This window comes from Phascolarctos cinereus, unplaced genomic scaffold, assembly GCF_003287225.1.
Source record: "Phascolarctos cinereus isolate Bilbo 61053 unplaced genomic scaffold, phaCin_HiC Scaffold_3;HRSCAF=262, whole genome shotgun sequence".
NCBI classification, from domain to species: Eukaryota; Metazoa; Chordata; class Mammalia; order Diprotodontia; family Phascolarctidae; genus Phascolarctos; species Phascolarctos cinereus.
Window position 1 is genome coordinate 58,602,665 of NW_027555736.1, and position 144,179 is coordinate 58,746,843.

Sequence of the window (144,179 nt, forward strand, 5' to 3'; positions counted from 1 at the left end):
CAGTGGGAAAACTTGGCCTTTTTAAGGTTAAGATCTTTCCCGGATCTCGGTTTGTCTGAGACAACATCCATTCAGTGATTTAAGGCTAGGTAAGAAATGAAGCAAAAGACAGTAAAAAAAAAAAAATTCGAACTGGGAGAAGACCCTCAGGATTTCTGGCCAGAACAGAAACAACTGCTGTTTACACTCACTCCAAGTCATCAAAACCCAAACAATGACCAAGTGAGGCTTGGACTGGACATCATTACTGACCAGTCAGTGAGAGCCAGAGTGATTTGGTTTTAAAGGCATGGTCAAGTAGCTCCATTTGAATACCAATGCCTGGTTTTCCAGAGCTCAATTTCAAGAAATCATAAATGAAACTAAATGGGACAAAAGAGTTAATAGTCCCAGTTTAAAAAAAATGATAGAATAAATAAGTAAGGAAGAAGAAAAAAAATCTAGCCCCCCAAACTCCAAGATAGCTTGGGAAGCTTCAGCGATCAAAATTTATATTGCTTTGGGCAGAGCACTCATGTGTAAGGGTATGATTTTCCATGTGGACAGAGAGCTGCCTCCTAGCACATGACTAGCATATAGTAAGCAGTTAATAAATGTTCTCACTCTCTCACTTTGTCTCTGTCTCTCTGTCTATCTCTCTCTGCACAAACTCTAAAGTCAGCTCTGCCTGCCATGATTATCTCAATCAAGTCAGTGGGCGAAAAATACTTTGTATGGCACTTTCCAAATATTATAATAGTAATAATAATGCCTTGATCTTTTAACATGAAAATGTAAGCTAGCCATATAACAATCAATACTTAACTTGTAGGTCCAGGCAGATGATTTCAAAAAATTTATTATACAAGTAAGTAGAAGGAGTAAGGAGACACTAAAATAGTTTATTGGACAACTAGATGGTCAAGTGGGCATGGGCCTGGAGTCAGGAAGGTTCATCTTCATGAGTTCAAATTCAGCCACAGACACTTACTAGCTGTGGGACACTAGGCAATTCACTTAACCCCATTTGCCTCAGTTTCCTCATCTGTAAAATGAGCTGGAAAAGGAAATGGCAAACCACTCCAGTATCTCTGCCAAGAAAACTCCAAATAGGGTCATGAAAAGTCAGACACAACTGAACAAAATAGTTTATGGAGAGACACAGAGACAGAGAGAGAGAAAGAGATACATGTCGGGTTTTTAATGTACTGCAAGCTCAATATGAGGAAACACATTGACATGGCAATCAACCTGGCATCCTCGACTGCATTCAGAAAGTCAAAATTTCCAGAAGGAAGAAGATGAGAACTGTCTCCATGCCTCTGCACTCTACTCGGGACAGACCACATCTAGAGTATTATGTCCAGTTCTGAGTACCACATTTTAGAAAGGACACTGATTGACAAGCTGGCATGCTAGAGGAGAGTAATCAGGATGATGAGAGGCCTGGAAATTATGTCATATAAGCATCAGTCAAAGGACCTAGGGGTGTTTAGCCTGCAGGAAAGAAGACAGAGGAGACCTGATATCCATCTTTAAATATTTCAATAACTGCTATATAGAAGAGGGAGAAAAGTCTGGTTGGCCCCAAGGAGAGATGAAGAGGCAATAGATAGAAGTTGAAGAGAGGCAGATTTAGGCTCAAAGTATGGGCAAACTTCCTAACGAATGATACCAAAGTCCAATGTAGTGCCTCCAGAAGAAGTGGATTCTCCATAATGAGATACCTTCAACCACTTTAAGATGCTCTAGTGTGGCTCTTCAGTCAGTTCAAGTTGGACTGCATCAGCTCTAAAGTCCCTATTAACTCTAAGATTTTATAATATTTTATAGGGCAGAAGGATAACTTATCCTAGTCACAGAAAAATCATGGGTCAAGATGTAGATTAAAAATTAAACATTTAACCTTAGGTGCCTATATCCCCTAAAGGGCAGAGTCATCAAGAGACATGGACCACTAAATTAGGTCTAAAAAATGGTCCATTCCAAGGTTTTATGGGGAAATGTTAAAATTATAAAATAAAATATGGAAATCTGAATTGAAGACCTTTAAATAAATAATTTAATCACCCACTCCTTGCATTTCCAGTTTCATAATCAATCAATTAACGATGCCCATCGAACGGATGGCTATGTGATTGCAGTGGATACAGCCCCCCAAAATCACTAACCTGTACATTCCCCTTGATCCAATGATACCAATAAATAGTACCTATAAGAGGCAACAAAAGACAGAGCACTGGACCTTGAGTCAGGAAGATTTGAGTTCAAATCCAGCTTCAAACACCATGAGCAAATCACTTGACCTTTTTCGACTTCATCCATAAAATGGGGATAATAATAGTAACCCCCTCTCAAGGTTGTTGTGAAGATTAACTAAGATAATATTTGTAAAGTACTGTTTTACAAGCACGAAAGGCATACTTCATTTTATTGTACTTCACTTTACTGTGCTTTGCAGATATTACGCTTTTTTACGAATTGACAGTCTGTGGCAAGCCTACCCCCAATTAGTCCATTAGGGCCATTTTTCCAATAGCATGTGCTCACATCATGTTTTTGCGTCCCATTTCGGTAGTTCTTACAATATTTCAAACTTTTTCATTATCATGATATCTGTTACGATAGTGATCAGTGATCAGTGATGTTTGATGTCACTATTATAATTGCTTTGGGGTGCCATGAACCACACCCATATAAGACTGAATTTGAACAATATTGAAATTAGGCCAATTAATAACTCTGTAATGGCTTCTGAGTGTTCAAGTGGAAGGAAAAGTCAATCAATGTGGAAGATTTCATTGCTGTCTTAGTTTAAGAAATTGCCGCAACCACCCCAACCTTCAGCAACCACCACCCTGATCAGGCAGCAGCCACGAACATTGAAATAAGACCCTCCACCTGCAAAAAGATTACAATTGGCTGAAGGTTCAGTTGATGGCTAGCATTTTTTAGCAATACAATATTTTTAATTAAGGCATGTGCATTGTTTTTTAAACACAATGCTAATGCGTACTTAATAGAATACAGTATAGCATAAACATAACTTTTATATGCACTAAGAAACCCAAAAAATTGTGTGACTCACTTCATTGCAATATTCGCTTTAATGCTGCGGTCTGGAACCAAACCCGAAATATCTCTGATGTTTGTCTGTATATACACGCCAGCTATTTATTATTGTTATTATTATTACCATTATTATCATCATCATCATCATCATTATTATTCATCTCCCTTGTGTAAACTACTGTGTTAAAATTCAGTAAAACTGTAAAATTGTGTAAACTCAAAAGATCCCTTTTCATTGGTCATTTGTCTTTCTCATCCTGCAAACTCTACACGTCCCTTTTCTCCCAATGTTTCCTGGAATGTCCTTCTTTACCTGCTCAATTCCCTTCCACTCTTTAAAGCCCTACTCAAATGCTACTTCTCTGTAAAGCCTTCCTTGATTTTCCAGTTGGTAACAACCCACCCCACTTAGACTTCACATTTCTCTTTGTTTTGTACCTCTCTAATTAATTTATTATCTACAAGTATGTATTATAGTTACCTTTTTATATCTTAACCAGCTACTAGTTACCTTTTTTAGACTACAAGCTCCCTGAAGGCAGGAACTATGATTTATCTAAACAGTGTACCTCTTTTGACATGTAACCCAGTGCTCTCCATATAGTAGTCACATAATTGTTGTTGGGTTTTTTTTCCTTTTTTGTTTGTTTGTTTTTTGCTTTTTGGTGAGGTTAAGTGACTTGCCCAGGGTCACACAGCTATTAAGTGTCAAGTGTCTAAGGCTAGATTTGAACTCAAGTTCTTCTGACTCCAAGGCCAGAGCTCTATCCACTATGCCATTTAGCTGCCCCTTGTCCTTCGTTTTTAAGAGGAATGATGGGGCCATACGGTGATGTCTTGGCTCCTGTGTGAATTGGATTTAAGTGAGCCAGAGTTGCACAAAGATGTCAGCCTCACTCTCTCTTCCAGAGTCATCAAAGTCCAGTGGCAAGACAAAAGTCAAGAGATGGCCTGGGATGCAGTGGATGACCATGGTGTCCTCCATGTCTGACCAAGTTCTAAATACTTCACAGCACCAGCTTCAGCCGTCATCATGGCTGTTGGAACAAATTGTCCTCATGTACCCATTCCATTAAGGGAAGTCTTCACATGCTTGGGGTAGACATTTCCCCAACTGACCGATGGGTTTGAGGCCTGTCAGTTACCTTCAACCTGGTTTAACCCATCTGCTGAGATGGTTTTTACCGGGGTCTGGCCACTGAGCACGCTTCAGCTTCTTGAAGCCACCAAAGGTCGATAAGCAGCCCTGAAAAGGACTCAACAAGCCTTCACACCAGAGGTCCTGGTCCTCCAGAATACCCCATACACCCCATAATACATGTTCACATGTAATACGTGTTCACTGAACTTACCTAACCATCCTGGATATCTGAAACCTTTCCTTAACTGATGAGGCTCAGGTCCCAATAGGCCATATAATCTACTTGTAAGGACCTGCCATACATGGCAAGCCCTAAAACCAATCACTGGACCCTCTGGTGAGATGAAGAAAGGCCTCCATCCAAAGCAGGTATTGCCTCAGTATCAGCTGTCCTGCCTCTAGTACCTTGCTTCCGCTCCCTTGACAGTAACCTAGATGTTAGCCCCATTGCTTGTCTTGACTTCTGGCTTCTGAGGACTCCCTGACTCTCCATACTTTGCCTGGTGTTGACCCACTGCTCTACCCTGACCAAAATGTCTGTGATCTGGACCATTTTTTCAAGCTGTTCGGCATTAGGTCAATCCAACCCAATGAATATTTATCACACACGTACTAAGTACAAGGCAATATGCTAGGAGTTAAGGCTACAAAAACAAAATGGGAAGTGGTCCCTGCCCTCAGAGAGCTTCCATTCTTCTGAAGCTGCTTCCTCCTCCCCTCCCTCCCAGCATCTTTCTCAGCTCCCCTGATCTCTGTGTTCCACTGTTCTTTATGATGCAGCATGACAAAAATACCTTCTCCAATTTTTTTTCTCATCTGCCTTACCATATTCCCCAGTGCATAGTTTATCTATGTCCCCAAGTCATAGTTTGAGCTATGCTCCTATTATTGGCTGTGTTCCTACATCCCAGTGCCTAATAACTTCTACTAAGAAATGCTAGTGGGATTCCATAGCCAGTGACATTCCCTAAATGAGAAAATCCTTCCTTAGGGCCAGCCCAAAGAGTCTCCTCTCAGCCCTAAGGAGGTCACATGTCTCAAAACAACAGTCATAGATCCACAAATTCAAAGACCTGAAGAGAAGGGGGAGGGGGCATGAGCAGTCATTCTGGTTATCCCCTTACTTCCAGACAGGATAGCCCTGAGACCTCTATTCCAGAGGAAAATTAGAGTATAGCCCTGGGCCCAAAAAGTTCTTAACCCACTGTAGCACCCTCTGCAACTTTCCAGGTTTGTATGTAGTTCAGGGGTCATTAACTATACCACTGACCATGCCCCTACTAATACATGCTAGACATATGTGTACTTATACATATGTGTATATGTATATACCTAATATGGTAAATACCATTGATCATGCCCCTACCAAGACATACTAACTGGATCATACAAAAGACAAACATGTATATGGGTACACATATATACATGTATCTGTATATATACAGAATATGTATTCAATACCACCGACCATGCTCCTACCAATACATGCTAGACCATGTAAAAAACATACATATGTATATTACATGCATGTGTGCGTTTATATATACGCACATATACAATACCACTGACTATGCCATACCAATATATGCTAGATTGTACCAAAGACATATGTGTAAATATGTATATATACCTATATACATGTATGAATGCATATACACATATATTTCAGTACAACTGACCATGCCCTACCAATACATGCTACCTCATACAAAAGACATATGTATGATATATGTGCATGTGTTTCTTAAAGCAAAAGGCAGTTAAAACAGAATAGCAAGGTGAACAGCAAGGAATTGTATCAAGGAGTGATTTTTCTTTGTACCTGTACCCAAAGTGGCTACCAACTTCCACGTCCCCAAGGGAGAAATGTTCAAATTTCCCTTTGATGCCTCTGATTCCCTGCCATAATAAGAGAAGGATTCAGTATATTCAGACCCACACCTAAGAATGTGGGGAGAGGGGGCAGGAGGTCTCAGTAGAGCAATGTATGGAGAATACTCCTGAGACCTCTTGCCACCACTCAGCTGCGTCTTCTCATGGCCTACTGTCTCTTCAGGCTGCTGTACCCTTCCAAGACCATAGCCAGTGACCTTCTTCCGTGAGGCCTCCATCTTCTCTTCATTTGTGTCCACTATTCATCTTCCATGAAGCTGCTTCTTCTTTGGCAATTCACGCTGACCGTCTAGCCTGGTACTGCACCTTCGCTTGAGGCACCCTGGAATTTCATATCTATACAGTTTCTCTGACCACATCACAACTGTGGACAACCCCAAACTTCTCTGTAAAGCATCTGCTCAAGGGCAGAAGCCATCTCCACCCATCTTCCAGATGCATCAGCACAGCATGGGGAAATACGGGTTTCCCCATGAGGAATCCTTGAGTCACCCAGCCAGGGTCATTTCATCATGCAGACAGAAACCCTTAGAGATTTTGTGAGCTTACCTACAACATCCAGTTGGAGCTGCTGCAACCTGCTAAGGCAACTTGAATCCCTCCTGAGCGTTATCCAAAAGCTAACCCTGGGCACAGTCACCCCCATCTGAGTCTCCTCCAGCCGCCATCTTTGTGCTCCTCCCAAGGGCAGCTCACTCAGCATTCCTCCACAGCCGGCTGCAGGCAGATGGGGACTCCTCCAGTTTCCATGGTTGCCATCAGCACAGTGAGTGATACTCCACCTGAGCAGCTGGCTGTCTCTAAGATTGCTTCCCCCTCCCCATAGATACACACACTCCTGATATTTTGCATCTGTGTGTTTTCTACAGGTTCTTAACCTTTTTAAATCCTGAAAATAATTCCTTTCTTTCTCCCTTCATTTAGTTTGTCTCTCCTCTTGCCACTGGATGGCTGGGTCACCCCTCAGCAAAACTCCCAACCATGCCAAGTGTGTTTTTGCCATCCTCCCATCAGCTCCCTCTACTCCTCTGTCACTAATGAGCTATGTGACCTTGAGCGAGCAATTCTTTCCCTCCAGACCTCATTTTCCTCATCTCTAAAAGGAAGGACTTCAATCATTCAATTAAAAAGAAACATTTATGAAGCACCTACTGTGTGCAGAACACTAGCATAGGCACATGGACAGATTTTTCTCTAAAATTAGATAAGATATTATCTCTGCTCTTGTGGAGATCCCTTCCAGTGGTAACCCACGATATTTCCTACTTCCCAGTGCTTCCTCTTTCCCTCCAACCAGACATCCAGTATTCACATCCCACATGTTTCCTCCCTTGCCTTACCCCCAAGTTCCTCAATCATGATACTACTGTTACACCACCTTTTTAACCCTACTCTTCTCCCATGCTCTTAGCTATCTTATCTCAACTGGCTTTCATAGGGAAATTATCTGATTCAACTCATTTCCACTGAAGTGGGAGGTACTGATAGCTTTCTCCTTCCTCTCTCAGTATGTTTTCATATTTACCACCAAACAAGTCCATCACTTGAATTAGCCATGGTGCCATGCTGCCTCTCACATTACATCTCTCATCGGATCCTTTCAACAACACTGTGAGGCTGCAAAAGCACATATTAATTTCTTCATCTAGAAAACGATGAGACTAAAGCCCAGAGCAACTGTGCCTTATCCAAAGCAAAAAGAGTTTATAAGTGTTAAAGATGGAACTTGAAGCCAAGTCTTCTGACCATAAGGCCAAATTTCTTTTCATTATATCATGCAGCTTCTTTCTCTAGTCCTCTCAGGCCCACTTGGTCATTTCTTCCATCCTAGGAACTTTCAAAGGCAACAGTTTCCTCTCCCCTCACCAGCCCAATTTTACTTTTGAACATCTGGGTCTGAGCTATATATCTTGATAATCTCTTCATGTGTGACCTGTCAAAGCATTTCTCCATCTCCCCATGAGGTGATTTTCCAGAGGGAAAGCCTGAGACTGATTAGGAAATGAGCTCAGTTGCCTACATAAGTTTTGAAAGAAAAGGGACAGGAACTCTCACAAGGCAGGATAGGACCACTGCTCAATGCTCTGGTGATGATAACTGACAATAGGCAGAAGCAAGACATGTTAGGTTCTGATTTTGCTGTTAGTGTCTCTGCCAAGGAGCATGACCTTTGGCCTGAAAAGAAGAGAGCAAAAAGAAAAAAGGCTAATAGGTGGTTGATGCCCCAAAAAAATAAGGAGATACTAAGAGATCACCTGGCTGCCGTTGATGAATTCCAGTCTCCAGGTCCGCATTAACTATATCCTTAGGTACTGAGAGACCCAGGTGGATGGGATTACTAGGCCATTGTCAATGATATTAAAAAGATCTTGGAGGACAGGAGACGTGCCTCAGAACTGAGAAAAGTCAAATGTCCTCGTATATAGTGGGAAAAAAAGTGAAAAGTGAAAAGAACAGAGCGAAAACTATGGGCTAATAAGCTTGACTTCCGAGGAAAATTCTAGACTATAATATTAATGAGACAATGTGATATGGTAGCTGACAAGCAGGCCTGGGTTCAAGTCTTGCTTCTGTTATGTACTGGCTGTGTGAACTTGGCCAAGTCACTTCCCTTCTCAATGCTTAGGTAACTCTCTAAGACTCTAAGATAAAGAGAAGGGGAGAGTGTCATCTCTTTGGGGATTTCCCTACACCAATGGAGCTACCTAACTAGTCCCCATCCCTATCAGTAAAGAGATGATTAGTGACCATCTAGAAAAGGAAGCAGTGATCTCCGAGAGCCAGGATGGCTTCAGAAAGGACAGTCATCAAGCTTTGACCCTGAGGCAGGTAGAAGAAAATAAATCTCCCTCCCTTCCTTTTTTGCAGAGGTTGGGGACAAATGCATGTGGGTCAATGCATATACTTTTAGACTGTGTCAGAAATGGGTGATGGCATGTCAGCTACTTATTTTAATTTCTTGATTTTTACCTTGAATTCTATTTTTAATAAATGTCCTTTTACTTTGCTATGATGTCACATGTTTAATTTTACTGGATCTAAAAGAGAATCAGTGGGAAAATGAGGGCAAACAAACAGAGAATTCTTGACAAGAGGATGGACCCAAATCATTTCTGGGGATGCGATTGTGTGGATGTGTTGCTTCATACCTAAAACCCATGTTAAAGCTACAAGAGACTTGGGAAAGCGGGTGGTCCAACTTGCTCACTAACCAGTGAAGAAACTAAAGCCTAAGCAAGTAAAATGATTTGTCCAAGATCACCATGGCTGGACTGGAACAGAGCCCAAACCTCTTGACTACAGCTCCAAATCTCTTTCCATTATGGCAAATGGTGACACAGCTTCACATGCAGCTGAGTTGAGTGTTCCCCTAGACCTGGAGAATGGAGGGGAAAGTACACATACAGGGGAAAGCACACATACACAAACAAGAGGAGGGAAAGAAGGAAGAAGAGGTGGGGAAGGAGAGATGAGGAGAGACAGAGACAGCAGACTGACACACACACACACACACACATCCCGAGAGACAGAGACAGCAGACAGACGCACACACACACACACACACCCCGAGAGACAGAGACAGAGAAGGACAGAGAGAATGAGAAAAAGAGAGAACTATTAAATCCCCTGCTATAGTGCTCTCTAGATCTGGAGATGGCTGGAGAAACAATTAGATGGGCCAGGAAGCCAGGACACAGCACTTTTTGTTAGCCCAGAGCAAGCTGCTCTACACTCAAGCTGTCCCCACAGAGCCACACCAGGTGTGTGGGAAATGCACTGAGGCCATCTTTATGAAGGAGCAGGGGGAGAATAGTTGCCCAATAATATCTGATAGTATTCACTTAAGGAATGTCTGATACTGTGCACTTAAAATATATTAAAATAGTAATAATCTAATCTTCTACCTAATAATCTTTTAAAAATGAAATATGGCCAAGAAACACATGCTATATGCTTCCAAAAAGGGGTAATTCTATTCCTAGCTCAACCAAGAAAATGTATGTAAAGTTCTTTACAAACCTTAAAGCCTTCAATGTTTTTGGTCGTCATCTCTGCAGCTGCTGCTAGCAGCAGTCATGTGGGACAGAGCGAGCACTTAATATAGAACAGCTGATCTTGGGGGGGGAGGGTTTCTTGAATTTGGTGGTACCTCAGATAGGTTAATGGACTTCCATGATCTTCAGTCTCCTTATCTGTATAATGGAGACAGTAATATCTACCCTCACCCTACACCCTGTAGAGTTGAAGGTGTATTGAAAAGTGGAGAGTGCTGTATAGAGGTGAAGGATTATTGTTACTGATCCAGAAGTAGGTCACTTGTTTATTTGGAATTTGTACCAAGTACACTAAGAAAATCCAAACTTTCCACCAGCGCCTGAAGGATATGGGCTAAATGTTTTAACAGCAGGGTAGAAAGTATTAGAGTTGAAAGGTACCTTACTCTGATGATAGTACTTGGCACGTAGTAGGTACTTAATAAAATGCTTGATTAATGAGTGATTCTCCAGCTTCTTCTTGAACACATATAATAGCAGGGAGTTTATTAGCTCACTTTCTATTTCATTGTTAGGCAGCTCTAATTATTAAGATGGGTTGCCCCCATATTGAGCTGAGATGGGTCTTCTTGGATTTTTTACCAAGTGGTCTTCATTCTTCCCCTGGAATCCTACAGAAAAAAAAAAACCAGGTCCTTCTTCCACCTAACAGCTCTTCATATCTTCACGGACTCTTCCTAAACCTTTTCTTCTACAGTATAAACACCTCCTCCCACCAATTCTTCAAAATGGTAGATTTTCAAGTTTCTTCACCATATTGATCACCTTTGTCTAGACATGCTTCAAGTTATCAGTGTTCTAACTAAAATTCAACATCTGGAACCATACCCAATAGGCCAAATAATTGTCCGACCAATACAAAGTATGGCGGGTATACTATTCCTCTGATTCTGGATACTATTAACTCCGCTTGAGATGTCATTATATTTGGCTACCATACCACACTACTGAAATGAAAATTAAATGAAGGAATTATTTTGAAGTGCTAAGGATGATACCAAGAATGAGTTATTGCTTGCCTTCTCAATGGGGGGGGGGGGAGCTGAAGGAAAGGAAAGTATTTGTAACTAAAAAAGTTTTTAATGAATATAAAAAATAAATAAATAATGAATTGTTTGAAATAAAAAAATTGAACAAATAAAATAATAAAAATATAAATAATATAAAATAAAAATTGGAAATAGAAAAACAAGATGAATTATACATGTTTCCTATCCTTAAAAATCTTAAAATCTTGTTATTGTCTGGTCTATAAATTCTGTTGACAGGTTGAGCTTACAATGAAATAACATCCCTAGATTATGTTTTATATGGACTACCCTTAGTTCAGGTTTTCCCATCCTATACTTGGGTTCAAAAACATCAGTTGCATCATTTCAGCTCTCTACATTTGTCCTATTCATCTCCTTTTTATTGTTGTTTTGGGTCATCATTCCAGGACATTGATGTCTTTTTTTTTTCTAATTTTAATCCTGTCAGTGTCCACTGAAACTTGTCTATCCTGTGTGGGTAGAGAGAGTTTGAAAAATAGGCAGTTCCCAACAATCCTTGGGCAAACAAATGTCTTCCCTGCTATTGCTGCTTCACTGATGCCGTTCCAAATCTATTGTATTTCCCATAGTTTCTTTATCAAGGAATGGGATGGCACCAGTTCTACCCCAAGGAGAGATGATGAGGGTACCCAAGAGGGGTGGGGAACTGAAAATCATCACTAAGAATCTTAGTGAGGGAAGAGAAGGAAGAATTTGGAATTGTGGGGTCTGCGCAGACTCTTCCCCAACTGCCCCTGTCCTGCCAAGTCTTACTACCAAGGGAACCCCTTTTTCGTGGGATGGGGGGAACAACACAGAGGAAAGGAGGGTTGGTATTCAAAAGGAAATTCTAGACCTGCTGGATTTTCCTGCCTCCCCAGACCCATACTGCAGGCCTGCACCTCAGGGACTTCTGCCTGGGTTCTGTAGAGGACACAGGACACCCAGCAGGCTCCCGTAGGCAGGAGCAGACGAAGCTCTACTGTAACAGCAGGGAGACTGGAGGGCAGGAGACACGTGGCAATGGCTGGGAGGCCTCAAAGAAATACAAACACAGGAAAAGGAAAGGATCCGAGCTGGGGAGGCCACAGCAGGGGCTCCGGAGCTTCTACTGACTCCCGTCAGGGTCCGAGATGTGATTTTTCGTCCTCCCGGTTTCCTCCGTGTCGGTGCTCTCCTCCGCACTGTCGGCATCCGTGCGGCTGCGGGCTCAGGGCTCGGGGCTCTATTTGCCCCGGGTCTCTCGCTGGACCTCAGCCGCTGCACCGGAGGATTCCCCACTGGCTGAGGTTGCCTTCTTCTCACAGTCTTGGGGCCCTCCCAGTCGGTCTCGCCGCTGGTCCATGCGCTCCAGGCTCTCGAGCAGACTGTCCACCTGGACCTTGACCTGGCTCAGCTCCCCCTTGATTAAGTGCAGCTCCTCGGCTCTTAACTTTGTCCGGACAGGGGGTGGCTTGTTGCTTCGTGGAGGGATGTGGGGACTGAGGCCACTCTTGCCTCCTGCACCCATGTGGGTCCGTCTGCTCTTGACACGGGCTCGGTTGATAAGTGGCCTAGAGAGTTGGCATGAATCCTTTCAGTAAATCACACCCTTTGACCTCTTCCATATAATTCAGACTGATTCTTGGTAAATAAATATTTTTTTAAATCCCAATTTAGACCTAGGAGCTCTCCAAATGCCCTCCTTATTTGCATTTCACTTGTCTTTCCCTCCATATCACCACCACAGGTGAATTCTGGCCAAACACTCCAAGTTTCATTTCCTTCTGAACCCTTATGTCCCATCGAAAAGCAACAGCAGCAGCCATAACACTAGGCCGTGACAGACTCTTTAGACCAAATCATTGGACATTCCTGCCAGCTTTTTCTCAAAGACTTAGCACCAAGCCTTGCACATAGTAGGCAGTCAATAAATGTTTGTTGCTGGAATGGATAAATGAAAGAATACCACCTGGAAATCTGATAATGATGTCTTCTGTGTGTCTTCATCCAATTAGATGGTAAAGTGTTGGTAAGAGTAGAGACTAGCCTGACATCAGTTAATTGATCACCACTCTTTGAAAATAGTTGTGCAATCAGCTGCAACTCTAACTAAATGAGCTATAATCCCACTCTCATTTTTCCATCTTATCCACAGAGATGCCATGAAAAGTTTTGTCCAATGCCTTACTGAAATCCAGGTACATAATGTCTACAACATCCCCCTGGATCTGTCAGGATTTGTTCTTAGAAGAGGAAATGGTGATCTCTAGCCATCCTGAGTTCATTGGGTGCTCATAAATGAATCAGGGAGCAAGCACCAGGCTCTCAGTGGAAATTATACAGATGATCTGACTGAGTTCCAAAGGGGATAAAGCCCACCTTGGGAAACAAAGCCAAAGGGAAGCTAAATGGTAGTAGCCCTGTATTGTTACTCTCCCCTCTTAGCACTCCCCCGACTGGGGAAACTCATTTGAATCTTTAATTTGAAAATCCATGTTTATAAAAATAATGATGATAATAGTATTAATAGAAGGGTCAGTAATTCTCATCGAAAAAGGTTTCTTTACCTAATAAAAGGAGTCACCAGAGAGATTGCTTTAATTAGAGGATTTCCCAAAGGCATTTCAAATAGAATTCAAATGATAAAAATTCCATCTACAAACAACCTTTCTCTAGGAATAGAGAAGTGCAGAATGTGAAGGACACGTGTTGGGGCATTGGACAATAGTGGGATGGCAGTGCTTAGACCATGGTCAGCATGAACTATATGCTGGAAATCCAAGTGCAGGCTTGATGAGCCTCCTTCCAGGACTTTGTGATGATGTGTGATGAAGGGGCCCTGTGCCTAATTCAAAATGTGCACAGGTGTCCTTCAACTATTACTGTATGGTGTTTTTTTTAAAAAGCCTTTTAATTGGCTGCTGAGCCAAAATTGAGTGTTCCTACAATAGGCACAAAGAAGTGAAAGCTTTGCTTTCTTTCCTGATAGCTTTTGAGCAAGAAGGAAGAAGCTGTAGGCTTATGGATGGGGAGGGGGTCCCAGCTTCCTTTCTCACCTGGTCACCATGTATCGATGAACACAGTATTCTACTGTTTTTCTGTCATTGTTATTCCTAATCTTAGGTGAATCAGTAACAGAGACAGACATACCAGCTTGGAAAGATCAGAAGAGCCACCAGGAATCCAGGAACTGGAGTTCATAGAAGACTTTGCTAGTATCCATATCAGCTTAGTCCAGTGAGGAGTTAGCTCTGAGTAGTGAACTTCTTGGCCCAGACAAGCAGTGGATCAACCTGGCAATTGAGACACCAGTCCTGCCAATAAGGCAGCCACTCATCTACCAGCTCTACCACACCCAGACATGCACTTGGTAGGGGAGGAATGAATGGTAGCTAGTCATTATTTAAGTGTAAAGGACCACAGTAATGAAGGAGTCTGAACTCTTGATTTCAAAGGTATCTGTACTTCAGGCCTTGCTCTATCTTTCCAGTAAATGCCCTTCTGTAAAAACTAATAGATATTCATTGGTGATGCTGAGGAGATATTGATAGGTTAATTGATATTGAGGAGATGGTGATAGATGATTGATATCAGGAGGAATACACCAGATGAGAGTTCATGAGTATAGTACTGAAGAAAGTCAACCCTAAGCCTTCAGTGTTATCCGTAAAACCATGAGGGGAGAAGCAATTCTCTTCTGGTGTCCTATGTATTGTGAGTTAGGATAGTAGCCCTACACCTATACATGCTACACCAGCATTGTCACACAGACATAACAAACCAAGCGAAGATGCCCACTAGGACAATCCACCTCATAGGAAAGAGCCCCTATAGTGAACAATGTGGAAGGGTTTCTTTGGGAGTTCAAGGATGCTTTTGACTTGGAGCTGGGCAGGACACCCAAAAGATTGTTCAGCTCTAATAAGGAAAAGAGACAGTAATATGAATCTGCACTTCCCAACATGCTCACTTGAGGTTCATTAGCCAAAATGAATATTACTACTCACATGCCCACAAGGACCTGGCAATATGTATGCATAGATTTCTACATCCTATCAGGACCAACCTCATAGTAGACTCACCAATACTTTACCAGTCCACCTTCTAGGAGCCAGTGCCATAATGGAGAGGAAATGGTACAGCTTGGGGGTGGGGGAGGTTATCACATCAGGTCGCAAAATTCCTTCCAGGTAGGGAGCCAATCACAGATTGTCCTGGAACATAAAGGACAAGTTGTCCGTGGTAGTGCCACGGGTACTGAAGAAAGAGTAAGAAACAACTTAGGAGAGAAGATACCAAGTTTTGTTTTGGACATGCTGAGTTTGGGGTGTTGGTGGGGTATCTAGGTAGAAACTTCTTATAGGTAGCTAGAGGTGCAGGTCCAGAGGCCAGAAGAAAGGTCAAGGCTGGTGGTAGGGATTTAGGAATTCTCTACATAGAATTGGGAGTATATGAGATTGACGAAAAAGAAAGAATGGAAAAAGAAGACCAAGAATAAAACCATGGGGAGCAATCATCTAATACGATCAGGGAGGGGAAAATGAGAAGCCAGCAAGAGAGAGAGATAAGGAGTAATTAGAAAAATTAAAAGTGAGTTTTGTGTCACTGTAGCCAAGGGGAGAGAAATTATCTCATAGAAAAGGACAGTCAGTAGCATCAAATGCTACCAAGAGGTCAAGAAGGACGGGAAGGCTTGAGAGCTGTCACTCGTGCAGTAGAAAGAGCATGGCTCTAGAGTCAGAGGACCTGAGTCCAAATCCAATCTCAGACGCCGATATACCTGCATGACCTTGTCTAAGTCATCTGCCTCCTTTGGCTTTAGTTTCTTTATCAACTGAGAAGATTGCATCCTCAGTCCTCTGGAATCACAGATGGTCTTTGTATTAATTCTAATTCTGACCACTCTTAAAGCTGTGTCTCTTTGCAGTGCTCTCGAATTAGTTGTTCTCCTGGTTCTGCTCATTTCATGCTTCATCTATTTATATGAGTATTCAAAACTGTTCTATACCTACAAGAGATAAACGAAATAGGAAAAGGAGTACTACATGTACAAAAATGTTTTAGTAGCTTTTATTCCTGAGAAATTTATTCCTGAAGAAACCCTTCCACATTGTTCACTATAGGGGCTCTTTCCTATGAGGTGGACTGTCCTAGTGGGCATCTTAGCTTGGTTTGTTATGTATGTGTGACAGTGCTGGTATAGCACTTCACTAAGAAGATCGGCTATCCAGTGTGAACTCTCTCAGCTCACCTCCTTTATTCCTCAGAATTTCTCAGCATTGTTAATCATCTGCCTCTATCCTTTCAATCACAGAAAAAAGTATCCTTACTGCTTCCACTCAAGCTAATCTTTCTACCCATGACATTGATTAATCTGTTTCCACCCCAAGTCCTATAGGACTTTGTTACAGCAATCACCCCTGCTCACACCTAACTCACAATACATAGGACCCCAGAGCAGAATTGCTTCTCCCCTCATGGTTTTAGGGATAACACTGAAGGTTTAGAGTTGACTTTCTTCAGTACTATACTCATGAACTCTCATCTGGTGTATTCCTTCTGATATCAATCACTATATTAAAGAGAAATCCATCAATGAGGAAGGGCTGAATAAATTATGGTATGGGATATAATTTGTGTGGTAGGATACTATTGTGCTATAAGAAATTAGGAAATAATTTCAAAGAGACATGGAAAGACTTTTACGAATTGACACAAAATGAAGTCAACAGAAAAACCAATGAGGGAATTTCTTTGGGTTGACTATGGATATTTAATGCAAGGAATTCGGGGTTTTTTTCCTCTTTTTTAATAGAGTAGGCAGTGGGAAGGGGAGAAAATAAGTTTCTATTCATTGGAAAAACAAAAAAATAGAGGAGTACTACAGATGTGGAATGTTATATGCATTTTCAAATGAGGTCTCTATGTTATTAATGTTACTCAGTTGTTTTGCCTTGTTACATGAGAAGGATGAGGAATCATGGAATGGGGCATAATATAAGAATTTAATCAAAAGTAAAAGGAAGGGGCTGGACTGAATAGCCTCTGAGGATCCTTTCAGCCTATGTCTTTGGATCTGTCAATTGTGAGGTCATTTGGAGAACATGAAGAAAGCAATTTCATTATCATGGTGCAGGTGGAAGGAAGCTTGGCTGCAAGATGTCAGGGAGAGAGTGAATGGTGACATCAGATGTCCCTGACTTTCTCAAAAAGTTTAACATTGAGGGTCATGTATTAAGTCCTAGAAGGGTTTCCATTCCAGGATTGACTATGCTAACACAATTATAGCTAACTGTAGTTTTGAAGAAGTTAGTAGGGATAGAAAGACTGGAGACTAGACAGTAGCTAGATAGGACAGAAGAGTAAGAGATGGTTTCTTAGGATGGAGCAGACCCAATCATGTCTAGAGGCAGAGAGGAAGATGCCAGTGGGGCTACTGAACAGGTATAAGAGAGCAGGGGTGATTGCTGTAGCAAAGTCCTATAGGACTTGGGGTGGAAACAGATTAATCAATGTCATGGGTAGAAAGATTAGCTTGAGTGGAAGCAGTAAGGATACTTTTTTCTGTGATTGAAAGGATAGAGGCAGATGATTAACAATGCCGAGAAATTCTGAGGAATAAAGGAGGTGAGCTGAGAGAATTCACACTGGATAGCCGATCTTCTTAGTGAAGTGGGAAAGTAAGTTATGTGTAGGACTGTGGCTTGGGCCTTGAGGAAAGCCCAAAAGGCTTAAAACAATTACAGAGAATGAGATAGGATGTTGATAAGAGTATAAACATCAGAGTAAGACTTTAGTAGATACCACAAAGAAGAATGTTCATAACAATTTTTGGCCTGGATCTATGATTTCCTTGGTGTGTGGAATGCCCCATGATGAAACTCTGAACCAATGCAGGTCAGCTACAATTCTGGCTTCAATTTTAGAGAGCTGCCTGGGCATTGCGAGGTCAGCCCTTCTTTCTCACAAGGCTCTGTACCAAAGGAAGAAAGACAGGAGGCAGAAGCAACAGTAGGGTCATGACCTTCTGTTCTACATAATAGCAGGTGAGGAGATCAAGTCTTGAACACTCTCTCCCCAACTGTAGGCTTTTGACATTTTAGCCTCTTCACTCAAAGGTAGCCAGGGAGAGCCGAATCTGGCCATTTAGTGCATTTTGATTTAAGCCTGCTTCTGGTTCAATATAGAGTTAAAAAGCCTTTTCTTCAATATGCAATGGAAACATAGAAAGCAATCATGCTCTGAAATGGAGATCTGAGCCCCTCTGTTCTACATCAGTAGAAGTAGACTCACCCCTATCTTCCACTTGGGGGAAACTGCATCAGGCAGCACTAAGGATTAGATTCTTTTTCAGGTATCCATTAGATTTGATGAACACTGAGGTCCCTTCCAACTCTGAAATTCTGTGATTCTATAATTTCCCCACCACCACTACCACTACCACAGCTACTAAGAGAGTCTGGTAAAGGTTGACTATTATGGCTTACCAACTCAAAGTCAGTCTGAAGTTCCGACTAGAGGACATAATTTGAACTCTACCTTGTCTATGAGTTCTTGGGTTTTCTGTAGGTGATAGACAACTTTAAACCCTAGCAGTATGGTCTAGTAGGAAGAAGGTTGAATTTGGAGTCAGAAGACCTGGATTTGAATCCTAGCTCTGGCTCTTACTCACAGTGGTACTTTGGGTGGTCACTTAATCTCTCAGATTGTCAGTTCCCAAAACAGTAAAATGCCAGAGTTGACCTCAAGGACTTCTGAAGTCAATTTCAGTTCTAAATCTATGATCTAGAGCCTAGCAGCCAATTTTCTGGTCTGAGAAATAGCAAATGTGAATTGACAATCACCCAATGATACTCTTCAACCCCTGAAAATTTTTCCCTGGGAGTCTCTCTGCAATGTAAATGGCATTGTAGAAGGAACACCAGGGCAGCTACATGCACAATGGATAGAGTGATGGGCCTGGAGTCAGGATGACATTTTCCTGAGTTCAAATCTGGCTTCAGACACTAGCTGTGTGACCTTGGGTGAGTTATTTAACCCTCTTTGCCTCAGTTTCCTCATTTGCAACATGAGCTGGAGAAGGAAATGACAAAGCAATCCAGTATCTTTGCCAAGAAAACCCCAAATGGGGTCGCAAAGAATCAGACATGACTAAAAAGATTTAATAACAAAAAGAAGGAAAACTAGAGCCAGGATCAGAAATCGGGTGCCCTAGATCTCCAGGTTTCTTTAGGTAAATCATCTGAGCCTCTCTCATTTTCTTCATCTGGAAATATACAATTTCTGTCCACTGATCAGCACTTACATACTGGAGGACGTTAATCACATTGTATATTGACTTTCTCTCTATAGAGCAGTCATGTAGCAAGAGTGAGGGATAACAGATGGACAGCTCAAAGGCTGCACCAGAATCTGTGAAATAGAAGGAAAAGAGGAAGGAAGGGCTCTAGTGTGCTAAATGGGCTCTTTGTGAAAGATTTCCAGAAAGACATGGACAGGTATCACAGAGCTTAAGAGGGCATGGTTTGGTTGCAATCTGCACCAGAGGAAGAATGACCTAGGCTGGGGAAATCATGGAACCATTGAAGTACATCTAAAATGAGGAGGTCTATAGACTTTCTGGGAGCTCATTCAGAAGAAAAATCAGAAATAAAACTAATCCCAACACTTTGTCTTAAAAATTTTCGGGGATTCTGAGAGTGAACAAATTATGGGATTCTCATTTCTTGAACTCAAGACCCTTCTTCTTGAGTTGACTTTTAATCTTGACTCCTGTCTGGCCTCTCAGACTACTTGTGCTCTTGGCTCCCACTGGTGGTTTCAGACTGCTTTCTCCCAGGATACTGAATGGACACACCTCTTGCCTCTGGCCTTGTTCCCAGACTTTGTATTTAAGTTAGTTGCCAACCTCTGCCTACTTATAAGACCCACCCCAACATCTGGCCCTCTATGGACTCCAATTGTATTCCTTTGCACCACCCATCCCTCCCACATCAGTCCTGAGCTCCATGGCACCAAGCCCCACTAAACCTCAGCCAAAACTATGGAAGATGCCTAGTCATAACTACCCACAGTCCCTTCCCCTCTCCCTGAGGACAAAGGCAGAGGAACCAGGGCAAAGGGTTGAATTAGATGACAGCTTGGTGCTCTCACAAGACCACTGGACCTGAAATCATAGCACGTAAGTGTTGTTTGCTCCCTACGGGGCCTTGGGCAAGTCATTTAATTTTGTTGCACCTCAGTTTCTCCTCTATAAATGCTGGGATTAGAATAGATGACCTCAATAGATCCTTCTAGCTCTAAATTCATCAACCTACCATCTTTAAGAACCCCTTCGAATTGTAAAATTTTATGGGTATAAAGGAAGGCAGATTTTTTTTCCCATTGTTTCGCAAAAACAAAACAAAAACAAAAAAAAAATCCTCCAAAATTCAGATTTCTGAAGGGGCAGATGGAGGGAAAAGAGGAGTCAAGTCAATTTTGCTTTTGCCGAGCACTGTGCCAAAACACAAAGGTATTACCTAGTTATTTAACAGTGCTCTGTGTGTGTGTGTGTGTGTGTGTGTGTGTGTGTTTTCTTTCCTAAACCAGCCTGCCTCAATCCCGGAGTGGGAAGCACATCTTTCAGGCAGACGCCGGTGTTTGGCCGTACACCTGTCAGCCTCTCTTTTCAACATTCCAATTGTGCCAATTTCACTTGCCATCCTTGAAGTGGGTGGTTGTGACTTGCTCATTGTTCTAGGCAGAACCTCGAGCAGTCATATCAGCATTAAGTAATGACACCCTCGGCTTGACAGCCTTCTAGGATCTTTTTTGTCTCACAACCGGTGCAAATCCTCATAATTGATTTGGATTGTGGGGCTGGTAATATAGCACTGACTGGCAATTAACGCTAACATTTTAGTCTCATTTCATGCTGTCAAAAAAAAAACTCTTGAAGCTTTTTTTTTCAATGTGAAAGATTGTCAGGTAGCGTTGTCCACGTGTCTCATTATGTGCAGCCCCTGACCTCCCTCTTCCCCTGACAAAAAGAGGGGGAGGGGCAGCGGGAGAAGATGCCAAGACGGTTTAACTCTTCTTCAGAAGACTGGGTGGGGGATTCATTTTCTACATGATTCCTGGTCACTTCCCACCCTCAGGTTGAAGAGGAACCTTGAAAGGGCTCTAGGAGAATTTATAGTAACCTTCCTTAGGGCCATAGGCTCATGATCTCAAGCTATAAAGAAACTTAAAGGTCATCTAATCCAAGCCCCTCATTTTATAGGTGAGAAAATTGAGACCTAGAAAGTGTAAGTGATCTGCTCAAAGTCAATTATTACTGTTAATAATATTATATATTAATATAAAACATAATATTAAATTATATTATGTATAATACAATATACTAATAGTGTTCTATATTGTAGTATAGTATTTAACTATTAATATAATATAGTATTATATATTCTTACACAGTAATACAAGAAAATTATTAATGGTATGACAGCTAGGTGGCACAATGGATAGAGGGCTGGGACTAGAATCAGGAAGACCTGAGTTCAAAACTCAGACACTTACTAGCTGCCTGACTCAGGCCTTAGATATTTAGTAGCTGTGTGATCCTGGGTAAGTCACTTAACCTGCTTGCCTCAGTTTTTTCAACTGTGAAATGAGGATAAGAACAGAACGTACTTCACAGGGTTGTTATGAGGATCGAATAAGATATTAGTAAACCACTTAGCATAGTGCCTAGCACATAGCAGGCACTAGATAAATGCTTATTCCTTTCCCCTTTACTTCCTAATTAATAATAATAATAACTGATATTTGTACGTCTGCTTAAGGTTAGCAAAATACTTTACCTATATGTTTTATTTTGATCCTTAAAATAACCCTGTGAGGTTCTATTATTAGTGGGTGCTATTATTATTATCATTTGGCAGATGAAGAAACTGAGGCTGGGAGAGATTATGTGACTTGCCCAAGTAGTAAGTGGCAGAGATGGGATTTGAACTCGTATCCTGAGAGTCTAGGATGTCAGTGATTTGCTTATTCACACAGTGAGTACAGTAGACTACATCATATTAATAGCAGTGACTTACATACAAGGATTGGTATTAAAAAAAAAAACAACCTCATCAAAGGGGCAGCTAGGTGGTGCAGTGGATAGAGTACCTGCCCTGGAATAAGGAGGACCTGAGTTCAAATCCAGCCTCAGACACTTGACATTTACTAACTGTGTGACCCTGGGCAAGTTACTTAACTCCATTGCCCTGCAGAAAACAAACAAACTAAAAAAAAAACCAACCTGCTCAAGGGAATGAGTTGATAGAAAAGGAGTTGGATAGGTCATGCAGTAAGAACAAGAAATAATGTATGGGTGGGCTGAACACCACACTGATCTCCACAAAAATATCACCTAAGCTAGCGGCCTATAGCACATTTGGATAAAACATCTATTTCAAGATGAGAAAACCTAGATGGATTCTGATTGGCGCTAATGGATGGGCTGCCCATATTGATAAGTGTATTCACCAAAGTGGAGTTAAAAATTGTCACTGGATAAGGGGACAGGCTTTTTAGGCAATCACTAACTAAAAATGTGACGAAGCAAAGCACTTCTCCTCTGTCATGAACCTACTTGTATATATTCCCGGGGAGTCCAAATATTGACATCAATTTCAGTGACAACCCAGACCTAGTCTCCCCCCCCCCATTATGGCTAATACATCCTCCATATAGCCTGTTTATACCTAGCTATTTGCACATTGTCTCCCTCATCAGACTGTGAGATCCTTAGGGGCAGAGAGAAGGTGAGTTTTGTTCGTTTTTTTGTTTTGAGGTTTATGGGGGGGGGGTTGGGTTTTTTTGTTTGTTTTGGGGTGTGTTTTTTGTTTGTTCATTTCTCTTTGTGTCCTCAGCACTTAGCGCATCGTAGGCAGTTAATAAATGCTTTCTGGGTTGTTGACATGACTTGAATTATGATTACTCACACATCTAAGCCCTTTCTTTTCCCATGTAGAAATTCAAAAATGTGTCGGCCAGTTATTCAGAATCTTTTTGTTTCCTTTTTCTTATTAGGGATTTGACAAACACCAGCAAATACAAGCACTTCCATTTGCAAAGAAGAACAGGAAAAAAGGATTGTATGAGAAACCATGAATCTCTATTACATATAGCTTGGATTTTTTTGAAGTCTATATTAACACAATGGTATTCACAGTATCCTGCTGGTCTGTATCTCCTTCTGAACTTCCTTCTTGTCTCAGCTGTGTGGTTCTATTTCAATGATTCATTGATGCTTTTCTTTCTTTCCTCCTTTTTCTGGCATCACTAATCACTATTCTTCCACCACCCTCCCACCCCCACAACTCTCCCTGCCAAAAGGAAAATCTCTCCCTTCTAATTAATAAGCAGAGTCAAACAAAACAAAGTCACACATGGGTCGTGTCTGAAAATGCATATCTCTTCCTGAACCTCAGTCCATCACCTCACCACCAGAGCTGGGAAGCATGGCTCATCACAGTCTTCTGAATGGGATTGGTCATCCCTTAGGTCAAAGCTCCAAAGTCTTTTCCAGGTGTTTTCTGTTACTGTGTTGTAGTCATTTGCACGTATTTTTCTTCCAGTTTTCTCACTGCATCGTTTTATCCAAACTCCCACAGGCTTCTCTGAGTCTGTCCCTTCATCCTCGCTTATGGTGCAATACAACCTTTTTAATTTGTATGACTTCATTTATTCATCTATTCTCCAACTGAGAACCAATAGATTGAAATCAAACAATAATAAGCAATCATACAATTCACTTTGTTTCCAATATTTGCTACAATAAAAAGTACCATAATAACATTTTGCCTTTTTTATATCCTCAGGTTTAGCATAGTGCCTGGTACAAAGTAAGTGCCTGATAAATGTCTGTCCATTGATTGATTGATTGATTGATAAGTAGAATTTTAAGCTTAGGAATATGATCAAGCTTATTCATTATTGCCTTTCATCATAGGAGCACTGTCTGCTCCACTAAGTCTAAGTCAATTTTTCTTTAAAAGGTATTGCAACCATTCTCTAGACTTAATTGGCCCAGAGAAGTAAAGTTCAAAACAATTGACATAGCTTTCTGGTGGCCTAAATACAAAAGCCAGCTCCAAAGGAGTTGGAACCCCTCCCTTAGGCCTATGGCATGCTTCTAACAAGCATGCAATCATAGCAAATAATAGGGAAGCTGTGCTCATCTGAATCAATGCTGTATCCTTGCTGGCTATTCTTTCCATGGTATCTTTGATAATCATAATCATCACAATCGTAACAGGGGCACTTATATAGCACTTCAAAGTTTGCAAAGCACTTTAGAAAAAGTATCTCATTTGATCCTCACAACAACCTTGGGAGGTCGGTGCCAATATTAACCCCATTTTACAGTTGAGGAAACTGGGGCAGGCAGTGGTTAAGTGACTTGCCCAGAGTCACACAGCTAGTATTTATTTTTTTTTAATTTTTAATTAATTTATTTTGAATTATCAATAACCACTTCCATAAGCTTTTGAGTTTTCAATTTTTCTCCCTCTCCCTCCCTATCTCCCTCCCCAAGATGGAGTGCAATCTGATATAGGCTATACATACACATTCCTATTAAACATATTTCCACATTAGTGATGTTGTAGGTAAGAATTAGAATCAATAAGAGGAACCACCAGAAAAAGGAAACAAAACACAATAGAAGAAAAAAAATAGCAAATAGTATGCTTCAATCTCATTCACACTCCATAGTTCTTTCTTTGGATGTGGATAGCATTTTCCAACACAAAGCCTTTGGAGATGTTTTAGATCCTTGTATTGCTGAGAAGGGCTAAGTCTATCAATATCAGTCATTGAACAATGTGGCTGTTATTGTGTACAACGTTCTCTTGGTTCTACTCGTTTCACTGAGCATCAGACCATAGAGGTCTTCCCAGGTTTTTCTGAAGTCAGCCTGTTCATCATTTCTTATAGCACAATAGTATTCCATTACATTCATATACCACAACTTGTTCAGCCATTACCTAATTGATGGACATCCTCTCAATTTCCAATTCTTTGCCACCACAAAAAGAGCTGCTATAAATATTTTTGTACATGTGGGTCCTTTTCCCATTTGTATGATCTCTCTGGGATATAGCCCTAGAAGTGCTATTGCTAGGTCAAAGGGTATGCATATTTTTATAGCCCTTTGGGCATAGTTCCAAATTGCTCTCCAGAATGGGTGGATAATTTTGCAACTCCACCAACAATGCATGTGTTCCAATTTTCCCACATCTTCACCAACATTTATCATTTTTCTGTTTTGTCATGTTGGCCAATCTGATAGGTGTGATGTGGTACCTCAGAGTTGTTTTCATTTGCATTTCTCTAACAAATAGTGATTTAGAGCATTTTTCCATATTTCTATAGATGGCTTTAATTTCTTCATCTGAGAACTGGCTGTTCATATCCTTTGACCATTTATCAATTGGGGAATGACTTGTATTCTTATAGGATTTGACTTAATTCTCTATATATTTTATAAATGAGTCCCTTACCAGAGAGACTGGTTGTAAAAATCTTTCCCAGTTTTCTACCTTCCTTCTAATCCTGGTTGCATTGGCAGCTAGTAAGTATTTAAAACCAGACTTGAACTCAGGTCTTCCTGACTCCAGGCTCAGCATGATGGTCTGTGAATGTCTCATTTAGTTCTAAACCTGAACCTGAATCATCAAACTGTCCTCAATCAGGTCTAGTCAACAATATTTCCCAATACAGATATCATTATATAGGATGGCACTAAAATCCAGGGCCCAAATAGTCTCTCTAGGCTCAATGCACATGGGGTAGGAGGTGCAGCTTGGGGAACACTCAAGTCCAGGGAGAGGGAAGGTAAACCTCACCCATCCCTCAAAGCAGTGGGAATTATAGTAAACCTGGAATCAGGAACCCTAGGTTCAGATCCTGGCTCTGATTCTAGCTGTGTTCCCATAGGCAAGTTTGCCATAAGTGAGAGAACATTGGTTTGGGGGCCAGAGAACTTGGGTTGGATCCCTGCTTCTGTTCCCTACTAACTGTGTGGCCTTAGAAGAGTTATTTACTCTCTAGAACTTGGTTGGGGGGTTTTGTTTTGTTTTTATCTGAGAGGATTATAGATTAAATTATCTCTAAGGGCCTCATTGGCTCGAAATCAATGGTATTATAATGAGCCTCAAGTAAAAATCCCTACAGAAGAATAGTCTAGCAAAACCCTGAACTTGGAATCAAAAGAGACATAGGTTCAAATATTACCTCTATCAATTACTAGCTATGTGGTTGTGGCCAATTAACGTAGCCTCAGTTCCCATTGTCTGTAAAATGGGTAGCTACTTCCCACAGTTATCCTGAAGAGAAGATGAGGTCATGTCTGTAAAGCCCTTTGTAAATCTTAAAGGATTCTATCAGTGTCAGAGATAATATTTTATCACATACTTTACAGAATTGTTGTAAGGAAAGTACTTTGTAAATCTTCTAGTGGGCACAGACAGAAAGCCCCATGAGGCCCTTCGTTTAGCTGCTCCTTTCAAACCTATACTGGTCAGGAGAGGAGCCCAGCCTTCTAAAAAAGGATGGGCTTTCCCACAATTCTGTGTGTGGGAGATACATGTGTGTTGGAGAAAAGAACAGAGCAGAGATGGGAAGAAGACAAAAAACCTTTTGGGAGATAACAGCAGAAACAATGGTGGCCAAGAGGTTCCATTGATATAAGGAGGGATAAACCTTCCACTGTGGACCAGGCTTCCAGAGGGCAGTGCAATGGAGCTAAACTGGGCAAGATAAAAGATGATAAAAGTCACAAAAACAAACTTGAGCCAAGACTGCAAACCTGGCAATGGTAGGAGGCTGAGGATTGTGGACCTTTTGAGTTTGAGAGTTCTCGGCTACAGAGGCTTGTGGTGATTGGGTGTTCACAGTAAGTTTGTCATCAATATGGTGAGCTCTTGGGAGCAGGGAGCCCCTAGACTGCCCAAGGAGGCACAAAACTGTCCAGATTATAAATGAAGCAAGTCAAAGCTTCTGTCCCGATCAGAATTGGGATCAGGACTGTGAGTAGCCCATGAACTTCCAATCTGAGCAAGATAGGGAAGAAGAAGAAGAAGAAGGAGAAGAAGAAGAAGAAGAAGAAGAAGAAGAAGAAGAGAAGAAGGAGGAGGAGAAGGAGGAGGAGGGGAGGAGGAGGAGGAAGAGGGGGAGGAGGAGGAGGAGGAGGGGGAGGAGGAGGAGGAGGAGGGGGAGGAGGAGAAGGAGGAGGATTGCTTGACTCTAAATGGAAAAGGTGAATTGTAGATAAGGGCTCAGCACTGGTATTTCCCATGGGCATACATGCAGACTACTTGGACTTTTCCTTTTGTGGAGCCTGAGAATCTATCATTCTGTGAGTAGGAGGTTAAGAAGTGATATTCACTCAGGGTTGATAAAAATATATACATACATCCATATATGTGTGGGTGTAGAGAGAGATATATGTGTATATACACATATACATATATAAATATACATATATGTATATGTGTTTGATATACAAACATATAAATGGGAAGTGTACATCTAAATATGTTTTGCCTATAACATGTGTATATGTGAATATTGTGTGTGTGTTACATTAAGTGATTCCATAACTATTCCACGTTAAATGCACTTGGTGGACAGGCCTTCTCTGTTCATTACCAGTCTAAATAAACACTGCCTTTGCAAATGCTTCTTCTTAGTTAGCTTTTTGCTTTCAGGAGTGGAAGTAAATACACCTATAGGAGAGCTGAAATCAGTCAAACATTGACATTCCCAAAGAGAAGGCTCTCTATGACTGGGGACATGGACTTTAAAGAATATGAAATGCTTGAGAAGTTCCCCAAGATTGAATTTGGGTCTATGTGAGCTGAGGGCTTCAGTTTTGAGAGATGCAGTACAACTAGATGAATGTGAGCTATTATTAGTCATGAGACAGAAGAATGCATGATTGTGTAATCATGTCAGCAAGCATTTATTAAGCACTTACTTATGTGCCAGGCATGGTCTTAAGGGCTGAGAATACAAATAAAAGCAAAGGAAAGAGCCCCTGCCCTTGGAGAGTTTACATTCTGATGGACAAAGACAATATATCTTTAAAAAGCTAAAAAGCAGGCTCAGGGGGTGTGGTGGAAGGACAGAAAGCACCCACATAAGGCATAAGGTGTATGAGTCTGGAGATATAAGATCAAAGGCAGGAGAAGAATGAAAGAGTGAGCATAGTTGACCTGGGCACATTCTCAAAATGGAGATCCCAGGAGGGAATCAAAAAATAAATTATGTGACACAAGCCCCAGATGTAACAGGGATGGGGAACCTGCAGCCTCGAGGCCACATGTGGTCCTCTAGGTCCTCAAGTGCAGCCCTTTGACTATGACGTTTGGATTCAGTCAAAGGGCTGCACTCGAGGACCTAGAGGGCTCTATGTGGCCTTGAGGCCATAGGTTCCCCACCCCTGGATAGAAGTTTGTGGCAGGGAGAAATGAATGTAAGTCTGAGGTGCTCAAGAAGGGATGCACACATGATATATGATGTGGAGTAGGTGGGGCATAGAACGTAGACTGGCACTAAATGAGCTAGACCACCTCAACAGTGAAGAACGCAGTCAGAGGTCTCAGAGAGTGAAGGCACTTTGGAGATTCCTATTTCATCCACTGAAGATCCAGGAGGAGGAATGAATGTGTTAGGAAGTGCCTTTCAGGCAGCTTGCATGGGAGGAGTTTGGGGTAAATACTGTTTGAGCCCCAAAATACAAAGCCCAGACACAGGCTCTAAGGTGGGCCATGTCCCCACCTGAGAGATGAAGTGGCAGAGAAGGCAACTACAGATTTCCAAATCCCTAGAGCCTGAGAAGGTGAGGGAAGCCAGAAAACTAGCTTCATCCAGCCTACCAGGGCCACTTTTTTTTTTTAAGGAAAAAGCAAATCAAGCTTCCTCCATTTAAAGGGAAAGCCTGATCCCTATAGAGTTTGCGTCTCTGGAATGCATTGTAGGAGACTCTGCTCCTTCAACTATGTTTGAAAAACAAGGTAAGGAAGGAGAAATGTTGGTGGGAGGAGAGAGGTGAGGAACAAGGTGTAGAGAGAGGATACTATCAGTTCAACTGGATAAGAGAATTCCAGTACATGCTCCCCAAGCATGGCTAGCCTAGGCCAATGCCAGCAAGTGACATTCAAGATTGATAATGGAAATGGGTCAACAGATCAGAGTTACGAGAAGGTTCCAGTTCTCGCAGCCCCTATGTGTGACCCCAAGGGCATCCATCTCTTCCAGCAGAGGAGAGATTCAGGTACTCTAAGATGAAATCATTTACTCTGAGTTCTGCCCAAACAGAAAACTCTCCACTTTCATGGCTGGTCATTTCTCTCTCCCTTACAATAAAAAGACTGCATTTACTTTATAATGAAATGCTTCCTACTGACACAGGAGGACTGCACTGTAGGAAATGGGGATCTAAGCTTTTGTATGCAAAGCTATTAGAAGGGCAGCATGTTTGGGGGAACTTGAGTGTTAAAGTCAGAAGACCTTGGTTTGAGTCAAAATGTGACACTGACCGAGTGACCCCAAAGACTTGCTTTCTCGGAGCTGTTTCTTCATCTGTAAAATGGGGGTGATAACATTTGTACTAACTACTTTACAAGGTTATTGTGAAGAATTAAGTAAATTTTAAAGTGCTATATAAAACTGAATTATTATTATTATTAATATTCTTGGGAATACCCAGCATAAATTTTTACCACCATTCCATTTGGGAGAAACAAATGGACTGTCTTTTGCACAAGCATCAGCATAGTGTTCATGATATGGGAAAGGAACAAGCTATTTATATTTATTCATTCATTCATTCATTCATTCATTCATTCATTCATTTAGTTAGTTACTTATTTATTCATTCATTCATTCATTCATTTATTTATTTATTTGTTTGTTTGTTTGTTTGTTTGCTTATTTATTTATTTTTTAGGCAATTGGAGTTAAGTGACTTGCCCAGGGTTACACAGCTAGTAAGTGTCAAGTGTGTGGTCTGAGCCTGATCTGAACTCAGGTCCTCCTGACTTCAGGGCTGGTGCTCTATTACTTTTATCTTCAGCAGGAAGGAGCACAAGTACTTTGGTTAGAGCCATCCTTCCTCAAAAAGCCGCAGTGCAGTATACGTGAGATAGTGAGAAAGGGAATGGCAAGAAAGGCTCAGAGAAGCTTCCAGAAGGATCAAAGCTTCAAGAAAAATAGACAAATGAGTAGTTGCTTCTCAGAAAAATACTTACCCCTTGCTGCCTCCAAACAACAAGAAATATACCTTCAATTACAATAAAAATAAAAGAAGAAACAAATAATAGCAGGGGACTCTGTAATAGATCCCTTCTTGCTAACCATACCAAGCCCCACACTTACTGTGACTGACCCCTACACGTCTACATTTCAAGTTTGGGTCATGATGGCTTTGATCCCGCCTCTTCTTTACAGTGACTCAGACTGGCATCGCCTCACCCATACATTTGGGAAAAACATTAAACTGATCCAGGAGGCCCATGGTGGAGAAAGTAGGCAACTAGGGTGAGGGGAGCAGTACAAAACTGTCTAGAGGATAAGGAATCTCCCCTAGAGGAAAGAGAAAAGGAGGAGGTCATGGTGGAAAAAGAGAAGGAAGAAAAGGAGGCAAAGAAGAAGGCAAAGGAGAAGGAGAAGATGAAATATCACTGTTGTGGTCCTGCTTTCCCTCCCATCTCTTTTGGTGTGTTGTGTGGCCCTGGATACTGTACACCTGGGGAGGGGGTCCATGTGATATGTTCTCCCCAATTATCTTGTGCAGCCAGTCGGGGGTCTGTCTTATGTAGTCCTATGAAGCTCTGATGCAAAGACACAGTGTAGAACTGAGGAGTGAGTGATGGTGCATCCTTTAGATTGGTCCTGAGAACTTGATGTCTCACCCTCCATGACCAACGTCAATTCCCTTATCTCTGGTGAAGATTACTCAGTGCTGGAAATCTTTATGATGCCTTCCCAAAGCGACTCCTGGGAATTAGACATGAATTTCTATTCTTTGAACATGGGCCTTCAGACCTTGGACCCAGCTCATCTGTCCTTTCTTGTACCTTTGCTTTTCAATGACCTTCCATTCAATTCTTCCATTCAATCTTAACACTCTCCATTAGTAGTCAGAATATAAGAGGTATTATATAAGAGTGCAAGGTGCAGAATACATGAGTGCAAGTAATTTCAGATACACCCTACGTACACAGATGGCCTAAATTGAGCATTAGTAATTTACCTGACTTATATGTTGAGCTGTGCCAGGCAGATTCTGTGACTAAGACTCAATCCAGCCAGCCTGGGCATGAAACAGGTTGGAACTGAAAAAGCCCACGTCCTGATGAAACCAGATTCTCTCTGTCAGAGCTCCAAGTACAACCCTCCAGATGCAACTCAAATTGCAGTCTCTGAGGGTATCCACCTCCTAAGTTGGCTGTTTGCTCCCCTGGATTCTGTACCCAGAATCCTTTGATGGAGCTGTTATTTTTTTTTTATTTTCCCCAGGTAATTTCCAGGAAAGATTTTTCCCTCTTATCTCTGGATTAACTTATTCAACCAAGTACAACCCTCCAGATGCAATTCAAATTGCGGTTTGTGAGAGCTTGCAACTCCTGAGCTGGTTGTTTGCTCCCCTAGATTCTATACCCAGAATCCTTTGATAAAGTTGCTGGGGTTTTTCTTTTTCCCTAGGTAATTTCCAGGAAAGATTTTTTCCCCCTTATCCTGGCTTGACTTATTCAATTCTTATGAAAGTTCTTCAATTTTCATAGTCTTTATCAACTGCTTTGTCCATTCTTACTATACAGATCCTGAATCCTTAAGGGACTTTAGATGTCATCTAGTCCAATTTCTCATTCTAAAAATAAGGGTAATGAATGGATTGTGCCTATGACTGAACATTTCTAATGACATGAAAACTCACTACAAGTCTTTAACTATTTTTTCCCTTTAACTCGCCCTTCTTCCCTAGTTCCTACATTCAGCCAGTTGCTACATTCTATGTATCTATTCTACTTGCTGTCTTTCTTATGTCAGTGAGGCATGGTGGTTAGCAAGACAATCTTCAAGTCAGATGACCTGGATTCAAGCCCTGCTCTGACCCTTAACCCTCATTACCCCCCAGCCACCTCTCTAAGACCATACAATTCAGAGAAGATGCTGGTCTATGTTGGTAGAGGGAGTTTCTTGCCATGAGTTCACCAAAACAATGAAATCACAAGTTCAAACAAAATTTTTCAACAGAGCTCTTCTCTAACTATCTCATTTCCACTCCTATAGCATTCACTCTATTCAAGCCCCCATTTATTCTCGCCTAGATTACTGTTAAATCTTTATCCTTCACCTTCTTGTCTTTGGTCTAATTCCCCTCCTACCCATCCATCCTTCACATTCTTTCATGAAACATCTTCCTAATGGACTGCTGTCATCACATCATTCTTCTACTCCCAAATTTTCAGCAGTCCTCCATTGTCTAAAGAATATATCATTTTGTAAGACCCCAATTTGGTTTCCATACAACTTTAAAACTTGTCACTTCCTCCCAGATTTGGGGTGCTGTTTGGGTCAACATATATTTCAATGCACAGCTAAATCTCTGAGACCCCATTCTGATATATCTCTATGGAGACTGGACCAAATAATCCATTGAATCAAAAGATATTTTATAGAACAGTATAGCACAGCAAATAGCAAAGGGAAAATCCACATATAGAAAAAACCACAATCCCTCACAGACCATTATTCTGTCAATAGAAGAAGGAATGTTCTCCCAGATAATTCTCAGTTATAGAGCTGAGACCTAACTGGAACATTTCTCATGACTCAGTATCTTAATATGCACTCTGTCTCCTTTCTGTTACTCTCTCTATATTGTTATCATTCTTATCTGCCACTGAAATAGACATCTGCTTCTTCTTCCCAGAACCACAGCCAGCATCTATTAATGTGCCTTTTCTCCTTTCCATTGAACATTTGGGCCTTCTTTTTCTTCAAATGGAATATTATCTCTCTTTTGTAACACTGCTTTAGACACAACAGACTGGCTGTAAGCAGTGTGTTGTCAGCTCTCCTGTTAGTCAGGTCCACAGTCACAACCAGCCAGCAGAACAGAGTTCTTCAGGTCAATATTTCCTTTTTGACAGTCTTTGTCCCCTGTAGCAGTTATTCCTCCAGCTCAACTTATAGGTTGGCATGAATAAATTCCTTTCAGTTTCCATCAAGCTTCTGACAGCAAATGCCAAGGCCATGAAAAATTACTTGGGTCTTTATTCACTTAACAATATACTTGTATTATTACCGCTATATTCAGGTCATTGACCTTAAAAGCATCTACTCCTTCTCCTGGAATTCAGAACCTTCCATAAAATGGATCCAATTTATCTTTCCAGTCCTATTTTATATATTCCCTTTCAAATACACTACTTCCCAACCAAACTGAACAACTTTGATCCTCATTCTTGTGCCCTTTCCTATTATCATGCCTTTTACTCACACCCCTTGCCATTCTAGGAATGGACTCGACCAAATCTCCATTTATTGAAATCCCTCCCTTCCTTCAAAGACTAGTTCAAGAACTTACTGCTTCCTTCCATGAACCCTTCCCTGTCTTCCCTAAGTGAAAAGCATTTCATCTGCTTCAGATTCCTCACTGCACTTTGCCTCCATCTCTCCTTTGCACTCACTATTACTTCAAGCTCCATTATATCATGGGTGTCCTCGAGACAGGGAAGAACAAAAACCTTGAAGTGCCTCAGACTTTGCAGGAGAACTCCAGTCCTTCTGATTTCCTGTGACCTTAAGAGACACTTCAGGAAACTGGGCTGAGAAACATAGAAGAAGAAGGAAGGTGTCCAAAAGTCAATGTTGGTTGTATACAATTACCTCTCCTCACCACACACACACACAACACACACACACACACACACACACACACACACACACACAGAGACCAGTTTAGATTTGTACTTTCTTCAGAGAAAGGTCTGTGCTGTGTTTATCCTTGTATCCCCTGGGGATAACAATAACTAACAACACACATACACATATTTGTGCATGTATGTACATATGTACATATGTGTATATGCATGTGTATACATGTGTGTGGATGTAGTTATATATCCCTTTAAAGTGTGCACAAATGTAGAAGTTTGTATGTATTTATATATGCCTTTAAAGTTTGCGCGTGTGTGTGTGTGTGTATGTGTATCCCTTTTAAGTGTGCAAAGGATTTCACAGGAATCATCTCACTTGCAATCACGTCATGCAGAAGTGGGATTTGAACCCAGGTTTTCATGAATCAAAGCTCAATATTCCATCTCCCACTTCTTACTTTGCCCATAGTGAGTATTTACTAGGTGTCTGTTTAATGAGCTGGGTGAATGAAAGTCATCCCATTTCATCACGGCACAGCTCTGATCGTTAGAAAGCTCTTTCATGTACCGAGGGAAAATCCATCTCTTTGTAGCCTCCACTCATTGCTCCTGGTTTCTTCCTCTAGTTCTAGCTTTCATTTCCCCTTTCCCCCTCCCATTTTCTTCAGGCTCCAAACTCAATTATTTCCATTATAGTTTTCAAACCCTTAACCATCCTGGTCACCTTCTTGGTCAAATCCATTCCTTCTCCCCTCGAGCCATTTTTTTCCTAATTTCCTCTGCTATCCCTCCATCACCCTCCTCCTGTCTGTTATATAAAAACTCAGTCATATCTAGCCTACAAGTTCTCTTTTGTCAATTCCTCTTAAGCTTCCTAGGGTCTGAGCCTGTCAGGCAGCTTCCAAACCATTATACAGTCAGTGTCCTCCAAAGCCACCCTCAAACATCATTACTCATGTCTTCTTGTTCACTCCAAAGATCTGTGGTGTCATCATGAGTACTCCCTCCACCAATGCAGATCACCGTTCGACCATTACTTAATAGACGGTCTTCATGAATTGCTGTGCCTGAAATAATCAATCACCTGCTTGCCAGCCTTCTGGTGATAAGCCTGTCCAAACTTAGCAAGGCCAGTCCTCGGTCCTCAGATGACAGACAAATAGTCCCTCACCAGGCTCATGCTCATATTTCTCATGTCACATCCATAAAATTACTTTTATCTTCAGCAGGAAGGGGCACAAGTATTAGGGCACACAGGATGGGCCTGCTGGTTGAAATTCAAAGACTGGGGCTCTTTAGAGCCTTTAGGCTTGAGGGTGGGGGGGGGGTTAAAGCATTTATGCATGAATCAGTGTCTTTGGGAATTACTCATATTAACACCCACCACCCTCACAGGAGAGACAAATGTCCCAAAGTAGATCATGGAATTATAGAAAGCCAACACTGAAAACGTTAGAGATTATATTATGAAGACCCCCTAATTTTACAAAAGAGGAAAGTGAGACCCAGAGAGCTGGCATAGATTGCCCAAAGTCCGCCAGTAAGGTGGCACATGTGTTTGTTTTGTAAGCCACCTCACAATGAAATGTTACAACCTTAGAAAACTGGGACAGTGAGAAGTTAAACTGACTGCTCTCTGGTCAAAAGCCAGTAGGTAGGAGAGGTGATACTTGAATCCAGTTCTCTAACCAATGTGCCATGCTGTATTTCCTCTATCCCAGCTCCAATAGCTCCATTGCAGGCCTTTGGAGTTTGGCAGCCTGGCACACTATTGTCTCCATGTTACCCTCTTAGCACACTGGTTTCACTCTATAATAATAATGATAAAACAAACAGCCTAGAATAGTCTATGCCAGTGTGACTCTGGAGCAGTCACTTCATTTCTGTGGGCCTCAGTTTACTCATCTGTAATACGGAAATGACAGGCTGTGCAAAAAAAAAAAAAGCAGACTCGGACATTTGTTGGCTATTGGGACTGAGGCTGGTTTGGCTAGAATCTAGTCTATGAGGGAAAGCAATGTGAGTGAATGGAGGGGCGAATATTTATAAAGCACCTATCATATGCAAGTCACTCTCCTAGGCAGATGGACAAAAGGAACACACAAACTAAGGAGTTACTGTATAATTTGAAAGACTCAGACATTTGTTACTTTTCTAGACAGAGGGTTGCTGTTTTCAAAAATCTCAATTGAGCAAAGTCAGATTAGATGGGGGCTTAATAAAGTTCTTTTTCCCCCATATTAAATCATATTTTATTTAAAAAGCTGAAGTACCACAAATCATTACTGAAACAGCATGCCAGGTTCAGAACTGCTTTGAATGCAAGAGGCTTTCTCTCCCTGTAATATGCAAATGATACCATTCTCCATCTCCCCCCAACACACACACACACACACACACACACACACACACACACACACACACACACACACACACACACACAAAACCTTCTCCCAAACTGCTATGTACAGTGAGGATATATTGCTGCTGATTTCTGGTACATTGTATCCTTCTTAAAAGCAGGGCACTCTTAGCAGACAATCCCCAGCTAGCATTTATCAGTTTTATTTCTTTAATGATTCAAACTTTTGCTAAGATGTGCTATTTGCTACATAGGATTTTATGGATTTAACAGTTTTTATTAATTTAAGAGGCTTCCACTGAGCAAGAAAACGGCTCAGTGTGACAAAGAAGGTATCATAAATGAATTGATTTGTCGCGTATCAGAATGTGATCCAGCAGTGATTTCATTATTGTGGTTATTTTCCTTCAATTATCTGCAAACTTAAAATGCTAAATAGCCTCCCCCGTATCAATGGAGCAAGAAATAAATGTGATCCCATCCGATTGCGCAAACTGGCCGCAGAGTATTGAGGCCGCGCATTAATTTCTCCTCCTTCAGGCGCTATCTTCCCCCCGCGACAAACAAGATATTTTATTCAAATGTTGTGTCTGCGAGGCGGAAAGAGACAGATCCGTCAGCGCTGTCCCCTAAGCATCCTGGTGGGGCTGAGGAGAGGCATCTGACAGGGGAAGGAGGCGGGCCGGGAAGGTTGATGGGGGGAGCCGGCAGAGAGAAGGAGAGGGGAGGCCAGGTAGTGGTGTGCTTTGGGATTGACTCACGCAGCAGAGCAGCAGGGGCCCGCCACCCCGAAATGCCAGGGTATCTGCCCTCCTTGAATCCGGCCTCAAGTAACCTCGAGGTTACAGCTATTCTGTCTCAATTGTCCCCATTGTTCTTTGTCTGTCCTAGTGTGTGCAGGTCCCTTCTGCCCCTTCCGTGCCCGCTTCCGCTCTCCACCCCCAACTCCAGTCTTTATCAAAATACACAGCATCTTCCTGTCTCCACCGGCCTCCCACTGTCTCCCCCCACCCCTAGGAAACATGCTTTTTTTCTCCCTCCCTACTTTTGCTCCTGAAATTTTCCCTGCCCAGAATGTTCACGTTCCCAGTCTGCAAGGGCCACCTTCTCCATGGGGGTCTTTCCACATCATCGTAGCCCAAGCTGATTTCTGTTTCTCTGTGTGTTGTGTGTGTCTGTGTCTGCGTCTGTCTCTGTCTTTCTGTGTCTCTATCTCTGTCTGTCTCTCTATCTCTCTGTCTCTTTCTCTGCGTGTGTGTGTGTGTGTGTGTCTCTTCTCGTCTCTTAAATTCTTCTCTTCTCTTTAAACCACTAATATTCCTCCCTCCCCTCCCCACCCCAAAACACTTAGTTTGTGCTCTTACGCCTAGCACTTAAGACAGAAGTGAAAGCTATTAGAAAATAATTGTCTCCCGATGAGGTTACAACTCCTTTAGGGCAGGGACAAGTCCGATTTCTCTGAATCCTTACAATGCCTGGCCCAGAGCTGAGGGCACAACACACACTCAAATGAAAATCTGTTAAGTGATTGACTTAGATACTAAATAATCTCTTTAAAAAAAGAACTCTTCAGGTGGGAGATTAAGACTGCTGCATCATACTTCATACACTGTATCAGACTCAGTAACTGTGTCATTTGGCCAGGTTTCATTGTTTTTCTTTGTTATTTGAGAAGGCTCATGGGGGGGCGGGGGGGCGGGGCAAAAGGGAGTCCAGTTGGATATACAGAAATGTTTGTAACATAAAAACAAAAGACAACAACAAAATTTAAAAACACCCATAGCAATGAGCTAGAGAGGCAGCTATGTGTCCCAGTGAGCCAGGAGTCAGGAAGACCTAAATTCAGATCCAGCCTCAGACACTTACGAGCTGTGTGTCCCTGGGCAGGTCACTTAACCCTGTTTGCCTCAGTTTCCTCATCTGTAAAATGACCTGGAAAAAGAAACAGCAAACCAAGAAAACCCCAAATGGGGTCACAAAGAGTCAAACATGACTGAAAAGACTGAGCTAAGGTGACATATAAAGGAAACGTCACTATTTTCTGACAGGAAAAAAAAGAAAAGGGAGAGATGGGGCAAAGTAGGGAAGGTAATGCCTACTAATAACAGGAATATTGCAGCAGAGCTGAAAGGGACTTTAGAGTTCAGCCAGTTGATCCCCTTCCTTTTTCAAATGAGAAGACTGAAGTGTAGAGAGTTGCAGTGACTTGTCCAAAGACAGTTAGTGAAGAGCAGTCAGTATTAGAATCAAGGTCTCCTGATCCAAATCCTGTTATCATAGATTTAGAGTGGGAAGAGACCTACAAAGTCATCTGTTCCAATGCCCCTTTTTTGCAGATGAGCATACTGAGTCCCAGAGATTATAAGTGACTTGTCAAGATCACATAGGCAGTTTGTAGTGTAGTTGAGCTTTGAACCCAGGTCCTCAGATTCCAAATCCAAATTCTTCCCACTGCCCTACAGCGGCTCATAGCAGAGAAAAGGATTACCTTGACATATGAAGTGCTTTCTAACCACAAAGCGCTATATACACATCAGTTGCTGTTATTTTCTCAAAGCTTGGTACATCTTCAGCCCAAAGACCTCACATGGGAAGTTCTCCATTTTAAAAACTGCTTGCTGAGAGCTCCATTTTTCTTACCTATAAAATCTCCCGACTGTCCTTGGAAGAGCACCAAGAACAGAAATTTCCACTGCTACATAAATGCTAAGGGAGATTCCCACATCTGCCAGCTTATCAGAGAATGCAGGCTCAGAAAGGTCCTCCTCAGTCTCAGCTCCCAGAATCTGAGAGGAAATCAAAGGGCAGTTGAGTAAACCTCAGAAAAGAGGAGGTGGTGGGTGGGGGAAAGAGGAAAGGGGCTTTTTGGAACCTTCTCCTGGTTTTATCCAAAACCACCGTCCAGGAACGTGACTAATAACAGCTAAATAACACTCGTTGACTGAGCTATGACTGAGTATGATACAATTCTACAAACACTTGGTGCCTCTTTCCCTCCCCCACCAACCCCCAGGTTAGCTTGTATTTATGTATAAGCCGCTGTGCTACTTACTATCTGGATTCATACTTAATATTGTCACCATCATTAAATTGTGATCCCTCCTGAGGACAGGGAATGTGTCTTTTTTTGTCTTTATATCCCCAGCACTACGCGCGGCGTCTGGCACAGGTAGATGCTTATTAAATACTCGTCTGTGCAGGGCCCTGGGAAAATACACTGTGTGAATCTAGGAGCAAAAAGGCAAAAATTGATCATTCTTTATATGAGGGTGGGCAGGATAGTCAGGCACTTCCACTCTCCTTAGAAACAAAATCATTATAGTAAAATAAACTCTTCTCAGACCAGGCAGAAGTAGGAGTATTTCCATCAGCAAAGGTGAATTTTTTTCATAATATGTCAGAGTAAGTTCAAGGCCAACACTCTCATTTGACAGAAGAGGAAACTGAGGCCCCAGAAGAGGAAATACCTTGCCCAAGGTTTCCTGGCTTACTTGGCCTAGATCTTAGACCTGATGAGTCCCCAAGGTCTTTCCCATCCCTAACATATTGTCTATTGGCAAGTTTGAGGTTTCTAAGTCTCCCCCACCACACACACACACACACACACACACACACACACACACACACACACACACACACACACCCCAGCCCAGAAACCCACCCCTACTTTCCATTTGATATATTGTTCTGAACCATTGTCTGCCTGGACCCATTTGGGACTACATCAATAAGCCTGAAATAAGAAAAAAAGGCCATATGAAAGACAGAAGGAAAAAACTGAACCTAGAATAAAGCCAAGGTGAACAAAGATTTCCACTCTCTACCTTGAACATTTCACTCCTTCCCTGACCTCTAAGTTCTAATAAAGGTTTATAATACATGTGGTATTAAAATAGCCTATCTAATGTGTGCAAAGACTATCTACTTACATTAATACTATGACAAGTAATGAGTGTCTCCATTAGCTAATATCTGCACGTGGAAATTTTAATTTACATGGGACAGGCTAATGTTTCGGAAATCTCCTAAGTCGGAAATCTCCTAAGTCAAAGACAATTTTCCTAGCCTGTGGCAGCAGAATGGATTGAGATTTGTTAGCAACTTGTACGTGAAACAGATAGGATGTCAATCCACCTTTCTAGATAATAGTTGTAACCAGTCATCTGGATAAGTTGCCTTTGAAGCCCTTCATCTCACCATTTCTAAGGCAGATGCTCCAGAATGGATTTTGTCCATCTCAAAGGACAGTCTCCTCCCTGGATTTGGGATTGTCTGACTCTGCTCCACCTAGGTAGACCAGTCTTCAATGACAGAGGAAGATTGGGATGGGTGTGTCAAGCAGGCACTCTCCCTTACAGTACTTCTGTCTCTCCACCCCCCACACCCCCAGTTGGAATGTATGAAACTCTTGAGTTTTACCAAAGAGCTTTCCGAGAGCTGGATAGAACATTTTGCTTGGCCTCTACTCCCAGCTCCACCTGTACAATATCTACTCACTTTTCAATGCCCACCTCGGAAAGGTGCCATCTCACCTTTGAAGAGGAGAGGAAGCATGATGGAGCTGAAAGAGCTTTGGAGTGAGAGGGCCTACATTCAAATACTGCCTCTATTACTTACCACCTGTGTGACCTTAGGGCAAATCACTTAACCTCTGAGGCTCAAATTGGTCATCTGTAAAATGAGGGAGACAGAGTTAGGTGATAAAGAAAAGGAAAAGTTCCCCCACAATCAGAGCTGCCCCCCAAAGTGGAATGGTCTGTTTCAAGAAGTTCCCCTTCCTTGGGGGTCTTTGACCAGAGAATGGGTGGCCATTTGTCAGGTATATTTTAGTGGAGATTTCTTTTACATGTGGGTTGAACTGGATGACCCCTGAAGTCCCTCCCAAATCTAAATCTATTATCCTGATATAAGCCTTGCCAGCTCCCCAGCATCCAGAAGTGCCGAGTCAACCCAGCACCTCCCATCACACCAGGGACCCCTTTTCTTGAACTGATTACATCTGGACTTGTATTCTAGTTATATGTGAGTGTCTTATTTCACAGCCAAGATCAGAACCCAGGATTCCTGACACCCACGTATTCTAGTTCTTTTTATTAAGAGCAACAAGAAGGAGAACATTCTTGGCTTGGAGTCAAAATTTAGATCTTGTCTGTGCTATTTACTAGCCTTGTGATGGTGGGCAAGTCAATTCATCTTTCCTTTATGAAATGGGGAGAGTAATTCCTACCTCACAGGAGAGGAATAAGATAACAGGAAGTAAAAGTACTTAAAATTTTAAAGTGATTAACAAATACCTGTGTGGGGACTTTATCTTATTCTATCTAGCTCATACATAATGACTGCCCATTTATCGAATAAGTGACTGATTCTTGGTTGATCAAATGTATGAATTGATGAATCTGTACTGAACCTGTATGAGGCCAGCCTGGGAGACCAGCTGGATCTTATTTACTCTGCCTTCCTGTCCCTGCCTTCCTGAGCATATAATATATGAGCCTTCAGACATGAACATATCTCTGCCCCTGTGTCTCAGACTTGTGATCCTCCATCGCAAGTAGGGAGAGCTCAGCCTGTGACCTAAGGGTTGGGCAAACTACTGTAGAGACGGAGTTGGATTTCTTCATGAAGAGAAACTTCACAAGTTCCAACCTGTGGGGAGGAAGTAGAAGCACGAAGCCAAACCTGAGAATGGAAGGGCTTTGGTAGTCACTCAGGCAGGAGGATGGGGAAGGAAGAGGTCAGGCTGTCATTCTTTTGTTCTGGGTCCTGAACACTAATATGATCTCCTAGGACTGTACAGGAAAAATGAAAACGATCTAAATGCCATTCACTTATCAAATGCTTAGTGCTTTTCATCTTGCACCTTCACCTTTCACCTTCCTATCTCTTCTCCCCATTTGATCCTAACATGAGTGCTAGGAGGTAGGGAGGGTTAGATGAGGTAACTGATAGAGGGAGAAATTCAGTGACTCTTCCAAAGAGATAATTCCCAGATTAGAATGCAGGCCCCCTAGCACTCAGTTTACTGTTTGCATGTTTTTATTCCATTATTCTCTTGCAAGAAGAATAGGGCCCTCCCTCCTGAAACTACATTGTATTTATTTTGTATATATTGTTCATATTCTTATATATTCACATATCATCTCCCCCCTTTAGAGTATTAGCTCATTGACAGCAAAGACTATTTTACTCTTGTTTTTGAATATCCAGAGCCTAGCACAGTGTTGGGCATTTAGTAGATACTTAATGATGGTTAATTGAAATGGGAGAAGTCAAGGGCAGAAAAGTTAGCAAGATATATTGAACATTCTTAGACTTCTCTTTTGATGTTCACCCATCTTTCACTGGTGCAGTGACCAGGAAGATTCTTTAGCATCTTCTCTTAAGGCAGAATCTAAGAATATATCTCCAGCTGAGTCTTATACAGTTTAACTCAGAACCTTTGGGAACCATTTCCTCTTGCCAGTACTAGAGACTTCAATGATCATATTATAATTCTCATCCAGGCACTATAAGGAGCCAGCCTTTCTCCCATCCTCTACCTCCTGCAGGCTCTGTTTTCTTCCTATTGATATGGCCATTTCATCTACTAATAATCAAGAAGCTAATTTTATTATTACCCAGAGGGAAAAGGTAGTATAAGCCAATAGGAGGGTCAATGTTTCCCAAAGCAGGACCTTCTTGCTATATCAGTATTTTGGAAAGAAAGGCAGGGAGGTGCCATGTTCCTCTGGAGACTTGGGTAAAAAACAACATGGCCAAACCAGGTTTGTAAAAGATCAACCTTTGATAAACCATGTGAACTTCCAAAGGTACTATCCCACCTTGTAACTGACCCAAGGTACTTTGCATTTGGCCTTGAACTTTTCCCTTCCTTCTAAACCTGAGGCCAATTTTAAATTACCAGTGCCTCTTCCTCAGCCACTGTCCCTGTATCTGTGTGCCCTTTCCAATTTAAATCAATTTAACAATCTTTGATTAAGTGTTCACTATTTGCAAGGCCCTGTACTAGAACCCAGAGTTACAGTCCCTGCCCTCAAATAATTTCTATTCTATTGGGAGGTTGGGGCAGAAGGAGTAGATATAACTTGTGCACGTGTATGTGAATATAAAATAATTTTAGGAGACAGACCCTGGGAAGATCAGGGAAGGCATGAGTATAGTAGATGGCACCTGGAATACTTTGATGGAAGCTAAGGATTCAAATAAATCAGAGCTGAGAAGGGAATACGTTCTAGACATGAAGTATCACTTATACAAAAAATTACAGAGGAAGGAGATACAGGGTCATGTTTGGGGGAAAATAGATAGGTCTGTTTAACTAGAAGAGAGAGTGTGCGAGAGAAGTAAGATGAAATAAGACAGGAGAGCTAGTTAGGAGCAAGAATGCAGAGAGTTCTAAATGCCAAACTAAGAAGTTGGTATTTTATTCTAGAGGTAACAAGGAAAACACATATATACATAATGTATGTAATACATATGTATATAATAAGGAAAATACATACACACAATAAGGAAAAAACATACGTACATACATAAATACACATGTAGGAGATGTGACATGGTCAGACTGAGCTTTAGGAATATCAATTGGGTAGTTGTGTGAAGAATGGACAAAGACATAAGAACAGAAGTTCTCTAATAGATAAATAATCAAGGCTATGAATAAGTGGTCTTTAAAAGAAGAAATGTAACAATAGCTATATGGAAGAATGCTTCCAAATCACCAACATGAGGAATAAAAATTAAAACCACTCTGAGGTGTCTCCATATTTTTGTAAGATTGGCAAATATGAAAAAAAATGGCAATTGCTGGAGGGGCTGTGGGATGATAGACACACTGACTCATTATTTAAAGAGCTATAAAAATGATCCAATTGTTTGGAAAGCAATTTGGAACTATACTCCTAAAAGACACTAAATTGTGTATACCTTCTGACACACTGGCTCCATGAGTAGGCACATACCCCAAGGAAGTCAGAGAAGGAAAGATCTCATATAACAAAAATATTTACAGCACTACTTTTTGAAGTAGCTTAGAATTGTAAACAAAGTGGTTGTCCATCAGCTATGGAATGACTAAGCAAATGAGATATATGAGTATACTAAGAAATGATGTATGAAATTGTAAATACGAAGATTCAGAGGAACTTGACTTACAAAAACTTACATAGAAAGAAATAAGCAGAACCAGGAGAACATTTTAGATGATGGCCACAATAAAGAGAAAATGAGTCATGGAAAGATCTCAGAACTTTCATCAATTCAGGGACCAATCATGACTTCAGAAAACTGATGAGGAAACATGTCTAGGTAGTATGCTTGAGGTATAGTATGAAGTATACATTTTCAGACATGGCCATTGTGTTGATTTGCCTCATGTGACATTTATTTCTTATAAGGGCAGGCTTTGTTGTTCAGAGTAAGGGAGAAACAATGAGGTTAAAAAAAAGAAAAGATACATTTTTAATTTAAAATTTTAAATACATAAAGATTGCCTTTATAAAGAAGTAACAGACACAAACAGGCTGAGCATCTTGACTAATGTTATGAGATAGAACCAGGGTTTTTGCTTTCTACTCCATCTCCACATATTCCAGACTACAGTGCATTCTTTGATATTTTATTTATGAGAGAAATATACATAATCAGAACTAATATGTCATGGTACCAGGTAATTAGAATGGAATTAATCTACCTGTTCTCTGATCAGGTAGACTTAAAAAGCTATTCTATTTAGTTGCAGTTCCTAGGCCTATCTTATTCATGATTTTTCTCCCCTACATAATGGTGGGTTCCATCATGATCCCACCAGTTGGGATGGATTACTGGATTATGTGGCAGCCTATATGATATGACTTTACAAACTAATAGAAAGACCTCCTGGGCCACCTTCAAGACATCTCTTCCACCTACCTCCTGGTACTCACAATTCCTTGGGTGAGGGACAAAGCCATTTCACAGCGGAATATAAGACTTAATATATACAAATGGCCAATAAATGTGAAATCCTTGAAAATAATGCCTATGTTTTTGCTTTTCTTTGTATCCCTAGTGCTTAGCATAGCCTTGGCACATAATAAGTACTTAATAATTTTTTTAAATGAAGAGGGAGCACAAAGACTCACTTGAAGAGTATCTGAGAGCAGAGTTGTAGGGAAGGAGAAAATCAGGAAACTGGCTACCAGGAGTAGACAAATAGGAAGTGAAGAAAGGATACAGGAAGTTGAGGCTTGGGTTGAAAAAGACAAATTTTGCCATCTTCCCTGTTGTGCCCAGGACTACCCCAATAGTCAACATATCCATGAAGTAAAATGCTCTCCTGCTTCTAGGTTGCCCATGGTTTTCATCTTCTCTGGGCATCTGAGGCCCCCATTCTCTGGCTACTTCAGCCCAGAAAAGACTAGGAGTCCAGTGAGCCTCATTTTGGTGACCCAAGGATTCAGACACATCTCACAGTCATCCATCCATCTCAGTGATTCTCTCAGAGAAGAGGAAGTTCTGATTTTCCTCTTTAACAGGCTTTGCCCATCCTCTCAATGGAGGAATCCCATAGAGTATAGCACCTACCTCAGGCCTGTCTCAGAATCAGGGTAGGAAAGATAAAGAATCATGGAAATTTTAAAGCTAGGAGAAATTGATAAATCATTTACTCTCACTCCATCATTTCACAAATAAGGAAAATGAGGCACAGAGAGGTTGAGTAGTCAGGCAGCATGGTGAGATGGAAAGCCCTGGATTTAGAATCAGTGAACGTGGGTTCAAATCCAGGCGCTGCTATTTTTTTGCCCATGACCTTGGGCAGATGACCTCTGCTCTCTTGGCTTCATTTTCATCATCTGTAAAATGAGTTCAGAGAGATTAAATGAGTTATCCAGAGTTACATAGTCAGAAAGTTTTATAGGTAGGATTTGAACTCAGATAGAGCTTCCTAACTAGAAGGTCATTGTAACCACTACAACATGCAACATAGACATGTTTATAAAAAGGTGATTTCTATGGTCACTAAGGTCTCTAAGGGATGATCTCCAGCTGTAAATCTATGATGCCGTGAATGATTTTCCCAAGACCACACTGCTGCTTAGATGCCAAACTTAAACCAGAACCTAGGACTTCTGGCTCTCAGTCCTACACTCTGATTCTCATACTGCAGTCTCATTAGTCTATGCACAACAAATGCTTGGTGCTCTTGTCTTGAAGAAATGCACTCTTTCTTCTTGGAGGATATGGGGAGAGTTCTTCCAAGATACTCACAGAAAGGAGAAGATAGATTTTAATGAGTATTCATTGAGCAACTTTAGGCATGCTGCTATCCTAGGTGTTGTGCAGGTAAAATAAAATAAGACATAACCCTTCCCCTCAAGGAACTTACAATCTAGATTAGGGGACAACACTTGAGTGTTGTCTCAAGCTAACTCAAGTTAACACATTTGAAACAATAAGAGCGAAACTGAACTGTATGACATAATTGGGCATCATATTCCATACTGACAAATGCTAAAGTCATTTGTTGTTGTTCAGTCATTTCCGCTATGTCTGGCTCTTCATGAACCCATTTGAGGTTTTCTTGGCAAAGATACTGGAGTGGTTTGCCATTTCCTTCACCAGCTCATTTTACAGATGAGGAAACTGAGGCAAATAGGGTTAAGTGACTAGCTCAGGGTCACACAGCTAGTTAGTGTCTGAGGCCAGATTTAAACTCAGGAAGATGAGTTCTACTGACTCCAAGCCCTGCACTCTATCCACTACACCATCTACACTTTTTAAAAAATGGAATCTTTGCTCGCTGGAATGTGAGCTCTTTAACTCCTGCTACCTAATGCAGTTACAGAAGGGAAGGAGCTTCATCGTCTATCTCTTGTGTGACACTATCTCACTTAGGAACAGTAGGCAACAGCTGTTTTTATCTCTGGTTTATATGCCGAGTTTTCAGTAAATATGCATCAATTCTAAGCCAAGAGATATCACTCGCAGACAAAGTTTACTCCTTTGGGCATTCTGGTTACCTGTTTCTCTGGGTTAAAAAAAAATTAATGATCTGAGCTTTCTTTTCTCTCATTGATGAGAGCAAATGGTATTTCCCAGCATCACAAAACTGCATATTTGTCAAACAAGATCAAATCCGTTCTTAGAAACATTCTGTTGTCACGTTTTTTTTTCCTCTTAGAAACTGAGGAAGCACAAATTCCATCTCCTCCTGGGGGGGGTGGAGGGGGGGGCAGGCAGGTATGAAGAGGCATAGAAAAGTAATTCCCTAGGGCAGTGTTCTGAGCTGAGGATGGGGGAGTATGAGTTGACTATGGGTTTGTGTTGATTAAAGATGCCCGTGTTTGTAGGCACTGGAAAGAATATTTGCAGAAGCACTTTTCATTTTATAGCATGGAGGATTTCGCCAGTGCACACTAAAGAAATAATAATAGCTAGCATTTATATAAAACACTTGAAGGTTTGCAAATTGCTTAATATATGAATTATTCCCATTTTACAGATGAGGAAACTGAGGCAGACAGAGGTCAAGTGCGTTTCCCAGAAGTCATATAACTAGTATGTGCCTGAGGTAGGATTCAAACTCAGGTCTTCCTGAGAAGAAAGTAAATGGTACTATGGGTCTCCTGAAATTTCTAAAACATTTCTGGGGGGCAGAAAGTTCCTCTTGGAAAATGCCTGCTTTTCAAGACCTTTTCCAATGTTTTGTATGACTATACATGTATAATCTATATCAACTCACTTGCCTTCTCAAGGATGGCAGAGGGAAGAAAGTAAGGGGGAGAATTCAGAACTCAAAAATTTTAAAAATGAATGTTAAAATTTTTTTGTTTACATGTAATTGAGAAAAAAATAAAATTTAAATTAAAAAAGACCCTTTTTACTTCTCTCCCAGCTCCTCTGATGAAGATTTCTCTGCCTGTTTCCTCCAAACTCCATCAATACCTACTCTTTATATGTGCCTAATATTGCAGCTGTGGAGGCCCCAAGAGAACAAATAAACCACTTAGAATGCTTGACTCTGAGAGCTGAGGGAAGGGACAAGAAGCCTAGGCCACCTATAAACTCAGTATTGTCGCTTCAGGTCACTGGGGCTGAAGACACCAAAGGTAAAGAGTGAGCAGAAAGTCACCATAAGAGTGCCAGGCTATATGCCTAGAGATTAGGGTGACTTATGGCACTTCAGAAGTAATAGAAGACATTGCATATGCAGGCAGGTGATGCCCATGGATGGAGTGCATGGAACATGTCCTTTGTATGTAAATACATATAATGTTTGCATGTTAAATGTGGTTTATGTGTGACATGATAGCATGCCTTTGCTGTATCATACATTTTTGCTATATGTTCCATTGCTCTATATGTATATGTCTCTTTGCATTATGTTTTTGCATGTGACCTCCATATTCATTTGACCATGTAAGTTTAATGTGGATGTGTACTTGCATTTATACTAGATATTTGGAATGATTACCTGTGTTTATGTTACATACCAATTGATAACTCTTTATTGTAAATACCTGTGAGCCATTTTTGTGCATCAAGTATAATTTTCCAGGTGTGCAAAATTTTACTAGGGATAGGGAGGAAGAAGAGAGGAGAGAAGAAGTGAAGAGAGGGCAGTGATTTTGTTCCTGGAAAAGAAGAGCAAGTCATCAGTTCTACCCATCCCACTTGACTCTTGCTTCCAAGGCAGTTTTCATGGACACATTGGTATCACAGGAATAAAAAAGAATTGAAAAGAATGTTGGTGCTCGAAATTAAATAGCAGACTCTGCTCAGGGAGTCCCACAGATCAGGAAGAATCACGAGACAGTCTTAACATAAGGCTGAGAGTTTGGCTATGTCTTTGGGATTTAAATCACAAAAAAAGTGAGCTAGCCCCAGAGACTATGTGCTAAAATAGCTTGAGGCCCCTCTCTTATGGAAATAGAAAAAAGTCACAGAACGTTGATTTAGCAAAAGATCAGAAAGTGGCATCAGAGGGTCCACAGAGAGCAGTCCAGCTTCAGAGGACTACCAGTGAAGAGTAACAAACCAATGAAGAGTAGAGGACTAACAATCTTAGAATGAATAGGGCTTTCTTCCAGTGAACCAGTAGCACACACTTCTTAAGAGGGGTCAAAGAACCCTACTTCTTCATCATAGCAACCACATTTCACACACCTCCCACTGTAGTCCTCCACTGATATGTACCACTATGTTGTACAACTGTCCCTTACTAGACAACAATGGTCCTATCATCATGGTGCTCTTCTCCCAAGTCCCACCTGCCCCTCCAGCAACTGTGGAGACAAGGATTGGACTCTAGGAAATAATCTGCACCCTGTCCTGGTATTAAGACACTCACAGTTATATGGCCCTTAGCTGCTAGTGTTCTTCTTCCTAACTATTTTTGGCCCTGATTAAAGAACTCTAGATTGTAGCTCTTGGAGAGAGACTAGCTAAGCGATAAAACTTATAGGTTGGTGACATCACTTGATTAGCCAGAACACATCAGCTGCTGGGTGGTGGATACAGAAAGTAACATTGACTGAGACAGGTTCCAGTTGGAATGCAGCCTTGAGAGCATGTCCCCACAGTGCTTTGCACATAGCCAGATGGAGACATCTTTATGGTGTGTGCAAAAAATGTAAGTGACCGGAGGGCAAAAGAGCTTCCAGATAGAACCCAAGCATTCCCAAATGGGGCAGAATTCCAACTGCTTAAATATGACTATAGTCTTGCTTGTTCATAAAAGGCATTCAACATATAATTGTTGGTTGATTAATTAATGGAAAAGGCAGCTACCTTCCATATTCCTACCAAATCAATTCCAGTTTGAGGCTCCACATGACTATGACATCTCATGAAAGAAGGGATGGCAACAACTGTTCAGGTTAATTTAGTGAAACTAAAAAAAAAATTTCAATTTAACAATTTTGGTCATTTCCAGATTTGGTGTTTCTTTGAACAGACTATTTTGAAGTGGGAAATATATCAGGGTATCAAATTGTAATTTGAGAACTCTAATGAAAACAAACCATTCAATCTTATTGGAAGACCAGAGTGTATTCCATATTCTGTGGCCACTGCAAACATGGTCCAACTGGAACTTGATCTGGATGGAATGGAAGAATTTTCTAGATCTGAACCCTGCTTCCCATTATCCCGTGCATAATCTATACCCACCAGTTCCACCATTCACATGCCCAAACCACCTCTCTACAGACTCTGCAATGTGTACTAGAAAGCATAGAAAATTGGTGGTCAGAAATCCTGGTGCTGAAATGACACCACTTCTCTGGCATTAGTTTCCTCCCTTTTAAATTGAGAGGGGAAATGGATAAGAAGATGCCTGAGACTCTTAGAACTCAGAGATTAGGTATAAGAACTGTTTTTTAAAAGAATATTACTGCAAAGTCAAAGAAGTTTATCTTTGAGGTCTTTCCGTACCTCTCTCTACAGTGTGCTACAACTTCTTCTTATATCCTTCCATGCCCTCATTCTGAGTGCCTCTCCTCTCCTGTGTCCCATTTCTAAAGAGCAGTCAGCTCTCGGCTGACTGGCAGATAATGCTTCCAAAAGAGTGAACTGACAAAAGTTTATTGTCCCTCCAAAGAGGGTGAATTTTAGTAAGGGACTTAGGAGAGCTTTCCAAACCCAAAATAAATAAATAATGTAATTAGTGACAGGTAGTAGAATATATGACTTACAGTCTCATATCACTGCCTACTACGCCCGCATGTAAAGCCAGCCCTAAACAAGGTTCTAAATGAGACCCCAGTTTCCTCTGATTCCTGCTGCAAGTTCTGGTACCTAAGAAGGGGTAAAACACTTAATCTAGGTTCAAATCCCTCCTCAGATAATGTGTATAAGCACCAAATATCATATCAGCTTCTTCATCTATAAAATGAAGATGATTCATGCTAGCTCTTACATAGGTTTGATGCAAAGAGAGCATTTTTAGCCCCTAAAATTCTATAGAAATGTGTTATAATTGCAAATGTAGAAAGATGGTAGGACCTTTCCAGTACCAGTGACATCCAAGACAGCAGAAGTACAAATGGCCTTGATCTGGGCAGTGGAAAAGAATAAAAGATGAATTATGAGACTACAGGCAGATTCAGGAGAAAGAATCCAAGAGCAAAGAAATGAGGACAAAGCCTGATTTAGTAGAAAGAGCATTAGATTTAAGGTCAGAGAACCTAAGTTTGAATCCTGACTCTGCATTTACTGTGTGACCTGGGCACACAGCCCTGGAGGCAGCTAGGTGGTTCAGTGGACAGAGTGCTGGACCTCCCATCAGGAAGACTAGAGGTCACATATGACCTCAGACACTTACTAGCTATGTGACCATGGGCAAGTCACTTCACCGCTGTCTGCCTCAGTTTCCCCAACTATAAAATGGGGATAATAACAGCACCTACCTCCTAGGGTTGTTATGAGGATCAAATGAGATATTTGTAAGGCACCTGGCATGTAGCAGATTCTATTTAAATGATACATGTTTTTAATTATTGTTAAATCCCTGGGCCTGAATTTCTTCATCAGGAAAATGAAAAGTTTACTAGATAATCTCTAAGTGGTAAGTCTAAATCTTCTTTCAAGTTTCGGCCAAAGTCCCACCTTCTGCAAGAGGCCTGTCCCAGTCCTCCTTAACCTGAATTCCTTCCCTCTGAGACTGCCCCTAACTTACCCTTTCTGTGTCTCATGTGTACATAGTTATTTGCACATCATCTTCCCCCTGTAGACTGGGAGCTTCTTCAGCCCAGGGACTGACTGTCTTTTGCCTTGCTTTGCATCCCCAGCACTTGGCATAATCCTTAACACATAACAGGCTCTGAATGAATACTTCTTGATTGATGGACCATGAAGAAATAAGTGATGCAGAGCTGGCCTGAGCATTTTGGCAGGGGAAGGGAAATCAATCCAGTATGTGCTCTTCTTGGGGCAGAGCTTTGAATAGACCCAGAGGTGAAATCCTTAACCTTCAAACCAATAACACTACCTTGTATTGACAGAGAAAGAGATTTGGGCTTTTCAAAGCAATTCTCACCCATCATCGAATGCAAAACACTTGAAATCAGGTAGGTAAGGTAGGTACTTTCTTCCCTGTTTTACATATAAGGAAACTGAGTCTCAGAGTAGTGAGGGGGCTAGAAGAGGACCACAGAGCAAGTAAACAGTGTTGTCCCAACCCAAATCCCCTAACTTCTAGTCATGACCTCATTTTACCAGACCAGACACTCTTCCTCTTAAATAGCACACAGTTGCTATTCACACACAGGGGGCTGTTTCAGACCCAAAATAAGGCTGGTGTTCTAAGATGAATTTTTTTTTCATAAGCCATGTAAGCCAGGAAATAGGTTGCGCTTTTTTTTTTTCCAAAGTCCCTTTTTGAAAGAAAGAATCGATTCTCCATCTTGGCTTCACAGTCCCGGGTGTCTCTGCCTTCCCCTCGATGATTACTGAGCTCTGTTTATGGAAGGGGAGAGGCAGAGAGAAGGAGGCTCAAAGGAAATACTGAGCTGGGGCCTGGCACGGGCGGCCAGAAGCAAGAGCTGTTTCCCCATCAAAGTGTCAACGCTCATTATCCAGACCCCAGATCCTACAGAAAGCTGGCCTGAGCAATGGGAAGTAGCCAAGAAAAATGGTCAGCTGGGATCCAGAGAAATAGCTATCAGGAAAAACAGCAAAGCCTACCCAATAGACTCCTAGTATTCTGGGTTAGGGAGCATATTAGGGCAAAGCAAGAGAATCACAGAGAAATGAAACTGAAAGGGACTGTTGGAATCAACGGACTAGTCTAAGCCTCTTAAGTGAAAGATGAGGGAGCTGAGATAGAGAGGGGTAGTAATACTACCACTACTACTACTGTTACTACTACTACTACTACTACTACTACTACTACTACTACTATACTAATAATAATAATAATAATAATAATAATAATAATAATACCAGTACTACTACTATTACTACTACCAATGCTAATGCTAATAATAAAAATAGCCACCTACATATGTATAGGGCTTTCAAATTCTCAAAGTGCTTTACATATATAATCTTATCTGGCCCTCACAATTACTCTGTCAGATGAGTACTATAGGTATTATTACTCCTATTTGACAGATGGAAAAACTGAGGCTAGGGAGGCTAAATGATTCGCCCACAGTGATACAGTTAGGAAAGGTCAGGGGCAGGACTTGAACCTAGTTCTTCCCAACTCCATTCATCACTCCATCTATAGTGTTTTGTTGTAGGTTATTAGTTAAGTGAGAGTCAGGATTTGAACTCAGGTCTTTTGATTTGAAATCTACATTAGTGTGCCTGAGTGCAACAAAAGTCTTAAGTGAGCATTTGCTGTGAGCTCTGCCCTGTGCCAGGTGAGATCTAAGAGAAGGAGAAGACAGACTGGGGACTTGGTTATATGATTATATCTCATTCAGACTGGGAGTTCTTTGAAGGCAGGTGCCATGTTTTTGCCTTTCTTTGTATCTCCAGCACTTAGCACATGTAGGGGATGCTTAATAAAGGCTTGTTGATGGATTGTTAACATGTTCATGCAGTATGTCTCAGCACGTGTTACTCCTGGCCCCTACCAGACCCCTCCATGGGTGCAGGCACTGGGAGGAAGAAACAAAGAGAACCAAGAACACTTCAGCATTAGGAGTTCTGGTAATGAGGTGCCAGAAGCAGGAGCAGAGAAGGCTAAAGAGCCAGTTGTCATCTGGCAGAAAACATGGGGAAGAGGGGAAGACTGAGGTATAAGGTGGGGCCAAAGTCCCAATGTGTGGGTCAGCAATGTAGGAGTGTCCTGGTCAAAGGGCAAAATGGGCAAATGTGGCCCAAGGAAACCGGGATTCCTTCAGATGGGCTTGAGGTCATCCAGATGGCCTATTTTCCAGGTTGATTCACTTGATTCTGAAAGCATACCTTGATTTTGAACACTACCGTTGGAACTTAGTTCCTGGTCCTGTCCCATTCCCACCTCTGGATTTTCCACCTATCTAGGGTTGTTATACAGAAATCCCATTAAAAACAGACTCTAGCAATGTTGACTATTGTTATTTTTTTTAAATTCCAGCTATAGACAGCTAGCAGGGGCTGCTAGTATTTCCTTACAACAACAAGCATTTGACTATAGACAGTCTCCTCCAGGTAGATTGTAAGCTCTTTGAAGGCAGGACCTATTTCTTCCCTGTATTCTGTATTTGTGGCAAGATCAGGCACATGAAATTGTAGAATATCATGGTCCTAAGGAGTCCCAAAGGCTGCCTAGGCTAGGAATCCCATCCACAGCAAACAGTCATTCAGCCTTCACTTCACTTAGCCTACCTCATGAAGCTGCTTTTTTCCACTTGGCAATACTCTTATTTGTTCAGAGGTACTTCCTTGTCCTGAGCCAAAATCTGCCTCTCTGTATGGAACATGTATTCTTTGCTCTTCACTTTGTCCTCTGGAGCCAGGCAGAACAAGAAGAATCCTTCTTTGACGTGACAATTTTTCAAATATTTGAAGACTCATGTCATATCTACCTCTGAGCCTTACCTGCTTTAAGACTAAACATCCTTATCAATCAATCAATCAGTAAGCATTTATTGAGCACCTACTGTCTACCCCTAATTCTTCAACCATTCCTAAATACATGGTTGTGAGTCCCTAGCCATCTTCTTCATCCTTCTCTAAATAAGCCCTATTGTAGCAATATTCCTCAGAAAATGTCATTCCCAAAACTGGACACAAAGTCCAGGGTGATTAATGATATCGGTGCCTATCCTGAATCAATCAGTCAAGAAGTGTGATTAAGTGCCTACATATGCCAGGGATCATGCTAGGTACTAGAGATACAAAAACAAAAGCAAAATGGGCCTTGCCTTCAAGGAGCTTACAATCTAGTCAGAGGAGAGAAAGCACTGAACACATACAATCACATACAAAATAGATTCAAGGGAGTTTAGAGGGAAGAGTCCAGCAGCTGGGGAGGTCAGGAAAAGCTCCATGTAGAAGGTGATGCATTGGTCGCCCTTCAAGAAAACCAGGGATTCTATGAGGTCAAGAGGAGGGAGTAAATTCCAGGCATGGGGTACAGCCAGTACGAAGGTATGAAGACAGGAGAGGGAAGGTCTTCTGTGAGGAGGAGCAAAGATATTTTGACTGGACCATGGTGAGCATGGTGGGGAGCAGTACATAACAAGTCTAGAAAGGTAGGTTGGGGTCAGGTTCTCAAGGATTTTAATTGCCAAATGGAGGAATACACATTTAATCCTAGAGAGTTTAGGCGAGTGACATGGTCCAACCTGTGCCTTAGTGAAATCATTTTGGCAGCATTGTGGCAGATGGATTGAAGCCCAGAGCCCTTTGAAGCAGGGACACCAATTAGAAGTCTGTTGCAATAGTCTAAGAGAGAGCTGATGAGGACCGTAACTAGTGTGGTCACTGCATAGGTAGAGAAAAGGGAAGAGAGGCAAGAGATGTCATTGGTACCTCTTCCTATGGACAAGATTTGGCAGCCTCATGGATGAGTGCTGGTGAATGAAAATGATGAGCTGATGAAGATTCCAAGGTTGCAACCTGGGTAACTGGAAGGATTCTGGTGCCCTCAGACAGAAATAGGAGAGCTCAGAAGAGCAGATAGGAATGTGGGGAGAAGACATTGAAATCTGGTTTTGATAATTTGAATCTGAAATACCTATGAACATTAAGGGCATGAACTTTGGGCCTTTATATCCTGGTTATCTTTCTCCGGACACTTTCCATTTTAGCAATATGATGCCTAGAACTGAACACAGTATTCCAGATGAGGTCTGACCAGGTCAGGGCTTGCCATGTCCTAATTTACTCCTAAATACTCTGATTCCTTTACTGCAGTCCATTAGCTTTCCTGGTTGCCAGATCCTACTCATTGAGACATACTTAGCTTGCAATTCACAAGAACCCCCAGGTCTTTTTCAAATCAATAAATTTTAAGGCCTCTTCCAGTTCCAAGGTCAATGAGCTATAAGGCAAGCTAGAAGACCAGCTTCAGGTGGACCAAATAGACAAAATAAGGGTCCCCTTTGACCTTTCCAAGAGTTGTTCTAATGATATGAATTGGATATAAGTTTTTTCTTCTTCAGCTAGACAAAATAAAGAGAACCTACATGTCCTGAGTAGAAATAAACTTCACAAATGTATAATGGAAGTGGTGTAGCTAGACAGCTCCTCATATGAAAAAGATATGGGAGTTTCAGTGGACTGAAAGCTCAGTAGGATTCCAGTTTGACACAACAACCCAAAAACCTAATGCAATCTCAGGCTGCTAATATTAAGTCTGGTATAGGGCATAGGATAAGAGACATAATGGTTCCCTTGTACTCATTCTCCTGGTCATACCACATGTGGATTATTGTGTTCAACTCTAGGTAACACATTTTTAAAATGCATTAATAAGCTGGAAAGTCTACAGTATAGCTGGAGAGACAGAGACAGAGAGAGACAGAGAAAGGAGAAGAGGGAGGGAGAGAGAAGGAGAGGGGGCGGAGAGAGAGAGAGAGAGAGAGAGAGAGAGAGAGAGAGAGAGAGAGAGAGAGAGAGAGAGAGGGAGAGAGAGAGAGAGTGCTAGCTGGATTTGGAGTCAGAGAATTTCTCTTCAAATCCTAACTCTGCTATTACTTGTGGTGGTCAGCTTTTATGCGATTCACATTTCCAAACATTCTTTGCTCAAAGCCTGAAGATCCCAAGAGTACTGGCCTTCCACAGGTTTAATGTTCAGTGGACTTAAACAGAACTCCAGCAAATGTCCAGATAACTGAAGTCCCTCATCACTGTTGTATCATACCATCCCAGGCTCAGGATCAGTTTCCTGAATATCTCATCTATTTCCTAGCTGTGTCTAGGTAGTATGATCTGATGACAGCACGGCTTCTATTTCTACTTCTGTTGATTTTTGATCCAAATACTTTCTAGTAGTTTCCTCTTTGGTTCTTGGACTTCTTCATATGAACATAAGTACATGTATAAGAATATGTGTATTTTTAATATACAGTGCTATGCTCCAGCCCATCCCCCTTTATTTATCTTACTCCTGTAAAAAAAAAGGGGGGGGTCAGGTAGGTAGTGCAGTGGATAGCATACTAGGCCTGAAGTCAAAAAGACCTGAGTTCAAATCTGGCCTCAGGGACTTTACAAGCTGTGTGACCCTGGGCAAGTCACATTACCCTGTTGGCCCCAGTTTCCTCATCTATAAAATAAGCTGGAGAAGGAATGGCAAATCACTCCAGTATCCTTGCCAAGAAAATCCCAAATAGGGACATGAAAGGTTGGACACAAATGAAAATGACTGAACAATAATAACAAATGACCTTCCAGAGCTAGTTGTAGGTGTCAATCCATTAAATCTTAGCAATAGCCACAAAGTTATATTTGCCTTTTTGACTTGAGATCTGTAGTCAATTTTGTTTTTAGGACTAATTCATAAATGGATATCTGAGGACATGGGATTTTTTAAAGCAAGTCCATTATTAAATTCTGTTGCCTAGGAAGTTCCAGGTGTCTCTACTAAGATACTAAAGTGAGATAATATTTGTAAAGCACTTACTACAGTAGAGCACATAGTAGGTGCTTAATGAATGCTTTCTTTCCACTGGACTTGGATAACTCTGGAGGAGAGAGTGAGGCTGACAAGTTTGCCCACTTCTGCCTCACCTCAATCCAATTTATGGCAAGTCAAGACATTAATCCCATGATGTCAATGGTCCTCTTTGAGAATGAAGGACAAACAACAACAGTAAATGCATTTTCTGTCTCTCTCTGTGTGTCTCTCTGTGTCTCTGTCTCTCTCTCTGAATCTCTGTCTCTCTCCCTCTCCTGCCATTCTTCCCTGACTGTAGTTAATCTATAGTATCTATGGTATCTAGCTTGGTGCATATACATAGGTAGTTTTCTTGCTTGCTTACCCCCTCCCCCACTTCCTTTTCAGCTTAAAGCAATTTTAGTGAGACTTCCAAGACTCCAGACAACTTAATCCTTACTAGACTTTATTAATATTTACCATTGGCCTTCAAATAACAGGACCCTAAAAGAAGGGAAGGCCCCTGGGAAGAAGTTCTCTTTCTACAGTCCTTCAACAGGTCTTTGATAAATACCTACCATGTTTTCAGTCCTGTTGTGTTCACCCAGGGGCACAGAGCAGAAGGTGAGGACTTGGACCAGCCTCTCAGGTAGCCAGTAGTCTAGCTGGGAAGCTGAAACTTAAACACATGAAACAGAAGATATTCAAACTGTTCAAATGAGTGGAATTGAATGTTACACTGAATGGTACAGACTGTTAATGTTGGTGTTGATCAGGAAGGGGGAAAATCCATTCAGTCTGGACTAATACTAACAGCTCTAACTAGAGTTGGGATGGGGTCTGTCATTCCTCTGTTTTCAGCCTTGGTCCAGAAATACAAAACTCATACAGACATACCATCTTTTTAGTTAGCTATTTGTTGTCCAATATTGTGAACAATAGATATTGGGTTTTTTCTCCCTAGATATCTTCAAGTGAAGGCTCAGTCACTACTTCTTGAGGATGTTTTAGGGAGAATTGTCAGGCAGATAAATCCTGAACTGAATGCTATCTAAAGTTACCACTCTGATGATTCTGAGTTTCAGTGCTTTTCAAGTTAATTCCAATGTTAACATTTTAAGTGGCTCTGTGTGTGTGTGTGTGTGTGTGTGTGTGTGTGTGTGTGTGTGTGTGTGTGATGAACAGTAATCACTCTGATACTTACAGCAAGAATCAGTGGGCTAGACAGTTAGGGAGAACTTCATAAAGGAACTGAAATTTGAGCCGGACCTTGAAAGAAAGATAGATTGTCAGTAGACAGAGAAGACATTGTAGGGGGGAAGGAGGGGAGGGATTGATTAGCAAATGTTCCAGGTCAGAGGGTGAGAAATATGTTCAATAAGTAGTGAGAAGACCAACCCGGCTAGACCAGAAGGTGTGGATAGGTGAGAAGGGGGAGATAAGAATTGGCAGGGAGGTTGGGGACAGATTGTAGCAGGGTTTGAATGGCAGGCTGACTTTGGACAGGTTGCAGAAGCGCTTCTGGCTCTATAGGTGTCCAAGCCTTCAATTTCGAAGAATAAAGTGGGGAGGGGGAAGAGAGAGAAAACTAGGGGGAGGGATGGGAGGGAAAGTGGAGGTGGAGTGACAGAAAGAGAGAGAGGAAGGAGGAAGAGAGGGGGAGGGGAGGAGAAGGATGGAGGGGAAGAGCAGAAGAGGAAGAAGGGAGGTAGCAAGGAAGGGAGGGAGTCTAATAGTACACCATGCTTCCCAGATTTCTCAGGTGGGAATGTGTTTCTGAAGTTTCATGCTCAGCAAAACTTCCCAGTCGTTTGCAATAGAAAGCAAATGTAGCTCCCATTTCTACTTTGGAGCACTTCGTCTTTGTGAGTTCCAATGACAAGTGCACACAGTGATTTGGATTCACTGGGTGCTTAATCAAGATTTATTTCAGAACCAGGAAAAGAATGGCAGGCCAAATGCCACCTTGCTTGCAGAGTTGTTGAAACCCTATAACATGACCTTTCAGGCCAGAATGAAGGCCATAAGTGATGAGAACTGGGGAATGTACACAGTGCTTTGCTATCTTGGTTAGGGAATCCTCAGCACCCTCTTTAAAAGAATAACCTTATCCAGGGCTTGTGGAAAGAGTATATGCCATGATGCCCATTTTAAGTGCCATCCACATATGTTTTCAGTGTCATCCCTGACACATGTTTATGCCTGCTTACCTCCATGCTGTTGCTCCTTTTATTCTCCCCATCTCCCTAGGTCCTCTCTGCGTATCCAAATCCCACCAGCAAACATAACTTACTCTAGTAGGATGTAAGTTCATTAGGGTCAGGGACTGTGTTATTCTTGACATGGGTATCCATAGCACCCCAAACCAAATTTGCCTCTGACTTAGGATCTCTAGTTCATCTTGCTTGTTTGGCATTGTTTGTTTATTTGTCCATGGATACCTGAGGCTCTGGGCTCCATCACTGAATACATTCTTTGTCTTGTTTCCCATCAACTTCCTGGTGTCTTTACTGTGATTCTTCTTCCTAGAGAGGTTCTCAAACTTATTTGGCCTACTGCTCCCTTTTCAAAACAAAGTTACTCAGTGCCCCCTTGCAAATCTACTGTCTTTAACCCTTTAACAGTTTTTTTAAATTTGCATTATTTCAAAAAATGTAATTTTTCAATGACACATCTTAAATTTAACAATTTATTGTAAATTTGTGAGTTTTTTCCTGCATTAAATTTTGCAAATATTGCAACATGTGACTGTATAATGTCATATGGTAAACAAGTCATTACATGCACACGTTCTTGCCGATGCATGTTGGACTTCCCAACAATGCACACCACGTGCTCAACTACCAAGACTTTCTTATTAAGCCCTGTTGGCGGACTTGACCACTGATGAGTTATAGGTTGTGTTTTGTGTGTTTATTTAGAAAATAATGTAATCGCTGCGATTTTAACTCCGTTACACATCAGATGAAATATGTACAAATGGTTTTTCAAATTTTTCTTATCTTCTTTTCTTTCCTTATGCTTCCCCAGCTCCTTTAATTTTATTTAATGCCCCGGAATTGCACCTGAGGCTACCACCACCCCACCGGATCATTCCAGAGCAGCCCAGAGAATGGTATCACCCACTTTGGGAAACCTACGTGACTTACTTTGTAGGCTGGAATCCTTCGAGGCCCAGGTCAAGTCCTGTCACCTCCCCCATGAAGTCTTTACCAAGAGGTGGTTTGGTAGTGTAGCCATAAGTTCAACCTGAAGTCAGGAGACCAGGATTCAAATTACATTTCTGACCCTCAATCTGTGACTCTCCACAAGCTGAGTCATCTCTGAGCCTCAGTTTCCTCATCTATCAAATGGAGATAGTAATAGCTTCACTATCTATGGCATAAGGTTGACAGAGTAATAATAACAACTCTGGTGCAAAATATGCTTCAGAAAAGCAACAAAGTCTCAAGAAGATCCCTGGACATCACCCAGGGGGAGGGGAAAATATTAATCCCAAAACACTGATCACTGCTGGGGAAGCTGAGGGTGGAGTCAAACTTGAAGCTATAAGGAGGAAACTTTGTGACAACTTTTGTTTTAAATAATTATTATTGTTAACTGTCACCCCAGGCAAGTGACTTACCACCTCAGTACATAAAGCAACTCACAAAGACTTAAGTTAAGAGAAGGTGTCAACCTACCTGAATAGAGGAAACTTCCTTATCTGGACCAATGGAATCACAAGTCTGTTCTCCAACCCTATTCTTATTAACTAGTTGATAAACTCCCTTGTTTTTAAGTCACTTCAGGAGTAGATATACAGTAAGTGTCCTCTAAAATGCATGCCCTTGGGCAAAGCTCCATCCCACCCTCCTAGTTAGGGCAAACTTGGCATAAACAGGAGTTATTATTATAACTCTAGACTGCACTGATTTTCCCCTTCCTGACTACCACCAACACTTACTGCCTGTATCATCCATCTTTACCCTCAATTTCATTCACTGTATTTTTACATTGTCCTGAATATGTTCTCTGTTTCATATGTTTAATTTCATTTCCCTAGTTTGATTCTAAGCTACCCGAGAGAAGGACTCAAGTCCTCACCTTCTGTATTCCCCATGGTGACCAGCTCAATTGCCTAACAAGGACCTGTTGAAAGACCACAGAAAGAACATTCCTTCCCAAGGTCTTTCCTTTCTTACAAAGTTCTGTCATGTCAAGGTCAATGGTAACATCAGGTTTCAGATTTGCTCTATTCACATTCACTTGAATTTGAAAACTTGTCCATTTCCCACAGACTAAAAACTATAAAGAATAACTCATTTTCTCATTCAAGGCTGAAAATCATCTCTTCATTCAGACATTAATATCTGGGGCAAAAACACTCAAACTAATCCTGTTCTGTCCCTCCAATAAATTGTGGAGGGAAGAGTATAACAGCAAGAAGGAGAAATTGCATTTGGGCGAACCTTCCAAATGGTTCAATAGCCAGATATGAGGGAAAGGACAGGAGAAAGAGTGATATTTGCTTTGACTTACTGACCAGAGACTTTCCTCACAGAGCCCACTAGCTCGAGTTCCATGAGATAAAATAATAGGAGTGGGAGAGAAATGGAGAGAAGGACAAATATTTTTGACTGTGGGAGCCATTATCGGCTGAGACCACTTCTGAGGACATTGTCACATCTTGCAGAATCTGGCTGCTAGAAGAAATAGTTGCCCTCAAGTGACTTCATGCCTTCAATTAACTAATAAATTGTCTAGAGTTACAAGAAAGTGGCATTTGGCTTTCAGATTTCAGAGCACCTGAAAAAAGCCTTAGGGATGCCTAGGTTCAAAGACCTCCCTCTTTAAATACTCATGCTTATTTTCATAGTTGTTGGGGTTTTTCTGTGTAAGAAAGATGAAGTAGCAAGAAGTCTGGGGACTAAGTTAATGGCACACAGATCTCTTCTCATCCCCATTTCCATGGTCACTGAGAAGGGGAAGAAAAGCATGAGTGGAGGTCTTTCTAGGTTGATGGAATTTGAATGATCTGTGAGGAAGTAGGTATTCTCAGACCTCGAGTTGGGAGGGGGTGTTACTTTCTGAATCACTAACACACACACACAACACACACACACACACACACACACACACACAAGCTGTGAACATCTAGGACTGGTCAAAGCTTTGGCTTTGTATTGTTCAAAGGATGGTTTGTCTTTCCTCTGGGATCTCAGCAACTCATTTAGGAAAGTGAGAGCTAGCTGCTCTTTTCTAAACTGGAGCAACCATATTTTCAGGCACTGTCTCCTCAATATTCTGAGGCCCACACCCCTTTAAATCATCTCCTTCAGATCATTAAATTGGAAGTCCGTAATGCTGAGATTCCCTCAGAGGGCATTAATCTAAAAAGTCATAAAATCTCATGATGGAGTGTAATTAACTGTTAGAAATGTTTATCCATTAACCCCAAGGCTCTACCCTGGCCACAATGCTGGTCTACAATTTGTTTACCGATCTAGCAAGCCCCTCTGTCAATGTGGACAGGGTTCATGGCAGAGCAGAGACCATCTACCACCTTTTCTGAGGCAAAAAAAAAAATGCCCTCAAAACAAATGTCTTAGTCTCTCAGCAAAACCAGCAGTGACTTTTCCAGGGTCTACTCTGCATTAGATCCTTTTCTTTTCTAATAGCAAGCAATTGTAGAGTAGTTGGGAAAAGAACAGATTGCTTACATTTGGAGTCAGAGGTCCTGAGTTTGAATCCCAGTATTGCCACTGTGTGACCTTAGAAAAGTCTTGACTTCCCTGGGTCTCCAGTTTCCTCATTTGTAAATTTTTTTTTTAAATGAAGGGGATCAGACGTGTTTCGACTTCCAGGAACCAAGATGGCAGAGTAAGCAGTAAGTGGCTCTCACCCTCCCTTATTGACCTTGAAAAACCCAGAGAATATTGCCCCAGGAAAAATCCTGAAATAGTGGAGTCAGCAGAAAGACTAGACAGAGCAGTCTTTTAGCTCGAGGCTAGGGGGATTAGCAGGAATGATCCCTCTTGGTGTGGCTGAAAGGGACCAGTTCAGGAAGCGAGGCATCCCAGCAAGCCAGCAACCAGGCCCCTTGCCCCCAGCATAAGAAGCCTGGGACAGTACACCCTATGCCCCAGAAGCAGAGATCAACTTTAAAAGCCAGAAAAAAGGCAAACAAGATGAGCAAGAAACAATATAGAAAAACAATGACCATAGAAAAGTATCTTGGTGACAGGGAAGATCAAAACACAAATTCAGGGGAGGATACTATTGTCAACATACCCACATCTGAAAACTCAGAGGGGAGTATGAACTGGTCTCAAGCCCAAAAAGCCTTCTTGAAAGAGCTGAAGAAGGATTTTAAAAGTCAAATAAGGGAAGTAAAATGAACAATTCATTTTTAAAAATGGGGGGAAAAGTACACCAAAGAAAACAACTCCCTAAAAAAGTAAAATGGGCCAAATGGAAAAGGGGATACAAAAGCTAACTGAAGAAAACATTCATTAAAAATTAGAATTGAGTAAGTGGAAGCTAATGACTCTGTGAGACATCAAGAATCAGTAAAACAGAGGGCAGTTAGGTGGCACAGTAGATAGAGCTCTAGTTTTGGAGTCAGGAGGACCTGAGTTCAAATGCGGTCTCAAGACACTTGACACTTACTAGCTGTGTGACCTTGGGCAAAGTCACTTAGCCCCGTTGCCTAGCAAAAAAACAAAAACAAAAAGAATCAGTAAAACGAAAGCAAAAGCATGAAAAAATAGAAGAAAATGTAAAATTCCTCCTTAAACGAAGGGAATTGGATTAGACAACCTCTAAGCTCCCCTCTAGCTCTAAACCTGATGCTGTGATCTAGGGAAATATCAAAGGAAAGAAAGAAAGAAAGAAAGAAAGAAAGAAAGAAAGAAAGAAAGAAAGAAAGAAAGAAAGACAGAGACAGACAGACAGACAGAAAGAAAGAAAGAAAGAAAGAAAGAAAGAAAGAAAGAAAGAAAGAAAGAAAGAAAGAAAGAAAGAGTTTTGAAAGGAAATGCCCAAGGCAAATTTTACCAACTCTGAGTCTGGGCAGAGGTCCAGGGTACTGGGAGAAGGTTCATCTTCTACCTTTGTGTACCTCTCTGTACCTCTGAGAATGACCGAGGACTATTGCAATCCTTCTTTATTTCAGGAGTCTTCTGCATCCACAGGCCCTCAACAATAGCATTTATGGAAGATGGATTGGAGAGGCATGAGGCTGGAAGCAGAGAGCCCAATTAGAAGGCTATTACAGTAGTCCAGGCAGAGGCAATGAGGGCCTGAACTAGACTTAATTTCCTCTCTTTTGCCACAAATTTTCCCCAACCCTTCCTTATCCCGGGGGTATTCTGGATTCTGGGGCCTCTCAGGGAAGCCTTAAGATGGATTCTGTTAACATTCCTCAAGCCTCATGTGTCATGGCCACATTAGAAGTCATCATTCCAACATTTCCCAATCAAAGGTCTCTGCTAACTCTAACAGTCTATGATTCCATCAATCCTCCCTTCTCAGCTGAGGGTGTAAGGAGCTGAAAGGCACTGGGCAAAAGAGCCTGAGCCAGGAACTGCCTGCTGCCTGCCAAAAACTCAAGCAAATATTTGTCTCATTGACTAGAAACACAGAAGGGGATCTAGGGTGGTGGGAGGGGCTGGTCTTCAGGGGAAGCTTGCTTCTGCCCAGAAGACAGTCACAGCTGGAAAATCTCTGGGGTGGAAGGGAAAGAAGAGTGAGTATAAGGGAATGAAGAGGAAGGTGAGGAGGCAGGGGAGCCCCATCCCACCCCACCCCCACCAAGGTTGATTTCCTTGAGGGATTCCCAGCAGGATTCTGCCTCTGCCTCTGCCTCAGCCAGGGGAGCCAATCACCCAGCCACACCTCGAGTGGTTTGTGGGTTTTAATGAGGCCAGGGTTTTATATGCAATGAAGTCAGTGACCCAAGGAAGGGTTTGGTCTGATTCTCTAAGGAAAACAAGAAGCTGTTTTTCAGGAAAATTGGAGGGGGTAGGGATGGTTGGGTTGGGTCTCTAGGGTTCTAGAGACTTGGTCTCCCAGCCAACCAAGAGGGAGTTCCCCTCTGGGGAGAAAAACTTAAAGGAGATAACACAGATCATAGTAATGTTATGGCCAGAAGGGGCCTTAAAACAAATACAGTCCAGAAAACAGAGGCCTAGAGAGGGAAAGTGTCTTACCTGAAGCCCAACCCTAAATCAAAGGATCATGGATTTAGAACTGGACCTTAGGGGCACAGTGGATAGAGCAGCGGCCCTGGTTTCAGGAGGACCTGAGTTCAAATCTGGCATCAGATATATAACACTTATTAGCTGTGTGACCCTGGGCAAGTCACTTAACCCCATCGCCTAGTCAATAAAAATTAAAAAATTTTAAAAAATAAACCTAGCCCTTAGAGCCCAACCCTGAGCTCCACCCCACTGAAATTACTTCTAATTTATCCAGTCCATATGTTGTTTGCACATAGCTGTTTGTACGCTGTCTTTCCCATTAGACTATGAGCTTCTTGAGGTCAGGAACTGGTTTCTCATTTCTGTGTACACTTAGCACAGTGCTTGGTACATAGTAGGCGCTTAATAAATGCCTGTTGTAAAGACAAGGAAATTAAAGCAGGGGAATTTAAGTAACTTCCCTTAGGTCTCACTGGTAACATGTTCCAGGTAGGATTTGAACTCAGGCCTTCGGGACTCACGTGCTGCCCCCATCCTCTTCATCTTGCTGCCTCTGATATCAGGACACTAACTCCAGGGTACTGCTCTCTCCATGGTACCACGCTGCCTTCACGACCTGCAGGCTAGGAATGTATCGATGCCCCCACATTAACACGATCAAACAAATTTCTGTCACCTCTCCTGGAAGCAAGGTGGCATTTACAGAAGCATACTTTATCCAAGTTCAGGTACAGCTTTGCAAAACCGTAAAGAGGCATGTAAACGTCTGTTGTTGTTGAAAAGAGCCTTTAGTTGAGTGAGGTCAGCTGGGGGAGATGCTAACGAAGGCAAGGCATTCCAGATCCCACCTGTTTGTTGTCTTTCCAAGGCTGGTCTGAGAGCCCTCAATTCCCATCCTCAGTGCAAAGGATAAGGCATGAGTTGTTAAGATGAAGATTTTTGGTTCAGGGTTGTTTTCTGTTTTTCTTTTCCTGCAGGCTGGGACCTGGGCTGGACAGAGTGCTAAAATATACTCAATACCTCAAGGACCCATGATTTCATCAGAGTGGTCTCCCCTGCCACAAAACAGATGGCAACCCTTCCACAGTCTCATAGGTTGCTATGGCAGGAAGAAATTCATCACCTGGAGACCGACCGACCTTCTGGTAGTAAGCCTTTCAGAATTTATCTGGGCTGCAGACAGACATAGCATCCATCATTGGACCTCGTCTAGCCTGGAAGGACCCACCACAGCTTTGGAAAGCCCAACATCACCTCCACATCAGGCTGAGTCACGGAAGAAGGACTTTAACAAAGGAAATGAGTACACTGGACTCTCCATTATTCTTGTGTGTTTTATCCAGTTGAGTTTTTTTTATTTCACAGAATCATATTATCATAGTTTTAGAGATACAAGGGACTTTCCAACCCAGCCTCTAAATCCAGCCTCAGACTTACACTAGCTGTGTGACCCTGGGCAAGTCACTTAACCCTTTTGGCCTCAGTTTCTTCATCTGTAAAATGAGCTGGAGAAGGAAATGGCCAACCGCTCCAATATCTTTGCCGAGAAAATCCCAAGAGGAATCATGAAGACAGGACCGAAATGACTGAACAGTTCTAATTCATTAAGTCCCAGCCCTCTCAATTTACATGTGAGGAAACTGAGGCAGGCAGAGGTTAAGTGACTACCCAAGGTCATACAATTAGTAAGTATCTGAGGCCAGATTTAAACTCAGATCTTCCTGACTCCAGGCCCAGTATTCTGTCCACTGTACCGCCTGTCCTATGCTGAAGAGCTTTTTAATGTCACCTGTAGAGAACTAGATGTGAGCCATCTTTGAGCTATATTCTGAGTTTCCAAGAGGAAATCCTAGCTGGGTTTACAATTCGACAAAGATGTGATTTTTGAGAGGTTCTCAAATTGCATGTAATCAGTATAAACCCAGAGTTTGGCATGCTGGACCCTGGATGACTAATTTTTAAAAGGAAAGCTTGTAGATCCAGAGCTGGAAGGAGCCTCAGAAACTCTGGTTGGGCCATCTCCCTCGTTTTATTGGAAAAGAAAGAGGTCCAGGGAGACTAAATGAGTACCCAAGGTCACATGGGTTGTGAATATCAAAAGTGAGATCTGAACCCAGGGCCCCAGACTCTAGTCCACGCACTACATCTCTTCCTCTAGTGGAATGGGATTAAGATGAACTTAACCTCTATCTGTCTCAGTTTCCTCAACTGTAAAATGGGGGGGTTCATAATATCACCGAACTCACAAGATTGTTGCAAAGATCAAATAAAATAATATTTGTAAAGTGCTCCGTACTTCATCTGGCATGGAGTCAATGCTTGTTCTATGTTTAATCAATCTTTGTTCCCTTCCCCACCGCACTCCTGTGTGAGCACTCAAGGTGATTTCACAGAGGTGATCCCTACTGTTGGACAAACCCAATGACCCCTTTCTGTAGGACTTATGTTCTGGTGTCTTGTCAAAGACACGTGCAACACAGCTCCTGATTGGTCCCTTGTTCCCCAGGACTAGGATTCTATTCAAAATGATTGGTCACAGGATGAGGAAGAGCCACTCTTTTGGTGGGATGAAGAGCAAAAGCCACTCTCTCTTGTGATTACATTGATTTGAGACTCGATCAACACTTTTCCTTGGATTTTCATCCAAAGGAATAGGAGATTTCTCTCTTCTCCCCTAGAGACAAGGATGGCTTTGAGCAGACAGCAGGAGCGAGTACTTTCCTAGGTGAGCCAGGCAGTGGGGCCTCAAGTCCTTGGCTATCTCTCTTCTGTGTTCTGTGTTCATCCAGAGAGGTGGATTTTTCAAGCTCTGTGGGTACCACATGACTTTAAGAGTTCCTGGTCTCCTAAGCTGGCTGCCCATAGAAAGATGCTTTTTATGACTACATAGCTGCACAGGGGAAATTACCATTGATACAATCATCGTGAACCTGAAAGAACTAAAGATTCATATCTGTCCGACTGGCAAGAAAATCTGAACTTTGTGAGTTGATCAGACAGCTCAGATTTGAGAGGAATGTGAAATATATGTTTAACAGTCCCACAGATTTGTCTTTGCTTCTTCTGAGAACGTAAAAAGGGTGAGGCTGTTGATTTATATTTTAGGTATTTGTCAATATTTATGAGTCTTCTGTATTTCAAGCATTTCTTTTGTGGTAGAAGAAATGAATAGCTGCCCTATACCTGATATCTAATATCTGATTTGCACGCAGAGTATTTTTACTGTTTGTCCCTTTTGGAGAGACTGTAGACAAGAATCATACCCATTCAGTAGAGTTCTGCTCCAAGGAATGAGCATAATGGGGCAGAAAGTGTAAGAGAAGCTTAATCCTTCCCTTGGGGTCAGGCTGTCCCCATCCTTGTGAGTTTAGCACAGTAGCCCCTTGTGGGAAAAGGCCTCTGAGTCATGGGTAACTACTGAAGGTCTCTTCCAGGCCCTTATAAGCACGGAATAGGTGGTAAGCCTATGATAACTTCACAGAACATTGTTTATTTGTTGAATTTTATAATTTTGTTTTTGCCCATAAATACAATCTTGAGGACCAAAAACTATAGTAGATGCAGGGGGCTGTTAATTTTAGATTTGTCTGAGAATTGTGCTGAATGGATTGCTTGAAATTCTTAGTACAACAGGCAGAAGGACAGTAAGAACAATGAACTTTCTTGGGATTCTTCAGGGCAAGTCACTAGGGGAGATACTCAGAAGAATAATACTTAAGCCTCCCCTAAACCCCAGAAAACTATCCAGAATTGAAGATGGAGACAAATGGGTTAAATGCACCTTCGATGATTTGCTGGGGACAGCAAACACTTAAGAAGGGGGAGAAAGCAACCAGGATCATCTCTAAAGTTGGCCACATGCACTGATTCCTTTCTGTGGGATTTATGCTGTTAACAGGGGAATCCCCAAAGTTGGACATTGGCATTGACCCATGTCTGTGGGCTATGTGCTCAGGGCCCCTGCTGAAGGATATACAAGACACATCAACTCTCGACACAACCCCTCGCTCTGTTATAGCCCATTAGGTGAGTGGCTCTTCCTGACCCTGTAACAACTCGTCTCCACTGAGGTCACAGGGACCAAAATGCCAATCAATAGTTGCTGTGTCATGCATGTCCTTTAGCAAGAGGACAGAGCACAGGGGCCACAGAAAGAGGCCGATGCTAATAATCCAATTCTAAGGATTCCCCCATTAACAGTAACAAGGCATGTTGAGTACAAGACAGCTTTTACTTCACTCCACAGAAAATGTAGAAAACAGATAAAAGACTCACAGCAGTTCATGGCTCCTCCCTTTCTAATGATTCCTGCCTCCCCCTGACACTTCCAGAGCCATATTTAGCCCCCAGACTCATAACATGACTCTATGGTGAGTTTATTAGAGAGTTATCCCTCAAGTTCAGGTGAACCCTAATTTTGCCCCAGGGATGAATATAGGCCTCCAGCCTGAGGCCTATATCCTAAAAGCTTGGTCTCCCTCTGGAAGGAAAATAAATGGAATTGAGAATTGGCCTAGCATATCTGCACTTTCCAAATAACTCATGGGAAACCAGGTACAGATCTTTGCTCCTCTGTGTCATGGTCCAATTGCTTGTTGCTCCTCCAGGTTTGGGGGTCTATGTGACAAATACTCTGCTCCCCAAGGGGTTGTTACAGTACAGGAATTCCCCTTTTACCTCTAGAACAGAGATTTCTATCCTGATCTGTCCACAGACCCCTCAAGGTGACCTATGGATAGATGGCAGAGGATTCATGAATTAGCATGGGGATAGGAGAGGGGGAAGCCAACATCTTTATTTTCTCTAACTTTTGGTTTCCTTTGTATTCCTATGTATTTTATTTTATGCATGTAAAAACATTCTGAGAAGGGGTTCACAGGCTTCACCAGACTGCTAAAAGCACCCTTGACACAAAAAGGTTTAAGACCCCTACTCTAGAAGGCTGGTTTCTGGAACCTTGCATTGTCCAAGAAATCCTGCTTCCTCTATCCAGGAGGCTGGATCTCAAGAACCCTCATCACTTCACCATATGGTTCCTATCTCCATGACTGGGGGGTGACACCACTGCCTCTCCACAGCTGGGCCAGGAACTCTCCTCTCAGCCCTCATGATTGAGAGCACACAAAACTTCATGGAAAATGAGCTGGCTGGTCTAAATGATCTCTAAGTTTTTTGTATCCTATGATTTATTTCCCCAGTGAATTTGCTTGCATCTGAAGAACAGGGATTAGCTTAAAAGGTATCAATGTTTCCAACCATGTTAAGGACGTGTACTTTCAATGCCATGTTCAAACACCCTCCATAGTTTGAGGTGAAGAGAAGCCTCCTCCCCACCCACCATAGGAAGTCCAAAAGAGAGCCTCAGTTGGCTGATAGGAAGAGAGAGGATGCAGAGACTGGAGTCACTACTTTTAAAGTCTACTAAAGGGTCTGTAATTCCTGTCTTAGTGGCCAATGCCCTTTACCATAGAGCCCTGTCATGGAGCAGAGAGGAAGACCCCTGGGACCCATTTGGACCAAGGGACCCAGTAAGAGCCTTGCTTTATCATCCCCAAACACAAGTCCTTCAGCACTGAGCTCCTGACCTGCTAAGTGGCTAGTATGTGTTCTATGAGATGGCCCCTGGAGGATCACACTGAATGCTCCAATCCAATGTCTTCAACATATATATTATTTCGTGGTTCTGTTTATCTCATTTTGCATCAATTCATGCAAGCACTTAATCAACTATCAACCAGTATTTGGGAGAGGAGGGCTACGCTATAACATGCAGATGATAAAAACAAAAAAATCAGTATTTTCTTCAGTCAACAACCATTTCTTAGGTACCTACTGTGTACCAAAGTGCTAGATGATGGGACATCATTAAAGACAAAATATGTAAGGTTTTTGATGCTTCTCTGTATTTTCAGATTTCTCATTTGTTATAGCATATTAGTATTCCATTACAATCATATCACGTCCTTCCTAAATCTCTAGGTTGAATACCCTTAGTTCCTGCTATGATCATTTTCCCAATTCTTCACCATCCTGCTTGCCTTCCGCTGAATAGCCTCCATTCTGTCAACGTCCCTTTTTAAAGTGTGACCCTCCCCCTAAGACTGAGCACACCCTTCCAAACCTGCCCAGAACAGGGCAGAGCACAGTGGGATGTTCAGCTCCCTTGCTCTGAGTGGCCCTAACCCTAGACAGTCTGAGAGATACAAGAGAAGTGTCAGAACCTAGTTTTACATTCAATGAGCTTAATGACTTATTGCAGAGACCAACTCAACTCAGCCTAATTCAACAAACATTTATCAGACAACCACTATACACAAGACATCATGCAATGTTCCAGTAAGACAAGGAAAACCAGGAGGGCAGACTTCTTTCTGGTCCTGTTTCTCCCACCCCTTTAGCCTCCTGCTCAGCACTAATTAGTGCTGGAGTCACCCTTGTGCTTCTGACAGATAGGTGGTCCATGGAGGGGAGAGGGAGACAGCCAAAAGGCACTAGGACATGCATGAGCATCTCTGGGGCTCTGGGTCTGGCAGGGTAGGACAGCTTTTATTGTGCTTCCCAGCTCTTTATCAGTGAGGGAGTCAAAGGTCACCTAGAAAGCCAGGGCTTAAATCTCCCAAAGTCAGTTCTATTTCAAGGTTCAGCTCCCTGTCTCCCCTTTTCTACTGAGGATCTAAATTTAGTTAAAAGGCAGCATTTGGATAACTCTTTGTGCCAATCATGCATATTGCATGGTGTCTGCTTCCGCTGAGCTTCTGTTTGGAAACTTGCCCACTACCCATCTGTGTGTCACCTACCTCTCAGAGTGGTTGTGAGGATTAAATGAGATAATATTTTTAAAAGTGCTTAGCACAGTGCTTGCATATAGCTGGCACTATATAAATGCTTATCCTCTTTTCTCTTCAACTCAATATTTTCTAAGTATCTACTGTGCACACGGGGCAGGATGTTAGTTCCTTCCCCTCTCTCCCATTGTGTTCTTTATCTTTTCCTCTTTCTACTGAATCAGAGATTTCCATCTAGAAAGGACTTCAAAGGCCCCAGTCCAACCTCCTCCCCTTACAGAGGAGTAATCTGAGGTCCATAATGGGGGAAGTAACTTGCCCATGGTCACAGAAGTAGAAAGTGATAGAGGCAGGATTTGAAAGTTGGTCTCTGACTCCAAAGTCAGTACTCTCTCCACTGTACTACACCGTCCATTCCTGCTTTCTCTTTTCCCCTTTTTCTCTTTCTTTTTCTCTTTTTTCTTCTTCTTTCTTCCCTCCTAACCTTTTTCTCTCCTTTCTCTTCATTTTGCATTGTCTCTTTCTACTGGGCCTCACAAATTGCTTCATTTCTGTGATTATGAGTGTTCCTAAGGTTTACATATCTGCTCCTATGAGTGAAGGAATGGTGGCAGGCCTAAGAAGTGGTGTTATATTCCAGGGATAAACAAATACTGTTGCCTTCCCCACCTTCCTGAATTCAATTAGGGCATTATTTTTTTCTGAATATCCCCACCCCCCCTCTTGGCTAGGCACACTCTCCCTGGCACTCACAGGGATGATGGTTTTGTTTTCACACTGATGAAAAATAGGATACTCATTCTCACTGATGCTGATCATCTTGCCAGGGGGTTAAAGGTTCCTTGGGCCAACCAAGCCGGGTAGCAGCCAAAATATAATAAAATATAATGTCTCCTGGGAGGATTTTGGAGGCATGTTGATAACAAACATATCAGAAGGAAATCACGCGCTTGCTATGCCTGGGTATATGTCCTGTTCCAAGAGAAAAGGATTCAAGGCAAAACACATTTGACCTCAGCTTTGAAACTAGAACAAATCATTGTCAAGCTAAGTGCTTTTGAGTCACAGCTGGAAGGACAGATGTATTGGATTAAGAGGTGAGTCCTTTCTTATCCTCTGTGAGGCTATCAGCCAGTTAATCAATAATCATGTGTTGATTACCTACTATGGCCCAGCCCTGTTCCAGGCACTGTGTGGGGATCAAAGAAATAAAAGATAGTCCTCACCCTTGTGGGGGGAGGGGGAGAGAATGATATGCCTGAAAAGATCATTAATAATGCTAAGCAGCAGAATTGAAACTAGGGCAGTGCAGTTCGAGGCTTTTCCCCAGGTTGCTGATTTGGAGGGGTCTGATAGTACTTGGAATCCTTTGCCAGTATAGAAAAACAGTGCTTAGCAGCTAGTTAGCAAGAATACCAAGTTAAAATAGGAAAATTCCAGATGGCAAGGTGGCGTTATCTCCTGACTTCTGTGCCAGCCTCCACAGTAACAATGGTGTCTGGATATGTCCACTTCCCATCCCAAACTGAGGGCACTTTCTCTTTATGCCCTTTGCCATAGGTAGAGTTCCTAGTACTTTCCCTGATGGCAGGAGGAAATCCTAGCTCTTCAAGACAGCTATGATAAATGACAAACGAAGTGGGTAGGGACAAACCGCTGCAGAAATTAGAGCAGCCTCCTCAAACTCATGGACACCTATCCAAGCCTGCTGCAGATTGGCTTTAAAAACTACAAATTAACATTATCTCTGTTACATTGTATTTTTATTTGTTTTGTTAAGCATTTCCCAATTACATTTTCATCTGATCCCAGCCACTCTGGAGGGTCTCAGGCTTAGAGGCCAATACAACCATCATGAATTGTAGGGACTATGGAAGGCTTCCCAGTGGAGGTGAGACTTGAGCTGGGCCTTGAAGGACAGTAAAACTTGGATAGGTAGAGAGGAGAGGGGAGGGAACAGCAGCAGTAAAGTGTGGATGTCATGTGTAGAAAACAGTGAAAAGTTGATTTGACTCTATTAGTGAATTTGTAGAAGGAATCTGTGAAAGATCAGGTTGGGGTCATATTGGAGAGGGTGAAAAATGCCCAGATAAAGAGATTAGATGGCATTCTGTCAGCAGTTTTGAACCTAGAAAGAAACAAATATCTAGAGGCCGGGTTGTCACTACCTGAAATGGGACCAATATCCCGCCATTTTCAGCCATTCCTTCTACTTTTCCCTAACCCAGAGTCCTAACTAAGGCCAGAGCCTCTCCTATACAGCCTGAAAATAAATTGGTAGGAAATAAATACCTGATTGAGTTCTCAGTGGAGATGTCTGTCTTCTTATCAGGCTGCCTGACAATGAATAACCAGGAAGGACCCTTACCTTTCCCCTTCCCTACTCAGGCACAGATGCACCTTCAGGACAGGAGAGCGACTCAGAAGAAGTGTTGTCAGGAATACAGAATGTGCTGACCTTGGCCTCGTCGGGTCATCATTGACATATCACTGTCATGATTTACACTTCCCAAAGAAGACATGTGGGTGTCTGACAGACAGTTACTGGAGCCACGGGTGCTGAGAAAGAACCATGCCCTAGTTTAGGTATCTGTCAAATCCACCACGATAGATAAGGCACAACCCCATAGGTGCGGGGCAAGGAAACAACAGCAGCCGTAACTAGTGTGTAATGGATTTTTCATCGACTTATCTTTTCTCTTCCATAAATAAAGGCCACAGAAGAATCAGCCATGGGTGCACCCTGCTGCTAGTGATCTGTTCTGGTAGACTGTTGCTCTTTCATCAGATGAGATTAACAATGAATCAAATGCTGTTGGCTGTGGGCCATAGACGGAACACTCAAAGGACCATATGAACCCTCACACACAATGTTGTCCCATGACCCCCTATTTCCCTCGTGAGTTTCTTTGGCTCTCTTAGAACCCGCCCATTTAGATCTAGTTCTAGAGATCTGGCTATATCTTTGCACATTTCTGGGATACTGAGGATCTCTTGGAAGGGATCTATCTGTGCCCATTCATGGTCCACAGCAGGGACCCAAAGAACCTGGCAAGCTTATTTAAAACGATTAACTTGTGGGAGTTGGACACTGCTGATAATATCTGACTCCAGACTAGGCACTATTAGCTCTTATCTAAGATGGTAGCTCTGAAACAATCTCTGTCTGTAATCAGTAGGTATAATAACCAGAAAAGAAGAAAAAACTATATGGATCAACTTTCTTTTCCTCATCCATCTCCTCCTTCTCCTCCCTATACTACCTATACTACTGATGATGAAACTCTCAGTGTTTAAAAGGAAGATTAGGCTGTTGTTGTTGTCTGCCCATAGCTCTATTTATTTTCCCACCAACACCTTTGAATAGACTGATTTGAGAGAGGGACAGACTCCAGGCTAGCCCAAGTGTGTCACCCACCAACACAGGAAACAGGCAATGCCCAGACCCCAGAAAACCACAGTTGGTTGCTTCAAGGTGAAATAAATCCAATAGAAATACAAGGCCTAATTTCTCTAGCCCACAATGTACAGACTGTGATTTTAAGAGAAACAGCTGGGTTTTTTTCTCTAGTTGAATAACAAGTACCCTTAGGTCATATTATCAGACTGTCCTTTGGAAGGGGTGAGGCGACTCCTTCCTCTGCTCATCTATTTACCTCAGATTGACTCTCTAGTTCACCTCAGAGTAAATAGGACTCAAAGCTGGAAGAGACCTGATAGACCATTTCTTTCAAGTCCCTTTTTTATAAATAACAAAACTGATTCCAGAAAAGTGAAGTGATTTGCCTAAGGTAACACAGCAACATAAGGAAATTGGCAAAAGTCAGAATTTGAACCCAGACCTTCTGGTTCCAAACCCAGTGCTTATTCTGCTACATCAAGAACTTCTTCCCTACTTTTCCTATTCTGCTACTCATAGTGTCAAGCCTCGATCCAGTTCGAAGTTCAACAACACTTCCTTCCTAGAAACAATGAAGATACCTCGGTCTGCCATGACAGGACCATAGACAAAGCATCCAACTCTGCTCTGCAGTCCAACCTGTTCCCAATTAAAGTTCTTTCTTTCTTTGGCTCTCTAATGACAACATACATGGAGAGCATCAATTGCATAAAAAACCTATCACATCCTTTGGCATTGTATGTGCAGCAATCACTGAATCCTATTCTCCCACAGATTATAAAGGTAAGTACCTCTCTCTGCAAGGTAAGAGGAACCAAAGAATCATGAAAAGGTAGAGCCATAAGGGCCCTTAGTAATCACTATCAGGGGTGGAGAACCTGCAGCCTAGAGACTACATGTGGCTCTCTAAGTCCTCAAGTGAGGCCCTTTGACCAAACCCAAACTTCACAGAATGAGTTGATGACGCAGAAAGCTGGGAAATAATTTTTACAGCCAGTGTCTTTGATAGAGTCCTCATTTTTAAAATATATAGAGAATTGAGTCAAATTTATAAGAATACAAGTCATTCCCAAACTGATAAATGGTGAAAGGATATGAACAGGCAGTTTTCATAGGAAGAAATTAAAGTTATCTAGAGTTATGTGAAAAAAATGCTCTAAATTACTGTTGATTAGCAAAACGCAAATCAAAATGACTCTGAGGTACCACATCACACCTATGAGATTGGCTAACATGACAAAACAGGAAAAAGATGAATGTTGGAGAAAATATGGGAAAATTGGAACACTGATTCATCATTGGTGGAGGTGTGAACTGATCCAACCATTCTGGAGAGCAATTTGGAACTACACCCAAAGGGCTATAAAACTGTACATACTCTTTGACCCAGCAACAGCACTTCTAGGGCTGTATCCCAAAGAGATCATACAAATGAAAAAAGGACCCACATGTACAAAAATATTCATAGCAGCTCTTTTTGAGGTGGCAAAGAATGGGAAATTGAGAGGATGCCCATCAACTGGGGAATGGCTGAGCAAGTTGTGGTATATGAATGTAATGGAATACTATTGTGCTATAAGAAATGATGAACAGGCTGACTTCAGAAAAACCTGGAAAGACTTGCATGATCTGATGCTGAGTGAAGTGAGCAGAACCAAGAGAACATTACACACAGTAACAGCCACATTGTGGGTTGACTAACTTTGATAGACTTCTCAGCAATGTAAGGATCTAAGACAACTCCAAAAGACACATGACAGAAAATGCTATCCAAGGAGGGGCAGAGCCAAGATGGTGGAGTGAAAGCAGTGACTTGCTTAAGCTCTCCCCCAAACCCCTCCAAATACTCATAAAAAGTGACTCTAAACAAATTCTGAAGCAGCAGAACCCACAAAAAGACAGAGTGAAACAAATTTCCAGCCCAAGACAACCTGGATGATTGATCACAAAGGTGTATCGCGCCGGGCTGGGAGCACAGTGCAGCCCACAGCTAACCTGGAGCCGGCCTCTGAGGACTGAATTGCGGGCAGCTGTGGAGGTTTCCAGACTCCTCAATCCACGAATGCCAAAGACAACTTAGAAGGTCAGTGGGAAAAGTCTGTTTCTGTCGGTGAGAAAGTAAGGTGGGGTCTCAGCTCCATTCCCCAAGAGCGTGGTCCTTGGGGGGGGCAGCTGCTTCCCGAGCTTCTGGCCCACAGACTGAGGGGGAATCCAGTGGCTGATCAGAGAGCGATCGCAGGGATCTCTTTGCCAATGCTGAGGCAGGAATCTCTTGCTTTGCCCGTGTTTAGATCTGGGCCACAGTTCTGGGCGACAGTGCTGGGGTGAGGAGGAACGCTGGCTTGGTGGAGCTTGTAGTGGCTGTGGAGAGGAACCCCTCCTCACAGTTACAGGACAGAAAGGAGTACTTATAGTCGCAGGCCAGGAAAGGAGTAAATACCTCGCCCCTTATCATATCACCTTGGAAGAATTGAAAATTTATAGGGCCCTACAAGTATCTCTGAAAACAGCTGTACAAACCCCCCAAAGCTTGGGACAGTACATTCTCCACATTGGAAGCAGACTCTTACCTTAACAAAGAGTTTAAAACTCAAGTAATTGGCCAGGATCATGAGCAAGCAGTGCAAAAAGAGTCAGACTATATTATCTTATTTTGGTGAAAAAGATCAAAATATGCAACCAGAAGAAGACAACAAAGTCAAAGCTCCTACATCCAAAGCCTCCAAGAAAAATATGAATCAGTCCCAGGCCTTGGAAGAGCTCAAAAGGGATTTTGAGAAGCAAGTAAGGGAAGTAGAGGAAAAACTGAGAGTGGTGTAAGAAATCATGAAAAACAAGTCAACAGCTTGCTAAAGGAGACCCAAAAAATACTGAAGAAAATAACACCTTAAAAAATAGCCTAACCCAAATGGCAAAAGAGGTCCAAAAAGCCAATGAGGAGAAAAATGCCCTAAAAAGAAAATTGGCCAAATGGAAAAGGAAGTCCAAAAGCTTACTGAAGAAAATACTTCCTTAAAAATTAGAATAGAGCAATTGGAAGATAGTGACTTTATGAGAAATCACAACACAGTAGAACAAATCCAAAAGAATGAAAAATTAGAAAACAATGTGAAATATCTCATTGGAAAAACAACTGACCTGGAAAATAGATCCAGGAGAGAGAATTTAAAAATTATTGGACTATCTGAAAGCCATGATCAAAAAAAGAGCCTAGACATCATCTTTCAAGAAATTATCAAGGAAAACTGCCCTGATATTTAGAACCAGAGGGCAAAATAGAAATTGAAAGAATCCACAGATCTCCTCCTGAAAGAGATCCCCAAAGGAAAACTCCTAGGAATATTGTAGCCAAATTCCAGAGTTCCCAGGTCAAGGAGAAAATATTACAAGCTGCCAGAAGGAAACAGTTCAAGTACTGTGGAAACACAATCAGGATAACAAGATTTAGCAGCTTCTACATTAAAGGACCGCAGGGCATGGAATATAATATTCCAGAGGGCAAAGGACATAGGATTACAACCAAGAATCACCTACCCAGCAAAACTGAGCATAATCTTTCAGGGGAAAAAATGGTCATTCAGTGAAATAGAGGACTTTCAAGCATTCTTGATGAAAAGACCAGAGCTGAATAGAAAATTTGACTTTCAAATACCAGGACTCAGTGGAACAATGAAGAGGTAAACAGGAAAGAGAAATCATAAGAGACTTATTAAGATTGAACTGTTTACATTCCTGCATGGAAAGATGATATTTATAACTCATGAGACATTTGTCAGTATCAGGGTAGCCGGAGGAAGAAAATTATATGTATATGTAGATAGATAGAGGGCACAGGGTGAGCTGAAGATGAAGGGGTCATATCTGGAGAATAAAATTAAGGGATGAGAGAGGATTATACTGAGAGAAGAAGAAAAGGAGAGGTAGAATGGGGTAAATTATCTCACCAAAAAAAAGAAAAGTCTCTTACAGTGGAAGGGGAACCAGGGGAAGGTGAGAGGGAATGAGTGAATCTTATTCTCATAGGATTTGGCTTAAGGAGGGAATAACATACACACTCAATTGGGTATGGAAATCTGTCTTACCTTACAGGAAAATAGGGGGGGAAGGGGACAAGAGAGAAGGCAGATGATAGAGAGGAGGGCAGATTGGGAAAGGGAGTAATCAGAAGTAAATACTTCTGAGGAGGGACAGGGTCAAAAGAAAGAATAGAATAAATGGGAGGGCAGGATAGGATTAAGGGAAATAGAGTTAGTTTTTCACAACATGTCTACTATGGACGTGTTTTGCATAACTGCACATGTACAACCCATATTGAGGTGCTTGCCTTTTCAATGAGGGTGGGTGGGGAGGGAAGAAGAGAGAAAATTTGAAACCTAAAGTTTTAAAAACAAGTGTTTAAAAAAATGTTTTCACATGCTACTGGGAAATAAGAAATATAGGAAATGGGGTACAGAAGTCTATCCTGCCCTACAGGAAAAGAGAAGGGGAAGGGGATGAGAGAAGGGGAGAGAGACAGAAGAGAGGACAGACTAGGGGAAGGGATATTCAGAATGCATGACATCTTGGGGTGGGGGGAGGGGGGAGATGGGGTGAAAATTTGGAACTCAAAATCTTGTGGAAGTGAATGTTGAAAACTAAAAATAAATAAATTTATATTAAAAATAATAATAATAAAAAAAAAAAGAAAATGCTATCTATATCCAGAGAAAGAACTTTGGAGTCTGAATGCAGATCAAAGCACACTATTTGCTCTCCTTTTTTGTTGTTGTTTTGTTTTGTTTCTTCTTTCTTGTGGTTCCTCCCGTTGGTTCTAATTCTTCCTTACAACATGACTAATGTGAAAATATGTTCAATAGGAATGTATTTGTAGAGTCTATATCAGATTGCACACCATCTTAGGGAGGGAGAGGGAGAAAATTTTAAATACAAAATCTTATGGAAGTGAGTGATGAAAGCTAAAAATAAATTAATTAATTTTTTAAAAAGAAATAGAAAAAGCCCTGCTTCTAATCTAACTTACCAGCAAAGCCTCCGTTTTTTGTGGCCCTGAGGGTCTGAGAAGCACTGATTGACCAGGATACAAATGGCTGAACTCATGTACAGTCTTTCTAAATTCATGAACTGTTTTTTTGAGCATCTTGGCCTTAGAATGCCTCCTACACTCTAAGAAGCTTTAAACATAGGTCCTGTTATCTGGTTAAGGAAAGACTAGGAGAAGGTGACTGTATTAGACTGTTTCTCATAATTTTACCCTATGAATGCTATATATTCAAGAACCTTGGGAAGTGCCTATTATCACAGTGTGGGCACCCTGCCCAGTATAGATACTAATAATTATCCGGAGGATGACCTTGGAGGAAGCTACCATTATCTGGGAGTGGGTTTGTTGCAAAAGTTACAAAGAGAAAGAAAATGGTTGAACTTTTTTAATGGGCTAGCTAAGAGGTTATAAGAGGTTGTGATCTACTTCAAAGAAAACTGTTAATTCTTAACATGCAAGCAGAAACATGTTGCAATACACTACATTTAATACAAAGGTTGCTTCTATTTGGAGGGGAACTTCCCAAAATGGGAGCTGCATTGGTGGTTTCAGTGTATAATAAGTAATAAATGGACACAAATCACCACAGAGACTTAATCACTTAGCCTTACTTCCAAAGACAGAAATTCATATATAAATAGTATGTCAAATTGTGTACTGGGTTATAGCAGTATGCTAAATTATTGATCCCACCCTCAAAAAAAGGGGAGGCCATTCAGAACAGTGAACTAACCCATAGTCTAAGAGCTATTTCTGCTCTTTGGTGAATCAGACCCATACAAACCCAACAAAATAAAAGCCTTTAAATTGAGTCTCTATTTTTATCTGACTCGGTGCCACCCACAGCAGAAACTCCCTCAGGACCATTTGATATTTGGGTTAGGGTTGAGTGTATTCTTTTTGACTGCTGTCATGACCTTGGAAGCTAGCACCAGGACTGCACAAATTATCTTTTAGAGTCGTCTTTTAATTTACTTTAGTTTTAAGAAAAGACAGTCTAGTTTAGGTGACTAAATATTTCATACCTGTAGCTGCACCCGGATCACTGCACTCCTTATTTAACTTAATTCAATAAATATCTATTAAGCATTTATTACCTATGTGACCTTGATCAAGTCAATGTGCATGGACCTCAGTTTCCTCATCAGCAAAATGAGGAGACTGGATTAGATGGGCTATGAGGTCCCTGACAATTCTAGACTTGTGATCTTTGAATCCTGTGCACAGGCACCAGGGATCTAGAGACACACCCAAATAGGTCTTGCCTAAAAGAGCTTACATTCTCTTGGGGGAATATAACACATAAATACATACAGCATGTATACAAAATAATTCCAAGGTGGTAGAGGGAAGAGGAAGGGTGGGACTTTGATACTTTGAAAATGAGTTTCATTAGTTTGGATACTCTTTGGACAAATGCAGATCAGAGCCCCTCTGCACCTTAGGAGAGCATCTCCATAACTTGCTTCAGCCCAAAATATTCATTTCCTAGTAGCCAGCCTTGGGCAGATAATCCTTTCCCAATGCAGGCTGGTTATCTAATGACATACACACTCTCCATGATCACAGGGCATACCACTCTGTACTCACAGGTTTTCTACAGAACTAACATGGCACAGCGGAGAAAATTCTGTCCAGTGCTACTTTCTGGACACATAATTGGGCACTCCAGAAGAACGGACTGAGCCAGAGTTGAGTGAGTACTTTTGCATTTTCAGTCTTTGATTTACATGCCTAGTCTGTGCATCTGAATATTTATATGATGGGGGGAGGTGGCTGAAAGGAAGTAAGAGAGAGAGAGTTGGGAGGAGGGAAAGAGGGAGGGGGAGGGAGAGAAAGAAATGGAGAAAGAGAGGGAGGGGAAGAGAGGGAGGAAGGGAGAGAGAAAGAGAGAGAGCACAAGATAATACAACATCTACCTCAAACCAAATGGCAAGACATCCAAGTTTCCAGTGAGTATTGATCAAGCCTTGGAACCAATCATTGGCATTCACTTTGGGTCCTGCTAAATTTAAACATTCAAAGATGATTTTTTTAAAAATTTCCATTGGCAATAAGGGAAATGCCATCAGCTTTTAGAAGCAGGTGTTCTTGTTTCTCTGGGCTTCATTTGAAGGGAAAAGCTTGTTTGCCTGAAAGGAAAGTGCATACTAAGCAATATCCATTTCTGCCTAAATTGATTTGTTTTATGATGGAAAAACCACCATAAAGGTGTATAAATGTGACTATTCTATTGGAAAAGCACTCTCTGATATGTGTCTCTGATAAAATGCAGATGCCTTTGCTAAAGACGTTTTAAATGATTATTTATATTTTCTACAAGGCATTTTATTTTGAATGTTTGTCAGCTCTTGACACTAATATTATTTAAACCCAAAAGTTTAATGTAAGACTTCCTTTTAGCAAGATTGTCTCATTTAATAAAATCTGCAGTACCTGTTTCCCCCAAGGTAATCACTTTGATGATCACACATTCTCTGTTCTTTTATTTGATCGGGGAATAAACTTACTGCAAATCCAAGCTTTGCTGTCGGGTGGAGGGTTTCCTATTTTTGTTTTGGGAGAGTCTTGGACGGGGTAGAGAGACCCAGATAAATAAACACAAAGCTGTCAGTGCAGAGCAACCAGCAGAGGCTCTACTTGGCTCTCCACCTCCTTACAAGGAAAGAGGGTCCCCCTCTAGCCTTCCTTAGCAAACTAGAATCCTGGTAATAACTCAGATTTTTAGGGCTTAAAAAAAAACACTTCCTTCCCATTAATCCTGTGAAGGAAGAAGCCAAAATATTAGTACTATTCCTATTTTGCAAATGAGAACATTAAGGCATAGGAAGGTCAAGTGATTTAGGATCACACATTTAGAGAGGGATCTGAAGCCCAGAAAGGTTAAGATTGTATGGGTTGGAGGACAATTCAAACTCAGACCCCCTGACTACAAAATCAGTGACTCTATTTTGCCAAGCTGCTCTTTTAATACCCCACCCATAACCCTGCCACAAGGCTCATTTTAGTTAGTGAATCTGGATTTTTGCATTGTGGAAAAGGAGACATGTGAACTGAACCCCAATTATGCAGATTAATAGATTGATGTCATCATGTAGGGATGACTTATGGCTTTCTGCATGGTTTTGTCCTTGGTGATCCTATCACATACAACATTTCTATTAGTAACTTGGACAAAGACATACATGTCCTCCTCAGATTGATAGATAGACATATGGCATGGGGGGGGAGAGAGAAGAAGAAGAAGAAGAAGAAGAAGAAGAAGAAGAAGAAGAAGAAGAAGAAGAAGAAGAAGAAGAAGAAGAAGAAGAAGAAGAAGAAGAAGAAGAAGAAGAAGAAGAAGAAGAAGAAGAAGAAGAAGAAAAAGGAGAAGGAAGAAGAGGAAAGAAAAATAGACAGACAGATAGATACATAGATAGACAGACAGATAGATACATAGATAGATACATAGACAGATAGATAGATGGATAGATAGATAGATAGATAGATAGATAGATAGATAGATAGATAGATAGATAGATAGATAATAGATAGGTAGACAGACAGAGAATTTATTAAGTACTTATTATATTCTATGCACTGTGCTAAGCACCAGGGATACAAATACAAGCAAGTTAGACAGTCCCTGCACTAAAAGTAAAAGAGCTTATGTTCTAATGAAGGGATGCAACACACAAAGAGGAGATGAGGGGCCAAGGTAGGCAACCAGGAGGAAAACCCTGGAGATTCAGATCACAAGTGAAGTTGAGCATGGCTGGGACCCCTCCTGAGATAGTGGCCTGGACAGAGTCATCAATCAAAAGCCTGAGATTCCTCTAAGGTGGCAAGGTGATTACCTTGAAAGAGGAAGAAGAAGAAGAGGATCAAGAAATCCAGAGAATCAAGTTATGAAAGGTGAGGTTTGAGTGGAGAGCAACGATTGTGTAATGGAGTCAGAATTTCAGAATAGGAGACAAATCTAAGTAACATTTCATAGGTATAAGTAAGTGTAAATTTCTGTAGTCCATTTCTAAAATGAGCCATGTAAGCACAGCAGCTCATAAGATAAAGACCTGAGTATTGGAATTGGCCATCAGCTTCTCCAGAGTTAGCATGATGTGGTCAATGGAGAGCTAGCCTCACAGGCAGGAAGACCAAATTCATGCTATACCTTGGACATCCAATATTAGTATGAAGGAGCCCAATCAGCTTTTTAGGCTCCTAGGAGAGTTCCATCTCCAAGAGGTTGAGCTGCCTAAGGCTGGGATGATCTGGATTTGGATAACAAGTACCTCAAGCCCCCAAGGACACAAGGTCTGATAGGACACCTGATGACCTATGTCCATCCATCCTCTCTCTAAGCCACTTGCTTGGCAAATGTGGCTCCATTCTAAAGACTGATGACTATTTATCTGAGAAATGGGCTAGACTAGAGGGAAAGAGGGACAAAGATGATGAATTTCCAATAGTGAGAGGGCAGCAAGACCTTCACATGGCCCCCAAGGATGGGCAGGGATTGCAAGAAGCTAACTTGTCCAGAACCAAGGCAGAGGCCAGGTTGGTGAATATCAATGACCTCCTAATGAGGGGAAGCAGCAATGGCGACTGCACATCCAGGAGGGACATCTGAGGAAGAATGGCACAATGGGGAAAGGAGCTGTGGAATGAACACTCATGAACGTAATAGCCCACATTCAGATGCCATAGTGAAATTTGAGGGGAAAATGCTCATTGTAAGAAAGGCAACAAGCATTTATTAAGTGCCTACTCTGTACCAGGCACTGTGCTTAAGCGTGTCACAAATATTTGGGATTGAGGAAAGTGAGGTCTGGAGAGATCAAGTGACCAAGTGTTGTAGTGCATAGAGCGCTAGACCAAGAGCCAAAAAGACCTGAGTTCGAATGCTGCCTGACTCTTATTAGCTTTAGGATCTTGGACAAATAGTTTAACCTCTCTCAATCTTAGATTCTTCATCTATAAAATGGGGATAGTAATAGTACCTGCTACACTGGGTTTTGTGAGGATCAAAAGAGATAATCTATGAAAAGTTCTTTGCAAATCTTTAAGAACTATATAAACACTTGTTCAGTCATTTCAAACCCCATTTGGGGTTTTCTTGATAAAGACGCTGGAGTGGTTTGCCATTTCCTTCTCCAAATCATTTTATAGATAAGGAAACTGAGGCAAATGGGGTTAAGTGACTTGCTCAGGATCACACAGCTAGTAAGTGTCCAAAGCCAGATTTGAACTCAGGAAGATGAATCTTCCTAACTCCAGTCCCGGCACTCTGCAACACCTAGTTTCTTATGAAGGTCACACAGGTGGTAAGCACTGAAATTAGAATTTAAATCCAAGTCCTCTGATTTCACCATTGTACTTTGAGCTTTAATTTATCCATCTATAAAATGAGGATAATAAAACCTAGAGTGAGAAGCAGCATGCTGTAATAGAGAGTTGGCCTCCAAGACTAGAAGATCTGGGTTCAAGTTCCGCTTCTGACACCTCCTGGCTGTGTAACCCCAGACAAGTAACTTAACCTTAAAAACTAGACAATTCTCCAACATTGTAAGTTGAAGAAAATGTACCATCCTGCATTCATAAAGAGGAGCACCCAGAGTTGTCAAACTCATGGCATGACTGGGAAAACTGAAAATGTAATTGGGAAATTTTTAACAAGAACTAACACACACACACACACACACATATACATGTTAGTTCTTGTTGTTAAAAATTGTGTATATATAGTAATATATATACATATATGTATATATATATATATGTGTGTGTGTATATATATATGTGTGTGTGCATATATATATATATATATATATATATATATATATATATATATATATATATATATAAATGTAAATGTATAAGCGTTGATAATGTTAGTTTTTTTTTCCAAGTCAACAGGCAGCCCTGAGGGATGTTTCCATTTGAGTTTGACACCACTGCTATAAACCAATGAAATGGCAAGTCAAGGCCCTAGGCCCCATCTTAAAACCTGCAGTACCCGCATCACAGGGGTTGTCGTGAGGCTCAAATCAAATGTTCTATGTAAAACTCTTTGAAAACATTAAATCATCATAAAGGTCACTTACTGTTATCTTCCTCCTCATCATTATTATAACATGTTTCCCTCCTATTGTTATTGCAATGGAGACAGGGCAGGGAATAACAAAGTCTAGTGACCAGATTGAGTGGAGAGAGCATCCAGATGTGGTCCAACAAGGGAAGAAGAGAGTCGGGCTACCACATTAAGTTCTGGGGACCGTGTCGGAGATGCTCAGTCTAGAGCAGAGAATTTCGGCTTATGAGAACTGTCACATTCAGACTTGGGACAGTAGAACAGTGATCAATGGGTACAGGAAAGCGGACCTCAGCTCCACGTCAGCAAGATTGCTCCAGCAAATCCAGGCTGGGGCCCTTGTCTCCCACCCAACACCCCCCACCTTGCCTTAGAATCCTCAGTCCATGGAGCTTATAAACCAAGCAGCCACAAGCACAATAAGAGTTAGCATTTCCGAAGCCCTTTAAGGTTTACAAAACATTTCACATATTACATTTGATTCTCACAGCAATCCTCTGGGACAGGGGCTATTATTATCCCCATTCTAAAGATGGGGAAACACAGGCCAAAAAAGGTTAAATGACTTGTGCAGGTATGTCGGGGTAGGGATTTGAACTCGGGTCTTTTGGCTCTCTATCTACTATAACAGCTGAGCATGTGACAGGAAGGAGCAGTTCTTTCAGTGAGTGGAGATGGGCGGGTTCAGGAGGAAGACGGAATAGACAGGCCCAGATCACAGGTTAGATTCTTTGGATCAAGATTCCATTTAGTCTTCTCATTAACTCATCCTGGGTTCCTCCTCCAGGCACATTCTCCCTGTTGGATAATTCCTCCATTCTTGATTCCACTAGAAAATGGAATTTCTTAACCTGATGCTTCGAGTATGTTTTTCCTTCTTTTTGTTTCCCTGAAGAGGTTGTAATTCCATGTTCCTAATTCACTGCCAGCCCCCAGATTCCTGTTTATCTCCCTCCGCTCTGAGCTCCATTTGTGCCAACGCTGTCTGGCAAACCACTCTGAGAGGCTGCCTATGACCCCAGCACAGCCCATCATCTCTGATTTATTTCATCTCTCAGAAGAAAGCCTTCAGGGACTCAGGGAAAGGGCCTGGCCACCCACATGCCAGTCTGCAAACAAAGGCTGTGGGGAAGATGCCTTGCAGTCTCTGAAAGCCCCCATTTAAGAAATGCTAATATGCTTAAGGAGGGTCACCCCTCGAGTTGTTATGTGTCAGAAACCACAGCTAAGCCAAGCATGAGTGGCAAGGCTGTGGTACAATGGAGTGGTACAATGGAAAGGACTAAGGCCTGAGTTCAAATCCCAACTCAGATTCTTGAATTAGCTTAGGTGGCCACAGGGCTCACATCTAAATCTATGAATTTCCATTTTTCTTACAAGGAGAATTAGTTCCCCTCTCAAAGTGAGCTCTCTGAGACTCTGTGCCAACATCCTGGATTTCTCTACCTCCTACATAGCCCTGAGATTTGATTACACTCTGTGACTTTCTCTGAACTCTCTTGGACTGCATTCTCTGTCCTCGGGAGAGTCCTTTCCCTCTGGGTCTAATAATTGTCCCCTAATTACTAGAGAGGAATTGCATAAGCTGATCCTTGGAGTCGGGAGGCCCTGGGTTTAAGATCTGCTTCTGATACCCAACTTGAGAGTTCCATGCAGTGATGAAATCAAAGGACCATCGTCCACCCATCACTGTCTTGCTTCTGCTCCCTTCCTTCTCTAAGTGTGGGGATTATGGCCCACTCCACTCTTAGCTTTTATTCCTTTTTAATTGTCTAAGAATTTAGTGATCAACTATCGGCCAAGTTAGTTAGCTATAATAATTTCTTTCCTCCTTCATACCACCTCCTTTCTTTCCCCAGATAGCACATTCTTCTCAGATTGTTGTTAGATTTGTTTTTATCATGTTTTGGAAACTCCCTTTGTGGAAGCTCACTCTAACTACAGCTTGAGAGAGTACTTAGGGGGCACTGAGAAGCGAAGTCAAAAGTAGTTTATGGTGTGTACTCTTTGCTCCAGCCATACCACTACTAGGTCTGTAGCCCAAAGACATCCAAAAAAAGGGGAAAGGACCTATTTGTACAAAAATATTGATAGCAGCTCTGTTTGTAGTAGCAAAGAATTGGAAATCAAAGGGATGTTCATCATTTGGGGAATGGCTAAACAAGCTATGGTATATGATTGTAACGGAATATTATTGTGCTGTAAAAAATGACAAGCAGGATGATTTCAGAAAAGCGTGGAAAGATTTACATGAACTGATGCATAGTGAAGTGAACAGAACCAGGAGAATGTTGTATACAGTAACAGCAATATTGTTCCACAAAGAATTGTGAATGACTTAGCTATTCTCAGCAATACAGTGAGCCAAAACAATGCTGAAGGACTAATAATGAAGCATAATATCCTTCTCCAGAGATAGAACTGCTATTGATTAAACAGAGACTGAAGCATGCTATTTTTCACTTTTTTAAATTTTTTTCTTTCATTCGACTTGTCTTGAACAAAATGACTAATGTGGAAATGTTTTACATAATTAAGTATGTATAACCTATATTTGATTGCTTACCATCTCAGGGAGAGGGGAGGGGAGGAAAGGAGGGAGGGATAGAATTTGGAACTCAAAACATTAAATAAAAAATTTTGGGTTTTTTTAAATTGGAAAAAAAAACCTAGTTTATATCCCATGAGTGACTTGTCCACAGGTTTTCCTGACTTCAAAGCTCTGTCTAGCTACACCTTCAGACACTAGTTAATTACCAAGAAGATATTCCCCACTCCAGATAATGTCTCTCGATTTCAAACAAGGTCTTTGACGACCAAGAGCACCCTTGCCTATTCTCTGTGGGGATGAGCCCATAGGACAAACCCCCAGAATTGTAGCTGGGTTGGTTCCTAGCTAGGCTGGAGAAGTACCACCCCAAAATTGCCATGTGAAGCTTCTGTCTCTACCACAAAGGGCCACCACAAGTCCAGAAATATATTGAGAGTGGGAAGGGACCTTCTAGGTCATCTAGTCTAAACCCCTCATCTTAAAGATGAGAAAGCCCAGAGAAATTAAATCCCTTAAGCAAGGTGACATGACAACAAAGCCAAGATTTGTATAGAAATTCCTTCTGAGATTCAAAAATCTGTTGGATCTCAGACAACAATTGGGAGGGCGTAATTCTTCTGTAGCAGGTTGCTAACAGGTATGGTCAATGTAGAAAAGTGAGCACGACCCCCACCCACCCATAGTATGCTATGCAATCGATAAAACTTAGGGCTCAAGGGAGTTTGCCAGTTGAGTGCAGCAGTGACATTTGTATGGCTCTCTCTAGATGGATCAGGAAATTTATATGTCCCTAGAAACTCAGCTTCTGTCAGGTCAAAGGAGCATTTCTTCAGCTTGGCATAACTTGTACTGCAAGATATGGGTCAGGACCATCTGGACACGCATGGTATGCTGGACCAGCCTCCAAGAGGAGATCAGGATGTCACTGAGATATATCATCACTCACTTTCCCGCAGGTCTCAAAGATATCCTTCCGAAATGGCTGAAATACTGTGGGTGCACTGAATAACTCAAATGGTATCACATTCTCAAGCCCCATACCAAGTCCAGATTGCAGCCTTCTGCTCATTGCCTTGCTGGACTAGAACCAGATTGTACACCCTGCCCCCCACACCCACTCTCCAGCCCCTGAGAGATCCAGTTTGCTAGAGACCAGGGATGCCTGAAGCTGGTCTAACAGATGAGGCACTGGTGGGAGGGAGTACTGGTCACCCCCAGTAAGGATGCCCTAGTATCACTGCTCACCTCCAGTGACCTTGTGTCCTGTTTAACAAAGAAAGCCAAGGTCACCGGGAGAGACAGGTGAATTAGTAAAACATAACCATCTTGGATGAGCCTTACTTCCAATTCTCAGATGTAGCACACGCACACACACACACACACACACACACACACACACACACACACACACATATGAATGCATGTGTGCATACATGCCACTGGATATGGAAGAAAAATGCAGTACTCTACAGTTTGAGTACAAGGCTGTAGGAAACAAATTCAGTAGTTAATCTCTGAACATGCTAGTTTAGATGAGAGATATGCCTTATTATACACTCAGTGGTAAAAGTGGGTGGTGGGGACTTCAGGGGACTTGACATCCTGAATGGGACTATCTCAAAATTTCTTGAAGATATCCAAAGTGTTTTTATATAACTTCATATCAACTTTGTGAGGTATGTCTTATTGTATTATTATTTCCATTTTACAGATAAGGAAACTGAAGTAGTTCATTCAGAGACCCACAAATGGTGCCCAGTGATGGGAACAGAACATAGATCTTCCTGGCTCCATCTCCAGCTTCCTATCTACTATTCCATTCTGTCCCCAAGAAATGTGCAGGTTTCCTTATACCAGCAAAGTGGTCCCATCAGTAACCTGGGACATGAGAAGGAGATGTGGAGAATGAGTAAAGTAGTATAAGGGATCATTAGTAGCTGACACTGATTTACTATCTGAATGTGGACATTAGACTTACTGAGTATGCCAGATAAAGGGTACTTTGGAGGTGATGGGCTAACTTTCTTCTCCAGTCATAACCTCCCAATGACTCCTAGTAATCATGTGCAAGTTCTAGGTTTCATGCATTTGTGTTCAGCTCTCAATGCCCAATCCAAGAATGAAGAGCAGCTTGAATGGCTATGAAGTTAGCTTTGGCCAAGACTGGAATATCCGTGAACTTCACGAGAGTCTAATCACAAAATCACAAAATATTAAAGTTAAGAAAGACCTCAGATCATAGAAGAGGATCAGAGGTCTGTAGCTGGAAAGGACCTTAGAGGTCATTTAGTCCAACCCCCTCATTTTACAGAGAATACTGACAACCAGAGAGATTTAAGTAATTTGTCCAAGGTCCCAGACTGTGGGTAGAAGAGCTGGAATTTGAACTCAGGACCCATCATGTCAAATTCAGTATGCTTGCATCTGGTCTAACAGGCACTTACACAGGAATACCCTCTATAACGTACCTGACAAACGGTCAGACTCTACTTGAAAATTACCAGTTTGAGGGAACCTTATGAGGAGGAAACCAACTGATTGTTGGACAGATATAATTGTTAGGAAGTTCTACCTTAAATTGAGCCAAAATCTGCCCCTGCAACTTCTACCCATGATTCTTCTCTTTCCAAGCTGAACAAATCAAATCTAATCCCTCTTTGACAAGACAGCCCTTCGGACATTTGAAGACAGCAATCATTTTCCTCCTGAATCTTCTCAGGTTAAACATCTTCTAGGTTAAACATCCCCCAAACAACCTTCAAGCAGCATGACTTCCAGTCCTTTGAGTAAGGTTTATCTGAACCCAGACAGATTTTGAGAATACTCTTGTGCCCCCTTTACATAAAAGTAACACTTCTGCCTTTATGGAGGTCTGTCTCTCTCCCTTCCCATTTCTGTGAGGGAAAAGCAAGGCTTGGCTCTCCCTACCTGCAGAAATTCAAAGTCAGACAAAGCAAGGCCCCTGCTACTACAAGAAAAAATGACCACCAGGCAGCCAAGTCACTAAGTTACTAAATGTCTCACTCAAGGATGCTAGTCTGGGAGTTTCACTGGTTCTTAATCTAGAGGCTTTGATGGATAAGGTTAGATGGATTTTTATCTTATCCACCCAACAAAGCTCTGCCGACATGTGGTCATTAAAGTCCTCCTATTCCTGGTCTACCAGGATAGTCTTGCCCAAGTCCTGGTCATTCACCCCCCTCCCCAAATACATTGCAGAACCCAAGACCAGAGACTGACTTTGGTAGGATTGCCATATCTGTTGGTTGGCAGCTTCCTGTTGCTAAAAGTCTTCAAATACATGCTGGAATCCTGTGCTGAACTCTAGACAGGCAGGTGGTACAGTAGATAGAGGGCTAGAGTTGGAGTCAGGAAAATCTGAGTTCAAATATGGCCTCAGACACTTACTTGCTGTGTGCCCCCAGGAAAAGTCGCTTAACCTCTGTCTGCCTCAGTTTCCCCATCTATAAGGTGGGGATAATAATAGCACCTAACTCCCAGTTTGTTGTGAGGGGCAAAGGGAATTAACAAAGCACTTTGCAAATCTTTAAAGCACTGTCTAAAGGCTAGCCATTCCTGACTTTACCACCTTTGGCCTGCTGACATATTCCCCTCTTGTAGCACTGAAAGGCTATTGTGCTCTATCCCACAGAAGTGGCATTGGCACCAATTATTCAGGATGGGCTTGATCCAACTGCAAAGAGCAGGATGCATCCTGGGAACTCTCCCAACCAGGATGAATGGCATATTATGGCATGAGGCTGGTAGACAATGAACAAGTGTTAAAATGGGCTACTTAAGGCTTAGCCAGGCAAGGTTTGGGATAATGAGTTGATATTAGGAAATACGGGGCAACTAGGTGGCGCAGTGAATAGAGCTCTGGCCTTGGAGTCAGGAGGACCTGAGTTCAAATCCAGCCTCAGACACTTAACACCTACTAGCTGTGTGACCCTGGGCAAGTCACTTAACCCCAATTGCCTCACTAAAAAAAAAAAGAAAAAAAGAAAAAAACATCAAGATACTGGGAAATAGATGGAGAACGAGATAAAGGACAAATAAAGGAAAGGATGCAGGGCCTTTTCACAAGAGCAGGCAGGCTAAGTAAGGCAGGAAGCTGGGAAGGCATAATCAATTTGAGCAGATGGTAGTTCAGATGGAAGATTGGCCAAATGAAAGACTGGGACCAGAAAAGTTCCCAGTATCATAGGATGATAACACCATAGATTTTAAAACTAGAATGGATCTTAGAAGTATAAGAGATAAAATTAAGGTAGAATAAGGCACAAAATTTGGAGCATGATCAATGTATTAGTAAAGTGTGAATTTGCCAATAAATAGGAACTCAGTTTCCCAGGAAAGCTAAGACCTAGAGTGAGGAGAACAGCTCCTTTTCATAGTTTTGGGGAATACAGAGCAAAGACCAGGTCTCTGTAGACAGGGAATAAGTCATGATTGGTTAAAAGAACTTGACACCATGAATGGCAAAATCAATATGATTGGTTACAGAGCTGAGGCTTGGGGGACAACATGATTGGTTGGAAATTGGGAATGGGGGGCTACCCACAATCTCCTCTGTCCTTCTTATGACTAAGAAATGTTTACTGTTTGAGTCTACTTGCAATGTTAGAGACAGTGGATTAGACTTCTTTGGATAACAAACCAGACATGCTTAAAGGACAGCTCGGTGGTGTAAAGATACTAGATCGGACTCCCTGGTGTCCACCTGCTTTCTTCAAGGGTAACAGATTTCCTTGACACAAGAATAGAATAATGATTAACAGGAGAAATGGATTTCTAAATTTAATTCAATAGGCCAGATGAATTTTTGAACTAAGTTCAGAGACAAAGATTCATGATTTAGGCAGTTACAAGACAAAATCAATTAACTGTAAATATTTTTTAAAAAGACAGAAAATCAATCATTTTTTCAGATGTCATCTAAGACAATTCTCCTATTTTTCAGATGAGAAAACTGAGGCCCAGAGAAGTTAAGTGAATTTCTCAAGGTCACACAGGTAAGTTAAGTAATAGAATCAGATGGAAGACAGGGTTCAGGCCAACATTATGGGATCACAAGATCATAGATTTGTAGCTTGAACACATGTGTGAGGTGTTACCTAAACCGGGGGTGGGGAACCTATGGCCTCAAGGCCACATGTGACCCTCTAGGTCCTCAAGTGTAGCCCCTTGACTGAATCCAAACTTCACAGAACAAATCCTTTTATTAAAGGATTGGTTTATTAAACCAGTCCCTTTATCATAAAGATGAAAAAAACCTGAGGTCTCTGGGCAGGGATATAATTTACCCAAAGTCACAGAGCCAGTCAGTAGCAGAAAATGAGGAGTCCATTCCTGGTCCTCCTGATTGTCAGAACACTAGCCAGAATCTCTCCTAGAAAGTCAAATTGAGGTACTTGTCCAGAAGCCTCCAGTTTATGGGCTCAAGGATTTCTAGGCAGCCCCATCATGGTGGTTGAGGGGGTGTGTCTGTGTGTCTATGTCTATGTGTCTATGGAAGGGTACCATCTGTTGAGCCTTAAAACAATCCCAACTGCCCATGGGAGGAGTGAGACAAGGGACCTAGCCCAGCTCTGCTAAGACCGTAGCTTTATCAAGAGTTGCATCTTCTTCTTCCAAAGAACCCTCCAAGTCTGCTATATGCTTGGGGTAAGCAGTCAAGGCCTAGAAAGGAACAGAATTTTAGACCTGGAAGGGACCTCAGAGGTCATCTAGTCCATGAGCATGAAAAAGAATCTTCACAATAAGCTATCTGAACTCTACCTGAGACTTCTGTTACTGTGTGACTGATTTCAGAGTTAGGGTCAGTGTCTGTATTAGATTATTTGCCTAGGGCCCCAACAGGCTGACTTAATTTAAATTCATTTTCAGGATTTTTTGTGCTGATACACTGAAAAATCTAAGTTTTACACATGGAGGAAGAAGGTTGGGAGGGTAAATTCTGACTTTCAATCAGCACCAGGTTTTCATCTTTGCCCAGAACTATGAAAAGAATCAATGTGGCTATGCAGCATATGGCTGCACTATTGTGCCCTTAATGGAGCTCCAAGCTCCAGGATGTGATGTGGTGAAGGGGAGGGGATAAGCTGAGCAAAAGGCAAAGAGGTTAATAGGAAAAGAGAGGGGAAATCTGTTATGTACATCACTTTCTGGTCATCTCCTTGCTAGCCACCATGCCCCTGGAACCAGAAGCCATGCTCCAGAAGAGCCAGTGGAGAGAGAAAGGAAAATTGAAGAGACATGAGAAAGAGAAAGAGGATAAACACGAGTTAGGTCCTAAAGAAGGTGTAAGGGAATGGATCATGAAGCATGCATGGGTGGCCTCAGGAAAGAGGAAGGATGCCTCCTCTCTTGTGATTGGAGGAAAGCAAAAGAAAGTGAGGAGGAGGAAAAGGAAGAGGATGACAAAGTTTGAAGAACAATAAAAGAGCTCACATGGATGCCCTCAATCTATTCAGTTGAAGTAGAAGGCTGCAAATGAAGAAGGGGAGCAGAAGTTGAGAATAACAGAGAAGACAACAGAAGGAAAGAGGCAAGAAGCAAAGGTAAGGGGAGAGAAGGAAAGAGGAGAAGAGAGAAGAGGAGAGGAGGGGAGAGGCAAAGAGAGCAGAGGAACCTTAAGAACAGTCAAAGTGAGGGATAAAACGAATTGTAGATAAGAGTAGGATAGAAAACTTAGCAATAGAGAAGGCCCAGCTGAGGTTAATTAGCATAAGTTGGTAGTGGATGAAGTCAGCTCAATTTCATGATTTTCTCCAGCCCTCTTCCATAGCCCTGGAGTGGGAACAGGGGAATCAGATGGTAGGGGCAACCCAGGGATGGAACCTCATAGGTCCGGAATGGTGGGGAATCAAGAGAGGAAGGTGTTGGAGGATAAAAGCCAGGGTTACAGCTAGCTGACACAGTGGATAGAATGCCAGGCCTAAAGTCAGGAAGACTCATCTTCCTGAGTTCAAATCATGCCTCAGACACAACTGTGTGACCCTGGGCAAGTCACTTAACCCTGTCTGCCTGAGTCTCCTCATCTGTAAAACGAGCTGGAGAAGGAAATGGCAAACCCCTCCAGTATCTTTGCCAAGAAAACCCCAAATGGGGTCATGAAGAGTCAGACATGACTGAAACAACTGGACAACAACAAATTCAATAAAGCAGCTACTGGAGAGTGAGACTGAGAAGTCTTATCTCTCAAAATGAAATGAAAAACTTTGTCTCTGAACAAGTTAATTCTAAGCAACAGAGAACAGATTGGGGGGGCTGCTAGGGGAAAATCACCCCGGGGGCGTAAGCCAATCAGAAGCCAAAGAAAGTCCAGAAAAAAAAATTCATGTATTATCTCTGTCCCTACCTGGGCCTACACAGGCAAAACTTTGAGAGCACTGCTCTTCCTTACAAGTCCAAAAGCTGAGAGGAGAACCATCTCTTTTAATTCCCTTAATAAAGACTTCTGAAGAGAAGCCTCTGACTCAGAATAACCACCTCGTCTTTTATGAAGGGCCCCAGGACAGCTCCGAAGGCCTGTTTGAGGATGTGGTCAGCAGCTGGCCAGGACCCAATAACCCTCCAACTCCTGCTGAAGAGATTCGTAGGCAGACTGAAGCAAGACTGCTGCTTCTCTCTCTTCCCTCTCGCCTCCCTGCATCCTTCGGATCTACTATCAGCTTTCTTCAGGAGCTGTTTCTGTCTTCATCCTGGTCAAAGGCGATAGGTGGGAGGACAGTCCCAGCACCCTCCTTACTCTGGCCTCAGCAAGAGCAGCCAAACTCCCAGTTCCATTCCTCGGTCTCTTGTGGACTTTTTGACTACACACCTCCCCTGCTCCCCCTGCACCCCCAGCACCAAAGAGGAACAAGACAGGGTCCCTTCTGCAGCCTTCTTTGCAAAGAATGGCTCCCAATGCCCCTGCAATGGCCTGAAGCCACACTGTCAAGCAAAGCCCCAAGAGGCAGCCTCCAATCCTGCCCCCTGTCTTTTGATTTTCTCTCCCCCTCAGTTCCACAGGTTTTGATGCCCTCAGCGGGCATATGTCTAAGAAGGGTTGGTAGTGGTTTTTGTCTTGTTTTGTTTTATAGCCTCTCTTCCCAACCCCCCCCTTACTCACCCCCCAACTCAGTGTACACTGGGGAAAAAAAACAGTTTGTTGTATTGTGCAATCTTTCCCACTCAGTCGTGTGTGTGTGTGTGTGTGTGTGTGTGTGTGTGTGTGTGTGTGTGTGTGTGTGCGTGCTTCCTGAGGTTGGAGCTGGGCTGGGCTTTTTTCTAAAGGAGGAAACACACTCCCCAGAAAGAAGGCAAAAGCCCTCTTGGTGGCCAATGCCACACCATCCATCACTGGGATAAACTGGAAATGAAGAAATTCCCCGGGATGGCTGACCATCCCTGCCCTGGCTCATCCCGGAGCCTGCTGGAGTACACATGCTCTGTTTGGAGGGGGATGTGGGGGCATTACTGGAGCCTAGGCACCAAAGAAATTCTGATTTTTACAGAGACAATTCTTTATTTCTCTCTGAGCTCCTAAACCTAACATCTGGCATGACAGCAGAAGCTGCAGCCCTTAGATGAGTACAATTCAACTCAACAAATATGGATTTAACACCACCTGTGTGCCTGAGACAGGGCTACAGACTGAGGATGCAGAAGCAAGTGAAACAATCCTTTCCCTCAGTGACTACAGCGTTCCCTATAGACGTAAGGAAGTACAAAATATATACACTAGGTATATGTTGTAAGTGTATATAAGTATATACAATAAGTGTAAGCAAGCTGTGAGTTCAAGTTCTAGCTTATCCACTCAGTAGCTGTGTGACCCTGGGCCATGCTATACCTCAGTTTACTCACCTGTAAAATGAGGATAACATTAGCAACTGTTTCACAGGCTTGTGAGAATCGAATGAGATGATATATGTAAAGCAAACTTCAAAGCTCTATATAAATGTTAGCTGCTGTTATTATAAGAGTTAATGCAAGGTAAAGAGTAACAAAGATAAGTAAAAATCAAATAAATTGCTCTGAGAAATTTTGGAAAGGGAAAGAAAATTAAGTGAGGGGAAAGTGAGAAGTCAAGAAAAGTATTGCTGATGAGGAAATAGATGGACTAAGACCTGAAGGAAGAGAAAGATCATAAAAGGCAGAGATGAGGAAGGGGGGGGGGCAGAGTTGAGTGAACCAGTGGCGGAGAACCTGCAGCCTTGAGGCCACATGTGGCCTCCTAGGTCCTCAAGTGTGGCCCTTTGAATCCAAACTTCACAGAACAAATCCTTTTATTAAGGGGGAGGTAAAAGGTAGGCTCTGCAGCTTCCTACCTGTGTGGTCTTGAGCAGCAACCTGCCTGGGATGGCAGTAAAATGAGGAAATTGGACCTGAATGGATTCTATGTGCTGGGCACGCTGCTAGGCACAAAGGACACAGAGACACACCCAAACAGACCCTGACCTAAGACAGCGTACCTACTCCTGGACAGATCCAACAGATAAATGCATACAAAATTTATACAAAATCATATCAAGAGAAAGAGGGCAAAAACAATTTTGATACTTGAAACATTATTTTTATCTGTCTGGATATTCTTTATACCAATAGAGATCATATATACCTTAGCAAACAAGCATCTCCATGACTTGCTGGAACCCAAAATATTCATCCTTCAGTGGCCAGCCTCAGGGGGATGATCCTTTCCCAACCCTGTTGCATGAACTTAACAGGGTTCACTTGACTTCTCATGCCTCAGTTCCCTTGTTTTGTAAAATGATAATATTATAAGAATACCACACATGCCTGAAGGCAGAGTGCTGGACGAGAGCGTGGAATCATAGATTCTCTAGCCTGGAAGGGACCTCAGACATCATCTAGTCTGATCCATACCTGAGGAAGAGCTGTCCTTTACCATAGCCTTTGACACAATAACTATACCTTCATATACCATGTGCCAGACTTCTTATTCTTTGTTGTTGTTCAGTCATTTCAGTTGTGTCTGATTCTTTGTGATCCCATTTGGAATTCTCTTGGCAAAGATACTGGAATGGCTCACCATTTCCTTCTCCAGCTCATTTTACAGATGAGGAAACTGAGGCAAACAGGGTTGAGTGATTTGCCCAGGGTTATACGGCTAGTAGATATCTGAGGTTGGATTTGAACTCATATCCTGCCAACTCCAGCCTAGGCACTCTATCTCCTATCACCACCTAGACCCAGGGATTTGTAATCAGAGGACTTAGGTTCAAATCCCAACTCTGCCACTGTCATCTGAGTGACATAGGGTGAGTTCCTTAGCTTCTCTGGATTTCAGTTTCCTCATCTAGGATCCTTTGATCTCCCAAGGCAGACCTTTCCATTTGGGGATGGGTCTAATTGTTAGGAAGCTGTTCCTTGCATGAAAATCTTTCTGTAAGTCATCACATCTTAGATGAAAGCATTCCCAGATAGAGAGAGTACAGGGTGTCCCAAAAGTCTTAATGCTGTTTTAAGTTATTCTAGTTTAAGTTAAGATTTTTGGAACACTTGTGTATTAGATATGTCCTTTATGATAATGACATCTAACTAATGGCAATGACACCTAAGTCACCAATTTGTCATTTTGGGGAGAAAGACATGTTTTTTAGGTAGACGTTCTTTTCTTGAAATTGCCCTGTTGTTAATATGTCTGCCCTTGCATCACCTTTCTCTCCTTAGAAATCCAGAGAGGCTGGTTCTCAGTCACTCTTCCCTCTAGCAGCTACAAGAAGATGTAGAGACTTTGAATCCCCTTAGAACCTTCCCGCCTCCCATTTCTATGCTGATCCATTCTATACTTTTCCAAGCACTTTCTTGTCTATGATCTAACTTGATCTATAAGATAACCCAGGGAGGGAAAATGATGGCCCCCAGAGAGGAAAAGACTTGCTTAAAATTACACAGCATGAGGGGCAGTGGATAGAGTGCAGGGCCCGGAGTCAGGATCACTTGGGTTCGAATCCAACCTCAGCCACTTACTAGCTGTGTGACCCTAGGCAAGGCACTTAAACCCTGGTTGCTTCAGTTTCCTCATCTGTTCAATTATCAGGAAAAGGAAAAGGCCAACCATTCTGGTATCTTTGCCACGAAAACCCCCAAAAGGGGCTTTCACGAAGAATCAGAAGACTAAAAATAACTCAGTAACAACAAACAGCAAAGTCAGAGGCAGGGCCACAACTCCAGCCCAGCCTCCTGACTCATCTGCTCCACACTGCCTAGGCTTAGTTCACTGGTCTCTTTACCCCAGCTTTGCAGGCAGAGAAAGATTCTTGTCCTGGCATCTCACAGCCAGGGAGCTCGTGGATGGCAGCCAGAGTGGGGGAGGGTGACCAGCAAATGAGAGGAGGTGGGGAGAGGATTTGAAGCAGTGACTCACCCGACTCCCTTCAGGTGACTTCATCCGTGTGGCTTGTCTGCACTTGAAGGGAGAGTCAGGCACCTCTAGGAGCTGCGGTTCTCGGGTCTAATTATTGTTTTCTGCCTTGTTTCCTGTTTGGGGGCTGGCAGGCCTCATCACCACCGGGATTTGCAGATAATAAGCAGTTAGCTCCGGCTTCTCCTTTAGGGAACTGGTTCTTTTCCAGAGGGTGGGGGAAGGGAGTTATGTTAAGCTGCAGGCTCTAGCAATGGTGGATCTCTGGCGGGCTGGGTGGGCTGCTGTTCTTCTAAGGTCTGGGGGACGGGGAAATAGGAAAAATTGATCAGGGATCTTGTTTCTGGTGGTCATGATAGGTGCAGGATTCCTGCTCCAGCCTTCCTATACTCCAAGTTCTTTTCTCCAGGCTAAACGTTTCTTAGTTCTTTTCACTAGATTTGCTAAAATGACAGAATTGGAAGAGACCTTTGAGTTCATATCATGAGACCTGTCCATTTAACAGATGTGGAAACTGATGTCAAGAGGAGTAAATTCACTTGCCTAAGGCCACAAAGCTAGTAAATGACCCAGGCAGGATAAAGTCACAGTTTTCTTGATTTCCTCATCCAATGATCTTTCTACCATGCCACATTGCCTCTCAAAATATTATCCCCATTTCACAGATGGAGAAACTTGGACTTAGAGAGATGGAAATTCTTGTCTGTGGTGACTCAAGAAACAGACCTTGAATATAAAACTGGGACTTTGGACGTCAAGTGCACTGTTGTCATCATGATTTGACATTAATGCTACCTTTTCCTTTCCTCCAGTCTATGTGACAAGCTGATCCTGAGAATCCCCAGTATGGCTCATTGGCCAAAAAGGTAGAAAGCCTGAACAGATAGAAGAACAAGCTCTGAATTGGCACTGGAAGACCCAGGATCATAACATAGCTCTGCCAGTTACTAGTTCTGTGGCTGTAAGGAAGTCACCAGATCTTGGGGGGGGCGGGGTATGTGTGTCTGTCTGTCTGTCTCTCTGTCTCTGTCTCTGTCTCTGTCTCTGTCTCTCTCCCAAAACCTCTTTCATCAACTATAAAATGGAGATAACTTTACCTGCCTAACCTACCTGGTTAGAGAGTTGGCCTTGGAGTCAGGAAGACCTACGTTCAAGGTCTGCCTTGGATGCATAGTAATTACGCAACAGTAGTAGATACTCGAGCTGTGTGACCTGTGTGATCTAACCTCTGCTTGCCTCAGTTTCCATATCTGTAAAATTAGGATAATAGCACCTTCCTCCCAGGATCAAGTGAGATAATAATTGTAAAGAGCTTAGTACAGAGCCTAGTACATAGTAAATGCTATAAAATGTTAGCAATGTTGAGGATGATGATGGTGGTGGTGGTGGTGATGATGACGGTAATTATGTCATTTAACTTCTCTGTCACCCCAGGCAACTCTCCAGGACTATATGCTAGTGAAGAATTGACCATCTGGTGTGGAAGATATTTCCACACCAAGGGTCTGGACTAAAATATGTGTGTGTATGTGTGTGTGTGTGTGTGTGTGTGTTACCAACCATGATGCACCAAAGTGACTAACATTTACTATGTACTAAAGAAATAGCCCCTGCCCTCAATAATCCTGTGAGACCCTGAGTGAGTCATTTAACCTCTAAGATTTTAAATTGTAGAAGGTACCCATCAGAGTACCTCATCTGCCTTGTTACATAGTCAATGCTTCAGAGATGTTTTTGGAACCTTATTTGTCTCTGGGAACCTCTACGGAAGTCCTGTCCCCTCCCCCAGTTACAAATAATGTGTCTTAGTCAATCAGTATTTATTGAGCACCTACTGTATTCCAGTCACTGTACTAAGTACAGGGGTACAAAGAAAGGCAAAAGACAGGGAGTTCACAGTCTAATGAGGAAGACAACATGCAAGGAATTATGCACAAATAAGACACATGTCAATCTATATTTATATATAACCTGTATCTACATACCTACTGATATATATATATATATATATATATGTGAATATTATATACATAGATTAGATAGATATATCTAGATGTGTATGTATACACAAATACATATATACATACATTTGGATACAACATATGTATATACATATATACACATACATATGAAACTCAAGGCCACAGAATTCATACTGCTCAGCTTGGCACTTAGGACCTTAGCACAAATTGTAGCTCTGCCATCTGCTGCCTCTGTCACCTTGGGTGAGTCAATTAACCTTTCTGGGCCTCAGTTTCTTCATTTGTCAAATGAGGAGGTTAGACTAAATCTGTAGTTATCTTCTAAAAAGTATCTTCCAGCCCTAAATCTATGACCCTAAGATTTTAGCATTCTGTCATTAACTCACAATGGAACCTTGAGTAAGTTACTCAAACACTTCTGAACCTAAGTTTTCCTCTCTGTCAAATAAATGAGAGGAGGGTGTTGAACTAGATGCATCTACAGCCATTTCTAGCTCTGGAAATCAGTTGTTTCCATTAGTGAAAAGAGAAGACTCGACAAGGGGGATGGAGAACTGGCCTCAGGAAGAGTCTGAAACTCAGTGGGAGTCACACAGAGGCTGTGTGACCATGATGGTGAGCAAGTCACTTAACTTCTGTGTGACCCAGCAATTCTCTGAATTGCAAAAGACTCTGAAGAAAGAAAGAAGGAAACGGAAGAGAAGGGAAGGGAAGGGAAGGGAAGGGAAGGGAAGGGAAGGGAAGGGAAGGGAAGGGAAGGGAAGGAAGGGAAAGGGAAGGGAAGGAGGGAAGGGAAGGGAAGGGAAGGGAAGGGAAGGGAAGGGAAGGGAAGGGAAGGGAAGGGAAGGGAAGGGAAGGGAAGGGAAGGGAAGAAGAAAGGAGAAAGGAAAGGAAAGACTACCCCTTACCATGCACATCAACCAACAAATATTCATGAGGTGCCTACTGCTAGATACTACAGATACAAAAATCTTCAATAAAACAGTGCCTGCCTTCAGGAAGTTTACGTCCTATGGAGGGAGACAACACATATACATATATAGTCATACAAGGTAATGAGGGGACACTAGTAGCTGAAGGAGCAGAGAACATCCTCTTGTAGGACCTAGCATCTGAGCTGAAGGAAACAAAGGTCTCTGAGAGCTGGAGTGGAAAAGGGAGTGTTTTTAAGGTATGTAGGATGGCCTGTGTAAAAGTACAGAGATTGAAGATGGAGCAAGAAGGTCAATTGGACTAGACTGAGGAATGTGTGAAGGGGAGTAATGCATAATAAGGCTGGCAAGATAAGTGGAAGGCTTCAAATGCCAATAAGGAAGACAGCTAAGTGGCACCATAGTGTACAAAGTACTGGGTCTGGAGTCAGTAAGACCTGAGTTCAAATCCAGCCTCAGACATTTACTAGCTATGTGACCCTGGGCAAGTCCTTTAACCCTGTTTGCCTCAGTTTCCTCAAATGTAAAACAGAGATCATGATAGCACCTATCTCCTAGGGTTCTTGTGAGGATCAAATAATATTTGTAACCACAGTGCTCGGCACATAGTAGAAGTTTAATTTTAAAAACAATTGTTTAAAGTTTGTATTTAATCATAGAGATAATAGGTGACTACTGAAGTTTATTGAGTATGAGAGCATAATGGTTAGATCTGTGCCTTAGGAATATCTCATCAGCAGTTGTGTGGCACATATCCTCTTGCTTTTTACCCAACACATCCCCCACCCAAACACAATCTCTCCTTGAGACCTTTGTTCCTATGGCTGGGAAGCCCCCAGTGGTGTAAACTCATCTCATGGAAAGCATTTTTCCTCAACAAACTTAAAAAAAAGCAAGAGACTAGAACAGTCCAGATTCAGGAGGAGCCCTAGAGGCCTTTTACCATCCTTAGAGAGGCCCAGCTCCCAAGGAGAAAGAGATGGATTGCTCATATCTGCATATGAATAGGATTTGTCCAAAAGCAATGAAAAGCAGCGGGGCTGATTTGTTTCCTCCAGAAAATCCCTCTCTCTGTCCTTCCCATAGTAAATGAAACAGAAGGTGAATATTTCAAAAGCTGCCTCTTTTTGGAAGCAGCCCAGCAAGAACCTCCCCCCACACACACACACACATAAACACAGAAGGCAGACTGGGCCACAGTCCTCAGACTCCCTCAAGGGCAGAGTTTAGGGGATAAGGTGCCCCTTGAATCTCAGGAGAGAATGAAAGAATGAGCACCTGTGTGCAAATACATAAGGATGTATGTATTGTGCACATGAAACTAAGTGTACGTGACTATAATACATGTGTATGTCAATGTGTGTTGTAGGACTGTGGGTATGAAGCCCTGTGTCTGTCTGTCTGTTCTGACTGTACATATGAGATTCCTGTGATTTTATACAGGAGACTATGGATGTGTTGTGGAGCTATTGTATGTGTTTCACATGTGTAGTCTGACCACACATGTGAAATTCTGTGCTTATGCCTTGTGATTCTGTTTGTGAGATTGTGTGTGTGTGTGTGTATGTGTGTATGTGTGTGCACGCGCGCCTGGCTAGACATACACGTGTACATGTGTAGGTGTATTATATGCAAGTGAGACTGTATATTTGTGCTGTCATAGCTAAGTATGTGTTGTGTGATATCTACATGTGAGACTGTGTCTACATGGTCTGAATACATGTGAAACACGTGGGTGGACAATATCTTACTATGAAACATATGTGACTATCTGTGAAACCCAAAGTGTGCATATATCTGTACAAAAGACTGAAAGTGTGAATATGTGGTATGCGAGTCTATAGATTGGGTTTTGTGTGATAACATCAGTTAAGCTCTATGTATAACTGCATAGGAACACACATGTATAGGTGAGTCTCTGAGCGTGTTGGGAATGGGAGGCCAGAGCAGGGACCTGACCCAGCTCATTCTCTTCCCTGAGGTCCGTGCTCTATATTCTTAGCGGCCCCTGGAGTTCTCCCCTCCCAGGGACCCCTAGGCATCCGCACCTTTTCTCCCAGATACTTCAAAGCCCCTCGGTGAGCCCCCTGAGCTTCAAAGGAGGCTCCTGCCGCCGGAACTTCAGGACTCTTGGGGCCAGCTCAGGGTTTAATGATTACAGCAGGAAGCCGGACTGAGGCACCTGCTGCAGATTCCCATGACCTTTCCCATCATGGTTCAACCATTTCAGGTACTCCCACCCCTTCTCCTCCCTGGCTCCTCCACCCTTCTGGGGCCAGGGACAATTAATGAAGCTCCTAAAAGAAATGAGATCTTTCCATGCAGGCACATTTGGCATATTAATTAACAGGGCTAAGAATAGTCTTGTTTTGAGCTCCTTCTAAGATTTCACCTCCTCCCCTCTTTGAGCTACAGTGGGATATTCTCTTGCAAGGTTATCTTGTGGTACCAGGTAGGATTCTAGTCTCATCATCTCCTGGGCAGGTGGCTAAATTCAATCCAGAACACCACCTCTCTCTGAAGCTTTCCCTAACCTCATCCAGGAAGTCTTCAGTGATCCCTCTCTCATCTGAACTGACCACACAATTCCCTCCCTCAAAAACTGTCAAGGGCTCCCTCCTGTCTCTTCAGCCCAGCATTGAAGGCCCTGTGAAGTCTGACTCCAAATCACCTTTTCAGCCATATTTTCCACTACTCCCAACATCTTTGTACCATTAGGCATTCCCATCTCTGAAAGCCTGCTGTTCCTTCAAGCCTCAGCTCAGATGCCATCACCTATATGAACCTTCCCTGATTCCCCAGTTAACATTGTTCCTCTGTTCCTAGAATGCTTTATGTGAACCTCTCCCGGCCCCCTTCATTCCTTCCCAGGTGTTATACTATTCATTTCATATGCATTCATCAGAATTCACTTTCCATTCTTCTAGTTAGAATGTAAGCTCCTTGAAGGCAGAAACCGTACTACATTCTATCTTTGTATCCCAGGCCCTCGCACATAGCAGAATTGTTGAAAGAACTCTAAGACCACCCAGGGGCCCCTCACCAGTTGGTATTAAAATGGCAGACAATACAAGATCCTATTATCGTCCCAAGGGCATTCATTGCCTAGACAACACCTTAGATCTAAAAGGGAACGTGGAAATCATTTAGTACAACCTCTTCACTTTTGGCCTAGGAACGCCAAGGGCCTTGTCCAAGTCACAAAGTGAGCGGCCCCTGTCTTTCAGCTCCCAGGCCAATGTTCATCCCCACTAGACTCTGAGCTTTTTGAGGGCAGGGGCTAAGAATTATAGCATTTGAATCTCTCTTCTTCTAATACCTATCGCCTGTATTGTCTATACCACTCACAGGATGCTTATTATAAGTTGCCTTGTTACTAACCTTGTGTGTGATCTTTGCATAGTTCTTCAACAAGTCAAGGCAACAAGTGATGGCTTACTATGTGTTAGGTGGCGCCATAATGCAGAAAGCACCAAGCCAGGAGCCAGGAAGACTCATCTTCCTGAGTTCAAATCCAGCCTCAGACACTTGCTAGCTGTGTGACATCATGTGATGACCCGCTCTTCCTGTTAGAAAACAATGGAAAGAACCACTAGGTAATCTTGGATAAACACCCTTTCCAATAAGATGAAAGCTCCCCATTGCCCTAGGATGATTTCTAGGCCATCTAGCCAAAAGTCAAGGAGATTTATCCAATGACTCCACACAGACCCCAGAAAAACTGTTAGTCCATTACACTAGCCCACTGGCCGAAGTGCCTCCTGAGGACGATAGAGGTAATTCAGAGGAAGAAGGGATAGAAGAGGAGAAAAGAGGTGTAAGAGAGGCAGCCATGAAATGGAGGAACCGAAGTTTTAAATTAAAGTGGAAAATCAAAGTGGAGACCCCGAGAACAGGGACAACATGGTCAGGGCTCAGGGAGAGGATGCTTTTTTCTCCTCTTTCCTGGTGTGTTGGAGGGAAAAAAGGAGACCCAGGCAGGGAGCGGAAGAGGGGAAGGGAATGTTAGGTAATAAATGTGATTAGGTAAGGTAAACAGTGGCAGGCCCACTCACACACTGCCCTTCAGCATGCAATTAGTTTGTTAACAGCTTCACTATGCAGGACGTCTGTGTTCTGCCTCCTAGCTTCCTCAGTCAGATACAGTAAATCAACTTTACATCTTGCTAGCATGGCAGACAATATCTGGAAGCCCAAGAAGGTGAGACAAATGGAGATATGAAAAGAGAAGAGCAGCATAGTGAGAGATGCTGGAAAGAAACACAGTGAGAAAAAGAGAAGAGGAAGAAGGAAGAAGAGGAGGAAGAAGAGGAGGAAGAGGCAGAGAAAGAAGAAGAGGGAGAAGGAGGTGGAAGAGGAGAAGTTGGAGAAGGAGGAGAAGGAAGAGGAAGAACAAGAGGAGGAGGAGGAGAAAAAGAAGAAGAAGAAGAGTTGGTGAGTAGGATCATAGAGGAATAGATTAATATACTCTTCCCAATGGCACTGGGAGTATTGGGTTTGATCATGGTACCAAGGCAACAGGACTCTAGCTTTCCAAGCCTCTCACAATTGGAAGCAAAGGCTGTTGTTGAAGAAGATTCCTTTCTGGTTTAACCAATGCGGGCTTCTCCTGTAGTTCTTTAAAAAAAAAAATGACTAGTCAAAAGTCTAATGTCCTTGTCCAAGTTCTTGCTGTTTGACCTTGAGACTGACTTTGTTATCATCCCTTTAACTAGGGGAGTTAGGCTAGGTGATCACTAAAATCCCTTCAGGCTCTGGTGTGCTGAGGTTATACAAAGTATTTTTTTCTTATTTTAACTTAGAGACAAGGGAAGAAAAACCTGACAAATATTCCACATTATCAACAGGTGAAGAATGCCCATATATGAACATGGATTTAGAAACAGCCACAAAATGCCTTCATCAAATCTTTGGCCTAAGCACAACCCCTCCTCCCTGGCCCCAGCTTCCTTTATCTAAAGAACCCCAAATTTCACTTTCTCCAAGAAAGTACCTCTTTGCAAAGGCATGTGCTGTGTTCCTCTGGGGCACTTCAGATTCTCTGATTTCTCATCTGGAATATTATTTAAGGTCAGGTATATAGTTATGAAGTTGTTTTTGAATTGGTTTCCCATTCTCAAAATACAAGAGCCAGGCAATCCTATTCTATATAATTTAATTCCATTGCATTCATTAGCATATATTAAGGTATTGTGGTGGGCCCTTGGGTGAAATGATAAAGACTAGTCTGGGCCCTCAGGAAGCCTCCAATTTAATGATGGGGTGGAGGGGAAGGTATGGCACTGTCACAGACAAGTACAGTACAAGGCAGAGTGTGGCAGGGGTTTAACAGGCAAGTACCTTGGTTCCAGCCAATCCAATCCCTGTCCTACTTCATTCTGCTGGTTTGCATCCATTGAGCCATTGAAGTTGAAAGGATAATAAGCTCTTCTTATGATCATAAATTCACAGCTGGAAGGGACCTTGGAAGTCATGGAGTCCAACCTCATTTACAGTTGAGGAACTAGGTCACACAGCTAGGAAGTGCCTGAGGCAGGAAGACCTCTTCCTGTCCCCAAGTCCAGCACTACACCCACTGCATCATCACAGTACAACCTCTATTCATGAAACCCAGCACTAGTGACAGTGTCATAAAGATGAAGGGAAGATTCAGACAAAGTAACTTTAAGAAAATTTTAGGAAAAAGAATTTCTATTTAATTGGGAGGGTCAGGAAAAGTTTCACAGAGGAGGTGGGTCCTGAGCTGAGCTTGGATGAAAGAGGAGGATTTCAAAAAGGGAAGATTGGGAAGAAATGTGTTTCAGTCGGTCAATAAGCATTTATTAAGCACCTACTATTTTTTGAACATTGTGCTAAGTTCTGGGGAAGCAAAAAAAGGCCTGCATCTGGGTGGTGGCAATGTCCAGGTATAAAAAGGGTAGGGGGCATATGAGAGATGTTACATAGGTAAAACCAACAGGACTAGGGGCAGTGAGGTGACACAGTGGATACAGCACCGGCCCTGATGTCAGGAGGACCTGAGTTCAAATCCGGCCTCAGACCAAACACTTGACACTAGCTGTGTGACCCCGGGCAAGTCACTTAACCCCAATTGCCAAAAAAAAAAAAACAACAACAGGACTTAGCAATTGCCTGTGGTGGGGGAGAGGGGTAGAGAAAGAGCAAGAAGTAGAGGATGACATTTGATCGTGAGCCTAGGTGCCCAAGACAAGGGTGAGACCAGCAATAGGGTAGTTATCAAAGCTATAAAGAGGTCAGGAAGGATGAGGATTGAGAAAAGGCCATTGGATTTCACAATTAAAAAGATTGTTGCATGGGGAAGGCCAAGTGAGAGAACAAAAGAGGACATCAGGAAACGCTTACTCATCCAGTTTGGCTGAAAAGTATTGCACATGAAGGAGACAAATGTCAAATGAGGCTCGAAAGAAAGGGTGGAACAAGATTGTGAGTGGCCCTGATGCCGGGCTTTGTTTTATTCGAGAGGCCATTGGAGGGTCTTCTGAGAAGGAGAGTTATTGGGGAGTTTCCTGAGATTTGTAGAGGTTAAGGGACTTGCCAGGAACCATACAGTTAGTATCAGACATAGATATTTGAACCCAGGTCTTCCTGACGCCAAAGCCACTTTTCCAGGCAGGCAATTGGCTGCCAGTAAATATGTATGGTTTTGATTTGATTCATTGTGATAAATAGAAGGGGGAAAAGGGATTTCAATGATAGAATGTTAGAGGTTGGAGACCACCTATTACAAATCCCTCTTTTTATAAATAAGGAAACTGAGGCCTAGTGAGATGCAATGTTACCCAAGGCTACTCAGGCAATAAGTAGTCAGACCATTTGTAAAGAAGCAACCCCCAGAAGGAATGACTTCAGCTCTTGGCAGCTAAAATCTATGGAGGAAGCTACCTGGCAGCTGGGTATCAAAGTGGATAGCCTACTACCTGGACCCAAAGCTAGAAGACATGAATTTAAATCCTTCCCTAGACACTTACAAGCTGTGTGACCCTGGGCAGGTCATTTAGCCTCCAGGGAGATAATAATAGCCCCTATCCCTCAGGGTTTTTATGAGGACTAAATGAGATAATATATGGAAAGAACTTTACAAATCTGAAAGTGCTATATAAATGCTAGCTTTATTATTATTATTATTATTATTACTATCACTATCTGAGATGTTCTTTATTTCTCTCTAACACATTCTTATATCCCAAAACAGATGGTTTAAACTAAGCCTGGGTTCCTGCTACAAAATTCAAGACGTGAGAAATCGGCCTTAACAGCTTTAATGAAGGCCAGATACTTAGAAACAACAAACAATTAGCTTTGACAATAGAAGTGTAAGTAAGCCTCTCATTCATGAATTTATTTGCTAATTACTTTTCCTGGTTAGAGGCGTTAACAAGTCTTTTGGATAACTTGTGCTTGTAGAGGTGGAGAAGAGGATATTTGAAGACCGCTTATCTCTCTTTCCTCCATCAGAATTCACTAGGAACTTTCTTGCTCCATCACAGGCAACCGGCCTAGTGGGAGCAGGCTTAAAATCTCACTTCTGTTTTGTACTACCTGTTTGACCTTAGTCACTTACTCTCTCTACACCTCATTTTCCTCATCTGTAAAATGGAAAGAATTGAGCTACACCTCCTCTAAAGTCCCTTCCCACTGTAAATCTCTGCTAAGGAAGGCAGAATGGTATTGTGGATGGAGTAATAGGCTTGGAGTCAGAAAGACCTCAGTTCAAATCCTTTCAGACATTTTTAAGTTGTGTGATCTTAGGCATGTCTCTCAGAGACTCAGCTTTTTCATTTGTGTGATGGGGAGAAAAACAGCATCTACTTAGCAGTGTTTCTGCTCAAATGAGATAATATAAGCAAAGTACTTTGCAAACCTTAGAGTTCTATGTTATCAGTTATTATTTGTCATCATCCTCATCATTATATGAAATCAATGTTATTCCAGGTCCACGTTCATTTCTCTGTGTAAGTATTTTCTCTTATCCTTCTCCAATATATTTCTTAGAGGTTTAACCATCCAATATCATTTCTCCAATATCGGTCAATGCCCAAAAGACTCTGTTGGTCTAAGAGACTTATATCCAAGTTTATATTTTATCGGTGAACTAAAAAGATTTTTTATTATATTTCTTGTATTTTTAACTAATGTATCTAGAATAATTCATGTACTTATGGCATAACTCCCCAACTAGATTATGAACCCCTAAAGATCAGGCTTTGTGCCTTCTCCATCTTCTGTGCCTTCTCCCCTCCTTCCAGTACTTCACACAAGGATTTTCCCTTGAATGGACAAATGTCAACATTTCTATAACTAGAGAATTGGCCAAGGCTTAATAAAGTTAACAAACAACATGAGAGGTGCAAGAGCCAAGATGGTGGAATAGAAAGGCACTCAGCTAAGATCTCCCAACATTTCCCTCAAAACTTTAAAAGAATGCCTGAAATTGAACTCTGGAGTGGCGGAGCTAACATAGGAGGTTGCCCAAGACAACATAGGAGGTTGGAAAGAGAGATCTGTGACATGAGAGAAGAGACTGGCCTGGAACCCATGTGGATGAAACACCAGTGGTGGGACTAAGTGGTGTTGACAGAAGCAGAAGCAACTTCAGGAACTCTTAAGCCAGAGACAATAAAGTGACCTAGCAACTGGATGGAAAGAGATTACAGGGCAGCCCCTGTGCTAGCACAGGATGTAGGACCAGACATCGTTTGGCAACTCCACTGCTTGTATCCACTTCTGGGTCATAGTGAAAGGGCAGAGAGAAGCACTTGCAGTCAAGAGGAAATGGGAGCCCTGAGGAATAGCATCACTTCTGGCCCTAAGGTACCAAGGACACTGAGAGGCAGTATCACTTCCTATCCCAAGGGAACAGCGACCCTTCCTAGGTAAGGCCCAGACAAGAGACCAAGAGAACAGTGACCACACCTCTTTCCAGATCACACCCCCTCAAAAGCACTGAAAACTCCAAAACTACAGAACTAGCTCTGAAAACAGCAATGCAAAAGAGACTTAAGCTTAAGAGAGACCCCTCCTTCATGTTGCTGGGAACAGAGCCCAACATTAATATAAAGTTACAAATCAAGGAATAGGGTGGGGAAATGAGCAGGCAACAAAGAAAGAACCTGACCATAAAAATCTATTATGGTGAAAGGGAAGAGCAAGACACAAAGTCAGAAGACAATGAAGTTAAAGCAGCTACAAGCAAAGCTTCAAAGAAAAATGTGAATTGGACACAAACCCAAAAAGAATCCTTGAAAGAGCTAAAAAAAGGTATTTTCGAAATCAAATAAGAATGGTAGAGGAAAAAAATTGAAAGAAATAAAAGCAAAGGAAAAAATTATGAAAAGAAAATAAGCAGTTTGGTAAAAGAGGCACAAAAAATATTGAAGAAAATAACACCTTAAAAAACAATATTGGCTAAATGGGAAAAGAAGTACAAAAATTTGCTGATGAAAACAACTCCTTAAAAAGCAGAATTGTGCAAGTGGGGGGGAAGGGTACAAAAGCTCACTGAAGAAAATAATTCATTAAAAACTAGAATCAGACAAGTAGAGTTAATGACTCCATGAGACATCAAGAAATAATAAAACAAAGTTGAAAGAATGAAAAAATAGAAAAAAAATGTGAAATATCTTATTGGTAAAACAATTGACCTGGAAAATAAATTGAGGTGAGATCATTTAAGAAGTAGTGGACCACTGGGAAGCCATGATAAAAAAAAAAAAGAGCCTAGACATCATATTTCAAGAATTTATCAAGGGAAAGTGTCCTGATATCTTAGATTCAGAGGGTAAAATAGAAATGGAAAGAATCCACCAATCACCTCCTGAAAGGGATCACAAAATAAACATTCCTGAGAATATCATAGCCAAATTCCAGAGCAACCAAGTCAAGGAGAAAATATTGCAAGGAGCCAGAAACAAACAGTGCTTAAATAACTCCATCTCATAAAAAGAAATTGAACAAGTTACCAATGAGCTCCCTAAGAAAAAATCCCCAGAACCAAATGGATTCACAAGTAAATTCTACCAAACATTTAAGGAACAATTAACCTCAACACCATATAAATTATTTTTAAATAGGTAAAGAAGGAGTCCTACCAAATTTTTTTGACAACACAAATGTGGTTTTGATACCTAAACCAAGGACAGCAAAATCAGAAAAAGAAAATTGTAGAGCAATTTCCTTAATGAATGTCAATGAAAAAAAAATTAATAAAATACTAGCAAGGAGATTGCAGCAATATACAACAGAAATCATATGATTATATCAGTAGATGTAGAAAAAGCCTTTGACAAAATATAACACCCATTCTTATTTAAAAAAAACACTAGTAATCATAAGAATCAATGAAACCTTTCTTAAAATGATAAGTAACATCTATGTAAAACCAAGAACAAACATTTTCTATAACAGGGATAAAATTTAAGCCTTCCCAGTAAGATCAGGGGTGAAGCAAGGATATCCATTATCACCACTATTATTCAATATTATACTACAAATGCTAGCTATAGTAATAAGACAAGAAAAAGAAATAAAAATAGGTAACAAGGAAACAAAACTATCACTCTTTGTAGATGATATGATTGTATACTTAGAGAATCAAACAAAAATACTGTTCAGGCAATTAATAACCAGCAAAGTTGCAGGATACAAAATAAACCCACATAAATCATCAGCATTTCTACATACTACCAACAAACACAGTAGGAAAAGATAGAAAAAGAAATTTCATTTAAAATAACTGCAGATAATATAAAATACTTGGAAGTCTACCTGCCAAGACAAACCCAGGGATTATGTGAACACAAATACAAAACACTTTTCACACAAATAAAGATAGATTTAAACAATTGGAGAAATATTAATTGCTCATAGGTAGGCTAAGTCAATATAATAAAAATGACTATTCTATTTAAGTTGATTTATTTATTCAGTGCCATACCAAAGAATTATTTTATAGAGCTAGAAAAACTAGTAACAAAATTCATCTGGAAGACCAAAAGGTCAAGACTATCAAGGGAACCAATGAAAAAATGTTAAAGAAAGAAGCATACCATTTCCAGATTTCAAACTATATTACAAAGCAGTAATCATCTAATTAATCTAGTACTGGCTAAGAAGTAGAGTAGTGTATCAGTGACATAGATTAGGTATATAATACACAATAGTAAATAACCACAGTAATCTAGTATTTGATTAACCCAAAGATCCAAGCTTTTGGGATAAGAACATAACATTTAACAAAAATTGCTGAGAAAACTGGAAAGCCGTTCGGCAGAAAATAGGCATAGACCAGCATTCACACCGTATACCAAGATAAGGTCAAAATGTATTAATGACTTAGACATAAAGGGTGATATCATAAGTAAATTAGGAGAGCGTGAAAAAATGTTCCTATCAGATCTATTGATAAGGGAAGAGTTTTATTCAGAAGATTAGAGGAAGTAAAACAAATAATTTTAATTAAATGGAATTAAAAGGCTTTTGCACAAACAAAACTAATGCAGTCAAATTAGTAGTAAATGGAGGGGCTGGCTTTTGCAAAAAAATTTCTCTGATAAAGGTCTCATTTCTCAAATATCTAGGGAACTGAATCAAACTGATAAAAAATAACAACCATTCCCCAGTGGATAAGTGGTCAACAGACATAAACAGGCAGTTTTCAGAAGAAGAAATCAGAATTATCAATAGTCTCATTAAAAAATTCTCTTAATCACTGCTGATTAGAAAAATCTAAATTAAAACAGCTCTGAAAAACCACTTTACACCTATCAGACTGGCTAACATGAAGGAAAAGGAAAATGTTGGAGGGGTTATAAAAAAAAATTGGGATACAAATGCATTGTTGGTAGAGTTGTGAACTAGTCCAACCATTCTGGAGAGCAACTTGTAACTATGCCCAAATGGCTATAAAACTGTGCATATCCAGCAATACCATTAGTAGGTCTATATGCCAAAGATATCGAAGAAAAGGAAAAAGGACCTATTTGTACAAAAATATTCACAGCTCTTTTCATGGGAGCAAAGAATTGGACATTGCAGTGATGTCCATCAATTGGGGAATGACTGAACAAGTTGTGGTATATGATTATGACTAAGTGCTATTGTGCTATAAGAAATGATGAGCAGGATGGTTTCAGAAATACCTGGGAAGGTTTACATGAACTGATGCAAAGTGAAGTGAGCAGAACCAGGAGAACATTGTACATATTAATTGCAATATTGTAAGGATGATCAACTGTGAAAGACTTAGCTTCTCTGATCAAGACAATGATCCAAGACAATTCCAAAAGACCCATGATGGAAAATGCTGTCCACCTCCAGAGAGAGAACTAATGAACTCTGAATGCAGACTGAAGTATACTTATTTTTAAATTCTTTGTTTTGCTTTATTTTGATTGTTTTCTTTTGCAACATGGCTAATACAGAAATATGTTTTGCATGACCTCACATGTATAATTGAAATCACATTGCTTGTCTTCTCAAGGAGGACAGAGGGGTGGGAAGGAGGGAGAGAATTTAGAACTCAAAATTTTTAAAAATGATTCTCAATTTTTTTACATGTAATTGGGAAATATTTAACAAAATAAATAAAAATAATTTTAAAAAATAAAGTAAATTACTCAGGGTCACACAGTCAAAAAGTATAAGAGACAAGATATGAATCCTGGTCTTCCTGACTTCAAGCCCTTATTCCAGACAGTTGGTGGCCAGCAAATGTTTATCATTTTGATTTATTGTGATGAGTAGAAGGACTTTTGATCTCTACAGTGTTAGAGCTTGAAGATCATCTGTTTCAAATCCTGCCCCTTACAGATAAGGAAACTGAGGCCAGGTGAGGTGAAATAATTTACTCAAGATTACACAGGCAATAAGTGAGACTCAGGTGCTCAGATTTCAAATCCATGCCTTTTCTACTATATCATATAGTCTAAGTGAATTACTGTCAAGATTACAAAGGCTGTTAGTGGCAAAGCCTGGATATTTGAAATTCTGATTCATTTAGTTTAATTAGTTTACCAGTCCAGAAAAGAGGAGAGAAATGGGGGGGAGAGACTTTAGCTGGCAGAGTCTTAGGATCCTAAATTTTGAGCTCAAAGGATCCTCAAAGGTGTCATTTGGAGTGTGAGCTCCCTGAGGTCAGGAGACTGTATCTTTGCCTGTCTTTGTATCCCTAGTGCCTAGCACAGTGCCGGGCACATAGGACTCCCTTAATAAATGCTTGTTGGTGGACTGAACTAATCTAGCCTCCTCATTTTACAGACAAGGAAACTCAAGATCAGAGAGTTTGAGTGACTTGCCCAACGTCACACAGGTAACCAGTAGCAGAGAGGATATCTGATCCCGGTCCTTGGCTTGTACCACCCTAGCACAAAACCCAAGCCAGGGAAGCTGCAGAAAACGTCAGAGATGTTCAAGCCTGGGCCTTGGCCTCCAACTGGCCCTGTTAGAATTAATAACATGACATGCAGGGAGATGCTGGGAAAGTGTTTATTATTAACATGCTGCCAGGCACTGCCGAGAAGCTGCTATCCCCGCTTGCTGGAGGAGTCCACCCACCCCCCTCCCCAGCTCTGCAGCTCATTAGGGGAGGTAGAGCTAGGGGAGATCCAGGGGCCTGAGGTTAAGCTCCAGCTGACCTCCTCCCTCTTATCTTCTTCTTTCTTTGCAGAGGCACTGCGAGCCTTGGAGTGGCCCCTTCCATAGGCTGGACAGGCTTGGGGTGCCTCCCCTCCTGCAGGCAGTGGGAGGATATCGCCCCAAACTAGGGAAGGGGGCAGGAAGCATTTTGGAACTTTTATCCTTCACACACTGGGCTTTCCGCACCCCCCCCCCAACAATAGTCATTAAAGTAGAGAGCTGGGGGGGGAGGGTTGGGGAGAGTTTCTGCAGAAATCCTTGGACAACTCCGTGTGTCTGCCTTTTCTTACCTTTAAAGGGAATCGATATGACTTTAACTGATTTCCCTGATGCCTAGTTTTCTCATGTTCCCCTACTCTTATGCCAGGCCTCCTATTAGCTGATGATTCCTCTTCAGCTTCTCCCAGCTCATTTGGCGTTTTCTTCCTTATCCTCTTTCAAAGCCTTGCCCCTCAGCTGCACGCGCGCGCGCGCGCGCACACACACACACACACACACACACACACACACACACACACACACACACTGGACCACACCTCCTATGTATCCTTTCTCCTTGCACAATCTCTGAAACACAATGCAAGGGAGCCTTTATTTTTTTTTAGCTAGACATGAGCTTTCTTCTCTCTGCCCCCTTGCACACAAATTCTCTCAAGTACACACAACCCCTTGCTTCAACCTCTTCCCCTTTTCTAGGTTTCATTGTCCAGATGATCTGTTGGCAAAGCATCTGCTTATCAGACGATTTCTTCCAGGACTGTGGTTAATGATGAAGTGCTAATATTTCCTGACACTTCTGTACAACAATTGGTTTAGGGATAGGGGCGTGCTTGAAAAAAAAGTTCTCCAGACCCCAACAACAGTGCATCTGCAGGTGTTTCCTATTTTATCATTACTGCTCAATTCTGGCAGAAGCAGAGATGCCCAGGAGGGTGACTAAACTGCTTAGTGGTGCCCATCTCAAATGCCACCTCCTCCCTTACTCTTTCTGTTGGGACGTTCCCCCTCAGACCTCACATAACTAAAAACATGTGCCATGCAATTTTATAGCCATGTTCTACATAGGTGCATAAAGCTGAGACCATGTCATTCCCCTGCTCAAGAATCGTCTATGGCTACCTACTACCTCTCTAGTAAAATTCAAGTTCCTCAGCCTGGTATTTAAAGTGCTCCCTAACCTGGTCGCAGCTGACCTTTCCAGCCTTATTTCTTATGAATTCACCTCACACGCTCTAGGTTCCGGTCAAATGGCCCACTTACTATTCCTCCAATTTGGCATTCAATCTCCTGAGTCTCTAGTTTTTTACCAGCTGCCCCCCATACCTAGAATGTATTCTTTCCTTACTTCTACATTTTAGAACCCTTTAGTTCTTCCAAGGCTTGATAAGGTGCCATCTTCTAGGGTGAGTATTTCATGATCCCTCCCAAGCTTAGCCCTAACTCTCTGCTTCCCCGAATTATTTTATTTGTGCAGACCTGTTTATATATTGCCTCCTTCCCTTACCCTTCCAGCAGAAAGAAGTTTTAGTCCTCTAAGGCAATGACTCTATTTCTTTTTTTGTTTATAACTGGAGTACCTAGCCTGATGCTTTGCACACTGTAGGTGTTTAAAAATTAATTAAATTGAATCAAATCTGTGTCTTCTATCCTCATTAGACTGTAAGCTCTTTGAGGGTAGAGACCTTACCTTACTTAGATTTCACCTCTCCCTCTGCGCGTCTGGCCCAGAATTCTGCACAGAGTAGGCATTTAACATTTATTGTTGTTGTTTATCCTTCATTCTCAAAGAGGATCAATGATATCAAGAGTGTGATGTCTTAACTTGCCAGCGAATTGCATTTGAGTGAGACAGGGCTGGACCAAGGCTTCAGTTTCACTCTCTCTTCCAGAGTCTTTGGAGTCCAGTGATAAGGTAAAGGTCAAGATAGCTAGCAATGGCCTAGGATCAGCATTATTGTACTGGTATTTCAGAATGCAGCCCTTCTGAAAGCCTTGGACTTTGGCCCAATTTTCTAGGCAGAGCTATATTTAGCCGGTTTTTCCCTTTTCGATCGCACTCCCATCCCTAGAAGGTCTACCTCACCCCAGGTCCAGTCACTTCCCTCAATGTTTGCAAATCATGTGGGCTCCAGAGAGATTCTCTTCCTCAAGGCAGCCCATTAACAACAACCCATCAACTCCCTGTACCACCAAAACCCCTGAATAAGCTACCATTGGAGAGCGTTACAAATCCAAAGTGTGTCTGTGTGTCTGTGTGTACATCAGTCAAACAACGAAGGCCTGTTAGAGCAGGCCTATGCTTTTCTCTGTTTCTTTTCTCCTTTTTCATCTCCTATTAATTGGCACTTTTATTCAAGCAAGCATCCATTGTCATGAGCCGGCAGAAGCAAATTGATTAATAAATACTGTACTCTGTTCTATGAGCCCTGACAGGATATAAGAGAATCCGCTACACTAGTGTAACTAGGGGACCAGTTATGTGGACGGGAAGGGGGTCAAGGAAGAGAAGATGTTTTCTTTTCTGGAAATAAGTATCAATTCACAAGCACTTAATGGAAACTTAGTTGAGGAGCTGATTGCTACACTCAGACCAACTGAAGAACTTCCTTCATCCTGGGAGTGTTCCGCAAAGTGAAAGCCAACCTTTCCTCTGGGAAGCAGTGGTTTCCGGCACACAAAGTCCCCATTTGGCCTGGTCAGGGTCATAGGCAGGCATCAGGAGAGAAATGAGTGTGAATCCTACTTTCCACACTCTGTGTGACCTCTGAGCAGGCCCTGTAATTTTTTTTTCTTTTTTGCTTTTTGGTGAGGCAATTAGGGTTAAGTGACTTGACCAGAGTAACACAGCTAGTAAGTGTCAATTGTCTGAGGCTAGATTTGAACTCAAATCCAATGCCCTATCCACTGCGCCACCTAGCTGCCCCAGCAGGTCCTGTAATTTCTCCAAGCTTTCTTCCTTATTTATAAAACGGAAATGATAATAATACAGAGTTGTAAGATTCACATGAGCTGACCTTAAAGCTTTGTATAAATGCCAGCTATTGTTATCATGATCATTATCCTTATGGCACCATCATTTCTATAGCACTTCGAGGTTTGCTAACGCTTTACGAACACTCTCATTTGATCCTCACAGCAACCTTGTGAGCCAAGTGCTTTATTATCCCCATTTCGCAGATGAAGAAATTGAGGAAGGCAGTAGCTAAGTGACTTGCCCAGGGTCACACAGCTAGTGAGTGTCTGAGGTGAGATTCGAGCTCAAGTCTTCCTGACATCAAGACTAGAACTCTTACCCACTGGACGGCACAGATCACGTGCATCTCTCCCTGCTCCAACATGGCTTTGATCTCCTGTGTTGTCTTTATTTTTGGAAGGCTTTTTGATCCAGGTGGTTTGGAGATTATGAGTACTTGTTATGGAGATATATATTTAAAACATTCTTAAATTTTTATGTATCAGCATTATATGTCTGAGGGAGAGTGGGCAACAGTTCAGTCTGTGATCATGGTCTGATTCCAATAGAGTTTATCGGTTAAGTTCTCCAGGATATTTTGCCGTCTGTATTTGTAGTATGGGGATTTATCATCTGGCAGTCCGTGAAAGATAGTAAGCTTCTAATGTATAATTCTAGCCACAAAGCCGTATTTTACTAGGTATTTAGCAGGTACTAACTTTTTACCGCCCTCAGTGATGACCTGCACAGGCTCTTCTGTTTCCTTACGGAACCTAGATGGATCGCTAAACCTGGGTTCCCTAACAATAATCATTCTGTAATTTATAATGGTGACGACTGAGCCCAGAGTGGCCATCATAACCCTCTCCCCTGGCTTCCACAAACAAGCTCCAATCAGGCAGCGGTCCATTCAATGCTTCTTTGTCAACATGGTGTTGGCTGAGTTCAGATCTTGCCTGTAGAGGGATTTTGGATTCTTTTCTTGTACCTTCCCTATTTCATAAACTCCATCTGGAGGCAAACTACTTTTGGTTACATCCAGTATTCCAACGGCATGTATTTGTCATTAGTCTGGACTGGTGCTCAGTGAAGCGGTCTGTTTGTTCCAAAAGTATTTCTGTAAGGCTTTTATATTACCTGTTTAACACAGACTCCAAGGATTTCTATCAATTCACTTTTTCCTTTTTTAGTAAGAAGGTGTTCATCTTTCTATAGCTGCTTTAGGCTTACTAATCTGTATTTTGCTACTGCGTGACTTTTTGTTAGGGCCCTTTCCAGATCTGCTGTGAGCCATGTTTTAGTGATGAAGGTGTACATGAAGGAAGACTGGTATTGCATAGGTGTTAATTGCCTTAAAGAAGTCAGTCCTCTTTAAGTATGAAAGATGAGCAATTGCCTTAAACGTATTTTCCCATTCAGCTTTGATTTCAAGATGCTAGCAATTCTCTTAACATTGTCTTCTCTTTGACATCTTTATGTCCAATGTGTCTTGCCAGAGGGTGACCAAGACATTTGTGCCTATATCCATTGTTCCAATGGGACTTCCTTATTCAAGTTCAAAGTCTGGTTTCTATCTTTTCTTGACATATGTTAAGAATTTTACACTTATCAAGTTCAAATGACATTTCAATACCATTAAAGAAAGATTCTATGAGATGACAGCAAGGTTTAATGTGTATTTTGGTGAAGCTATATATATAGATATATATCAATTGACTAATAAGACATTTTGGCTCAACTCTCCTCTTTAATTTGGAAGCCACATAGGTTCAATTTAGGAAAGCTAATAATGGACTTGAGGAAAAACTTAATGAGCTAAACTGTTTCCCTAGAAATTTTTCTTTAATTTGTTCTAAACATTATTGGGCATGCATGGTGTTTTAGAGAACAATATTTCATATTGATATCAAGCATTTTCAGTATGCATATAGTCTGTTTCTATGTATTTTAGTATATTTCTATTTTTACACTTAAATCTATTTCTATATATATTTTAGTATTTGAGCATCATGAATTCAGAAGTGAGTCAAAGGCTTTGTGAAAATCAGCAACGGCGGTATAAATGTTGCTATGCTGTTTTACAGACCGCTGGCCAAATCAATAAGAAGTTGTTCTTTGCACCCCTGGTCCATTTCCTTTTGTAACTCAGAACATACATTGTTTTCTTGCAAGTGTTCATGGGCTTTTTTTAGTAATACAAGCTGTGAATGCTTTGTATAAGTACAAATATATATGCAAATAGGTTATTGTTATTATATTAATGAGTTCGAAGAAATAGTTATGAGGCATATAAAATTATGTAAACAACTGAAGGGAGGGACTTCCAGCTGGGGCCCAGGCATTGACAAATGTAATATTCTGTAAACTCTAGCCTGAGGACTAACCAGATTAGAGAAATGTTCTCTTCACTACTTACTATCTTAAACAATGTCCATTTTCCCCACCTCCGTATCCTTATTCATTAGCAGCTTCAGAAATAGTACGATTTTTTTTTCCCAACTGAGAAAAAAGCAGGCCTTAGAGGGGACTGGACAAAGAAGGATGATATTCATTCGTTCAATAATTATGAAGCATATACTGTATGCAGAGCACTGAGCTAGCTACCTGGAGTTGTACAAGGTTTGGATGATATGCTGTCCTTGCTCTCATGGAACTTAGAAACTGGAAAGGGGAAAAGACACAAGCGCAGATAAACAGTAACACATGAGAAATGTGAAAGTTGCAGACCAAAGTGCTATGAGGTGGAAGCCTGGAACTGACCAAAAGGATCAGGGCGGGCTTCATAAAAGAGGTGGTATTTTAAATGACAGGTGAGAATTCAACAGGAAAATAGAGGAGGGAGGACAACCCAAAATAAGCAAAAACACCAAGGGAGGCAGGAGAATTCTGGGTAAGACTGGGAGGAGGGCAGAGAACTGTCTAGTATGAATTTTTCTGTTTCTTTCTAGAAAGTCCCCATGTCAGTCAAATGATAAATATTTATTAAAAGTCTGATTTAAGATCAACTCTAGTAGATGCCTTGATCACTTTGCTCCTTGCTGGTAGAAAAGCACAGATTGTGGATAAACCAAATATGTTCAGTTTTTCCACAAATAAAAAGACATGCTAATGATCCCATGCCCTTGCTTCTCTTAAAGGACTATCCCATTGTTTTATTCTTCTCCTTCCTCCCATTTTTGAAACCACCAAGGTAAGCTTGATCTCTTCTGGCAAAGACCCTGCAGCCCCTCACCCACACACAACTAAGGGAATAGAGAAGGTTTTGTAAAGCTAACGCTTTACAAAGAACAATGCTGTCACAGACTTGTCACATGGGGTCATCACTGCCCATACCCTTCAGTATTCCCTGAGCCTAAGATGTCTGGTACCTTGAAGCTGAGCCTAGAATTCAAGGCTTCCTTAATATAATACACAAAACCCAGAGGACCACAGAAAAACAGTGGAGAATCAGTGAAGAGGAACCCACGTTACCTTGAAGGAGATCATCGCATTTATTTATAGCTCTAATTATTAGGGACCAGGTAACACAGTACCAGGCATAAAGACAGGAAGATTCATCTTCCTGAGTTCAAATCTAGCCTCAGACACTTCCTAGCTGTGTGATGCTGGACAAGTCACTTAACCCTGTTTGCCTCAGTTTCCTTGTCTGTAAAATAAGCTGGAGAAGGAAATGGCAAACTACTCCAGTATCTTTGCCAAGAAAACCCCAAACAGGGTCACAAAGAGTCTGAAATGACAGAACAACTAATTGTTGGGACATTTTCCCTTACATTGAGATGAAATCTGCCTCTCTGCAAGTTCCACTCGTTGCTGTGGCTCCAAGTTGTACAAATTACTTTTTCATATGATAGTGCTTCAGATGCTTGACAACAGCTATCCTGTTGCCACATCTCCCATTCTCCAGGCTAAGTATCATCTGTGCCCTCAACTCATCCTCTTGTTGCAAGAACTCAAGCCCTGTGACCACGCTGATGGCCCTTCTCTGGATGCTTTCTAGCTTATCGGTGACCAGGAGGCAATGATTGGAGCCACCTTATTACACCAGCCCAGAGATTCTGTTTTCTGCCTGCTGTTATCTGCTGCCATCAGTGAGCTCCAGAATGGGAGGAAGACTGTTGAGGTCTTCAGGGCTACTAGCCATGCTACTATTTGTCATCCCTACAGCTCAGCTGCTCTGGCCTCCTGAATGTGGTGATCAAAAGTGCTTTTAGACTTACATGAACTGATGCTGAGTGAAGTGAGCAGAACCAGGAGAACATTGTACACAATAACAGCCACACTGTATGATGACCAGCTTTGATAGACTTGACTCTTCGCAGCAATGCAGTAACCTAAGACCATTCCAAAAGACTCATGCTGGAAAATGCTATCCACACATATCCAGAGAAAGAAGTATGGAGTCTGAATGCAGATCAAAGCATGCTATTTACTCTTTTTTTTGTTGTTTTTTTCTTTCTCATGGTTTTTCCCTTTGGTTCTGATTCTTCTTTCATAACATGACTGATGTGGAAATATGTTTAATATGATTGTACATATATAGCCTATATCATATTGCATGCCAACTTGGGGAGGGGGGAAGGGAAGGAGAGAGAAAACATTTGGAATTCAAAATCTTATAAGAGTAAATGTTGAAGACTAAAAATAAATAAATAAATAAATGAATAAATAAGTTTTAAAGTGCTTTTAGATGACTTTCCACAAGCTGCGGAATCTACATTGTGTGTGTGTGTGTGTGTGGATCCTTATCATTAACAATCAACCCTTTCAAAAACACTCACCAGTTTCACTCTGGGCTGTTCACACCCTCTAGACTTGGATCCCATGAAGTAAAAAGCTAATTTTGCTCTTCCAGATTCTGTTCCTTGAAGCCAGCCTGAGCATTCATTTTCTCATCTGCAAAAGTGGAGGATAGAGGAAAACTTTAACATCACATCTTGCTCTGACATTCTCTAATTCCTTCATTTAAGGCCAGGACATGGAATTGATTCACTAAATGAAACAAAATCTAAAAGGAAGCCCATTAAAAGTGAGATTCCAAGGACCATGGAACTGGAGAAGGGGTGTCAACGTCTAGCCAGCCATCCTATCCTTGGATGTTAGACACAGTAAAAGACAAGGATTGCCATGACTTCTGGACCCTCAAGGAGTTGCGGGAGGGAATGCGGAATGGAAATAGCCATGATATGGACTTTGAAATATCTGAGATGCTAATGTTCATGGCCCTCACCACCCTATTTATGCATTTGTAATATCAACAAAAAAGAATTTATGTCATGTGACTGCTTTTTAACTAGCTGTATTTAAGACTTAAGACCAGGATTATAAAAGATACACATTTATAGATTATTAGCTTAAAGCTCATAAGTACCATATACTTTGGGGAGCACTTTTGTAGCACTTTAAATTAATTTATTGTCATTCATTCCAACTGTCTGTGATGTAAACCTCTGGCTATAAATTTGTGCCATCATTCAATAACCATTAAACTAAGGTGGTGCATGAGCTAGAATCTATAATAAAATACATGAATAAGATTTCTGTGGGAATGCTTTTCCTTTTTTTTTTTCTCCAGTTTTCTGGGAATTAATGCAACTAGAGAGGGAAGGTCTTGTTCCCCAACCCAACTTTACATGTATATCTTTATCATGCCCATCTCTATCTTGTTTTATTAGTCATCTGTTAGTATAGGCCTTCAGTAAATCCTTCAATAGAACTGAATCCAGGTACCTACTAAGAGCTTCCCAGCAGGTGTCAATAACCACATAGATTGAAGGGGAGACTTAGAACCAAAGACATAGACCTTTTTTAAGAACTCAGACAGTGATTTAGAGAGACGTCTATGCTACAATTTACCTGGTTACCTGAGAGACCTTACCTCTTCCTCAAAGGAACTTAAAAATTATTCCGTTCATGGAATACTCCTATTTGTCAGTCTTGGGTGCTGACAGCGAGGCCCCTTTATAAAGAAGGTAGAAAATGGCCAGCACGTGTGACCAACCATCAAAAGAGTGCTGGATGAGAGCACTGGCTGAGCATGACAAACTGTTGTTTTGTGTCTGCTTCTACTCCCAGGACGACTTGACTTTCTTGTTCCCCTGCTTCGCCAGCTTGCTCATGATGATGCTTTTCTCTTTGCCTGTTCCTGTTTGCCAGCTCCAGTGAACCATACCACCCCCACCTTTTCTGTCTCCCATATCTCAGCACCATGCTGCAGCAATGGTTTTGCTTCCTCTGCTTCAATTTCTGAGTGAGCTACCTCATCCTTCTGCCATGACCCTCCCACTCTTCCCCCCACATCCCAGGAGAACAGTAACTTGACTACCACCATCCTAGTAGTTAAACCCTTAGTGCATTGGGGAAAGTACTAACTTTGGAGGCAGATGACATGGGCTCACATTATGTGTGCCACTTGCTCCCTCTGTGATCCTGAGCAGGTCATATCGTAACCTCTCTGAGCCTCAGTTGACTCAACTGCAAAATGACAGAGTCAGACTAGATGACTTTGGAGGATCCTTCTTAGGTTTAGGAACTTCAGGATGTGGGCTGCATCACTAACAATGCAAGTTGCATTCAAGCTGTCCATTGGAGGACTTCCCCCAAAGAGTTATTGCGGTATGTGGAGAGAAGGAAAGAACACTGATCTCGGGAGTCAGAAGACCTGGCTTTGAATTCTAGCTCTGATACTCACTAGTTATATAACCTTGGGAAAAATCAGTTGGATGTTTCTAAGCTTCAGTTTCCTCATCTGTAAAATGGAGACAATAACACTTCACAGGGTTATGAAGGATATGCTTTGTTCATCTTAAAGCACTATGTAAGTTATGATTATTTTGCCACCCACCAGACAATGCTCTTGGTATAATTTACACCCACCCAGACAAGCAGCGAAGGATGAGAACCTTACATCAGAATTCAAAAGAAGGAATACCCGGGGTACCAGGTCCATGACTTCAAAAAGATATTTCCCATGGGACAAAGTGCCAAGGTTCCTCCCATCCTATGCTCATCCCTTGCTCCATTTCTCTTAGCCATCCCAGAAACAGGTTTCCTTATCCTCCTGCTTCTGATTTCCTCCTTTTCATCCTTATGATGACAAGTTATAACATGTTTATAGGGAGGCATCAGGATGAGAAGAAAAGACAACATCTTGTCATGCAGTGGCTTAAGACCTAGGTTCAGGTCCCAGTTGTTCTTCACTGTGTGGCTTAGGGCAAATCACTTCATCTCTACACACCTCACTTGCCTCCTCCATAAAATTTGGATTATATGATTATATTGTAAAATATAAAATATATTTTACATTTATATTATATAGCATATTACATGTGTTAAGTATATTATATTTTATACATATTTTATGAAATAGAAATTACACCATGTGATCTCTGAATCCTTCACAATACCAAAATGCTCTAATTTTATGAGCTCCTCCAGAGACCACATTTCTGGCAGCCAGTGCACCAAGAGAGGCATCTCTCTCAAGCTCTGTCTGCTCTCATGGACATTACCCAAAATGACTAACGGAGAGAGGAAGAAAACTATGCTAACTCACAATTGTAACTCTCTTGGTCTCCTCGAGGAAATGTTACATCATCTGTAAAATGAAGAGGTCCAACCAGATGGTCTCTAAGACCCTTTCCACAAGTAACATTCTAGGACTCTCTGCGTTATCCCTCCCCAATTTGCCAAAGGAAGAGTTCTTGTTACCCTTCTGAGCTAGTGAGAGATCTGTTCTACATAATAGATATTCAGTAAGAAATTTCCGTTTCGTAAATTCAGTAACTCCAACTTGGCTCAACAAAACATTGTCTATTAAAGGACATTGGGGCATCTCCTTTTGTGAATGATTTGAAACAATCCCAGTATTAACTGGTTCATTTCATTTCCAGGGTTAGAAAATAAAATGACACCACCATCACCATCCCTTTAATAATAGTATATTGCACTTGGGAAATAGTAGGTACATATTTTACAAATCTTTTTGTATGCAGGGGAAGCCTTGACTTCACCTTCTCCACACCTGAAGATTAGCAAGTTTAGTGCTCACATACCAATTAACACTTCATGCATGGCAGCATTTGAAATGGTTCATTTTCTTCTTGGGTAGTTTGAACACTCCCCTTCTGATCTTATTAACTTGCTTAGCAAACCTTCCCTTCACAGATAGTTCAGAACTTGACCTCAGCTTCATTTTTTTATTGAAATGTTTACAAATCCCCAAATAGTAGGGTCTTGATTTATTGAGGTTGGACTATATTTGATAGTTCACAAAGGTTTTTTAACGTCTTTTTTCTCATTTGCAGCTTCAGAACAACTCTGTGAGGTAGGTCCTGCAAGTATTATCATCCCCAATTTATAGATGGGGAAACTGAAGCTCAGAGAGGTTACATGATTTGCAGGTGGTCATGTAGCCAGTTCGTGGCAGAGATAGAATATGTAGCTACTTCTCCCTGGCTCTAAATTCAGCACTATCCACTCTACCAATCTCCTTCTATTTTCCATGCAGCATCAAGCCTAGATTCAGGCTTGGTACACTTGTCCCTGGGAAATTCCCCTTGTATAACTTATTGGCTCTTCATTGGTCATCTCTGCCCTTCTTCCTTTCTCTCACTCCATTCCTCCTCCAGTGACTCCAACTTCACTCCCAGAGTTCATTCTCTCCATTAGCTATGTCAGCCAGTAAAGGTCAATGTTGACTGTCCAGGCTCAGCTAACATGAGTCAGAGCACACGCCTCTGGATTCTCTCTGACCACAGCTATGAGTTGATATGCCGTATGCTGAACTGCTGGTATAGCCCTCAGCCACCTACTCAGCCCTTCCACCTTGCCCTCAGCAAGGTCAATTAACCACAGGGAAGGCTTCTGGGGAACAAGATGGCTCTGACTTCTCAGCCTTCCATGGACAACTGAGCCCCCAGGGTCCCAACTCCTCAAACTGCTAAGGGTGATGAAGTTGTCCTTCCACACTTCAAGAGGAAGTCCTTCTCCCTCCTTAACCTTCCACTTAATTTCCCCTGGGATAAAGGAACATTTGGCAGCTTGAATCACCTCCTCTTTCCCCAGGGTAGATAGGGAGTTCTGGCCTGTGGTCTGGACTCCACCCACCCTGCTGCTTGGAGAGGAAAATAAAGAGAAGAACTAAGGCCAAACCTTGAGCAAAAATTCTAATCCTACAGCCCTTAGAAGGAAAGAGATTTGTTTATTGGGACCTGATGTGGTCTGAATGCTTCATTAACCCATCATGGGGGTTCACTAAAAAGTAACTATTACTCTCTTCCAAACAGTATCAGCAAGGCCAACTGGGTTAGGCCCATGGGTAGGCTCTCTCAAATGATGACACTGAGAAGAAGTCATAATTGGCCTTCCTGATGTCATCTTCAAAAGGTTAAGGATGTCCTGTTCCCCACTCCCCACCACGCAACCCTCCCTAACTTCCTCTTACTCATTTTGGACTTTTATCCTCAAATTTACTAACATCCTTCTCAAATCTATTTTTATTTTTCAACCATTTTTGCCTTTATGAATAATGTATTTCACAAGATGAAATGTGACTTTCTTTTATCTGTCTTAAAAATTCCCCCTTATGTGGCAGTGAGGTGGCACAGTGAATACAGCACCAGCCCTGAAGTTAGGAGGACCTGAGTTCAAATCTGGCCTCAGACCAAACACTTGACATTTACTATCTGCTTGACCCTTGGCAAGTCACTTAACCCCAATTGCCTAAAAAAAAAATGGCCCCTATAGCTTAAGGGCAGCCCCACTTTTCTAGTACCTGGGAGGTTGGTGATCAAGCCCAAGTTCTTCCTTGCCTCCCTTCAAACCCAATTTTTGGAGCATCTATCATGTACCATCTCAGTCTTCACCTTTCCAGATTCAAGCATTCTGGATGGGTGAGTTGGTTGGTTGGTTTTTAAATCTGTCCTAACATAGCAATCTCTGCCCTGCTCCTGTGTGTCCTCAATCATTTTGGTTTCCCTTTTCTGGAAATTCTTCAGTCTTACCATAACTGCCAGTTGTTGTCAATGCCAAAGAAAAGCCACATTTAAACAAAACACAAGTTGGCTTCCTAGGCAGAAAAGAAGAGAAGAGCTGGAAGGAGGGATGCCTCCCTACTCTCTAAGTTATCAGAAAGATGTTTTCCTTTCCTGAAAGAATGGAGAAGATGGAAGGAGAATGAGGAGGAGGAGGAGGAGAAGAAGAAGGAGGAGGAGGAGGAGGAGGAGGAGGAGAAGAAGAAGAAGAAGAAGAAGAAGAAGAAGAAGAAGAAGAAGAACAAGAACAAGAACAAGAACAAGAACAAGAACAAGAACAAGAACAAGAACAAGAGAATCATAAGTTGGGTCAGGAGGTGGGATTGCAGGAGAATGTGACCCAGAGAAGGAAAGGAAAGAAGGGTCATTGAGCTCCACAAGAAGCTTGAGGATCTTCCCATAGAGAGGTGTGATGATGACTCATGTGAGGAGGATACATCTTCTCATGCCCCAACGAATAATGATGGAGATTCACAGAAGCCACCAGGAAAAGAAGACACATTGTCCTGGTCACAGAGAAGATGGAAGCCATGGCACTTGATGACTCATAATAGGATCCCAGCTTTGGAATTAGAAGGAGCCTCAAAAGGCCATCAAGTGTAACTTCTTCATTTTACAGATGGTGAAACTGAGGCCCAGAAAGGTAGTCACTTGTCCATGATGACACAGCTAGCAAAATCTTTGTGCAAGAGGGTTAAGGAGGTCATATGTCAATCCTCCCTGAACAACAAGAAGGTATGTTACCTTTCCAAGGCCATGTATGGAGACTGTAATGGATAGCCTCTGAAGACATGTGAAACTTGATAACCAATATCCACTTCTGATTTATATGGAGGCAGGCAATAGAATTGCAAGGGGCTATGACCTGGCAAAGAAACCAAAGACTTTTTGAAGCACTGGTGGTACTACTTACTGCTCCTTAAAGGCAGGATTTTGGAAGAGAAAAGCAGATTTGGGAAATAAACAGCTGAGGAAAATCACTAAAGCAATTTTCCTAAAGCTCAGGCCCAATCATGTCACCCCACGACTCAATAAACTTCAGTGGTTTCCTGTTGCCTCCAGGAGCAAATACAAAATGCTGTTTGGCACTCAATGCCTTTCTGAGCCTAGACCTCTACCTGCCCACCCACACAGGCACATCCACACTCCTTTCTAGTCTTCTTACACCTTACTTCCTGACACATACTCTTCAATCTAGTGACATGGGCTTCCTGGCTGTTCCATAAACAAGACTCTTTGTCTCTCAGCTTCAGGCATTCTCTCTAGCTGTCCCCCATGCCTGGAACACTGTTCCTCCTCTGCTTTCACTACTAACTTTTCTGGGTTCCTTTAAGTCCTAACTAAAATTTCACCTCCTACTGGAAGCCTTTCCCAACCCCTTTTAATTCCAGTGCTTTCCCTTTTTAAATTATTTCCTGTTTATCCTGTGTTTAGCTTGCATTGTATATATTTATTTGCATGATATCTCCCTTATTAGCTTGTAAGGTCCCAAGGGCAGGTACCCATCTCTTTTGCCTCTTTTTGTATCCCCAGCACTTAGCATAATGCCTGGCACATTGTTGTTCAGTTGTTTTTCAGAATGAGAAGGAGGAGGAGGAGGAGGAGGAGGAGGAGGAGGAAAAGGAGTCAGTCATGTCTGACTCTTCATGACCCCATTTGGGGTTTTCTTGGCAGAGATATTGAAGAGGTTTGCCATTTCCTTCTCCAGCTCATTTTACAGATGAAGAAACCAAGGCAAAGGGGGTAAAATGAGCTGGAGAAGGAAATGGCAAACCACCCCAGTATCTCTGCCAAGAAAACCCAAATGGGGTCATGAAGGGCTATTCATGACTGAAAAATGACTGAATAACAACAGCAAAAGATATTAACAAAAGGAAAATCACCATCATCATCAACACTTATAGAGAATTTACTATGTGCCAGGCTCTGTGCTAAGCACTGGCGATACAAATATATGCAGAAGGAAAGACAGTTCCTGCCATCAAGGGGCTTACATTCTAATAAGGAGTGCCAACACATAAAGCAAACAGAAAGTGAGGGTGGGAGACACAAAAGTACTTAGAATGGGGGCATAATAGAGGAAGTCTCAAGTGCAGCCTGGAAAGGCTCCTAGTTACCAAGTTACTAAGACTTGAAGGGATGTGACTCAAGCGGAATATGTTTAAGAAAGGATATTTTTTTTATTGCAAAAGGAACATATTAACCAACAGGAATGATGCAGTAACACAATCTATCAAGATTTATTTGTGTGAGGAAAGACATGAGCAGAGAGGTATGGTGGAGAACGTTTGGGTGAAGGTCAACATAAGAAACAGAAATAATGTTGTAGTGAATGTATACTACAGAACACATGGCCACAAAGAAGAAATGAATGAACTGGAAAAAGGGATCATAAGCTTAGTGAAGAGATTTGACAGAGTAGTTATGGAAGGCCTCCACTATCCAGACATTTGTTGGAGTTCTTTCTCTTAAAAGTAGAGCAGGTAATAAATGCCTGACTTGACTTGATGATGATTTTATTCTTCGAAAGGCAGAAGTTCCAAGAAGATCTTCTATCCTGGGCCTGATTTAGCCAATAAGGAGAAACTTGTTGTCAGGGTAGGAATGATGAGAATCTTGGGAGGAAGTGATTACTCGATTTTCAAATTTGTGATAGGTAAGGAAGGGAAAGCAAGACTTAATATCAGCGCCTTTTAGTTTCTGAAATAGCAGCTGTTGAGGACAGAAAAAAAAAAAAAGACAGGGGATGGATAAGATACCACAGCCAAAAATGTTAAGGGAGAAGTTACCAAACAAGGATGGTGAGGTCTAAAGAGCAATATTTTAATGACAAAACCTAACTCTGATGAGGAAAAGAGAAGCCCTCATTTAGACACCAGTCTTTAAATGAGCAAAAAGAATGCAAAATAAAGTCATTGATCAATTTAGAATTTGAAAAGATATGATGGGACAAGGAGGCTATCGAAGATGACATGGCGTCATGCTGGGCTAAGGAGAACAGAGAACAAAAAGGAGGCAAAAATAGTCAACTCTTACTTTGCTTTTGCTTTGCAGAACTCTACCTTCTCTCTTCCTTCAATGATTTTTGGATCATGGAGGATGGAGCAAAAATAGCAGAGTATAGGTGAGGACATAGCAAAAGATGAACTAGCTGTTCTCTATGAATTTGAGTCATCAGGCCTGAACAAACTACATTTCAGGGTATTGAAAGAACCAGTAGGCATGATTGATGAGCCTCTGTCAGAGTTCTTTGAAAAATAGTGGTGGAAGGTACCACTGAACTGGAGATATGCAAATGTTGTCTGGATTTCCAAAAAAAGCCAGTAGGGTGGGGTTTGCATCCTATGGATTTGTGACTTGAATTTGATTCTTCTAAAAATTCTACAGCATATGATTATGGGGCTTGTTAAAAACTATTTGGAAATGGAAGGAGTGACCACTAAGGGTTAGATGGATCATCAAGAAAATCATGTTGGACTAACTATATTTCTTTTTGTGGCAGGATCACTATAGTGGAAGATCAGGGCAATGCTTTCCATATATGGTACCTGGACTTCCACAAGGTGTTTGACAAACTATGATGACATCTTGTAGACAAGATGAAGAGGTATGGGCTAAAAATGATAGCACATTAAAGTGGATTTGGAATATATTTGGATAATATATTTGGAAAGAGCATATCCAAAGGGCAACCATTAACAGATCAATATCAACCTTAAGGGATGTCTCCAGCGGAATGGCCCTCAAGATCTGTCCATACCCAATCTACTCAACACTTTAATCAATGATTTGAACGAAAATGTAGATATCATGTTTATCAAGGATGTAGATGACCCAAACCTAAGTGGAATAATTAAAATATTATGAAAGAGAATCAAGCTCCAAAATTTTGCAGCTAAGCTAAAATTATAGACTGAGGGAATTAGGACAGCAAGAGGTTAATTGTGGGAATTGAGTGAACCACACTGACTCCATTTTTGGCCTCAATTCTGGAGCTAGTTCAGTTCCCTTTCTATTCAATTATGGGTCTAGTCTAACTTCTGTCTTGTGAGAAAATTTTATTCAATTGTGGCAATTGGGAGAAAATCTTGTTGTGTTGTTTGAACTTAGCTCTGCATGGCTGGGAAGTTGGACCACCCCACCTGCTGTTTAGAGACCCTTAACTAACCCTAAACTCTTAACTAGGTTATGCTAACCCCAAACTCAATCAGATCCAAAGACTGATACAAGAAGCTTTCTCACATTGCACATCTCAGCAACCCATATGTCTCATCTGAAAATGGCCCCACACTGGTCAATCAGTTATTGTTTCCATATTCCTTTCATAGTTTATGTATGCTTGGGGAGTGGGACACCTCCTTTTCCAATTTCAGGAAATTGGACCTGTTCATTCTCTCCCTCCCAACTGGGACAGTCCCTAACCTTTCATCCAATTAGAAATTAGATTACCTAATATTGTATTGTTTCCTTTTAATTAATTGCCCTTGTTTGATTAATTGTTTTTAACTTATAAAAGTCAGTCTGCCTCCTCCTGCATTCAGGGTCTACCCAAGCTGAGGTGGTCTGCTCCTAATTTGTTGGATAATTGGCGTGCATTGCTTAATAAATTGATATTCTTAGAAGATTGAACCTTTGTTTCCTCAGTCACTTCATCTTTTACCACCACAGGACCAAACCTAATATTATGAAATAAAACTAATAATAATAATAATAATTAGCATTTATATAGTACTTTAAGGTGTATAAGTACTTCACAATTTTTTTTTCATTTTATCCTCACAATGACTCTAGAAGGTGTTATTACTATCTCTATTTTACAGATGAGGAAACTGAGGCAGACAGAGGTTAAGTGTCTTGCCCAGGGTCACTCAGCTAGTAAGCAGCTGAGCTAAGATTTGAACTGAGATCTTCCTAACTCTGAATGCAGTGCTCCAGCCACTAAGTCACCTAGCTACCTCATTAAATATATATGTATGTATATACATATATATTAACTATATATATATAATATATAAATATATATATCATGTTGTTCTAATATACAAGCTTTCTTTCTTTTTCAGTTTTCAGTTTTCGGAAGGAGTTTAATTCAGGGTTAAGGAAATAAGTAGCAATAGTAATGACATGAAAGGAGGGCCATTGGAACATTTCTTTTTAAAAAAAGATGCATAGAAAATAATAAAAGGAAGTTTGGAAGGAAACTCAGACAAGCAGGATAGTTTTGAAAATAATATGTAGTGTGTGACCCTGAACAAATCACAACCTCTGCTTGCCTCACCTGTAAAATGGGAATAATAGCTGTACCTACCTCTTAGGGATGTTTTGAAGATCAAATAAGATAATGTTTATCAAGCACTTATCCTAGCGCCTAGATCACAGTAAGCACTATATAAATGTTAGCTATTATTACTATTATGTAATTTTTTAAAGCAAGTGAGTGAAATGGAGATGTACAGTTTAATATAGAATTTGTGTTCTGCCACGTATACGGATATGTCCTTTGGTATTTAAATTCAGAGAAAGAAAAAGTATTTTTGAAAAGAAATTGACAAACTGATATCTGTCTAGAAAAAGGCAACCAGGATGGTGAATGGACTAGCCTCATCAGCTCTTGCCTGCACCATTATAATAGCCTTCAAACTGGTCTCCCTGACTGAAGCTTCTCCCCAGTCCAATCCACCCCCCATTCATCTGCCAAGGTGATTTTCATAAAGGGTAGATCTGAACATGTCATGCCCCTGCTTAATGAGTTCCAGCAGTTCTCCATAATCTCCTGCCTCAAATATAAAGCCATCAAGTGTAACTATATAAGATTAAGTATACGTGTCGCAGTTCTTTGTACTTCCCACACTTACTACAGAGTTTGACATATCTGATAAATGCTCGTTGACTTCTGACTGGACTATATGATATGCCAGGTCCGTTGGGATGTTTAAACTGGTGAAGAGAAAGCCTAACAGGAGTAGAGCACCTTCTTTAATTATTTGAAAGGTTCTCACGTGAAAGGATTAGGCTTCCTCTAGTTGGCCTTGCTTAGCATTAGGAGCAATGAATGGAAGTGGTAGAAGGACAGATTTCCGCTCAATGTAAGAAAATACTTACATATTAAAGTTATCCAAAACAGCAATGCGAAGCCTTAGGAAGTTATGGATTTAATTTCACTAGAGGATTTCATGGCAACATATCAAGAATGTTAGAGAGGTGGGGGCATGGCGCAGTGGCTAGAGCCCCAACCCTGGAGTCAGGAGGATCTGAGTTCAAATTCAGCCTCAGACACTTGACACTTACTAGCTGTGTGACCCTGGGCAAATCACTTAACCCTGATTGCCTCCAAATAAATGTTAGAGAGGTGATTCATGTTCAGATAGGGTTTAGTCTAGATGGCCTCTCAGTGAGTTCCCTTCCTGCTCTGAGACTCAAGGATCTCATTTTATTTGGGTGCAATATTGCAAGGGCAGCTGTTAATACTGACAATATTTCTTTCACACTCATAGCTACTCCCAGCTCCCCAAACAAATATTGACTGCTCAGGTCCCTTGGCTTTATCTACTTGTATTTTAAATATAAAAACATAACACTTTGAAGCTGAAATATATGAAAAACACATACATGGAAAATACATAAAACTTTTTAAGAAGCAGAATAATTTAAATTTTTTTCATTGATTTCTCTTATCATTGAAATAAACTATAAATCCACATTAAGTGATTGTATTTAAAGATTAACATACATATATTAATATGACCTGGGATCATGAAGAGTTGGACATGACTGAAAAATTACTGAACAACAATAAATGGCCATCTATTCTTTATCTGTAGAACTCCTGTAATGGGAAGTTCACTACCTCATGAGGCTACCCATTTCATCTTAGGACACCTCTAATTATTTCCATTTGGATCATAACTGGAAAGAAACTTAAAATAAATGAGTTGGTCTAGAATAATCTCCGAATTATTTAATCCTAAAGTCCTGAGGGATTTCCAAGGGCCCATGGTTCACACTCAGAATCTATGCCTCTGGATACAGTACCAGGCTTAAAAGTGAATGCGGTTGTTCCCATATTAGCAAACTGATCATTAGTGCTTGCCTGTCTGTCTGTCTGTCTTTCTCTGTATCTCCATTTTTCTCTTTGTGAGAAAGCGAGTAAATGGAAGAGAAAATAGAAGGGAAAGAGAGATGGTGTTGAAAGAGAAAATGACTATTCAATGTATTTTCTCCTACAGTTGACATCCCACAAGTGCCTACAGCCTTGTGAATGGGACTCCCTTCAAACAGCTTTTCCAGGATTATTTCAAGGACATTTCCCATTGATCTATCCTCCTTTGAACTCTACTCAGCAAGCTTGGTTAGTCACATCCTCAGCTCTCAGTTCATCAGAAGTTGGCTGTCCATTCTGAACACTTTTCAGGTCTCTGGCTTCTCATCACACCATGCCTGGTTTCCAATTTCTCTTCCACTTAGACTGGCCTCTCCACATGCAGATGACCCCCAATGAATCAACAGGACTAGTTTCTACAATGATCTCCATACTCCTGGTTAAAAAAGCCAAAATTTCAATGTCTACTCTATTTTGTTACTTAAGAGCCTTCCAACACTGAGATTCTATGATTCTTTGAGGACATCCAGTCAAACCTCTCTCCCAATGTAGGGAGCCCCCTCTAAGATACCTTTGACAGTATGATCCAGCCTCTGCCTCAACCCCTCCAGTGAAAGGGAACTCAGTGCTTCATGAAGAAGCCCATCCCATTGTGGGATGATTCTCAATCTTAAAAAGTTCTTATAAACTCTGGCAAAAGGGGGAAATTGGAAAGGGAAAGAGATTGAAACAGGATTAAAATGAGCTTTGGAGGTTTTCTGTGTACTGACAATTATTCTTGCTCTATCTGTCCCTCATTACCAAAAAGTAATGGCAAGGTAATTATCCAGCATTACTGGCCCCAGCTGAGTTCACTTTGGGACATTGAAAGAGGCAGATGGCAATTCTTAAAATCTGGATAAAAACAGAGTGAAAGAAAATATGCCATGATCTCTTTGGAAGGATAGACATTGGAACAGCCCCCACTCAAGGATGATGGACATGGCTCAAGGATAACAGTCAAACTTATGAAATGTTCCAATTTTTTTTTAAATATGAGGAATTCAGAGAAAAAATGGGGAGGATTTGTAGGAAGTTGTTCAGAGTAGGAAGAAAGCAGGACCAACAGAATAATGCATATCATGACTATGATAATGTAAATAGTAACAATATTTTTTAAAAAACAGTCAAACTCTGCCAAATTCTAATTAACAATTTCAGTTCTGGAACACTGATGAGGAAACATACTATCTTTCTCTCAGAAGAGAAGTAGATACCGTGATTATGGAATAAGACACACACTATCAAACACAGTCATTCTATGAGGTGACTGTTTCATTTATTTTTCTTTGTTACAAGGAAGAAATTGATGGGAAAGTCAGTTTGGATATGGGGAAATGATTGTGATTTAAATATAGTCAGAAGCTAAATAGTAAGTGCTTACACTGTGCCAGGGACGGTGAGATACAAAGAAAGGAAAAACCATCGTCCCTGCCTTCAAGGAGCTCACATTCTAAATATAAAAGGCTAGAAAGAAAGAGAAGAAGGAGAAGAAAGAGAAAGGAAGAAAGGGAGGAGAAGAGGAAGAAACAAGGAAGGAAGGAAAGAAGGAGCTTCAGTGGTAACATGTTGGGTTTGGTTTAGATGCAGAGAACTTCCAGACCACAAGAGTTCTAAAGCAGAAGGACTTTTTTTTTTAATCATCTGTATGATTGTGTTGCTGTCTCAACACCAGCTTTTTCTCTGTTAGATGACCTTGAGATTCCAGGGACTGGCAGTGATTATCATCCCTATTTATAAGACTTGGTCCTCAAAAGGGCTTTATAGGTCGTGTAACCCACAGCCTTCGTTTTATACGTAACCAGCAATCTGGAACTAAAGCTGCTATTTCCACAGCCTGGATCCAAGGCTGTGTTTCTCCATAATCACTGGGCTTTGGCTTATGCCTCCACCCAAAGGTTCCCTTTGGAATGTCAGAATTCTGACTTTCTTCTGGATGGCCATCATGAGAGGAAAAAGCCCCTCCCTTCCCATGCAAACATGGAGGATAACTAGCACCTTGCTGCTTCCAAGAAGAAAGGATTCTGGGTTATTAGAGGCTGATTCTCCTCCCTGGTCTGACGTGGTGCCAGTGCAGGGCAAAATTAGAGTCTGCTCCTCCATGTTGCTGCTCTGTTCTTGTAGTTTCTTGTCTCTCCTTCCATCTTGGTTCAGGTCTTTGGCCAAGAACTCCTCTGTTGTCCCAAGAGTTCAACATGGACCAGGAAGTTCTCCCTCAGGTTCAGGCAGTTTGGACCCGGAACGCCTTCACTGATCTTTGACTGCCAATACACTGCTATCTGCTCACATTCCTGCAGCTCCTGGCTTGGGCCAGTAAGTCATCCACAATCCACTTCTGCCTAGGACAAGGCTTGGACACACTGCCACCTACAGAAGAAGAAGCGTCACCCAGGTAATATGCAAACCCATGTCCAATAACTCCAAATGTGGTGTTCTTTCCCTTCCCTGCTTCACTACTGACTTTCTGGAGCTCAATACCATCCCTCTACTATAGTCTCACCTTAGAACTTTCCTGAGAGCCTGGGTCCTTCTCACCCTGGAACATTCCTCCACCATGCCAGTCCCCTTCTCCCACTATCGAGTTTCCCTTTACTTCTCCATTTTGGGGAGGGTCCCAGGCTTCACTCCCTTCCAAGCTGTGCTTCTGACTTATGACACCACGCTTCCACCCAGGTACCATCATCGCCCTTTCCAACCCTGCTTTTCAGTTCCCTTTCCTGTGTTGTCTTCCCTCATTAGAATGCAAGCTCCTTGAGGGTAGGAAGGGACTGTCTTTCTATTTGCTTGCATCAGTATCCTTATCCCTTAGCACAGTGACTGGCAGATGTTGTCTTCATCATCATTGTCATCCTTGTGGTTGTTTAGTTGTTTTCGTCATGTCTGACTCTTCATGACCTCTTATTGTGGGGTTTTCCTGGCAGAGATACTGGACTGATTTTGCCATTTCCTTCTCCAGCTTATTTTACAGATGAGGAAACTGAGGCAAATAAGGTTAAGTGACTTGCCCAGAGGCACACAGCTAGTAAGTGTCTGAGGCCAGATTTGAACTCAGGAAGAGGATTCTTTCTGATTCCACCCCCAATGCTCTATCCGCAGCACCACCTAGCTGCCCAGATAGTCAGTGCTTAATAAAAGCTTGTTGAATTTATTGCCTTTACACTCCACAGGGCTGGTCATCGAGGCACAGAAGGGTTCAGTGACTTACCCACACACAAACTTCAAGTCCATGGCAAAGCTAGAATTGAGACTCAGGTCTCCTGACTCATCCCAGGCTTTTCTCACCACATCATTTCCAAGATAGAGAGTGTCATCGCTGGAACATCTACCAGCAACTAAAACTGAATGAATACAGTTTAGTGGAATACCTGAGTTCTAGTACTGGTTCTGCCACTTAATGACAGTTGGAGGGCTTCAATCAAGTCTCTTTCTCTGAGCCTCAGTTTCCCCATCTATAAAGAGGGAATAATATTGACAAAGTACTTCACATCCGTCATCTCGTCTGATCGTCATAGCAATTCTGTGAGGTAGGTAGTACAAATCCTCACAGAGCAAAAGCCAGAGTAAACCCTTTCATTTGTTCAATCCCAAATGGATCCAAACCCAAATATTGACTTAAAAATATATTTGATGCAGTTAAATTTAATGAAGTGAACCTGCATTTTTGTCTTTTAAAAAAATCCATTGAACTGATATAAAATCAGATCACTCAAATAGCCTCCAAATTGACATTCACTTCTCTGACACCTTGTGAATACAATGTGACAAATAAGAGAAAGATAGGGAAAGGATAAGACCCTGCTGAACTAGGAGCCCTCTCTTAGTCACATCTGCAAATGGTTTGATTTCAGTTCAGTGACTGAATGGCTTTGAGGCCTTGATGGAGTCACTTCCTTTAGCCTGTTACCTCATCCGTATAATGAGAACATTGGACTCGATGATTACGAAAGGCTCTTGCAGCTTGGATCCATGACTGGTTTCCCAGGAATCTCTAAGAGAAGCCTAGAAAGTCACTGAAGCTTAGAATGTTAGGAGGACCTATGTGTTCATTCCTCTAATCTAACCTCTTGGTTTTATGCAGAAGGAAACAGATCCAGCAAGGTGAAGACTTGCTTCAACTACCTCGCTGAGGAGGTTAGCAGAGAAGTCAGAATTAGCAGAAACTGAGTCTCCAGACCTCCAGAAGTGCTCTTTCCACAATGTCATCCCTCTCTTAAAGACTCTCAGACCTAAAAGCAAGAGAGGGAACCTGGCATAAAACCATCCTCATCAGTCCACTTCCCATTCGTGGAGTGCTTTCTAAAGTACTTTCACAGCCATTATCTCATTCATCCTTATAATAACCCAGTGAAATGGGCAGGGCAATTATTATCCCTTTGCTGAAAAGAGAAGGAAATAAAAATCTGTAAGCAGAGAACTATGGTTCAGTGCAAAGAACACAGCACTGACCATTAGGAGAACTGGGTTTCTGGGTCTGGCTTTACCAAGTGACCTTGGACAAATCATTTTTCCTTCTCTGAGGCTCAGTTTCCCTTCTGAGATTGAGGAAATGGGGATAGATACCCTTCAGGAGACACAGATAATCAGAAATTGGAAAGGACCAATTGTTGCTTTCTCAGCTCCCCACCTACTAAAAAAAAGTGACTGTCTTCTTTGTATCCGGCAGACTTACAAATAACAATTACTGTAATCCTTGTTCCTTCCTGATGGGGGCACATGCCTGGGTATGAGAGCTGCGTGAACATGGAGAGGAAAGAGAGGGATTGACCTAGGGTTGACATGTGTATTTTTGTAAGTTGTTAGAAGACAAGGCTGTCAGATGGCCAGCTTCACTCTTCATATTCAGACTGTCGGACTAGCTGCTTTCTATTGCTTTTCCAGGAAAACGTTAAGCTGGTAAAGGGTGAATCAGGAAGATGACTTTCATCATCATTATGATTATGATGGCCTCTGTTTTGGAAAGCATCTAAGCAGTACAGTGGGAGTGAATTCCAAATAAATTTCATGAGCAGTGTTTTCCCCATCGCTGAGCTAGCTCCTCTCTCAAATAATGCTAACATGCATACTTATTTACATAGCTCCATGTATGCGTACATATGTATATATGTATATGTGGATATATTTTATATGTACGTATATGTGTATATACATTATATACGTATATGTATATATACATGTGTGTGTGTGTGTGTGTGTGTGTGTGTGTATAGGACAGTTGTTATCCCTTTGCTGAGAAGAGATTTACAAATATCTTTTGTCATTTATAAATAATAGTTACATATATTACATATATATTTAAAATATATACTTATATTTTGTGTGTATATGTATATACATGTGTATTATATGTGTGTATACATATATGTGTATGTATATTATATGTGTGTGTATCTTTGTAAGCTCTTTAAAGCTTACACTCAGCTAGTCACTCAGCTAGTAAGAAGTGCTGCAGCTGGAATTTGAGCCCAGGCCTCTTCCTCTCCATTTGGTTCTCTTCCCATAACACTCTGCCTCTCTGAAAGCAAAAAATATACATTCAATTCCCATTCAACCAAAATGTACTCAGCCTATATGCAAGTTCTTTCACTGAGGGGTCGGGTTATGAAGATGAAAACTGACACAGACCCTTTTCTCCAAGAGGTTACAATTGAATAGAAGGGATTCAACATATACAAAAATAGCTATGCCACTCTGAGATGGCAAGGGGATGGGAGGATTTACTTCAGATGCTGCTAGCTTGTGCCTCTTCCCTCCCAAGTTTCTAATGGCTTTTGAGGGTTATCAAAGCTTCAAGGCACTAAGCATGGCATTCTATTTTTTTAATTGGGCAAATACCTTAAAAATAGAAATAGTTCTTTATGCTGCTGAATGCAGTGTTATCTCATTTTAATGAATATAAAAGGTACTTTCATCTCAAAAAAAAAAGACAATATACACAGCTATGCATTAATTCCCAGAGGGAGTGGGGAACTTGTTGGTAGTTAAAAGTGAGATGAAATAAGGGTCACATTTATTTCCAGGCCCAGAAAGACTAATCTGGAAGGGCCAACCACGGAGGGATAGAGAACACCGTCAACATCTTAAGGCAGAGAAGAGGTAAAAGGAATTATCTTGGGGCAACTCAGCTAT

The 144,179-nt window shown here is 41.7% G+C and overlaps 1 long non-coding RNA gene across 4 annotated transcripts; it reads right to left on the minus strand.

The window, feature by feature from the left end:
• Positions 1 to 11,388: 11,388 nt before the first annotated feature.
• LOC144456262 (uncharacterized) lies at positions 11,389 to 107,835 on the minus strand. Of its 4 annotated transcripts, XR_013485197.1 has the most exons (6): positions 107,660 to 107,835; positions 101,368 to 101,663; positions 58,536 to 58,636; positions 15,236 to 15,367; positions 14,304 to 14,446; positions 11,389 to 12,724 (listed from the first exon to the last, which is right to left on the minus strand). It is a non-coding gene; the product is annotated as an uncharacterized LOC144456262 (long non-coding RNA). The 4 variants fall into 4 exon arrangements; XR_013485199.1 differs by lacking the exons at positions 11,389 to 12,724; positions 14,304 to 14,446; positions 15,236 to 15,367 and adding an exon at positions 23,178 to 23,886; XR_013485200.1 differs by lacking the exons at positions 11,389 to 12,724; positions 14,304 to 14,446; positions 15,236 to 15,367 and adding an exon at positions 40,106 to 41,108.
• Positions 107,836 to 144,179: the final 36,344 nt, after the last annotated feature.